The 144,179-nt window shown below is 38.9% G+C and overlaps 2 protein-coding genes across 16 annotated transcripts; one reads left to right on the plus strand and one right to left on the minus strand.

Annotated features, from left to right (window-relative positions):
• Positions 1–32,231: 32,231 nt before the first annotated feature.
• On the minus strand, positions 32,232–54,624 carry TRMT44 (tRNA methyltransferase 44 homolog). 2 transcript variants are annotated; one of them, XM_065062598.1, is made up of 11 exons: positions 54,183–54,624; positions 51,473–51,590; positions 50,392–50,611; positions 49,028–49,096; positions 46,239–46,346; positions 45,044–45,115; positions 42,327–42,433; positions 41,530–41,713; positions 40,498–40,876; positions 38,755–38,871; positions 32,232–36,346 (listed from the first exon to the last, which is right to left on the minus strand). In XM_065062598.1, exons 1-11 carry the CDS (start codon positions 54,622–54,624, stop codon positions 36,114–36,116), a joined length of 2,049 nt encoding a protein of 682 aa, XP_064918670.1. In that variant the 3' UTR covers positions 32,232–36,113. The 2 variants fall into 2 exon arrangements, with proteins under 2 accessions (XP_064918670.1, XP_064918672.1); XM_065062600.1 differs by lacking the exon at positions 45,044–45,115.
• ACOX3 (acyl-CoA oxidase 3, pristanoyl) lies at positions 54,493–90,452 on the plus strand. Of its 14 annotated transcripts, none has more exons than XM_065062563.1 (20): positions 54,660–54,709; positions 55,130–55,264; positions 55,358–55,483; positions 58,033–58,211; positions 59,328–59,561; positions 60,598–60,669; positions 61,919–62,008; positions 63,785–63,928; positions 64,767–64,855; positions 73,935–74,031; positions 74,486–74,668; positions 75,916–76,038; positions 77,607–77,727; positions 78,220–78,339; positions 79,020–79,133; positions 81,482–81,597; positions 84,116–84,290; positions 84,793–84,860; positions 85,541–85,627; positions 89,172–90,452. In XM_065062563.1, the coding sequence occupies exons 4-20, from the start codon at positions 58,044–58,046 to the stop codon at positions 89,289–89,291; spliced, it is 2,121 nt and encodes a 706-aa protein (XP_064918635.1). In that variant the 5' UTR covers positions 54,660–54,709; positions 55,130–55,264; positions 55,358–55,483; positions 58,033–58,043; the 3' UTR covers positions 89,292–90,452. The 14 variants fall into 14 exon arrangements, 13 of the variants coding, with proteins under 13 accessions (XP_064918638.1, XP_064918642.1, XP_064918636.1 ...); XM_065062569.1 differs by having other exon boundaries at positions 59,333–59,561; XM_065062565.1 differs by lacking the exon at positions 55,130–55,264 and having other exon boundaries at positions 54,570–54,709; positions 59,312–59,561.
• Positions 90,453–144,179: the final 53,727 nt, after the last annotated feature.

A 144,179-nucleotide genomic window follows, 5' to 3' on the forward strand; every position in this document is an offset into this window, starting at 1 on the left:
CTTGTGGGAGAGTCCACAAGCATCTTCTTTTAGTGCTGTTCCAAGGTCCCTCCTGGCCGGAGAGCAGGACCACCCACTGTGAAAGCAGGAGGCTGCAGAGCAACCAGGTTCTGGCTTACAAGGGCAATGTGGCTACATGGGACTGCTCCTCAGACTGTCCCCAGCTTCAGGTCACTCCTAAAGCAGCCATCTCGGTACAGTAGAGATGGTATGAAACATCCTTTTGATTTTTTTAATTTATCCAAATGAGAGGGACCACAATACGTGTATGCATATTAAGAAATTGCAAACATATATAAAACGTATTCTGCAGAAACTGCAATCACACAATGTAAAAGAACATCACCGGGGAGTCCAAAACCAAAGTGACTCATGGAAATTTAAAAAGACTGAAGAGACTGGTTCTTACATGATTTATTAATACTTTGTACAGAACAGAGTAAAAATATAGGGTAAAGTGAGATGGCCATCAAGGGCTCCAGTACAGGTGTAGCAGCTCAAAGCATGGTTTCTCTTGTTTAATCAGGTCACTTGAAATAGTTCTCATGAATGAGTTGTGATATTCTTTCTTCGGAGCTAATGAATGCATTAGGAGCTAATAATTTGGGCAGAACTCTGTAGTTTTGCTAAAGATATTATCTGAGGTCTGAAGACATGTGAGCTTGGAAGAGGTAGGCAGGATTCTGAGAGGCCATGTGGGTAGGTATCACCAAGAAGTCCTTTCAGTGTTGGGTTTCTATAAGCTGTAGCTGTCTGAAATGAAAGCAATTAGGGCTGCAAAAACTGTTCCTTTTTACATGCCTATTATTTTGTACCATCTATCCAACAGCACCTGCGTTGCTCCCTAGTGTGCTAGAAAGACCTTCTTTGATCTACCAGAAAATTGAACTTAAGCTGTTTAAAGTATGTGGTTTCTTTTCCTTCATTAAAAAAAAAAAAAAAAAAAAAAAGAGAGAAATCAAATTCTCTGCAGAAAGTGGGAAATTTTAGCAAAATAAAATTGTTTTACTTGATAAAAACAAATAAACAAATTACAATAAACTTTACATGTGACTCTGTTATTAAGATATTAAGACAGATCAGCCCTGAGTCTCACTGTCACATCAGAACCTGCACTTACATTTAGAGATCCCACAAATACAGCCTTTCTTATCGACTGTTTGGTTTTGATTCCAGGCAGTGCAAGGCATCTCAGAGATTTCCTTCCCCTGAATCATCAAAGACCACCTCACAAACACTAAAAAGAACAGCTAGAATACTGCTACAAGAGCTGAAAGTGTAATAAATCACACAGCTAAGCCAAGTGAAAAGCTTTTGCCTCCTCTTGCAAAAAGTGACAAACAAGAAAACACGACACTCTCAGAAAAGCAGGCTTTGTCTGTCCCAGCTTTGGCACTGGTCTCTCTTCTCTGCTGCTGAAAATGTGCATCTCTGGTACATAACAATGGAATTTTTAAGCTTCTAAAGCAAATTGGTTCTACAGCCCTCACTGCTCTTGTAAAAAAAGAGAAAAAATCCTGAGAAACGTAACAGCTAAATCTTAAAAAAGCAGAAGGAAATGTCCCCTTTGTTGTAGTAAAATGTCAGCCTAATGTGCGACTGAAAAAGTCAAGACTAATGATGCTTATTGCCAAGCCACAATAACAACTGAAATAGTGGTTTGTAGCTAGTATCTCTACACACATTTACTTTAGTTTTGTAATAAATGAAAAATTAGTGCAAAATCTATGGCACTCCAATGCTAAATAAAATATTTTATTGGTATGTCTAACACATTAAGGTTCTGTTTTACGTAAATAAATGTATCAAAATTTGGCTGTTGCCAATAGCAGCAACAACATATGAAGAGAAAACTCATACTCCCTGTCACTTTACCAAGTCACTTTGCTGCTGCACTGGAATTACTTCTAATTAACACAGGTGTGACTGAGAAGAAAATTAGGCCTCATCTCTATCATGGATCTAAACATATTGCCAGTGCTTAACATATAAGATAAGTGTAGTTAAGAGAAATTAATTTTCTTCCTTTATAAAACCACTAGTACTGAAAACATCTTTCCAAATGTCAGGCTCCCTGATGAAGTAAACACAGTGTGAATCATAAGCTTCTTTAAATGCAAAGCCATTATACTGAAAAAAAATGGAAATTACTTTTAATTTTCTCTTTAATGATAGTGAAGAAAGCATATCTATAATATGACCAAGTCTGACACCTGAGGCAGAAGCACAGATGCAGTTTCTTATTGTCTGTAAATCATCGCCCATCCAGTATTTCTTATTCCAGTACCTTCCCTTTTTTTTTTCCCTCTCAGAATTCAATAAATCATATCATGAGATTTAATCATAGCCTTCTGTATGAGTTATGAAACAATCATTGTCTGCTACATTATTTCTCCTTGATAACTTTGTTGCATAGTGAAACTCCATACAATGTCCTTTGCTTCAAATAGCTAATTCTTTATTAAGAGAGAAACAACAGTAGCAGCCCATAATAATCCTTTTCATTATGCTCCAACACCCCACAAAGTCCTTGGTCTTTCTTGCATTGTGAGACTGAAATACGCAAGACAGAGACCTCTCATGAGACTGACAAGAAAAGAAGAAAGGAGGGGGAGACAGCAAATGAAACATTTATTACTGGAGATTAAACCTGAAATTTAGTATCATGAACATTTATTCTCTTCCCGTGACTGATTCCTAGAGCTGATCCAAAGGACAGTGGACTCTGTATCTGAACAGGAAAACCAGATTACTCCTGTGCTGCTTGTTCACCTTAATCATCTTCCAGCATGAAGTGAACTCTCAGAGCTTGCTCCTGTCCCTGGCTGGAGTCTCACCACCTCCAGAAAAGCCTGGACTCCTCAAAATGACATAAGGGAAATGAAGATGTTTGAATCCAACCAGGCTATAAGCAGCTCTGCTGAGGAGAATAAAGCAGAGGGGAAGTCAGTGCTGGAGATCACTGGGCCATTGCATGTGCAGCACCAGTAATGGGCAGGGGAAGGACCTGAGCAGGTGCAAAACTCTGGACTTAATTTTTGCATGGGATGCCTATGTACATATACTAACTGGCAAGGACAGATTCAGTGAATCTGGTGGAAGCGCTACTAAAGAAAGATAAGAACAGACTGATAAATCTTATACACACTCTCCTAAAATTCATCCCAATTGTTAAGCCATTTACAAATTTGCTAATATTCTGTTTCTCCAGCTTTGTTTCTGGAGGGTGTTTTGCCTCAGCTGGGTTTGTTCAGGTTCCTCTTGTTCCTTTAACTGCTTGGTTTTCTGCTGGCTTATTCTACTCGTACCATTGCTGTTGCTGTTTTTTTCTCTGTCAGCTTCCAAATATTCTGTGTATTTTTGACCATTTGCCAGTGGATAACTATATTGCAAGTCAGGTGTTTTATAACAAATATCTTCAGAAAAATACTTGTGTTAGTTTCCACGGATATACTTGGGAAGTTCAAACTATATGCAACCCTTCTGTTCTAGAGTAACAAGGGAGCTTGAAACATCAAAAGACTATTTAAGGAAACACAAATATTAGCTGGTTCATGGAAAAAGTCTTCAGTTATAGATGGACAGGACAACTGGATGGATTATCTTCCTTCTTCATTGCATCTCTCAAATGAAGCATGAAATCTACTTTTTGGCCTTAATTTCCCTTCACCACCATCACCTCCAAATGATTTTCTGTCACTGGAACTCCATTACCTTTAGCTAACATAGCACTGATTTATGCTGCATGGAAGAGGAGGAACCATGGAAGGGATGAAACGGTCTCTAGTTTTAGCAGAAGACATTGCCACTGATCTCACTTTGAGGTGACATCACAAGCCAGCTGCGGTTACCCCTTGCATGCCATCGTGGAGTTAAAATACTTTGATGTTCAGCAATAAAAGACATGACCTACATAGATGCCCTTTCAAAAATCTGTTTACTGAAGAGGCTTGAAAGGTTTTTCTGCATCAGCTGAAAAACCTTGAAAGAACCAGATGCCTCCTCATTTCACAGCTACCATGAGATGTGGGGAATCAAATAAAAAGTGACCATGACATAGAGCAGCATAAGCTCCAGCACTAAAACAAGGATTTGCAGGGTGCTTATATTTCGAAATACAATTTTTGTAAGTTTTGCTAAAGAAATGCATATTTGAAAACTGAATTTTCATGGCTACACCACCCTTACATCAAATTTGCTAAAGCTGCATTTTATCTGTGTACACTTTAATTTTGGAAGCAGATGGGGTTTCTGCTATGCTAAAAAAGGAGCTGGTAGTTTAAGTGTTGTCAGTAGAGCTGGGTGCCAGCTCCCCTGCTCTGTTTTGGGACTGCTTCTCTCCAAATTCATCTTCCAAGCAATCCCAGGCTCCCTCAGTGACAGCACAGACTGAAAACAGAAATTTTAGGAGAGCTGTTTTCTTGGAACAGCCTGTCCCTTTCAACTAGCATTTGATTGACAGTTATTTGTTAAGGGAAATAACCAACACTAGGTATCTGAAATAACACTTTCCTACGAAGAAAACAAACAAGTTCACAGACAATGAGAGTGCTGAGACTGAAAGCTCATCTATTTGGGAACAGTAAAGAAAGTCAGTTCAAATTAGTGAGTGCTATCAACACACAGATGAGATAGAAGCGGAGAGAGGTTGTGGATTTAGAGCTTGAACAACTTTGCAGGTCATCCATCCTCCTGCCACCCTGAAAATGGAAGATAATTTACCCCTCTGACTCAGTGTTTAATTATTAGGGTATGCACACAGGCAGTTACCTCTGGTTAGTCTTGCTTTGCAAATTCAGTCTCATTCACTGAGCAGTAATTAGTGCATCTGTCCATATGCTGGATGCTGCGTTCATCTGCAGCAGGAAAGCCATCGCACATTAAACTCCTGGGGCAGAAACTCTGTATTTTAATTTGGATTAAAATGTTCTTTCACTTTAGCATAATTGACATTCATGGTAAGCTGACCAAAGGCCACTTTAATTCTGAATTTAAGTGTTCTTAGAAGGACTAAATGCTTTTTAACAAAATCAGCATTAAGTGCCAGTTGGTGCTGGGAGTCTGCTGCAGACAACCCATCAGAAATCAGGCATTCAGAAGTCATCACATGCAAGTATTCAGAAGAACAAGCAATTTGCATGTGGTAACTTAGCTTCCTCATGTTACCTGCTGAATTATGGTGTTCTGTTAAAACATTTCACCTTGTTTGACAGTTAAAGTTACGTAAGAACTAGATTGGCGAGACACTGTCATACTGACTTCTGCTTAAGTATTTAATTAATTGTAAACTAGCTATGAAGCTCTGGACTTCGAGATAAATAAAGGTTAAAGAAAGAAAAGTAAATATCAAATGAAAATTAAATGCAAGAAAGGTTATTTTTATTCATTGTGGTATTTTCGCAGGTTAAGCTTTTATGAATTTTGTAAATAGCATCATCTGTTAACTATTTAACTCAGATAGTAACCTCTACAAAATATCCCAATTTTACCAGAAAAACTATGAGAAATGAAGTAATAACAAAATGAAATGAGATTGTCTCCTACATTTAGGTAAAAGCATCCCTCTCTTATCTGCACGCAGCCAGAGAAATGGACTTAGGTGTGGGTCTCCAATGCAGCTGGCAGTTTTTGAAGCACATAGGTACTTTAGAAGCAATAGTATAAATGAAAACACTTTCCCTGGTGGTTTCACAAACCATATAGATACTACTGCAGAGTCCACCCTCCAGAAAGACAGACTCAGTTTTTCAATGCAAGGACGTCTGGAAAGCCATCTGCTCAGCACAGACTTGCGCTATGCATATCAGACACCGAGATGCAGAAGCCTTTATGAAATCGCAATTTCCCCACAGAGTGACTTGTTAAGCCTGTGCCAGGGCACACACGCCTTGGTGAAACCACCAGCTGCTCCTCAGAAGATTGCTATGGCACGGTACAGAAGGTACCCATAGTAGGTAATTCGGTGCATGCTGACTTTACTGCCACTGCCTGGGGATTTTCTAACAAAACAGTTTTTGCTTGGAAGAAGACTGCTTGTCAAATCCAAGCTACCTACTGAAACATAAACACCAATTAAAACAAGAACGGCATTACATCCTTTCATTCCAGCATGGCTCATGAACACTCCTGTGATACAAACACCCGTCTCAGATCTGAAAAGATGAACTTTTTCCTGTTCTCCTGATGTTCTGCCTTGATTCACAGCACAGCCCTCACAGATAGGTGGTAGAAATGAGTTTTCTCCTAGCTTCACCATTGCTGGATGGAGGTTTCCTGCCCCAGCGTGCTCGGTGCTGCCATGCCGCTTGAGGAACTTGCCTGCTCCCCTCTGCCAGCTGAGCCAGCTGTGTGGCCTGGCCACTCAAAACTCACTGCTGTTCAAACAATGTTCTTCTTTCTCATTAACATTAAAAAGGCAACAACTGCATAAATACCTTGCGCAAGAAATCTCAGGGACCAGCAGCATGCAGCTGAAGGTTACTGGCAACAATCAAGACCCCCAACCCAGCCTGAAGCTGAGCTGCCTCCTACTGTGTTCAAGGATGCAACCCTGGCCACCCAGCTGCTATGCATGAGTTGCTTCCCAAGCTTCCTTACAGGAACTGTTTTACCTTATGGGCACAGTCAGCCAGTCCCTGGTCCCTCTCCTCCATTCCAATTGAAAGTTTTTTTCTATAAAACAATATACTTCTCCTGGTTAAAGTAATAGTTATATAATATTAAGTGAAGCAGCTCAAAAGCAGAAAAAAAGGGCCAGCAAACCTAGAATTCAGTAGAATATTATAATAATTTCATGTTTTTCTAGGCCTTAGAAAGTGATTTTTTATCTTTCTCAAGTTAAAACTGGGTCTGCAGCCTAAGTAAATTACCTTGAGTTTCTGTAACACAAGCAGGTACTAATTATATAGGCAAACACACCATTTTATGGTTACCACCCACTTGGTTGCTCCATTGCTATTCCTCCTTGATGCTCATCTCCCCTTTTCCTTCCTCAACGTCGTATTCAACAGAGCTCATCTATAAAAGCCTTTCAGTTCTTATCTGCAGCAGACAAAATCCTTTAAAAAGCTAATCTCAGGTTTTGTTTCATTTGACACTAACACATTAAGCCTCCGAGAACTCTCTGTATTGTGCTGTCAGCTTACATTTCTCAGTGCTACAGGACTGAAAAGATGAAAATTAAATGGCAAGCCAGGGCTCCCTCCAACAGCACCAGTAGGTAACTATGGTTCAGTCTCATCTCTTTACTGCATTTTTGAAGGCAGTCGAACAGGTTTTCTTCATATATGTGGAAAACTTTCATTTTCTCTGTAGCTGTAATACATCCCTGCTCTGGGGTCCTGTCAGCACTGCGTGTAACTTGCAGGAACTCCTCAGGCTCTTCAATTCAGGCTACAGCTACCAGTTTACATCAATACCAGCCACATCCCTCCCACGCTGCGGGAAACAGCAATGGGAAGCAGTGTCAGGTAGCAGTGCTGTTTGCTACCAGCAGACAAGGTAGCTAAGCATATTTGCTTTTGTCACTCACGACAACAGCCTGCAGCAGATAAAAGATTGTATTTTCCACTGTTTTTCTTCTATTCAGCCTGCTTTAACAGCATGGACATGGTGTTCCCAGCTTCTGTCCGTGTACAGTGTTCCCTCCTGGGTGAGGCAGTAGGTGGTTCACACTGCCTAAGTACCTTTTTGCCCTGATGGTTCATGGCCCAACGTCACACCCCAGTGAAACAGAGCAAACACATGCCAAACCTTCCGCTGCAGAAGAAAGAATTTCATGGCAACTTTATCCTTGTGTAAACTGACTGTAAAATGTGCAGAGGAGAATACGTTCAAACTCTTTGTGTTTCTTTTGGTTTTCTTGCTAGGGTGGGTAGAAGGGAAGAGGGGACTACACTTTTCATTTCAACATCCATACTGTTTGCTCTGTGCCTTAGCAAAATCCTGAGAGGGACAGGGGCTGCCTGCTCTGTACGAGCTGCCCGCTCACAAACCTCACTGCACCTGCAGCAGAAGGGCCCTGCTGCTGAAATGAAATAGCTGTCCGAACAGCTTTCCTTCTGGTGCTGCAGATAATGGGCTTCTGTTAATAACTTGATTTTGTTCCTACACAGCTATTATAGTCTAACACCGGTTAGTCTTCAGTCCGCTTAAAAAAACATCTAACCAGGCAACACAGCAAATACTTTGGCCTCCGTTTAGCACAAATGAAGTGCTGAGATCAGGTTCATTTCATCCATTTTGTTTGGCTGCTCAGAATTTCCCCTTGAAAAGCTGCTTATAGAAACCTGGACCAGTATGTAAAAATATCACAAGCAGACAAGACAGAGAAATGTATTTAAATGGAGCACATTTGTTTAATGCATATCTCTGTATACATAATACGCACGCATCTGTATACATAATGAATACAGCAAATGTATTTAAATGGCATAGATGTTCCTACAATCAGAATATGAATCAAGAATTTTGATGATGGATTGTCCTGTGATTGCTTGAAAGTCAGCCAGGAAGCTACAGGGAAGTTAAGAATACTCATTTACAATGCATTTCTAAGTAAACTGCCTATATATATATGTGTGTATATATATATATATATATATGTATGTACATACACACACACAACACACACACACATATATTTATAAAATGCCAATAAAAGTCTGTACTAGACACAGTCTGTGTAACTAACCTTTTTTCAGATTTCAACAGGAAAAAGAAATAACACACAGATACTCAGTAAGTGCATAAAGCCTGTATTATATTCCTTTGAGACCTTTGTAGGATTTTCAGGCTTACAAACACTGATTTCTTGATCAGTGTTTATAATAATCAGGGAAAAAAACTTTCTGCAAATATTTACACTAGTGAAAAGAAAAAATTAAGCAGTTCTCACAAGCTTGATAGTTCCTTGATATATCATGTGTTCCTTTAAGGAAAACAGACATTCAAAAAGCCATGTTTGCTGCTGCAATGAAAAATACCAATATTTCCTGAAAACAGATCCTAGTATTCTCTCTCCATCCAGAATTAATTCTAGTCTAGTCACAGATGACATTACTAGGTAACTGGCTTTAACCTGCAAAAACTAGCAATTCTTTTTTCTCTAATGTCTCATGATTCAAAGTTTACTCTGTATAGGAATAAATGATGCACCAGTGGGTTTGAAACTGTATTTTAACGAAAACAGTGTCTGGAATCTAAAGCTGCTGTAACTTCTATAGCACCAACATCAAGAAACAAAACAGCGCTATGACTAATTTATTTTCTTAGACTCAGTCTTTTTTGTTTACACAGCTTAACCTGAAGAGATGCACTCTGGATATTAGTGAGCTGTAGAGGCCACTCTACAGCAAGGCTTTGCAAGCATTTTCACCGCATTAGAACTTCACTCACTTTAGTCCTAAGTGATTTTTAGCTTCCTTTTCTGTTCCTGAAGAGCATCTACAAGGAAGAAATATATATTAGGTTTTCTCCAAAGAAGCTATAGAGACAGGGGCCGGTATCCCCTGTGATGTGGACAGCTACACCTGAGCCAGGCAGCACACACTTCCAGTTAATGGAAATGAACAAGCACTTCTAGCTTACATCCACTTTCATCCCATAGCAGACAGCTAAACAAGATTGCAGAAAGCCCACTTTAAAGTGTTTACTGCTCCCCATTCGTTCCAAAAGGAATTAGGGGAGCTAGCTCATATGTTAATCCTTATAATCAAAAATCAAGCACAGTGAATCCCCAGCACTGCAGTCCAGCTTAATGAACCTCGTTACCCCTTTTCATTAGGTTCTTGTAAAGCAATAGAAAATTACTCTTTGCAACATACTCTAAGCTGCTTTTCAGTATCTGGGTAGTGAGTAGGAAGGGGAAGGAACCAGCACCATCTGGGCAGCCAGCTCGCCTCCAAGCTCCACCACCAGCTCCACAGGACGCACCTTGAGAGCCACTGTTACACAGCACGGCATTGACAATATTTTCATTGCATCAGTGTCTGGGGATGAATCCAGCAGAAAAGATGCACAAAAGGCCTTTTATAAGCACACAGATGAGGGCTACTCTGGCAGACCTCGTGCAAACAGTTTGGGTTAGCATGGGAGGGGAGAGAAAGAGGCAAAGCAACAAGTAAAGCCACTAATATCCAACAGGGAACAGACCTAAGGTTAGCCCTGGCTCACACTTGACCAACAAATTATTTGCATAAAGGCATGTTTACTTCTAGCATATATTCAGCCATTAAAATCTCTTGATGTTGTGATAAATATTTGTCTCTGGTACATCCAGGTCTCAAGCTGCACAGAAGCCATTTATTGGTGTTCTTTAATGCTCCTTAATAAACACCACATGTTTAATAGTGCAAGCAATTTCAAATATTATGACTATCTGTGACATTTTCAAAACGCTCCCCTGCTAGGAAAGTCTGCCTGGGAGTAATTAGAGAGCAGTCACCAGGTCCCATTCAGTCAAGCCAGCACAAGTCCAGGAGAAGGGGAATCAACTTGAAACTTTGTATTAGGTTCGTAACAATATTTGGAAAGCAAGTTTGTCCTGACATGCACTTCCTTCAAAACACAGAACTCCTGATCCCACGTAAATTGGCTTTGACATTTAAGCAAATTCAATTTTAAGAAGAGTTTATATGCAACTTGAATTGACAGATCATAATATTTTTCTCTACATACATCCTTATTCAGGCTCGCCAAAAAAATATTTTATGTGGCTGTGGAGCTGTATTTAACGTCACTGAAGTGTATCAGGCAAGGAACCAGGACAGGAACAGCACCTTCCCTCATTTTAGATATATAGCTTCAGCTTGGACCGCAGGACTGCAGTTTTGTCTACAAGGGTAGAGATTTATGTGGCTGCACGCACTTGAGCATGTTCACTTTGTAGACTCCAAAGTAGACGACAGGTTTCAGAGTTAATAGACACAAGTTGTACCCTGGAGTTTAAGACTCAAAATGCCGTACCATAGATAATTTTATTTTTTGTGGCCTCGGAATCACCACATTACACAACCTGCAACATAAATTCCCTCTCGAGTTTCCTTTCCCTCACACCTCAGCACTTAGGACACATGGATGCTCTGCACCTGGATAATGCAGTCCAAAAAAAGAATCACAGTCATAGTGTCACCATCCCATCACCACGGCAGGCAGGAGAACATATTGTGATAATGCTTCATGCATCTGTCTGTTATGGGTGATATTCAAATTCAACCTGATCTGGGATGTGATTCAGTGAACAGTGAACTTCTTCCTGGCAGAAGGAAGCAGGAACACTGAAGCCAAAACCCTTCCCATCAGTTCACCTGAATATCTAATGAGGAAGGTGGCAGGTGCTGAGATAGTGAAGCAAGAAAAGAAAATATAGTATCTTTCCTTGAAGGAAGAGAAATGGAAATGAAGAATGTGATATTTTTTTGCTTTAAATCCACATAACGGAGTCTGTAATCTCCATAGGCTCCATATCCACTATAGTTAGTGGATAAATCTGCTAACTGTTAGAAATGGCTTTGGGACAGATGAGGATGTATGCAAGCTGCAAGACAGATCAGGGAAACACCTGCGTTGTTTATTGCTCTCCTTCCCCAAGCATCCTTTAGGACCATAGTCTGAGCTAGACAGTTCTTTAGTCTGATATTCAGTTTGTCCTCCTTAAATTCTGATCAAAAGCTCTACTAATTAACATTGTTATGGTCTCACACTTACATCTTGGAAAGACACACTTAGATCCTAGAAATGGCCAATGAGCGAAGATGAGTATTTTTTCCCAAGTGAACCCCATACTAACTGCAGCTGTGAGTGAGATGTTTAAAATATTTACTTGTTTAGAGACTAGACTTTTGGTGCAATTTTTCAGGTATAGGCCCATTTAAGTTGCATTTTAATTAAAGAGAGGTGCTTGAATACACTGGTAAAAATAATTACTGTTCCTTCTTTATTCCACTGAAGCAAACAGATTTCCTGTGGGCTCAAAACCTAGGCCTATGAATCTTTTATAGCTGAACAGAATACACAACAGACAGAGGTCATGCTGACTACAGCCCTGAGAACACCACTATTTCTTATTGATTACTTTTGTCCTCTGAAAAAAAAAAATCAAGTCCTAGTCTACTAGCCAAATGTTTGATCTGGCCAGAATAGCACTACAGTAGTTGAATAAATGAACCATAAATTTTTAGTAATATACAGTCGGTTTATGTTTAAAAGCCCTCATATAAAATTTCATTACCCTATAATTTTTCTGCAGTGTGTTGGTTAATGTAAGGAGAGTTCTAGCCAAGTAAAATACAGTTATGCGGTTTTTATTATTCCTCTTCAAATAACCAGGCACAACTTTCAGCCCTGATGTAAGAGGCCATATCTTAATCGCAGTCATTAGGGTCTGTCTTTAGCTCTTGATGTTGAAAGCTAGAAAGACAAAACCTGTTAGATGAAAGAGAATGTCAGTGCTTGATGTATAACCCTCCTTCTTACTCCCATTCCTTGACCATAAAATTTATATCCATGGAAAATCAGTACATTTTTCTAGCACTATTAACAAGCTTTTATTCCCCAAGCTTTCCCCTAAGAAATTATGAGGTTAATTTATATTTACTCTAAATCAATATGTTAATTACTCCACAGTCTTTATGCATCTAACAGAATTTATGAGAGAAAAAGAAAATACATCTCTCAACTTCTTTATTTTCTGTATGCTAAACATCTACAAAAGTTGTTTAAATGATATCAAAGACAGATTCTTACAATTGTTGGTTAATGTGCAGAGGGCCTGAAGTGAAGCCAGAAAATCTATTCTGTTTATTTTTATATAATAACATACATATATATTTATCTGGATAAGAATTCAGACAAACATGCAGTGACCCAGCAAAATAAACTCCAAATCACAATTTATCAGTATCAACAAGGATGTAGCTTCAGTAACGGTTCTATTTCTCACATCCATTTCTATTGAAGAAGAGACAAATATTCACCTTGACAAGTAATTACACAATCACCTAACTGTAAGCTATCAAATTCACTTCTTTCAGCAAGGTAGTTCAGCAGAAGGAGGAGCATAAATTTGCTTTATTATTGATTTGCTACATATCACAAATGACCATAAACATACACAGGATCAGTCATCGTGTCTCAGCTGCAGATAAAACTAAGTAGGCTCACTGTTCTGTTTCTGAGTACATGAACACATCTGACTGTTCTCTTATTCTCTCACCTTCTCTGGCTCAGTGGATAATTGTTTAACAACAAAGAAGAATAGCTCCAAAACATGACCTTCAGACAAAGAACTCTTCATCTCCTTCCTCCAAAGTGGAAGCAGATGTGGGTTCAAATCTTTCTTCCAAATCAGTCAGTCCAGGAAGAAGCTGGACCCCAGGTTTACAATACTTCTGGGAAGTTCTCCAAGTGGAGGGTTAATAATTATTCTAAGAGGCTTTTCCTTTTCTCCTTATGGAAAGAAAACCAAGACTTAATCAGAAGAACTTCAGCAGGACTTTGGCCAAGCTAAAATGTGAATTAATCTATTGGTTTCTGTCCAGACACCTTAAATGCTTTTAAACAGCACTCCATCTGGTCTAAGTTAATTCAGCTGGTTTTGAGGCTACACCTATACAATAATAAAACAATTTAAAGACAGACCAGGGTTGTCATGATTGCCCATATTGCAAAATTGTTGGCTTCTTTAGAACAGCTTTGTCTTATGCTAACTACTAATCTCCCACACAATGTCCAGGTTGTGAAACAGATGAGGCCACTCTGAGAAGGGGAAAAAGCCAGACACAAATAGTGACATGTCATTTCCCATCAAAGCCACAACCCAGGCGTTGGTACACTTGTTTACTAGAAAAGGCATAGCCCGCCTGTCTTCCCTTGAGTATTTTACACTGTGCCAGACTCTCTTTACTAGGCAAAGGGAGGTCTAGAAGTTCAGTGTACAAAGCACTGTCTTTACTTTCTCTGTGTCTTCATTCTGTGTACACTGGGATAAACTTTAATTCTTGTTCCCTTTATTCATATAAATAACCAGACCATGCACTGTGATGCATACCCATCATCTGGCAATAGCCCAGAGATGCCTAAAAACAGGTGAAAAATTCGTCTCACGAATATAGGAATACATCCATTATCTTGAAGCCTTACAAAGACAAGAGATGTGAACTACATTTGCCCCAAATGCAAGGAAAGATCCTTGATGAGTGACCACATGCAAGAACAAAGCGATCAAATAACATGATACTTTTATGTCAGCCTTTTGAGGGACTGCACATAAAAGTATTATTGATGACAGCAGAAAAAGAAACAAGCCCTTTACATCCAGGTTACAACGGTGTAACCTTGGCTCATAAAAAAGAATATTCACATATGGGGAAAACAGGTTCACTGGGAATGTGCCAACAAGATTAAATTAAAGCAGCAAAAGAGTAAGAAGCTTTCAACAAATCACAAAGTGAGAAAAGGCAGCACCTTCTCATCTTGAGGTTGCCATCTGGGGAAAATTTTTATCCTGTTCCTTTGCCTTTCTTTAAAGCAACAAAAGATTTTGAAATGCTGACTGAAAAAGCAAACAGACAATAATCACCCTCCTTGCAAAATGCAAGCAGTGCCTGCAGGAGCATTGCCCAGGACTCTCCCCGTTGAGGGACCAGCTGCTGGGAAAGGGAGATAAACTATGGGGCAGCTCTGGGCTTTTTCTAGGGTAGTATGATTTCTGCTCCTGAGAGCACAAAACAGCCCTTGTTTCACAAGTTGTTCTGTGTATCACTAGAAGGCATTCCTTCTGATAATTTAGTCCTAAACCACAGCTGAAGTTTATCTCAGTGCCCTCGTTCCTCTCTATGGAAACGCTGCAGGGAAAGGCCAGAGAGCAAGGAAGGGCATTGCATGTCTACGGTCTAGTATTATCGTAGATCCTGTCCTTCTGCAGTGACAAAAGGGTCCCAGAAAGAAGATGAAAGTGGGAATGAAAACTAATCCACAGTGAGTTACCTTTGTGCCTGTCTGTGTTAAACACTCTTCTGTGAGCCTTCTTACAATTAGGTCTAAAATAGAGCAAATCAAATTTAGTTTCTGCGGGGGAAAAAAGAACAGCAGATGATTTCCTTTCTAATTCCTCAGAGGTAAAACACATTGAAAAGTAACCGCGCATTTTTAATACAAAATGGAAAAACACCAAGAAGACAGACTGAAAGAATACCTGTAGAAAGGTAGCTCAGTCATTCCACTCCCATAATAAAGCAGATTTTGGTTCAAGTTTCTGTTCCAAACTGGTCACACCAGGTCAGGCCACACATGTACCTGAGAAGTGCTCTAGTCAGAAAGCTGGTGCCTCTTCCTTGGATAAATGCCCTTGCCTGCTAACTACACAGCTGAAATCTTGGCTTGAAGTCTGTGGCAGTCCTTCTACTGAAACTGAAAAATAATAATGATATAGTGTTAATAGACATATATAAAGACTATTACAATAGGCTTATGAATAGGAGGATTTGGATGTTTAACAACTTTGAAAAATGTACCTTTTATTTAGGTGTTAAATAGCACAAAATCTTCTTAGTATAATTATTTTTAATCACTTCCTCTAATCCCTGATTTTTTCCTCTTTAAGAGCAAAATACTCTTCCTATTTTTGGTACTCAGTAAAAAAAAAAATATTATTTTGGTCCCAAAAAGTCACAGAAAAAGGAGGTATATCTTTTAAATCCAAGATTAAATATCCTCATGTCTTACTACTAGAGACAAGTAAAAAGATCTTTCTTCCTATAATTCACTGTCCATTCCTTTTTTTTTTTTTTTAAGAAAGCCTGAACATATTTATGGTTAAAATTCATATCAGGACTAAAGTAACACAACTTCTTTTCCTGATGTGCTGGAGAGGACCTTCAGGCTGGAGGAGGTACATGGCTTCACTTAAGGAATGCCTCTTGGAACAGTTTGCCTGGTTTAAGCCACAAAATTGCTTCTCTGGAGAATGCTCTGCTCTCTGAAGAACACATCTACACAGATGCCAGCTTCTCAGCTATAAAATCTATAAAGTAGTGCCATGGTATCGTACCACAATGTATTATGAGGATAGGTTCTCTACTGTTTTGGAGTTGCATGAGTACTTATATGAAAATCATTACAGAAACCTTATCACTCAATAACTAAACTTGTTACTCTGCCATTCAGTTTTGACTGTAAAATTTCTCCTTAACACTGAATTTTGCATTGTTTGGACTATTGAGTTTTCCTCTTGCATTTGACCATGTGGAATCAAGTCTTGGCTATCTTCTGCAGGTATTCTGAATTGCTCTCATTTTCTTGTTAGATTTGTTTCTCCATCTCATTTAAAACACTTTCAGATTTCATTTTATCCACAAATATCATTAATGTGGCAGATTTCCTTTTCATTTGTAAAGAAAATGCAGAATAGAAGTACATGTCTCTGAAAAAGAACACATAAAATAATACCTTTCAGTGAAAAAAGAAATGAATCTATTTGTAATATATCACTGACCATAATTATTTGTGGTACTGCACAGGAATACTGGCTGCACATGACTTGTTGATAGTAACACCACAACTGGGTAGATTACACAGGCTGATTTCTTACCTGTCAAGATCTGATTTGGTGGGTTTAAGCCAAGGATAAATCTAATCCAGCACATCTTCCCTGATATCCACTGAAATCTTGGGGTCATAAATTAACCATCTGTTGAAATGATTTCATGACATAATAATATCCAGAGCTTCTAAGGACTAATACATTAAATTTATCAGCACATATGTTCAAAGAATTTAAGGCCAGAAAGTTCGTAAATACTGAAAGTACATTTACTTAGAGAGTCCAATTTCTTTTATGGTATCTGGGTCTTCCTTCAAAGCGTATGATTCTCAGATGCCAAAATAAGTAGTGCAAATCACATTTATTTTGAAGCGGGCCTTGAAAGGCCTCTGTTTTGTGTCAAAACTAAGAGCACAAAACAAAACAGGTTTCAAAAATGAAACTTTACATATGACCCCAAAATTTTATTTTAGATTTCTGATTCATGAAGTGTAGAGAAGGCAGAGTTACTGAATGCATTCTTTGTCTCCGTCTACACTGCTAGAGGCTGTCCTGAGGAGCCCCATACTACTGAGGCCCCAGAGGAAGGCAGGGCAATGGAGGAGTTTGTCTTGATTGATGATGACTGGGTTAGGGAGCAACTAAGCAATCTGGACATCCATAAACCCATAGGTCCAGATGGGATGTACCCACAGGTGCTGAGGGAGCTGGCTGAGGTCATTGCTAGACCACTCTCCATCATCTTTGCTGAGTCTTGGGAAACAGGAGAGGCACCTGAAGACTGGAGGAAAGCAAATGTCATTCCAGTCTTCAAAAAGGGCAAGAAGGAGGACCAGGGTAACTATAGACCAGTCAGCCTCACCTCCATCCCTGGGAAACTGATGGAACGACTTATCCTTGGTGCCATCTCCAGGCATATCAAGGAGAAGAGGGTCATTAGGGACAGTCAACATGGCTTCACCAAGGGGAAGTCATGTTTAACCAACCTCATAGCCTTTTATGAGGACATAACAAGGTGGACAGATGACAGCAAAGCAGTGGATGTGGTCTATCTTGATTTTAGTAAAGCATTTGACACAGTCTTCCACAGCATGCACGCAGCTAAACTGAGGAAGTGTGGTCTGGATGATAGGGTAGTGAGATGGACTATGAACTGGCTGAAGGGAAGAAGGCAGAGAGTTGTGGTCAATGGGGTGGAGTCTAGTTGGAGGCCAGTATCTAGTGGAGTGCCTCAAGGGTCAGTACTGGGGCTGGTATTATTCAATATATTCATCAATGATTTGGACAAGGAAATAGAGTGTACTATCAGCAAGTCTGCTGATGAAACCAAGCTGGGAGGAGTGGCTGACACACCAGAAGGCTGTGCTGCCATTCAGTGAGACCTGGACAGGCTGGAGAGTTGGGTGGGGAAAAATCTAATGAAATATAACAAAGGCAAGTGTAGAGTCTTGCATCTGGGTAGGAAAAACCCCAGGTTCCAGTATAAGTTGGGGAACAACCTGTTGGAGAGCAGTGTAGGGGAAAGGGACCTGGGGGTCCTGGTGGACAGCAGGATGACCACGAGCCAGCACTGTGCCCTTGTGCCCAATAAGGCCAATGGCATCCTGGGGTGTATTAGAAGGAAGGTGGTTAGTAGGTCAAGAAAGGTTCTCCTGCCCCTCTACTCTGCCCTGGTGAGACCACATCTGGAATACTGTGTACATTTCTGGGTCCCTCAGTTGCAAAAGGACAGGGAACTGCTGGAGAGAGTCCATCACAGAGCCAGAAAGATGATGAAGGGAGTGGAGCATCTCCCTTATGAGGAAAGGGTGAGGGAGCTGGGTCTTTTTAGCTTGGAGAAGGGAAGACTGAGGGGTGACCTCATTAATGTTTATAAATATATATAAAGGGTGAGTGTCACGAGGATGGAGCCAGGCTCTTCTCAACGACAACCAGCTATAGGACAAGGGGTAATGGGTTCAAACTGGAACACAAGAGGTTCCACTTAAGTATGAGAAGAAACTTCTTCTCAGTGAGGGTGACAGACACTGGAACAGGCTGCCCAGAGAGGTTGTGGAGTCTCCTTCTCTGAAGACATTCAAAACCCGCCTGGACACCTTCCTGTGTAACCTCATCTGGGTGTTCCTGCTCTGGCAGGGGGGTTGGACTGGATGATCTTCCAAAGTCCCTTCCAATCCCTGACATTCTGTGATTCATAATGCAAGTTGAAGACATAAAGAAACAAAATCAATTTTGTCTCCAATTTTGTCTCAAAGCAAATAAGAGACAAAAATTATTTTACTTCTTTTTCCACAGGACTACCCTATTTGCAGAAGTTTATTTGCACAGTGCTATTTGTTTTCTCCTGTTGTCAAATGGGTAAATGTAATATAGTAAATGGGCTCATTTTGCAGTGAAACAGTCCAAAAATGTAAACTAGAATCTGTTCACAAAACTGTACTGATCTTCATGGATCGTGGGTGTATTTGACCTTTCTAGATATTTGTGACATCCTATCATCTCCCTCTACACAATTAGCACTGAAGCACTTCTAGATACAGTACCATGCGATGGCAATTAAATCAAACATCCAAAAAATAATAGTGCATATGGATAACACCATAGCCCTTACAACATATTCAGCACTATGTAACAAGCTGTGTAGAGAAAATAGAGCAAGATTCTGGGAAAAAAAATAGTTTGTTCTGACTCTGAAACTGCTGCTCAAGTCTTCTGCTTGATGTCCTTTCTTTTTAAGTACCAGATTATCAGTGCTTCAGGTTAAAAAAAAAAAAATAGTTACTTTAAGTTATTTTCACAGCTATTTCAATTATGATCAAACAGCACAGAAGTGAGTTTAATTGCCTTAATGCTTCAAGTTTTAGAAGATTAGCTCTAGAAGCATCTAAGTGCACAGGCTTCCCTGCTTTCTGCCTGCTCCCTGGGAAGAAGGAGTTATCTGCCAGCCCAGCCCAGCAATAAATTAAGGCACCCCCCTACTGTCACAACAGTTCTGAAAATTGCTTCCTTGCCATGCTGCTCCAGAAAGGGAGTAAGCAGGTGCACATATAACCTTCAATTAAGTGTATTATAGAGCACCACATGTGCGCACCTTAGGGATGATGTTCAGCAATCAGAGAGTATAATTCCTTAGCTCAGACTGGACTACCTACAGACTTAGAGTGGCAAGGCTGCCCAAGAACTGGGTTTACCCAGTTACCTTAGGATTTTTTCTTCTTTACACATTGGGTAGAACATTGTGATTCTACGCATTTCCTCCAGCTCATCACTTGAAACCTCTTTTGAGACATTTGGAATATTTCGTATAGAACATACTCACAAAGATGCCCTGTTGAAATGAATAATTTTTTGGGGAAAAAGAAGAAAAGTAAAATAAAGGAGCTGACTTCAGAAATCAGGTAAATGAAGCAGGATATTTTGATAAATCATGAAAAGGTATGTGTATTTCTCAAGCTGGAAAAGGGATTGTTTTGAGGAATTTCCCTCAGTTTTAATTAACTGGCACTTTACAATGAGAGAATAAGAAGTTCAAAGAACACTTTCTAGTATCCCTGGTAGTTGGATCTTATCCTATATTTCACTCCACAAGCACACAATTTAGGTAACTCCTCTGATTCTTGTGCTCTTTTTAAAAACTTTGTGTTGCCAAAACTTCTATCACTTCTAAAATAAAAGCTACATTAATTCCTAAATTGGGCACTGATGGAAAAAATCTCTTTATCTAAAGTATAATTGATAGCACGGTGTGGTGAGGGTCTCCATTTCATTTTGATTATGTGCCCCCAACTTCACGCTGTTTCTAAATAAAATGGCAATTCTTCAGAGAAGTGTCATAACCTAATTGTCACTTTCCTCCCAAACTGTGATAAATATAGAGTAATTTAATTAATGCAGCAGCAAGAAAAGTGCTGCTTCTCCAGGAGAAGAATTCATAAGTTTCCTCATGTTGTCCTAGCAACCTTGCAGAACTGACATAGATTCTTCTCTTTGAAGCAGGAGTAGGTACATGTCAGTTCTGAAACACTGGTGTTATCTGTCATCAAATTACCTTGAGTATTGAATAGAATAGTGTTTTTGCGATATGACTTAAAAAAAAAAAAAGTCCTGCATGCTAGAATTGCTAAAACAGATAATCAAGCAGATGAACTTAGTCCCACTTCAAAGTTCATTGAAGTAAATAGAAACAGGCTTGTCCACTTCAATTAATTTTAGCTAAAAGAACAGACTTTAAAGGTATCTAGACAGTCAAGTACCTTCATAAGTCCCTCAATTTACAAGAGAATTAAGTATCAATGTGCTTCAAAAACTTTGGTCCTGCATTACTAATGAGAAAACAAACATAATAATTATTGGCATACAGAAATGTGTCTGCTGGTTTCTGGAGATCATATAGCAACACAAAATATAAAGTAAAACATACAGCAGTATTGCACAGCACTGACTCTGACCATTCCTTCTTCTCTGCTGTGGGTTCTTAGGGTTGGGCTGCTGTGGGTCATCTGTCTTGAACACTATTTCTTGATGCCAGTGTGACATGTCTGTATCCTGGCATTCAAAGTACATGGCCCCCCCCCATCAGAGCTTTCTTCTTGTTCTGGTGGACACAGGTGACCTGCTCATGGTTGGTTCTCTTCCTGCTGTCCAGCCTCCGTCAAGAGTTTTAGCCAGACTGATTTTGTGTTAAAATAAAATTAATCCTGGAGTTTTATAGTCTATAGTTTCATTTTTCCTTCCCAGATCTGCAAGAGCTCCCTGCTCACCTTGCCAGCACATGCTTCTGCAATGCTGTTTCTTTGTCTTTTCCAGTATTTTGTTTATTTTAAGGATTTCCCTTTGGCGTTCTTTTTCCCTTGATAAGGCACCGAATCTCTTGGCTTAGACAATTGCACCTGTGTGACAGCTGCAGCTCAAACCCGGCCGTCTCTGGGGGCTGCCCATTCCTCCTCAGTTCCAAGTGTTCTCTCACCCACCTCTGACAATGCCTCATAGGGGCTCAGATTTGAATTTCTCCCTGCTGTCTCTTTGCTCCTTAGTCATAAGCTGTTGATTTTCAATGCCCCTTTCTGGTTAAAGTAAATTCAGTTTTATTTTCTGTCAATACAAAGACTGAGGTTGCTGCTCTCACCAGATGCTCAATCTATTCTCAAATCAAGGACCCATGCTCTAAATTTGAATTATACACAGGTTGATTTTACTTCAAAGGAGCATGAAAATATGGACTAAAATAATAACTATATCATTCTCCTGCTCCATGTGTTGTCATCTTGCTTTTATCACTGGTTTGTTGTAAACTATATTTAATGGTCTTTAGTTACACAAAACGTAGGATTTAATTTGGTTAAGCTGGTATTAAGCAACACATTACCTACTAACTAAAAGTACTTTGGTTCATTTTTTTTTCTTCCTTCCACTGAAAGACTATTAAAATAAAAAGGGTCTCATATGACAAAAATAATTTCTCCAGATTAGCCTTTTTCACTGATAAAATATTTTGATGACATATTCAAAACTTTTCATACGTGTCAATGACATGCTACAGATACCTGAGGAAATATCTGCTTCTGCTGTATATTTTTAACAAATTCAGTAGACGGGTAATTCTTGAACATACCTTCAAGAAAGGCAAGTAGGACAGTCAGCATAACTACAAGCCAATTAATCTAACATGGGCAAATTCTCAATTAAATCCTGTAACAGTTTATCAATTAAAAAAATAAGTCCTGGAGTATAATTACAGCCAGTAATGATAATCTTACAGAAAGCAGATCTAATTGACTAAATCTTATTTAATTATCTGATAAGCTCACAATTTTATTTTTAAAAAGATAACTGTGAGAATATATAGAGACTTTTATAACGCATTTGACTTATTCATAAGCATATGATAATCTGATCTAAAAATTAACAATATACATTATTAATAAAGCACACATTAAGTGAATTACCAAATGGCCCACGGATCTCTAGAAATAGTCACAAAAAGGAAAACACCATGGAACCCAAGTAATATTAATATGATGCCTCAAGGTTGGCACTGGACTTCAGAATGTATAACACATTCAAAAATTATTTTGATATAAGGTTAATGCAATCTTAAAATAATTACAGATTACAAAAACAGGTGTAACAATTAAGCCCACAAAATACTTTAATAAAATCACATTGACATGATATATCTAGAAAAGAAGTGCAAATCGTATATATAGAATGGAGGGTGTATTGGCAAAGCAGTAACTTAAAATTAATCTAGAGTTAAAATGGAAAATAAATGATAAACAGAATTACTTTACCACTAGTCTCTTGGTTCTATGAAGGCACAAGAAAGGCAAGTACGGTCCTTCAGTGTATCAACCTAGGAAAAGTAAGATTTGACTTCAGTGTGTTTATTGATAGCACGGAAACAAAAAAGCTGCTTCCAGTTCTGGTGTCCACATTTGGAAAATCACAGCACAACAACAAAGAGACACAAACACAAAAGAATTAAAAGCTTATATAGCCTACCTGCTCAAGAAGAGGCCTATGAGGATGCTGAGTCAGAACAGGATTTGTAATCAAGCAGAGACAAACCAAGAAGCAGTAGCAGACAGGTCAAGTCGAACAAATCCAAATTGGAAACAAGACTTAGTTTCAGCTGCAGGAGTGATTAAGCACCAAGACCTTCAAACCAAGACAGAGTGCATCTTTAGAAGGAAGTCACAGGCCTTTTACAGCCCTTAGTTCTATCAATCTATTACAGCTTAATGAAGAAGCAATCAAATACGGAACCAGCTTGAAGCTCACTGCCATCTGAAGACTTTTACCACTGAGCTAAGGACCACAAAAAAAAACCAAAAACTGTGACATTTAGGAAATTTTCAAACTTTTACAGTAACACTTGAACTTGAAACAGAAGGTTCACTTTCTCCAGCTCAGCCCATCTTTTTCTCTGGTTTGGGGCATTTCTTTGCAAAAAGTGTCAAGCAGACAGGACAGTCAGATCACAGCATAAAGGATACACAGCCTCTAGTCTGTGTACACCAGAAATACACATATTAGGCCAGATTCTCTGTTAACATAAATCATTGTAGGCACATTGTTTTGGCTGAGTCTCACAGGAAAGGATGCAATTCCCAAAATCAGGGTTTTGTCAAACATGATTTTCACACAGCTTAGAAGAAGAATTAACATATTCCTCAAACAGTTGCAAGATGCCTAAAAAAGATTTTGTGATGCTGTTCAAGTGGCTTGGAAAAGGCTTTCCAGGGAAGTAAGTGTGAAAGAAGCTAAAAAAAAGTTTTAGAATGTGCATAGGATCTATTAGTTCAGCTAAATAATTCAACTCAGTTAACCGCTTCCATAAGGCCCAGATCACATCACATAAGAAACACCCCACATCTGATGTGTAACATGCACGCTTAAAACTGCAGGAGTAAAATCTCTTCTCTGCATCCCGGTTTGGGCTACTCAGTTATTACAGTAATCTGTCAATTCTAAGGAAGACCACCATGAGGAGCCAGTAGGGGTGAAAATCCAGTCTCTCCCTTCAAAAGATAACATTTCCCACACCCACCCAATGTCAGGCGAAATCAACCAAAGCTCACGTATCTTTTCACTAGAATATAGCTCTAACAGCACTAGACCATTAGAAATGAGTCACTGACAAATCCAAAGAGCAATATGTAGGCTTGGGGGAAGAAAAGAACCATGAAAAATTAATCATGGTATTAAAGCAGCTCAGCTGAGAATCCACGCAAGCAGACTAGTGCAAACCCTTGCCAAGAAAGCCATCCATTCCGAATGCAGGATGGAGGTCCCCAATCTTGCTTCCCTGACTGTCATGAGTTTTGATAAATGACAGACAGCAGCCTCATAGTCACTGCACCAGCACCCTCAAGTGAATCCCAACCACCCCCGATTTTAGGAAAACCAGCCCTTCTGAGTAGTCTCTAAGCTGGGGGTGTCAAACTCACTTTCAGGAGCAGTTATATTTATATAGTCCTAAAATTACACTTGCCCTTTGAAGGTAACCGCAAGGCTGATATGGCTCCTGGTGAAAATTAGCTTGATGCTCCTGCAAGCTGTTGCTCTCCCCTGTTGGTTGCCATCTCTTTCCCAAACTTCAGCAGCACATGCAGAAGTCAGGGAGCAAGCTTGCTTCTGAACAGTGAGGAAAAAAGACCTTTAGAATTTCAGCTTTCTCTCCATTGTCTACCACTAGGCTCTCATTCACCAACACGTTAATGTTTCCTGCTAGTTTTAGCTGCAGCTAAACTTTCTCACTTCTAATTTTGTCCCTAAGTACCCAAGCATTGCTTTTACATTCTTCCTTTGTTACTTTTCTTTATTGCTGTCCACTTTTTCCTAGATCAACCCTTGGAGAAACCTTTCTTCATCCCAATGATCCATCTCCCCTAACATCAAGGTAAAAATTACTTAAATACGTACATAAAGGATGATGAAACAACGTGGTGGTAAGCATGAATACAATACGAATACGCAGACAGACATTAATACACAGACAAAAAGAAGCTTGCCTTTGCTGTTTTTTTAAATAGCCCTTTCAAGTCACTTTTAGCCATCACTAAGAGGTTAGCTGCAGGAGCACAGAACTTCGCACAGAATTCAAGTGAGGACAAAATATGATTGCCAGATTCATTGAGACCTGTGCCCATCTGCTTCAGCATCCTCCATCTGACAAGGGTAACAGGAGACGTTTCAAAGTAAGACAAGCCCATTAAGGGCAACTACAGGACAACATGCTCTTTGAGAAACCATTTTCCTCCATTCAGATATATCAAGACTCTCTTATGTCCTGAAGCATGCAGCTTTATGTCCTTTTTATCCCCTAAAGTATTTTTTATTTTAATCTCCTCTAAAATGTCAGAAGATTTTTCTCATTATCTATTACCCTTTTTTGATCCTATTAAGCTTCTGGCTGCAATGATATCAAGAGACAGTAGGCAGGGTTCAGAGGTTAATTATGCCTTGTATTTAAAAAGTACTTCCTTTTTCCCTTTTTCACTGTGTGCATTTTTAAATAATGCTAAAATAGAAACCGAAAAAAAAATCTATAGCTCAGTTTAAAATAAAAATTAAAAAAAAAAAAAAGCGAGAGTTAAATTATGACACTCAAATAATTCTTTCCTGTAAGCCTAGGGGAAAATTTGATGGCACTGAGAAGTTAATGTAAATTGCCGCTGTTAAGGTTAGATTAGAAAGAAAATTTAAAAAATAACTCCTTTAATCAGCTCCTCAGCTGGCGTGAATCAGCGCAGTTCTTTGGAAGTTACTGAGACTGAAGTGATTTATATCACCTGAAGATCATGCCCTTTGATCTTTAAATATCTAATAATTTTAATGGATCCCTTCCTCTTTTAATGTATGTACATCTTTCTTAAGTCACGGTGTTCAGAACCGGACCTTCTACTTCACCTGTGGTCTCACCTCCTGCTTTCTATGCATCATCTTCCTCTTCATAAATCCCAGAATTAGATTTATCCCCCTTTTGCAGCAAACACCACTGATCCCTATTCAGTTTGTAATCCATTAGAATAACAGCACCCAGTCAGTAACTTCCCATCTTGTATTAACAATGCTCCCTCCCTGACTACGAACACACATCACTTCCTATGTATTTAGCACTTGAACTTACTGGATTTCATCTCACTGAGTTCAAATCACTTATGCAATTAATCAAGACAATTTTGACCTATAATTGTGTCTCACCCTTTCATTCTTCCTCCAGTCCCTTCCCGCCAGGGACTGTCCTTTCTAGTTACAAACTCAGCTCTGCATCAGAATAATGTCATTCATGGAATGTAACACCTAGCACAACACTGGCACACTATATAGCCACCCTGGGATTCACTGTACCAAAACTCAAAATCAAAGGTTTTAAGATTTAGTTTCCTCTTTCATGATACATATATCATTGCACTGTACATTTAAAATGTAACCTACATAATATGTTTTAGTACTGAACATGTACTAATCCTGCTTCTGACATTCACACACACAGTGACTCTCATGAAAAACTGCACATTTAACTGAAGCCATTCACCCATTTTTGCTCATCCCTACCTTTAATTATTCGTTCATGTTCTTAACAGAGTTGTCAAAATTAATATTAAAAACCCTTACCTTTTCCATTTTAACCACCCATTTACCAACATCCACCCCAAAATTCTCGTAGTATCTTCCACGTGGCATTGTCTGAAAATGTAATAAGCATAATCTTTATTCCATCATCCACATTTTAGAAAAAAATACAGATTAGGATTCTAAAACAAGCACCTTGTGCATAAGGACCCTTAACACATCCTGCAGGCTTAATCTGTCTCTTGAGTTGTATTTCAACCAGCTAGGAACAAACTTCATACTATTCTCATCTACATAGTCTTTGTTCATTAACCTGAGCATAAGTATCTTGTGTCATTTGAGATACTCTAGGACAGGTGACATATTCACACAAGATATGATAAAGGACCTAATGGATTCCCTGTATTACCCCGGGCCAGCAGCTGGAGACCTGGTGAGATACCAGGAGATGAGATGGGACAATGGAATCTCAAACAGCACTTCACGTTTAGGCAACTAAATTGGTCTTTACATATTTCCCTGTCTTATTATAAATATGTCATGTAATGTCACGTAATGTGTCAGTGCTTGCTTACATATAAGCCTGGATTCATGTGAAGGATGCTTCCACATGGAGGAGGACTATATTGCAGCTGTACTTGTCCTTTCTGAAGGAAACGGTTTTATGCTTCCCATCTACATTTGCTTTTGACAGTTAATGAGTCAAAGGAGAATTGTACAAGGCTGCTTGACTTATGCTAAAAAAAAGTCTTGAAAAAGAACTGAGCACACACAGATCTCATCTTTGTCTGCACATCTTCCACTTGCTGGGGGAATATAATGAAATGGTTGACATATTCAGCAACAAAAAGTGCAACCAATTTTCAGTGTGAGCCAGCCAGTAACCAGAACTAATCCTGCGGACATACACTGTGCGATGTAGGCAGTAATTATTTACTTCAGAAAGATTCAAGCACTACAAGTGCAATCCTGCTTTTTATGCTCTTTCAAAACCTTTGGTTGTGCTCTCCTACTGGGATCTGTCTATCTCCCTTTCTCTTCAACAGCCACTTGGAGGAGGAAACTCAACCTATAGGTTTCTCTGCCAAGAACATACAGCTGATTCCCCATTTCGGTCTCTACAGATGCAGACATTGCAATGAAATGTCACAACACCTGGCAGAAACTCCTGTGCAAAGAGCAGAAAACTTATCTGGAGCCTACAGAAGGTCTAACAATGATCCACAGAGGAAAGTACTTCAAAGAACTAGCTGGGGCATAACCTGTTTCTTCTATCAGAAACATCAGTCCCCTATTCATCAAAATGGTGTGAAGCTGCCAGGTTCTTTTCCATCAGTGATTAAACATTGAGAATCATCATTTGTAAGGAAACACACATAAAAAGCCATTTCCCATTAAATGAACGGATTTAAGAATAGTATTTCCAGCCAAAGCTGATTGCCCATTGACAAAATTACAAAATATGTCTGGTTTTTACAAAATTAAGCCCATAATCTACTGAAGTGCAGAGGTGGAGTGCTGTGATAGATGAGTAATGGCAACAAAGGTGTTCAAAGGAACATGAACCCATATCAAAGCTTGATCCTGTATCTCAAAGAAATTAAAAGGAAACAGCTCATTGCCTTTGCAGGGCCTTAATAAAGGGTCCTCCTCTGGACCCAGAGGAGAAAAGTGGCAATTTGCACTTTTTCCATAATACCAGAAACTGGTTGTAAGTAAGTGAGGCACAGGAGTGGTGGGGCTTCCCGTCCAGCTGTGGAGATACCTCTACCCCATGGTCAAAGTGATGACCAAGGAAAAGATTCCAACCATGATGCACCGAAGTATGGTTCCAGGGACCTGTCTCCAGGTTGGCTGTGATGTGACAGATCAGCACTGGAACTTTCTTTAATGACCATCAATTGTCATTTATACTGGCTCAAAGAATTTTTTATTACTATTTAAATTAGAATGTACATGCCCAGAAGTTGCTCTTTCTCTAGGGTTTTGCTAAATTGCTGTCTGTGGAATTCTCTTCTCCATTTGTCCAGGAGAGGGACAGCTACTACTTGGTTGATTGTTCTTATGGCAGCCAACAGCAGAGTCACTCATTTTCTTTCACTCTTGTCATCACATTACTGCTTCCAAATCTCTTTATGACCCTTTCCAAGGCCTTAGCAGCAATACCGCATGGCACAGTATCATCAAAGAAACAAACTGTGGTAGTACAAACTGAAGAAACTCCAAATAAATCCAAAGAATAAATATTTTCTGAGGAAAGCATCAATGTTTAAATGGAGGGAGTGTTTGAATGACTGAGACATCAAGCAAATCAGCTTTGCAAGCTCTATGTCAGATGGAAATAGATGTTAAATATCTGGTGGCAAAAAGCAAGAAAGATGATAAGCTTTCTTCTGCAGTAAGTTGAGCTACTAGTAATTACATGTCTGAGACATATTTTATTAATAACAAGGTAACTTTGTCTGCACTCAGCCAGCACCTTGCTGATCACCCTTGCTTGCTGAACATCTGTAAGCAAACCAACTCATCTGTTATTTTTTCTGAGACACTTGGAATTTAGTAGTTAGCTACTCGTTTAGTTTTACACTAGGAGAACACCAATATGTACCACTGTACAGCATTTTTCTGGTTTGTTGTTTTGGCCACTACCAGGACAGAGACTACAAGAAGCCTTTGAAAAGGAGAAGCATCTCAGGATGTATCAGGAGGTAACAGGACAATTCAGGACCTTCTAATCTACCAGAAGAGATGGCAAAATCCACTGCAAGACCTATAACTCCACATGCACTTTTAGAACAGAAAGCAACATTTCAGAAGAAAAAACAAAAAACAACACAACACACACACAAATTTGCATTTCATATTGCAAATATATGACTTGAAATAATCTAATCTCTTTCATGTAGTCAGGGCAATTATTAATTTAACACCACTTACTTGTAATATACTTCAGTTACTTTACTTAGGCAATTATATTCATACGAAAGATCCTGCAGAGAAGTAAAAGCAGGTTACCTTTTCAAGGGAAAGATACAGGAATACCTTAGAAGAAAGAGGCAACAACCAATTGCCTACAAAGTCTAATGAGATGCAATGCAGCCACCAGCCCACCCTCCCCAGCACTGGTGAGTCCAGCACAGGGCAACAAAGATGATGGATCTTTGTTCTTTGTTCTTTGCATCTCCCTTATGAGGAAAGGGTGAGGGAGCTGGGACTCTTTAGCTTGGAGAAGAGGAGGCTAAGGGGTGACCTCATTAATGTTTACAAATACGTAAAGGGTGAGTGTCACGAGGATGGAGCCAGGCTCTTTTCCAACCAATGATAGGACAAGGGGTAATGGGTACAAACTGGAACACAGGTTCCACTTAGACTTGAGAAGAAACCTCTTCTCAGGGAGGGTGACAGACACTGGAACAGGCTGCCCAGGGGGGTTGTGGAGTCTCCTGCTCTGGAGACATTCAAAATCCGCCAGGACACCTTCCTGTGTAACCTCATCTGGGTGTTCCTGCCCTCACAGGGGGATCGGACTGGATGATCTTTTGAGGTCCCTTCCAATCCCTGACATTCTGCGATTCTGCGAAGCAGCCCCAGGACTTGCAGAACCCAGGACATGCAGCTGCTGCTGGAATTCTCTCTCTGCAGCTTTTCCACTTTCCCCACCTGCTGGCCACGGTGGAAAGCAGCACAGCACCCATATATTTTGTAATATAACAGACACGAATGATTCTGCCCTCACACTGAGGTACTTCTGCAGGCCATTACTGCAGTTTTTTCTGCATTTTTTTACTGTTAGCCTCTATGATGAGGCATCCCAACAAAACAATGAAAGATTGGACAAAAATACCTGATAATTAAAGCTTTTCAAGAAACAGAAGACTTCTCTCACTCAAAAGCATTCCATATCTGCTTAGATTCCAAATACAAGAAAGAATATGGCTGCTAGGCTAAACTCAATGCAAAGGTTCAATATTTATGTTCACAGCATTATCAGATCAATACTAACAGGTGATGTGTTTACTATGGGATTTCAAGTTCCTAAAACAATCTGACAAAACAAACATTAAATAAAATAGAAGATTAAAAAAAAAGACCAAAATTAGTATGTCTATGTTATTCCATAGTATAACAGAAATAAGGATAGCAATGCCTGTACTAGATGGATTTCCTCATGATGCACCAAAGGCCAGTGAAGACACCGTGATGCTGCAAAATAAAAGCATTGCCCCTGGGAAGGCTACGCATTCAAAGAAAACAAAAAGTGTGATGCACTGGCAGAAGACAGGCAACTTGAAAACTCTCTGCTCTCTCAGTATTTTGTACATGAGAAAAGGGCAAACAATCTTCCCCTTCATCTCTCAGTTCCATGTTCATTCACTACATTAAAACCTACTAACATGAAGCCTACAATCCACAGCAAAGACTCTAATGTCACAGCTGTTTTATCTCTGTGTACATCACACTCATAATACCAACTAGCAGCAAGGACAGATTCCTTATTGCTACTACAGCGAAGCAATCACCAAAGTATTCAAAATTCTGGGCAGGCTGTCTGGGAGAAGACTGTTTTGGTTTTGTAGACAGCGTCTGGGCAGCTGTCAGACAAGAAGACTGACTGGCAGCTTGAACGAGGGTGTTTTCACAGTATGGCAGGTGCTCTCAGCCTCAGCAGCCACCCCCTGCCCCTGGAACGTGCAGAGCACCACGTACCTGGGAAGGGCAGGACACACGGCTTTGGGTGAAGCTCAAGGTGTCTCACCGAGAAGCTACTGCAGATGGATCCACTGATCTCTGAACAAAAATTTGCCATAATGCTCCTGCCACAAAGGAATGTGAAGCTGCACTCACCCAGTTAGAGCCAGTGAAACCTGTAATAATAAAATTGTAGAGGGAAGACAGGAGCTGGGCTGCAATTGCTGAGCTGATTTCAGCTGGCAGTATTGTAGAAGCACCCCATTAGAAGTAGCTTAAAGCAGCACTTATAGGATGGTAAATGAGCACTAAATTATTTACGTATTTCTACCTGATAAATATGAACATTAAGTTATAATACAAATGAACTGCATAAACACAGCAGGTCCAAATAACAGTGTTCACTAAAAATTACTCACAACAGGCAAAGCCCAGACATGAAACCATTAAAATGCTGCAGCAACCCGCTTCTGCAAGAGGAAATGTGCCAACAGCCCAGAGGAAAATCTCAAGATGCTACTCACAGGCCCAGCATGATATAACAGCAGAAAAAGTTGCCTGTGAAAGGGATTCCTCATGGTAACATGACAGCATTACACTCTCAGTGAACTCCCAAGTAATCACAATTTTTGTATGAAAACACTCTTTCAATTACATAAACAGAAGTTACTAGCAATAACAAAATACAATGTCTGAGTTTCATGGATGCCAAATGTTTAGACACTTCAGTGGACACCTGTCTCAATATTTGATGTAGCTGTCACTTGGTAGGACTGTTACAGATTTTATTTCTCATCTCCGCTGATTCTGAAATATTTGCCATTACGATGCCCTAAGCAAAGCTATTGATTGCTCACTCTTGTCTACTTTATATAGCTACAGCCAGATTCCAGCTCACAAAAACGTGCCAAGATCACGACAGATAAAGAGTTAATTATCATTTAAAACTTTTAATCTGGACAAACAAGCCCCCAAGCCCCAAAGAAGCTGCTTAATTTTATTATAAGCAAATCTATAGGCCTGTATGTGTTGCCAGACAAGCTGGAAGGCTTCCTCTAGGAATTGCTCTAAATCTAGTTAATAATTTACAACATAAAATAGTAACAGCAGTATTATAAACAGACAATTCAAATGATACATACACAGAAAATCTTCCTGGATTGAAATGTAGCGGAAAATAGACTGTTGTGAAGCTATATATAGATACTCCATGAGTGAAAATACTGTCCTGTGATTTTTTTTCAGTTTTAAGGATCTGGTGAAAAACTAAAATTTAGTCTTTTACTGAAGTTTATAAGGGAGAATGTAAACACAGATTTTTCTGTTCTTATTTAATTTAGAATATTTTTATAAAATCAATGAAACAGTAGCTCATCTACAGATGGAAATACAAAATCTCTAGATGTCAGCATTTCTGATCACAATCTGATATCTATCTTCTCTTTATATTCTCACTCTTGTAAGGCATCTATGACAACAAGTGTTTTCCTTCTATAAAACTGGCTTCAAATAAAGCCAAATTAACTGATGGGTAGTGATGTTAATAAACTAAGGAGTAAAATGACAGTGTTACCTGAACAACTGAGACTTTATGCTGGAATCCACTGTGGAGCAAGAGCTTTTCCATCAAGAGCAAAACTGATTCTTACTCTGTATAGTGTTTCATCCATTGCCAAAGCTGAATATTGTATTAATGCTATATTAAGACTGTGTATCACAGAGAAATCAACAACATACAGAATTTGGATAATGTAGAGCTATTTAGATAAAGTAGATCCCAGGGCTCAGTGTTTGGGCCAGTTCTGTCTAATATCTTTATCCACAATCTGAACAAGGGGACAGAGTAGACCCTCAGTAAGTTTGCAGATGATACCAAATTGGGTGGGAGTGTTCATCTGCTGGAGAGTTGGATGGCCATACAGAGGCAGCTGGACCAGCTGGATCATTGGGCTGTGACCAATTGTATGAGGTTCAACAAGGCCAAGTGCCAGGTCCTGCACGTGGGTCACGCACTACAGGCTCAGGGAAGAGTGGCTGGAAAGTGTCTCAAAGAGAGGGATCTGGGGGTGTTGATTGACAGCAGGCTGAACATGAGCCAGCAGTGTGCCCAGGTGGCCAAAAACGCCAACAGAATCCTGGCTTGTATCAGGAATAGTGTGGCCAGCAAGACTAGGGAAGCGATTGTGCCTCTGTTACTTGATGGTGGTGACACTGCACCTTGAATCCTGTGTTCAGTTTTGGGCCCCTCATCATAAGAAAGACATTGAAGTGTTGGAGAGAGTGCAGAGAAGGGCAATGAAGCTGGTGAGGGGCCTGGAGCACAAGTGTGATGAGGAGCAGCTGAGGGAACTGGGGCTGTTCAGCCTGGAGAAAAGGAGGCTGAGGGGAGACCTTATCACTGTCTACAACTACCTGAAAGGAGGTTGTAGCACGGAGGGGGTTGTCTCTTCCACCAAGTAGCATGTGATAGGACGATAGGAAACAGCCCCAAGTTGCACCAGGGGAGTTTTAGGTTGGATATTAGGAAAAATTTATTCAGTTAAAGGGTTGTCAGGCATTGGAACAGGCTGCCCAGGGAAGGGGTGGAGTCACTATCCCTGGAGGTCTTTAAAAGACACATAGATGTGGTGCTTAGGGACATGGTTTTCTGGTCGATTTGGCAGTACCAGGTTAACGGTTGGACTCTATGACCTTGAAGATCTTTTCCAACCAAAACAATGCAATGATTCTATTTTACGCCTTCAGCAGTTGCCAGCCTTCTATAATTCTGCATTTAAATGGGAAGGTATTTGGATGCAAAAATGTTCCCTTACCACTTCTCCAAACAACAGGGAAGTTTCTGTAATTACAGGAGATTGCTGGCTGGCTTGCTACCTACAGTGATGCCAAAGAGGAAGGGGAAGAGCCATCATCCATCTGTGACAGATCTGCACACTGGCGAGTTCAGAAATGAAGTCTATGCAAAGGAGGCAGTGTACCACTGTAATACAGTATGTTATGCTAGTTATCATAACATTGCACAAATAATATAAAAAGGTAGTTTTAAAGCTAATTCACTGGTGTTATCATGTCTATTTGAGACTTCAATGAGTCAAGCAGGTATTTCATTCCCTGTTTACTGGAAGGAAAAAAAAAAGCAAATCCAAAATACATCCAACCTTCTTCCAGCTTTTTAACGCTGACTGCCTACAATTCCGAGGGTCTCCAAAGGTGAACTCTAACTCAGGAAATAATCTGTTTCAAGCCAAACACACATCCTACCCCAAGTTGAATCATTAAGATAAGATACCAATGACTGGAAAAGAATGGAAAGTCTGGTTTTGCTCTTTGCACCACCTGGAAACAGTTTCAATCTGGAGACAGCATGAAATTAATTTTACAGGGGGCTCCTCCTCCTCAAACATATCAATATGTTTACCACAGTTACTGAACATCTTATGGAACTCTTTTTACCCTGCTCATAGCCAAATAAAGGCTAACTGAAGCAATGTCATCACTTGGTTACATTCCATGACTTTTCTCAACTCTTTTCCCCTCAATAAGCTAAATATATTTCTGAGATTCTTACAACAGAAAGTACACTATCAACTGCATTCCCTTACTGTGCTGCCCTGCTTCATAGGAGCTGCAGTTTATGTGGCTCAGAACTAAAAAATCAGAGCAGGGTTTCCACACTATCAGTACACAAACCAGGCCAGAGCCAACATGATTCCTTGCCTCAGAGCTCGTACAGCAGATATTGAACTTTACAAGTACTTCAGAGCTGACTGATATGAATTATGACACCAGTTCAATGACTGTCACTGAGTAATAATTGGCATTTCTGCTAAGTTAAACCTTTAAAGAAAATAATAGTCTACCAAAGAAAATCATAACCTGTTCAAGGTGCCAAGACGTTCCTTTGTTAGCTGATAAACAGAAACCCTAGCATTCCTTTATTATTAAATACATTTTCTACTGCTACCCCTTACTTTAATGAAGAGCAAGAGGACAGCATGGCCTACAGAACCCTAAAAACTTACACCTACATGTGAAGACTTCCACAATAATTTCCCAGAAAGTTACTCTTCAAACCAACACTCATTTTGAATCAGTACAAAAAAGGAAGGAAAGAAGGAACAGGTCTGACCAAGAAAGCAAAGGTAATATATAGTATTACTCCATAGCAACATGGAGAGGAAGCTGTTAGGTCAGGAAAGAGTGAAATCTCAGAATCACAGAGTGGTTGGGGTTGGAAGGGACCTCTGGAGATCATCTAGTCCATCCCACCTGCTAAAGCAGGTTCACCAGAGCAGATTGCACAGGAATGTGTCCAGGTGGGTTTTGAACGTCTCCAGAGGAGGAGACTCCACCACCTCTCTGGGCAGCCTGCTCTGAATTCTCTCAAATTTCTGACTCCCAAGAGCCACTGTGAGTTATAAGAAATCCTATATCTTCCTGGAAAACTAGGAACAAAACAGCTAATTTTCAGGGTTTGAAAATGCTGCATTATGTACATTAGATTTGATCAAGGATCATTAAGAGTGTCCCAAGAAATAAAGTTATTAAACTTTTCTACTTATACAAACGCATGTTAGACAAGCCATAGCAAAATCCAAAAGTATATACATACTTTACTATACCTTTTTCCATGTTAATAAAAATATTAAAGAATTACAGGAGAACTTGTAAACCAACTGGAAAATAAGATGCACAGGAATGAGGAAAAACCCTTCATACTGTACAGATCTTCATGCACCAGGCAGTCCTGAAGTCAATCACAGATCCAATTATGTTTACCAGCTTAAAGTTAAGTGGCAGCATTTTATTACTGTAAATGCTTTTTCTTTTTAATAATCTGAGACTGTCTTAGCTCCTTAGTCCCATGAGCATATGGGCAAGATTCAGAAGGCAGAGAACAACCATCAGGATGATGAATGAAAAACCAACAGAGACGTGTTTTAAATGCTTCAGCTGAAAGGCGTCGTTTCACTTCAGGCTTAGTTTTCCTTGATGGTTTCTCTTTTCTCCAGTCACGAATATGAACTCTCCCATTTAGAACTAAGATTTAAAGACAAACAAAAATGCAGCTGTTAATAGACAACCATGGGAAGTGTACTGGAAAAAATGCATGGTGACATTCAGTGAATAAAATATGTATTCTACAAATGGATCGCTCAGGCAAAACCAATTGTGCCACTTGTACAGAAATAGAAAGAAGTGCACAACAAAGCGAGGTAATATAGACACAGTCCAAAGACAAATTGATTGATTTCCCTGTGAGATGTTCTACTGCGATGCTGAATAGCTTGAGGCACCTTTGTATCACCTTTGTAGAGGTTTGTTTTAAATATAGCAGTTAGGATCATTTAGATTAAAATCGTCTGAATTTAGATTACAAGTCCTGACACGGAAGTTCCAACTTCAAGCACTGTAATCCTTCCCATGTTCAAAACTTTATTACTCCACCTTTAACACATGGTTATCAGCAAAAGTATCTATGAAGAGTCTTCTATTACTTTTGATATACAGAAACGTTCTTGCGAAAACAATAGTTCACTCACCCAAAAATATACTGCACCAGAGAGGTGACAAGTCTAATCCTTCATATGAATCAACAGTGAACTATCATTGGTTAATAAAGATTTGGCACTTTTAATTCATTTGCTATGTTGTGACCATAAACTGCACACACACATTTGTGAACCTCTGTCAGCTCTTTACATGTGTAAACAAAACAAGGGAAGTAAGAGAGATTAAAAACAACAGTGAAAATGAGAAGGGAGGAACCTGTCATTTCTAAGTTGCCATGCTCTATGTTCATATTCTGCTTCAATCATACCTTCTGTATCACATGCTTGTAGCTTGGCGTAGTTAACTGATACCATTCTGCATTGTTATAACCACTATACAAAAGTAACAAGTCCAGTGAAAGCTTAATATCACACACTCAGGCCTGGATGAATTTATCCCTCCATGTTTCCTTGTGATACACAGATAGATCTGAACTCACTCAAAGCCAGTCCAGAAGTGGGTTCAGCAGAGCTTTAAAATCTTTCTCAATCTTTCCCTAGAAAATCAGTCCTATGTTGGACAAGGTTCTTGATCAAAAGAAACTGCCACAGATCAGTTACACCAAGCCCCTTTCTCTGTGTATGTGTGTGCACATCCATCCATTTTTCATGTCTTTAAAAGAAAAACACTTGAGAAAAAGAGCTGTAGTCATGTTCTTCTCTTCTCTTTGGTGTAAGCAATGTCCTTCCAGACCACCTGCTGGTGCAAGTCCCTTGTTAAGGTGACATGCTACTAAAGGAAAGAACCAAATGGTCTCAACTGTAGCCCCAGGGGCTTTCCATCAAATGTAAATTACTGAGAACAAGTTGGTTTTAATCCTAATCTTTCTGCACAGATAATATGCAGACAGCATCCATGCCAAATTAAAATGCACACTCCATCTAACAGGTTGTAAATCTATCCCACCCACCCCTAATGCCAGGGAATCAAATTCAGACACAATGAATACCGTGTGACCAGCTCTTTTCAATGGATGCCAATTCAAAAGGATTTTAGTATGGCTTCACATTTTATAATTGCCAAGTGTACAGAAATCCTCAGTGGGTGTTAAACTTGTCTAAGTTAACCTCTGGCAACAACTAGGCCACATAGTCAGGATGATTTGCCAAGGATCAGTTCATCAGTATTTTACAGCTGATGTAAATTCTTGGGACAGAAGAAGTTATCACTTCCAAATTTGAAGCAGCCTTAAATACTGATAAAACATGGAAGATCTTGTGTTACTGCAAAGCTAGACCTTACTTTTGCAGAACTCCACACTGTCCAAAAGAAAAAAAACCCACAAAACCAAAACCCAAGAAAATAAAACACACCACCACTATATTACAACAGGAAAAAAAAAAAGGCAAAACAAAACAAAAACCAGCTATCAACAAACTCAGCCAGCCACTTGCTACAGAGTATTTCTGCCATGCTACCACGGGCTATATGAACACAATGAGCCTCACAGTTACCGGATCTTATGGAGACTAGTTTTGTGTTGGCATTTACACTGTGGGGCTTGATAAAGCCAGACTGCCTCAGTTAAATGCTTTAGTGAGTTTTCTCTGCATTTGACAGCCTCAAATTCATCAATACTTTATACAAAAACCAAAAACTCAAACAATAGCATTAATTTAGCTACTTTAACTAAAAGGCTGTCTTCTCAGACCCAGTCGGTCTGGAACAACATTTGGATGACAGATGCCCTACCAATCTCATTCAAAAGAGTTTTACTAATAGTATCTTGGAGCAATGGGCACATAAAGAATATCCAGCTTTCCACAAAGGTAGAGAAAGCAATTAAAAAAACACCACCACAGTAATTTTGTCAGTTGATTTTAACTGCACAGAGAGGACATGAAACAGATCATTCAAGAAAAACAAAACGAAAAAACCCAAAACCCCTTTTTTACCTTCAAATACTTGGTGATTGTTCTTAAGTAGTGTCTGCAGGCCTCCATATTCACTTTTCAGCCTTTTTAAAGTCTCTTTATTTAAGTGTTCTGCTACTTCTTTCAAGGAAAGGCTTTCTGCAATAAATAATGGCATAGCTATTAAAAATACATATATAATATCCTAAGAAAATTTAGCTTTTCTATAAATTAATGATCATGAGCAGAATCTATGAATTATCTACGAGTACCGCAGCAACTTTGTACTCCCAATATCATGCATGATATATATTTTATATGTATATTATCTGTAAAATAGCAGCTTTCATTCTACAGGACTCAAGTCAGAATTTCCACATTAAGACACATTTTCTGTTTTCCCTGCTTTTTTTACAGCATCATATAGTAGCATCTGGGCAAGAACAACCCCAGGTTCCAGTATAAGTTGGGGAATGATCCATTAGAGAGCAGTGCAGGGGAAAGGGACCTGGGGGTTCTGGTGGACAACAGGATGACCATGAGCCAGCACTGTGCCCTTGTGGCCAAGAAGCCCAATGGCATCCTGGGATGTGTTAGAAGGGGGTTGGTTAGTAGGCCGAGAGAGGTTCTCCTTCCCCTCTACTCTGCCCTGGTGAGACCACACCTGGAATATTGTGTCCAGTTCTGGGGCCCTCAGTTCCAGAAGGACAGGGAACTGCTGGAGAGAGTCCAGTGCAGAGCCACAAAAACGATTAAGGGAGTGGAGCATCTCCCGTGTGAGGAAAGGCTGAGGGAGCTGGGGCTCTTTAGCTTGGAGAATGGAAGACTGAGGGGTGACCTCATTCATATTTATAAATATGTAAAGGGTGGGTATCGCAAGGATGGAGCCAGCCTTTTCTCAGTGACAACAAATGGTAGGACAAGGGGTAGTGGGTACAAACAGGAAAACAGGAGGTTCCACTTAAATTTGAGAAGAAACTTCTTCTCAGTGAGGGTGACAGACACTGGAACAGGCTGCCCAGGGGAGTTGTGGAGTCTCCTACTCCAGAGACATTCAAAACCCACCTGGACATGTTCCTGTGTAACCTCATCTGGGTGTTCTTGCTCTGGCAGGGGGATTAGACTAGATGATCTTTTGAGGTCCCTTCCAATCCCTGACATTCTGTGATAACCCTCACTGCAATAAGCACTGTTTACATGATGTAGTTAGAGAGAACAGGGAATGGCTCAAAGGTTCTGCAGTAACATGACAAACTACAGTGAGTAAATAACAGAAATGGACAGAGGAGTATTGAATTATGCTAGTAGGGAGAGCTGAATTAACAGTGACTTGTATTCTTTCCCTTCCCAAAGCTAAACTAAATATTCCTAATCATGTCATAAACAAATGGCACTTCAAAGCAATTCTTACCGAATTGTCACATAATTATAGCTAATTATTATGTGACCATTGTAGAAGAAACTTAATATTCTCCCCAAACAGATGCAGTGTTCTGTTCTGGGTTTGTTTCGGTTCACTTTTTTAATAAAAATTGATTCTGTCCTAGTATTGAAGTGCAGAGGGAAAAAAACCCCCACACCAATTTAAAAATATTCTTATATGTCTTATTTCCATCCCAGAGTGCAAGAAAACACCAGGAAAAAAAGCACATTTGATTGCTACTGTACTTGTTTGGTATTTCCTAAGATGCATTTCACTTACTAAATTTACAAACATGTAAATTCATTGGAAGAGACATCCTCTACCAGCAAAAGCAAAATAATATAAAGGAAAGACAACTTCACCTCCTTGATTCCAGGTATCCGTATTTTCACCATGCATATTAGAACATGATTTTTGAGGGGCTGCATTTAACAGCAAGTTTGCCACGCTGAGAACAACATCATCTACAAAATCCCGAGGAAGAGAAGCACAATTTCTGATTTGTTCTACTTTTTCTCTGGGTTGAAATCCAGGCATCCAAGTTGTACCAGCAGTCTCAGTCACATTTTCAGGCAGTTCTTTGCAGACACCATCCGTGCGATCCTTGTGATTAAATCCAACTCTTCCGTCACATGTGACCACAGCACAGGTCTGACGATTATCAATAAACTGTGTTATCTGCTTGTCAATCAGAGCACAATCTGTAGGTGGATAGGTCCTATTTTTTCCAACAAGGCAAACCTGTTTTAGTAGAAACAGGTAAATCACCACTTATACAGAGTCCCATACTTACACATATCCCCCACACCTGCATGCAGACTTCTAAATCTACCTACAGGAGATATCCAGACAAATTCAATGCTCGTTAACATCTGAGGGTTTTTTAATTTTAGTTTTCAAATATTGGCACCACAGAAGAGATCTAGGAATCAAACCATAATCCATCATGCCATATAAGCAGAGAACAAAAAGATTATTCCTGACCCTCAGATTATTTACGAAATTAAAATAGGACACCTCTTCCTATTCTGAGAACATTTCGATTTTTATGGGACATGAAAACGAGCAAAATTAGGTACAAATAAGCAACACAGGCAGCTGGAAAAATTAAGGCAAAAAATGAGTTTCATAAGTTTTCCATCCTATAGGATGGCATAAGAAATAACCATAAAACCTTCCATTCATTGTTTAGGATCGTACCTATGACATTAAGAGCAGATTACCCAAGAAAACAATGAGTATTTTTATTATCTCTACAGAGCATATTGTCTCAAGTAATGCAACAGACTATAGTTTCATCTTACAACAACAATAATGAACAAACATCATATGCTTCAGAGAGCCAGCAACAACAACAACAACAAAGATAAAAGCCCTACACAGTCCAAAATTACCCTTTTTGTTGATGGAATTCTAAGGCAATCTTCTTCCACATGAAAGCCACACACAAATCCCACTTGGGCAACAAAATCGAGATATTCTCTGTACTGAGTTTTCTTGCTTTGTCTTCGGCTGTATTTTCCATGGAAATCAAAGAAGCAGCATGGCAGCACAAAGTAGCAACATGAATAGGAAGACCTACAAAAAGGATAACAAATTGCTGAATGGAAAGTTATTTCAGAGAACACACAAATCTAACAAATATCCCATCAGATACAAGCAATAATGGAAATTTTTGTTACGTGACAGAGCTTCATGAAATAATATTTATGTTCCTATTTCAGTAGATCTATTAGCATAATCAAATGTATTGTTTCACAAAATATTTGCTGTAGCAAATTCCTGTGCCAACTTGGTTTGCAGGACTAAATCTCTAGATACTAAACTATTGTAAGTGGTTGTGAAGAGCACGACGGTTCAACAAAAGGCAGAACCAACAGAAATTTTACTTAAAAAAACCACAACCAAACAACAGACAAGCATCTAAAGAATAAAAATCAGTTCTGTTTTTTTAACTTCAAAACCAAAATGCTGTACTGAATTCTATGAGAAAGTAAATATTCCATCTGTGCTTCACCACAGGAAGAGAAACATTTTGTAAAAATAATCATTTGGCATCAAAAGCAGCAGGTCCTGCAAGGACAGCAGGTGTGGCTGCAAAAGTGATGGTTTTCACCAACCGCACATAAGTAATTATGCTTTGTTTTGTCTTCCAATTCCTTCCCTCCTGTTGCCCTCCCTCCACAAGTACCTAGATGCAATTACAGGTATCCATGGTGTTAATTCATCTGAATGGTTTCCTATGAGCCAGTCAGTATCTGGAAAGAGATGACTGTCACCTGGTATGATTGTAGATTCCTAAAAAAACAAACAATATATCAAGTGAATTTTATTACAGGTTTCTTTATTAAAAAATAAGATGCATTTAAAGTACTAAGTGACAATATAAAATCATACAAGCTGACAAATACAAGGTGAATGAGAACCACAGACACCAATATTCTCCTCAATCCGCACTTTTGCCAAGTAGTAATTTTTTATAGCTAAAAAAAGTAATTTTTCAACAGCTACCCACAAAATATTCGTCAGACAAAGAGTGACATAACAATTCTGATTAAGATACCTGGCATGCTAAATATTTGTAAACAAATACCATACATTGGATTATGTCTCTTGCCATTCTCATTCTGTCACATGTATGTGTGGATTCAATTTTTCAGAAAGTCACTTAGTTTACTATGTTTTATAGTCCTAGGACTCACGCAGCAATTAATCAGAATGCAGCTTCACTACAGCCTTCTCTTCTTTCACAGACTCTTCCCAAATCAAATCCTAGTACACAGAACACCACTCTTCACATACTATCATTCACATATAATAAATCTAATCCAGATAACACTTTCCCTCTTGTCTATGTTGCCATTCCATCCCCTTCCAAGCTATACCAAGAATACCTCATGATACGTGCAAAATCAGAAGCAAAAATAGGAAACGAAAGGTTACAAAAAGAAGGCTTCTTTGTTGGCCTTTAGAATAGCAATTTCCTCATGGAAATTAAATAGATATGAACCCAGGAGAGTTCAGCACAGAAGTCTTCCCACCACAATATTGACTCACAGAATAGTTATTAGTCTCAAGAATAACCTATTCTGATGGTCTTAAAAAAAGTCAAAACAAAAAATAACCAACCACCAAATTGGATTAATTCTTCACACAGGTTAAATTTCAAAAGTTCTAGAGTGCCTTCATGTTTGTCTTTCTCATACACATTTTCTTACCTAGATCTAAGTTCAGCAAAGAAGGTACTTAAAGATGCTGATAATATAGAAGTACATAAACATACTCTTCTCTAAAAATGTGTATGAACCTCAAAATAATTATTAAATAATTATTGGGCAGATTTGGAAAAAAAGTTTCAAATTTGAACCTCCACGGGCCTTTAGGAAAAGCCCTGAAGATTACGTCCATACTTTATAGACAAAATGCCTGGTTTAGGAAGTCAAAAGTCACATGTATGTGCATCATAGTATCTCTATAGAGGAATTAAAGAAACAACACTTCATAAGGAATTTCAGCAAGACTACCTCTGTTACATCCCAGTTCCCCTCTCCTGAATGCACTCTTCAAGTGCAACTCTTTAAGTGCAACCATCCAGCCAATTCCTTATCCACCAAGCAGTCCATCCATCGAATCCATGCCTCTCCAATTTAGAGACGAGGATATTGTGTGGGACAGAGTCAAGAAATCTGAGAAACTGTGAACAGCCAGACCTTAATATGAAATCAATATATAAAATTCAAAGATTTCCACAACACTGAAACTTGGGCAGGAAAAGGAATATATAATATGAAGGAAGAGAAGGTTCTATTTGGTATGATCAGACGTGCCTCAATATATAGGAATACATAACAGGAATGAAGCAGCACCACAGCTTGATGTTTTGGATTGTTTCTTGAAACATTTCTGTAAGATCTGGTTGCAGACTGCAGCAAAGGAATCTGGCAGTTTTGGCAATCTGCACCCAAAATGGCAGAGTGGCAAAGAGAAGGCTGCACAAGACTGTGAAAGCTCAGTCTCCCATCTGTGAAAACTGCTGCTCTTTTGTTGATTTAATGCTAAGTTGTCAGCACTCAAAGATATGTCAAATTAACATTTAAACAAAACTACTAGAGAATAACTACAGACAGAAAATTATTTTAATATATTGGAAGCTGACAACTTTTGAGAGAACAGTGAGAAATTTTAGGAGTCTAGAGAACAAGAGATCAGGAACACCTCATCTCCAAAGGGCAACTGTTCATCAGTTCCACACTTTAATGAGTATCAGACCAAGAACAGCTGGAGTTAGAGTGAATGTTCCTGTGCTGAAATTGTTCCTGTTCTCATAAAAATACTAATGTGGAACTTGAAATATAATCCCTCTTTCAGGCTCATTTTCCTGCTAGTTTTTTTAAAGGCTATTATTGCAGTTACTTACCACAAGGTCAATACAGCTGAGGATTGGCTACTTTGATGTTCAACAATTTTGTCCCCATAATAGCACATAGCACTAGAAGGTGAGAACCACTTTCAAGAATAAACTACTCTGAATCTGGATACTAATAACATCTTTTCTGAGGTATGGTGGTACAAACAATGATACTTAATATTGATGTTCCAGTAAAATCAAAGATTGTTTTATAGCATGCATGTCTGTACATGCAGTAGGAAATCATGCTAGTCTTCTCAGCTAAAAAGTAAGCAACTTCCAAACATTCAAATACAGCATTTTGCTCTAATGATCCACTTTACAACTTACTTTATGGTTTCAGGGGATGTATGGGTGGCATCACAGCAAACCCACAGATCACTTTAGACAACTGCCTACAAACCCGTATGTTTGATTACATTTGCATCAACACAACTAGAAGCAATGAACAAATGAATAAAGTTACAAATCTGTAAGACCGACATACATTTGCATAATACCTCTAAATGAGTTTCTGGTCCATACATGTCCCATATTTTTCTTCTCCTCACATCAATTCCTCTACCTGAATGCTGAAATATTTGAACAACAAAAAGTACCACTTTTAAGTATTACTTTTAGTAGAAGTTGTCAAACAGGCTCAATAAACATACATATTAACACTGATTATTTAATTCATACTAAAATTTAGACACAGAATAAAACACAGCTTCATTATTTCAGGCAGAAGCTGAGTACTTCTAATCCCCTCTGTCTCTTCTAAATAAGAAAGGACTGGGAAACATTAGCATATAACTGGTTTGAAACTTTATCTGGGCACACCTATCAAGACTGCTCTAGAAAATCTGCATCTCTACAAAAGTAAAAGCAGAGTATTGTTTTCTGTTTGTCTGTTTTTAAAATATCAAAACCTTTTGTAAGGTATTACTGTAGCACCCACATGGCTCAGAGAAGAGTGCTACTCTAAGCAGCCCTTGCTGGGAAAACCACCTTTCAACAACTGAAGTCAGTTAGGCTGCTGAAGTCCAAACACACTTTTCGCTGTGTGAACCCAACTTCACTGCTGTTTTGGTTTGGCTTTTTTTGTTGTTGTTGTTGTTGTTTGTTTGTTTCGTTGTGCTTTGTTTGTTTTTTCCTCCAATCTCACTGATCATTTTTGTTGCTGTTTCAGAAACTACGCCCCCAAAAAAATGAATTTTGCTGTTGCCACATTTTCACGCCCAAAAGCACAGTATGTTGTTAGCCATTGCACAGGTAAGAAATTCCAAGATCATTTTTAAATATATAGAAAAACAGGACAGGACAAGTAGAATTCAACTTTGATAACATGAACTTCATTAAAAATATCTGGTGAGAGAGAATCTCTATGTTAACATTCCCCATTCCTTTTTGCTTTGTCTACAGCATAACTAAATTACACCATTACTTTTTCTTTTCTCTCTTAGTTTTTTTTATCTCAGAAAAATATCCTTGAATGGAAATGAATTGCACTAATAAAAACAGATAGATAAGTGAAAGGTTTCTAAAGCTCTGCTAGGATTTTTTTTTTCCTGGAACTAGAGTGACAAAAATCATATTTTAGCAACATGAATTAACTGAATTTTGGCTATTTCTGTGCCAGATAAAAGGAAAGCATAACAAGAATATTGACTATCTCTATTTTTTAATTGTTATTTAAAAAAGCACTCTACTTACCCCCTCATTGTTTAGAATATGAACCAGTAGACCATTTCCACATCCAAGATCTACAAATGACTGTTTCTTGCTCAATCCTTTTTCCTTTCTCTCTTCTTCCCAAAGAATCTAAGACAAGAAAATAAAACATTTTAGATTTCTGCTCTCAAGTTTCCCTTTAAGAAAGCAGCAAAGGTTATTGGAAATAAAAGGAGAAAGCTGGGAGAATGCAGATGTGACAGAAGACATCCACTGTACTCACAGAGAAAATAACTTGAAGAAAACCACAAAAACCTCAAGCCACTAAAACTGGCAGTAATTAGGTTGCAAAATATCAATCATTTTCTAAGTGCTAAGCACATGCTACACTCCATTCTGAGTCACTGGAAGTTGAAATTAGTCAAGGCTATACAGCCCTGGGCCAGAGTCAGCATAAATGTAAAATAAGCTGCCAAAACAAATGGTGCAAGAGATGAAGCGAGGGAAGTAGCAAGCAAATTTCAACAGTGTCTCTGCAAGTAACACCACAGAAGCATTTATATCTACTGTATTAAAGAAAGAATTGGGGGCAAAGCTGAAAAAATAATGCACCAAAACATTATTTGTAATCATTTGGCTATATATTGGTACATTTAACATCACTTTCTACCGAACAAAGCGTAACTTACCTAGCAAGTCAGCTGCCCCAAATTCTACATCGGCTAAAGAGACCCCAAAGCTTTTAGTCGAATTCTAGTCCCTACTCTGTACATAATTACTTTTACATAGTTATATAATTCATAATTAGGGCACAGATTAGTCTCTTTCTACTGTTGTAAAACTCTATTTTTTTTCCTTCAGTGAGAAGTTATAGAGCATGCATTCATCGATTCTGCACACCGGTTTTCACTATGTCTAACCAAAATCATGTAGAGTACTTAATCACAAAAATTACTATTTATAACATTGCTGCTTGATAATTTGCCAGTTCTGCCAGAGGGAAAAAAGCTGCAGATAATCCATGAGATTATCTGCCTGTGCTTACATTTTTAAATGTAGAGATCATTGCAATTTTGCACTCCAGGCTGTACCCCAAAAATCCCTAACCACCTCCTACACAGATCACACACATCCTCCATCCTCTGCCAAGTTTCTCATGATGCAAACTGAATAGCTGCTCCTTTGGGCATGTGCCTGGACTGCACGTGACCTTAATATGCCTGCAGAGTAAAACCAGGTCAGATGTAGATGCCATAAATCCATAAAAATTTAACACTGGACTTACCTTCTCTTAACCACCCATTTAACATGCTTGTAAATAATGAGTTATTATATACCATCATACAGATAGCTAAATTTTTTTTGCAAGAAGGTTAGGGTATTAATACCATACTTTAAGCTTTCAGTTATAGAAGCCAATTATTAGATTATTTTAACAACTTTCTGAAAATTACTGCTACGTCTGCTAAAACACATTATCACTGTAAACTAACACTAATGAAAATGCTTTGCAAGTTTTTATGCACAAGAGCATCATTACAGAATTTTCCTGTAGCTACAACTATTATAAATCCTAACATATAGGAACTAATTATCATGGTGGTAAAAATGGTAAGTAAATGACATAGCTCTTTACACAAGCCAGTATTACAGAATAGTTCAGTTGAAAGTGACCTACAACAATCCAACTACCTGACCACTTCATCTTAACTATTTCTCTGGTGCATAAAGTTCGGCCACACCAATGTGACAAGATTTGGAGAGTGGTCTAGGTCAGTCAAGCTTCCTCAGACAGTTTTAAAAAATCTTCATAGGAAAATAAACTGAGGTTCTAAGTTTAAACAGTCAATTATCAAAATAAATTAGCCCTCAACAAGTTCTGTAAATGAGCTAACTTATCTACAAATACTGATTTAGAGAAGATGTAAGAGGTATCTACATTCTATTTCAAGGTAACAATGCTCTTTCCACACTCTGGATAGCAGTCAAAAACATTTATGTGCCTATATAGTGACAAATTTTGATACTGTTTAAAAACTTAGTTTGTAGTGACTGCAGGTGGCAGAATTTTCCTAGATTCTTCAATAGGTAGGTGCCTTAGAAAACCATACCATGCATTTAACTGCATTCCTAGCTTATAAAATCAGCCTTATTGCATTTGAAGATGGGATCTGAGCTGAACTTTCATCGGTGAAAGGCAAAGCAGTGAAAAGTTTTTTAGCATAAAATTAACATAATGGTAGAAATATGTATAAAACAATTGCTTCTGATCTCCAAATCATTCTGTCTAGCCACCATTTTTCTGGTAAATCAGTGCTTTTTATCGCTTAACAAATTCAATACATGTCTGTGTTTATCATGAACTTTCTGTGACACAGGACTGCAAATCTTTATCATATCTTCACAAAGAAGTTTTAGTATTTCTCCGAACTTATTTTTTTTCCAATTCTATTATTAAATTCCTACCTTCTGCTATAACTTATTACTTGCAAACCCCTGAAATGCTGTTGAAAGTAACAACAGTGAAGATCAGAATACAATACAACTTTAATACAGACAAGAATTCCACTTTCAGTTTAACTTATGCTTGAAAATATTGCAATAAGAACTTTGTCTCTCTGCTTAAATGAGAACAAAAAAAAAAATGAACACCCCAACCCCCCAAATACCTACATCATTTCTCCTACTTCCTTTCTTTTCGCCTTGTATGCCTGTAATAACTTCAGGTCATTCTATTTTAAAGAATGCAACAACTATGAAATGAAAATACTGATTCCTATTATTATGAAATAGAACCTTATAGAATATTACTAGGCAAAGCAGTTCCTTACCAGCAAGTAAGTGGCAATGGCAACATCTTCATAAACAAATTTCTCAGGATCTGTCACTTCAGGCCATACCTTCAGGAGAAAACATATAATTACTGTATGCACCATCTGAAATCACTTAAAGAAGTGTCAGTGTGATCTGGATACTCATTGACTTCAATGGGTTTCTGCACTTGATGAATTTACATTTTAACCTCATTAAAGTTATACACAAAGAATGTAAATAAAGACTGCTTGACTTTGTGAGTCACACAGAAGAATGGTGGTGTAAAGAATGTTTGCTGTCATCCAGTCAATAAAGCTTTCAAGGACATTATGGCTCCATATGTGCAGCTCACAACAAATAAACTGCTGCATCTGCTCTGTAATAGAGACACATACTTAACTCCTTCAGAAAAAAATACTTATACCATTCCTGTTATGTGCAACACTGATAACAAGAGCATTTGTAAATCTTTTTCACAACCTAACAGGCATAGAATTATCCTGGCACAAGAGAACAAAAGAGTCAAAATCTGAAGTAATAGACAGAAAGTGGAAGTATTATCCCTATTTTGTAAATGAGGAATTGAAACAAAGATTAAAATGCTCCACGCTATACTAAGTCTACGGCAGAGCTAAAGACTAAACCACTACCTCACCTGCAAGTCTAATTTTCCTCTCACATATATCTTTCTATTAGTACAGAAATATCAACAGTAAAACCTTTCACCACTTTCACAATATGTTTTCCAGAAGCATTTACCAATATTTTTGCTTGAAGAAAAGGTGTATAAAGATATAGGTATTACTTTCTTACAGCACTTAAGATGATCACTGTAATTTTTCAGGATCCTCAGGACAAAAAAAATAGTACAGCATTGCTCCTCTAACTCAAACAACATTTGCATCCAAACTGAAGAAGAGTAATAGGAAATTGAATCTATGTGCAAACTGGTGCTATTTCCAGACCCTTTCAGATTTTGGAAAATGAGGTGCTTTATTTATGTCTTCTAGTGTGAATGACTGACCTACTGCTTGCTTCTTATTTGATGAGAAACATTCTGGAAAATACCTAACTCCTCTAGATATTTAGTGTGAATTTCACTCCAAATCTGGCTTTTTCAGTTCAGTTCTTACAAACACTAAATTAGTCCCCGCCCCCCTCCAAAAAAACCACCAAAAAACAACAAAACTAAAAACAAACACAAAACAAACAAACAAAAAACAACAAACAAACAAAAAAACACCACCAAAAAACCATACATTTAAATTAAATTGCTTCTTTTAGTAGAAAAATAATTTAGTGGAAGAAGTTTCACTAAAAAAACAACAGAAAATATAAGAAAGCATATTACTACGGCATTTACATTTACTGCCAAACTTACCTTTACCATCTCTTTGTATTTTTCTTTAAGGTCTTGATAAACTTTGCTGTATTTTGCTATTGAAATGAGCGAGAGTGTACTTTTAAATTCACTGGGCTTTTGCTCCACAGACCATTTTGCCAGTTTGGATAAAAGTTCACTTCCAAGCCATTCTAGTTTGGGGTATGCAATTCCATCTGAAAACCAGTCTTCTGGAAATGCAGCTACAACAGACACAGACCTTTAAAAATAAAATAAAAACTTATTATGAATACAGCATATTTCATTATCTCAGCTACCTCATAAAAAGAGTAAAGAATGATTAAGTGGAAAAACAAAACAAAACAAACAAGCAGAGGTGTAAAAGTAGAGCAGGGAATAAGGAAATAAATAATACACAAAACCAAAATGAAAATAAAACGGTGAAGTTACTGAATAATTGAATAGTCTCCTCTGAATTTTGTTAGACAGCTCATTAACTGCCAATTGAAACATGGTACGGGAGAGTCCATGCTACATTTAACACAACTGAGGACTCACATGTGACGAACAACGTTATTTAGCAATATAGCCAAAGACTAACTAGTAAAAGTGAATTTGTGAAGTTCATAAAACAAGAAGAAAGTTTAGGAGAAAAATACATCAGTTGGTACATTTAATTATTACATCATCTGCCTTTATTTAGATTTCATTATAGCTATGCCCTCAGATGCTCAGGACCAAGCTGCAATGGTCTACAGTTCAATGACTAGAAGCCCAGCAGTTCCAAACAGCAGCTCCAATTTCACCCTCAACCACAGAACCTGACCCTTCTCACAGGCATAGATCATTCCTCCTGATCAGAATACACATATTCTTCTAGACTACACACATGTACGGTCAATGCATACATTAAAAGCTGAAGCAGATTTGTTTTGTGTTTATTTGGGTACTGCTGATGTTTCACTTTTAACTGAATACTGTGCACTTAAGATCACACATCTGCTGCCATTTACCAATCAAGCACCAATTTATGCAAACCAATTCACACAGATGCCAACACTAAAACATAGTGCGATCCCTACAGTAATTCAGGGTTTGCTTCCTCTCTCCCAGCACTTACCATTCTTCATCTTTTATGTGTGTAAGTTGAATTTGATAAATATTGCACTTTTTAATCTGGTATTTTCCTTCACTGTTTTCCTCCAAAGGCAGAAAGGTCACAGTTCCATTGTAAACATCTGAAAGATAGGTAAATAGTCATATATTAGTCCATGGTGCTAACCATCCTGCTTAGCACTACAATAAACTTTTGGTTCTTTAGTACTTTTAAGCACAAATTAGTGAGACAAGATCTAGGACAATGCAGGAAGAACTGCGATGCTCAGAAAAGATCGATTTCTCAATGTGCCTGACATCTGAAACTACTGAATTGTTTGAATTCTCAAAATTTCACATTCTGTTGCATGACGTTAAACAAAATACCTAACGCTCATCAGTAAAACTATTCACATTCTTTACACTTAAACATTTGAATAAAGTAAAAGCCAGATAGTGAGATTTTTCTGGCACAAAACTGCTGCTTTGCCCTCCTCCCCAGTAAAACTGGAATCCTGGGAAGCACATTTTAAATTACTGGAGACTTACATACCACCCTGGTATTAGATAAAAGAGCAATGAAATATTAAAAAATAATCAATAGTATTATCAGTATCTAACAGTTCTGCTGTGTTATTACAATTAAGTATAGCTACACTTCCATGCAGCTTTCCCAGTTAGAGCTCCCGGCCTAAACATGGGGGAAAAACACAACATTATCCATCTCTAATCTCTCATAACTCTGAAAGGAGGTTACCTGAGAAAACCTGGTTTTAGGTGAAGGCACTTCTATCATGTTAAGATATTAAGCTATGTTCAGCAACCATGCTACTGATTTCAATGGTATTTATCACCTGTGGAATAAAATGTTTATGTCGAGCAACAGATTCCAAAAACCAGAGATTATGGAAGAGCTGAGATGGGCTGACAAACAGCTGGTCACCCCTTTGAGTGCCTCTACCATATTTCAAGAAGATATCCTGCAACTTTTGTCACATTTCATTCTCTAATACCAACCATGCATGTACTACAATTAACTCCTACACAAGTAAAAACAGAGAGAGGGGAAGAGTGTGTTCTTTTGAAATAAGTTACAAATAAAAAGGAGACTGCAGCAAAATATGAATGGCACGATACAAACTAGTACTCACATGCTGCTATTTTTTTTATCTTCGTATTTAGTCCCTATATCCTTTTGAAAAAGTGACTGTAAAAGCTTTTACTATAGTCCATATGGCATCACAGAATCACAGAATGTTAGGGTTCAGAAAGGACCTCAAAAGATCATCCAGTCCAATCCCCCTGCCAGAGCAGAACACCCAGATGAGTTTACACAGGAAGGTGTTCAGGTGGGTTTGAATGTCTCCAAAGAAGGAGACTCCACAACCTCTCTGGGCAGCCTGCTCCAGTGCTTTGGTACCCCCAAAGTAAAGAAGTTTCTCCTCATACTCAAATGGAACCTTCTACACTTCAGTCTCTGCCCATTGCCCCTCATCCTATCCACTGAAAGGAGTCTGGTCCCATCTTGACATCCACTCTTGAGATATTTATAAGCATAAATAAGAACCCCTCTCAGCCTTCTCTTCTAAAGGCTGAACAGACCCAGCTCTTTCAGGCCCTCCTCATAACAACCACTGGTCACAAGAGCATCCTAAGTCAGCTGTCCCTGTAAAGGACTATAGGTCTTTTTGAACTGTAAATTTAATTGGGTCTGGAATTGTGAATTCCTGTCAAAAATTATCCAAAATTTATCTTTAAAATGTGTCAACGTCAAACCTATATAAGTTTCCTTGCATTAATAGGATTTACTGCAGCATATTACCATCATATAATGTAAGCACCTACAAAACATTAAAACCAAAAAGACCAAACTTAATTTTTAAGCAATACTGACCAATATGAAAGCTGATGCAAACAGTTCAGCTTGGCCAGGCAGCTGCCTACTGTTTCCACAAACTGTACACTTTTAAATGCTACCGCAACTTCTCCCATCATTGAGGGTAACAGAGCACTGGAACAGGCTGCCCAGGAAGGTTGTGAAGTCTCCTCTGGAGACATTCAAAACCCGCCTGGACACATTCCTGTGTAACCTCATCTGGGTGTTCCTGCTCCAGCAGGGGGATTGGACTAGATGATCCTTTGAGGTCCCTTCCAATCCCTAACGTTCTGTGATTAGGTTTTCACTACAGCAGCACTTTTGTGTGGGCAGCTTAGTCAGGACAGGAGCCTGCACGATGACAGTGCTTCTTGCCTTTACTTTTTAAGGAAAACAAGAAGACAAGGCATTTTCTACACCTCTTCCACAGGAGCGGGCTGCCCGGCTTCCCCAAGTGTTTTTCCCATCCTGGCAGTACCTTGTAAGTAACATTTAGCTCTTCCCCTACTACGCCTTCCTAAGGTTGAAGCCGGGGTTGTTTAAGCCAAAGTCTTACATGTGTTTGACCTCTACATTTTCTATTTCAACTGTTGACACTTCCTAGCACAACAAAAAAAGATAAAAACAAAAGATAATAAAATCTAAGCACACTGTAAGGAAAAAAAAAAAAATCCACCTGCCTTCCCACAAGACGGGAAAAAAAAGTGGCATTTATCTCGTTTGCGGGACAACCTCGGATGGCACAGGTCCACAACAGACCCGCAGGCTGCGCTCCGGCGCCAGCGGCAGCTCCCGCCACCCCGTCCAGGAGGGGGCCCGGCACCCCGCCCCCTCTCCCCGTCCCGGGGCTTCCGCTCACCTTGCACCGCCAGCTCCTTGGTCGGCGGGGCGGGCGGGCCGAGCGGCCGCCCCCGGGGCAGCAGCGTCCTCAGCACAGCGCGGAGCTCGCAGTGGCAACCCGGGCCGCCCCACGGCGTGAGGGGCGGCAGCAGCTGCCCCTGCCCCACCGACAGCTGCCCGCGCACCTCCCTCCACAGCCGACCCAGCTCCGCCAGCCCGCCGGGCGACGCTCGCCCCTCCTGCCCCGCGCCGTTCCCGCCTCCCCACTCGGCGACGAGAGGGGGAAATGCTTCTCCGCCCTCCCCGAGCGGCACCATCCCCTCCGCCTCGATGGCGGCGCCGCACAGCCGCCTGTTGGCCACCTGCGGCTTCTCCAGCCAGACGCGCACGGCCGCCCAGAAGCCGTGGGGCAGCGCGGCGGCACCGCCATCCCACACCGCTACCGTGCCCACCAGCCCCATTGCCACCTCCCCCCTGCCGGAGGAGGCGGGGCGCGTCGCAGACTGCTCTCGTCAGTTCCTGAGGCGGGGACGGCGGCGGCTGCAGGTACATACCGCGTCCCTTCGGCCCAGAGCGGAGGTTTGAAGCCGCAAGGGACGCGGCCGCGGGCTGTCAGGCTCACGGCGCAGCGGCCGCAGGCGGGACGCGCCGGCGGTCTGTGCTCCCCGGGAGCCGGAGCTGCTGCCGTGCGGGGCGCGGTGAGACGCTGCTGCGGTGCCGCGCTGCAGCTCAGAAACCGCGGCAACCGGCTGCTGAGGCAGGCGGAGGCTGGAGGGGTTTTAGTTTTTGTTTGCGGAAAGCCGGTGTCGTCGCGGCAGTGGCTACGGTGCCTCAGCGTAAAGACGCCGCCTGAAAGCGGGCTCAAAACTGGGAACGCTGCCTGACTCCGAAATAAATCAGGGTATATTTTTGTAGTAAAACCCAATATATTACGTAGTTGTTTGTTTTTGTTTTTCCTCCTCCCAGCACTAACGAGGCCCTGCCCAGAATCGGTGCAGTTCGAAAAGCGGTTGTGCAATGAAACCGCAAAGGACTTTGAAATTAGAAGTTGCCTTCCCTGCCGGTAGCCTCTCCGGTTCCCCTCTCCGGGCAACTGCCGTGGCAAGCTTTTTATTTTATTTTCCTAGTTGCTTCGCATTTGCGAGTAATGGTGTTTCTGACAGAATAAGATTGTAATATCGTTATTCTTGACAGTGACCATGTGCCTGAGCCTTATCATCATTGTGCAAGATAATTCACTGCAAACAAAAGTGCCTGTGTGCTTTGGATACCGTAGTTGCCCAGTTGTGGATTTGAGTTACTAGCAGGAGTGTCTTCCAGGTAAAAAAGTTTTCAACTCAGCATTTCTCAGTGAAACTGCAGCGGTTCTCAGCAAGTTGAAATATAATGTGTTGGTTTTTATTGCCACATCCACAGGTAAATTTCAAAGTGTCAGCGCCAGGCTGAAATTAATACTGAAATTAACACTGTGGTTATTCTTTAGGGCCATTCTTTGTTACTTTCCCTCTGTAATTGGCTGTTTTGGTTTCCTAATTAGTTTTGAAAGTGTTTGCTTGGAACACAATTATATTAAAACATTGTATGAAGGCGGAGAGAGAAACTGTGATTTTTTTTTTTTTAATGACTGCTTACATTTTCCCATTTGAGCAATTCATTGATTGGCAGTGTAAATGGTTAGATGCAATAACTGCAGTATTTTGATGCAAATTTTTCTCTGTTCTGAGACAGAAGCCTTGAGCTTCTGCCTGATTTACCTGTTTCCCAGTTAGAAGAGTAACGTTTGTTTATCTGGCAACAGGTTGAAATGATCCTTCCCAATGCCCCTTTTTTCCCCCCTCTGTACTGTTGCACAGTACTGGGACTGCACCCCCCTGGAACCCATGTGGAAGTCACATGCAGAAATACTATCCTGAGGTTCTCTTCTGCTGTGTCCACACCATCCAGAGCTAGAAAGTGACCTCCATAAGAGGATTAGGTCGAAAGAAATGTGTCAAGATGATGGGGCGTAAAAAAAAACAATAGTGGCAGCAAAAACAGGGTGCCAAACCAGCAGTTTCTGTGCTTCATGATGTTCATAGTCCATCTTGAGCTGTTGGCCAGCCCTAGGCCTGGATGACCTCCCAGTATCTCTAACAATTGCGTCTTCCAGCTAGTCTCCTCGTTATACTGTGGCCAACTTCTGTTCTGCCCCATCATTTTTGCATCTTACAAGTATAACACAGATCTCTGCCACCTGCAAGAAGCGGCAGGAATTGCTGGGTTTGATACGAGGTGGTAGCAGCAGAGGGCACCCCGACGTCTGCTGCTGGCTATACCACAAAGCGACATTCCCCTTCCCTCCAAAACCAGTGCGGTTGTACCTACTGGTAATGAAATCCTGCTGGTTCTGTGACGTTCTGCGATGCGCTCGCATCACCCGTATAGACAAACAACAAAATGCCAGCAGACTGCGGGGCCTCACTGCTTTTGATCACAAGCGTGTGAGGCCAACTCAGCACAGAAAACATAAGTGTATTCAGAAAAAAATATTTAGTGGGAGGACAGGGTAAAAATGTTATAAGCCACCAAATAACAGAAGTTAAAATGTAAACTTAGGGAGGAAAGAGGGAAAAATGAAGTTTGGTTGCAAAGTTCATACTTTGCATACTTTGGTCTTGAGTATGGCAATGTGACACTTAAAAGAAGTGCATACCTATGCGCTTACAATTTTCCAAAACTGTATCTTCCATGTAGGAGAAATGCCCTATAGTTTTTATGCATTTTGTAGAAGTCACTACTATGATAGTTTTGTTTCACTTCATTTTTGCAGGTTTAGTCTTTACCTTTTGCAGACCCATTGCAGACAGGGCCTCCTGCTGTCCCATTCACCTGTTCTATTCAAATCAATGAAGTTAATGATGAACAGTGTGTTGATAATTGTTTTAGTTTCACAATTCTGAATGTTCACCATGTCAAAGTGCTGGAATAGCATGCAGGGCTGGAGGTGTTTATGTTTCCCCTCTGTAAAACCATCTGTTTATTTCTGCACCGTATTTCTTATGGCCTGGGCAGTTATACCCAGGTAGCACAGAGCTCTCATAGCCAAGGGGATCCGTGGGAGCTAGCCCAGTTCTGGACAAAATTAAATCAGGCAAAGGACATGCAAATATGTAGAATTTTACAGAAATTTGTTTCTTGCAATTGGGGTACATGCAATAAAGGTTCGATTACCCACTTACTCTTTCATACATTCAATCAGTGGAAGGGCAGAACTGCCTGATGTCTTCTGTCTCAGGTTTATGCACAAGCAACAGCTCATCACTTCAGTTATATAATAACAAACCTTAACATATAACCAACATGCCATTTAGTTAAAAGTTGTTTAAAAGTTAACTAGTAATGTGGAAATAATTCAGGTGTGTGCTGCATTTGAACAGGGCTTTGTGTGCATGTTTGGGTTCTTTTATATTTTATTCTTTTGCATTTAAGTTAGAAGTGAGGTTACAATTATTCACATTATGTTATTTAAGATGTTATTTTTTCTCCTGGATCTTTTATCTCGTCCCCCCTTTCTTATTATGCAATATTAACCAATGTTGTCCCTGATTCATATTTTGCTTATTTTAAAAAGTTTAACTCGTGTTTTGATAACAAAGACTATGTAATTCATTTACATTTGATCAAAGGAATTTTTTTTCTCTTAGCTTGTACCAAGCCATTTGAATTAGAAAACTGGAAGGGCAAGCTTTAGTTGATTCTGCAGTGCTCTACTTACACATATGAACAAGTCTATGGATGCAATTAACGACCCTTTTGATTTCTTTTTATTATTAAAAATCAGACATCTGTGGTGCTTCAGTTTGTGATGTATTTTTTCTTGTTTGATGCAGTTCAGCTAACAATGTCATCCACACTGAAGCTGAAAGAAGTCACTGGCAACCGAAATTCATGGGATACTTTGCTACCAGATTTCCCTAGAGGACCACTTTGCAAATATCGTAAGAAAGCTTCCTTTAACTGGAAGGAGATGGCAGTGTTACTAGATGGTGAAGATATCATCCAGCTTAAGGTAAACTTTGCAAGAATTGTAAATATTTTAATTTTGGAGGTATCAGTAGAAGCAACTATGTGATTTTCAAAGGGAGGGTATTTAATTTAATAATGCTGTGTAGATATGGAGCATGAAAATTGCTTTTGCACATCCAATTTTGAGAGCAGAACTGAACTTTTAAGCAACCTGCTTTTTCATTGCATAAGGCTCATTTCATTGCAACATCAGTACAGGGAAGACCAGCAGGTGCTACTTTACAGAACTTCAGTGTTTGCTTCAAACTGAGAAAGAACGATATTTTACTATATTGTTTTACTGTACCGTTTGCATTAAATCGTGTATCATATGGTTCTACAATGCACTTAAGCGGACCTAAGTTCATGCCACTGTCAAATGTAGTATTTCTGTCTTCCTTTGACCGACATGATTTTCTACGATCTTCTGTGCTTGTATTAATGCTTATGTGGCACTGAAGATGAACACATTAGCATGCCTATGTCACTGAAAGCTAACCCTACCAGAAAAAAGAGATTAATTGCAGCACAAGAGGTGGTGTGGGAATGCACGACTTGGAAGTATAGGAGGAGACAGAACTGACTTTTCCGAAGGTGGTATAGATTTGCATGGATTTAAGCTAATCTTGAACATTCACCATAATTATTGAAAACTTAGAAGATGGATCAAAGAAATAAAAACTGCCTTGTTCTGAATCTGACTGGCTTTAGCATTATGAGATATTTCTGACTGAATGTAACCCCTGGGCTTCTACCTTTATTCTCAGATTGAGGGCCGTTGCCTTGCAGATACTGCCAGCAGCTTCATATAGTGAAATGATAAACCTGCTTTAAAAAGCAAGTTAGTTTTACCATACTGTTCTCTTAACATTGAGAATGAATCAGTCCCGCTTATATTGCTTTATGACAAAGGAGCTTTCATAAAATTTAGCTGCGTGAACTGTATATACAATGACAGATTGTTTAAATATGTTTTTTCACAGGAGTTTTGGCTTTATAAATTTACATCTTCCTATCAAACAAATGTAGTTTGAAGCATAATGTTATCCTAGAAGAACATTAACTGGTTTTGTTAATGCTTTTAGATTAACATTCTCATGTCAGCTTTTTCCCCCTGAAGAACAGAATCTTCTCTGCTCTGGAAAGTGATCCTATCTTTGCACGTCATCCTGGAGAAGATTTGTGCCGTGAGAAATATCAGGAGCTGACATTTCTGCGCTGTAAAAGGCTCTTTGAGTATGATTTTCTTACTCAGCAAGAGATCATCGAGAACCCATTAAAGATAATTCATATGATCATTTGTGTAGGAATGTATGATTGGTCTCCGTGTCTCCAGTATTTCTTACACTGTGGTGTAAGTACAGTTCAAGATGTATAGTGGTGTGTATTTGAATTTTAGTCTCTTGTAATACTGTATTTGTCTTTCTGCCTACTTTATTAAAGCTTTCCCCAGTCCTTTGTTTTCAAAAATGAAGTTCATTTTAACTGCTTAGAAGAATCAGAGAGCTGTGGGATGAAGTTAGTAGATTTTTGTCCTTAAGCCCTGTCTCCACTGGAATCCCACCTGGAAAGTAAAGGTGGAGCGGTATAGACAGAGCTACAGAAAGTTGTTTTGATGCCTACAGCTCCACCTTTTGTCCACTCCTCTGCCTCCTCTCTATGGCATTAGCAGCCAAAGAACTTGTTTGTTGGGCCCAGTTTGGTGGCTGTGTCTTTGTTACAGATAACAGGTATCAGAAAGTTCCTTACCTCACACTCAGTATGTTGATTCAGGGCAGAATCCAGAAGGAACAGAAACCAGTGAAGGTTTCTCACTGATATCAGTGGCCAGGGTTCTGTTCATAAGTTGTTCTCTAGATGAGTCTCTCAGAAAGAATACTTAACATAGCTGGTCAAATCATATTAGTAGAATTAATTAATTATTACTATTCACATGGCTGGAGAGAGTCTGGAAATTGCAGTTTTGTTATGTGAATATCCATTTGGAAAAACTGAAGGTAGCTTCAAAAAGTGTTCTTGCCTGATCTTGAAGCAGCTATATTCAGTTCTCAATCCCTCTGAAATAAAACAAACTAGAACAGTTTTAAAGTTTTACTTTGTTCAAGGGGACATCGGTAAGAACAAGTAGAAACTGAGCTCATTAAGGTTTTTTAAGAGTTTGCAATAAAGGATTCAACAGGTTAGAGCTGTGAAAATTTCAGTCTTCTGTAAAGAAACCTTGATGAGATAAAATCCCGATTTACCTCCTCCAGCTATAGACTAAGTTGTAGTTTAGTGTGCAGCCTACTGTCCTTGGCCTTTTTAACGGACATCACTATTACAAACTGTGTGCAATTTGTGCTTTCCGTCATGTGGTCACTGATTTAATTCATAATTCTCTGGTTTTACAGGTATTTGCAGGTGCAATTTTGAGTGCTTCTGAGAGATTTGCAGACTTTGTGAAACAGGTTTACAGCATGGAGGTAGCTTTTTTTGATAACTTGTGAGAATTTGTCAGAACCATGGCACTACCTGCACCCTTGTGTTATTTCTGTTCTCTTTGCATAACCGGCTACTTCTAAATAGCAAAAGACCACGGAGCAGGTTGAAAAGCACTGAGCCCTGACAATCACTGCTAGCCACTGTGCTGCTTCCTGGCTCTCTTTTAGACTGCCCTGCGGAATAAGTGCAGCCTCTCTGATGGAAAAAACCAATCCTAAACAGTTCCTCCTGCCAGTGCCGTTTGGCCATGTGGGCAGCATTTGCTGTCTGGCCTGAGCCTCTTCAATTTTGCGAGATATATATGCTGAGTGTACTTAGACTGAGCTTCATGCTACTTTTGCTGTTCTTTACCACTTCTTATTTGTTTGCTTGTTTTCCTAACCATTCACCTTCCTTGCTTATTTAGTTTTCTGAAGTTGTGTGTTTATCTGTCTGCTTGTAGATAGCAATATACTGCTACATAGTTCTGATTCAATACCCCATGTTGAAGATCAGGATGAATTCTTTAAATGACTCTCAGTCTAAACAAAAACCTGAGGATATATATTTGTCAGAAAAATTTTGCCCGAGGTTTCGGGTTTTTTGATTTGGTTTGGTTTTCTCACTTGCTATTCAAAGGCTTGTTACTAAAGATCATGTACTACTGCGAGGGTGAAAAATCATGGACTCCACAATCCAATATGAATTCAAGCGAAGCCATTTATTACAGAAACAAGCCTCCTTATATATGCAGTTATTTCCTGATCACGTGTCCACTCTCCAAGCATGCATTAGCTGGTTGGATATTGTCCATGTTCACGAGCTGTCCTCATGTCCGAGTCTCACTGCTGTTTTTCAGGGTGCTGTTTTTCAGCCTTCGTGCTGGCCTTGAGATTCCTTTGGCTAGTTCAGAAATAAATCTCCATCTAATAGAAACCCATCCATACAACAACCTCAAGAAAATCCCTCAAATTTCCCATGTGCTACAGGCCAAACCATTCTAAGGGAAGGGGTTGCGGTGCGTAAATATTAGTGTGAACTGATGCTCCCAAATGCTGCTGAGAACCAAGTGTATCTATACCTGTTACCCTACAGCAGGCATGATGTCCTAGCCTTAGGGTTACATCTCACTGGTTTCTTGCAATTGTGAGTTGCTTTCCAACAGCTGAACTTGCAATCATTTGAAAATCTTACAGTTTTAATTGCTGTTACAAAGTAGTCTTGAACTGTGCCTTATGTCTCTCTATTTAGATTTTTGGATGTTTTGCTCTGACTGAACTCAGCCATGGAACTAATACCAAAGGCATACGAACTACTGCCACGTTTGATCGAAGCACGCAGGTTAGTCTTTAATGCACAGGAATAATCTTTGACATTGTTGAGCTGTGTTATTTACTAACAGAACAGAATGATTTGTGGATTTCTTTGATTAGCAAGAATCAAGTTCAACCCCAAATGTAAAAAAACAAGTCAAATATTTACATTATTGTAAATAATTACAACAAACCCAGCAATTTCTGTTTTCTTGTACAAGTAGGTATTTTAGCTTCTGGTTGTGGTAGAAAATAAGGATAGCATTCTTCTCCTTTGTTGTGTCTCTTAAGGAATAGCTGAATGTGCAGATTAAATTGTCTTTTGTCTTTAAAATGAAGGTTCTATATACAAAGATTAGAATTATTTTCTGAGGATGAGAAAAAGAAGTACAAAAAGCAAGATACCAAGACCATCAGAGAGATCCAAAGAAGAAAACAATGAACTGCTTTTTCCATTAGGAAAGTGCTTACTATTCATACTTTGTTTTCTGAAATCAACACTACTGCACAAATAAATTCAATGTCCTAACAAATTTTCAGTAAATTAGTAGAACTCATCATAGTTTTATGTTAAGCAGGAAGAAATTAGAAGTTCAGAGGGGATGCTGATATAACTTTCTTTCTTTCTTTGTCATCTACATGCTTGGTTTATGCCAAGTTGAATTTAAAATGTGTTATTTAATGTCCCAGGAAGGTAGGCTCATCATGTCCCCTAAAGACTGTGGCATTTTATTGTGCTGTAACATACAGAACTGTGTCCTCTTACTGTCAACAAACAATGTCACATCACCATGTGGCTTCAAAAGAATGAGAAATGAGAATCATAGATTCGAAACATAAGATTTTATATTCTTCAGCAGGACAGCATTCCAGTCTGCATTTTTTCCTATAAAAGCAGTTCAGAGATTATTTATGCAACATTGGATGTTCATAATGCTGTCCAGAAAGAGAAAAAAACATAAACAAACAACCAAACCAAACAAACAACAAAAACAAACAGAGCAAAACAAACCAACAAAACACACACACACCGAAAAAAAACCCCAAACCCAAACAATAACCCAAACACAGAAACGCAAACTTGTGAGAATGGCTTAATGGAAAGTTCTGTTCAAATAAATGGAGTTCTAGGTTGATGATGAGTGCACTGCAGTAGAAGTGACTGAAATTAATAAATCTTTGTTGAGGTTGTGATGCTCTGAGTTCAGATTTCTTTTACATCCAGAAAGCGCACTATTCGTAATGCAAAAATCTAAATGCTGAATCTATGTCTAAATTTCAAGATAAATGTATTCCTCAGAATTCCCACTACTCATGGCCCCCCCGTTCTCCAGACTGTGAAGCGTGCCACCTTTCACCCTGCCAGCCAGGCTGCCTTCCCATCCAAAACTGAGGAGGAAGGAGGTGATCCCTGTGCAGATTTCAGTCCTCGCTGCTGAAATTGCCCTCACAGTCCTTCACATGGACTGGACTCACAGCTCAGCTTAACCTAAGATCTAGGAAGTGCTTTTGGGTCCATCACTTAGCTTTACCTTTTTTTTTTTTTTTTTTTTTTTAATGCTTAATAAGCAAGAAAAAGGCTGAATTTCAGGCTTTATAATGAACTGATGAACTTTCTCAGCTCTATTTTTTTCCTAGCTGCATGTATTCTCTCCAAAGTTGAACACAGTAAGAGCGATCTCTGCTGTTGGAGTACAGTACAGAATGAATGTTTTCAAAACATTACCACGGTCATGAAAAAAAAAATAGATATATTTTGATTTTTATGACTTATATAGTTTGCTCCTTTCTTTGCTGGCTACAGGAATTTATCATCAATACTCCTGACTTTGAAGCTGCGAAGTTCTGGGTTGGTAATATGGGTAAACATGCCACCCATGCAGTTGTGTACGCCCAGCTCTATACTCCTGATGGACAGTGCCAAGGGTTACATAGTTTTATTGTACAGGTAGGGTAGAAATATTGCTATTGTTGTTTGGTTTTTTTTTTATTTTGGAGGGAGTAGGTTCAAATTAAAGACTTTCTGTTATACTGCTATTTATATCTCACCAGTATATTCTTTAATTAATGCCTTCAACGTTTGTTGCAATTGTAGCAAGAGTACTGTTTTCGAATGTTCACTGATTTTGTGATGATTGTGCAGCCAGTTTTATACTGTAAGGTTTCTGCAGAAAATTCTGAAAAATACAAAAGAGCTGAAAAGCCTCCAGATTGTCATGCTAACTATATAGTTAGAACTAACCTATGCTATATGAGATCCTGAAAGTCTTGGATGAGGCTTAAGATGATTTATGTCTGCCAATGCTGCAGGCTGATCTGCTTGAAAACTGCAGGTTTCTACCGCAGAGATTAGTTTAAAAGATTAAAGGCATCAGAAAATATGGCAAGTATTTAAGGTGTACATAGTAAAATGAACTAGTTGCGGACTGAATAGGATTTATTATAAAATTGGGGAATATCTCAAAGCTGATTGCTATGTAAAAGATCTATTGATTCTTACTATGCATGTGTGCACCTGCTGCTCTGCTGGGAGCAGTCATCAGTGTTAAGGCATATTTAATACAGTGATGTAATTAGTGTCATACTGCTGATGGGTCTATGTCCTGAATGAGAGGATATGTAAGTACAAGTTACATCCAGGATTATGTGCTTGGAAAAAACAGAGACCTTTTTTTGACGTTAATAACAGAACAGAAGTTGGAAATATTTTCACTGTTTGAAAAGTTCAACTGATAACTTTCATTGTTCCGTAACTGAAATAATTTGTTTGTTCCACTTCTATGCAGATTCGAGATACAAAAACTCTCCTACCTATGCCGGGTGTGATGGTAGGTGACATAGGGAAGAAACTTGGGCAGAATGGGTTGGATAATGGGTAAGTCAATCCATTTGAAGGAGGAAACATTCTAGGTTATATCACAGTGTAGTGGTGCAGGTATCCTCCTGTGTCAGTTCTGTCTTTAGTTCTGAGGTATTCGTGAGTGGTTTTAAGTTGCTGGTGTTTCTAAAAATAAGCCAGATTGAAAGATATTGAATTTCAGTATTTTCTATCTGAATAACCATAGTCTTTCTACTTCTCTCACTTTTTAGAATATGAAGTGCCACTGGCACTCTGGGAATATCCGCAAGCATTCTTGCAGTCGTAGACTCTGCAACAATAATAATGAAAAAAACCATAAATCCATTAAGTTCTGAGTAAAGAACTTAATCAGCCTCTCTACCCATCTGATTGTAAGCCCTTAATTATTTTGTCTGTCGATTTCCAGCCCACAGGAAGGCTATTGAAGGTCCACAGATAAGGTTTATTGTTAGAAAAGATGTAAGATTAATGTGACCCAGTAGAGAAACTAGGTATCAGGTTTAAACCTTGGGATTTCTGGGCTAATCCTGTTCACTGCAGAAGAGAAGGAGAAACTTAGCTATTTTTTTCCTGTATTCTCTGTGTACAGTTGAAATAAAAAAAGTACCTGGACTCCATTTCTGAGTCATGGACTTCAATGGCCTTACTTCCAACCTGGTATTCTGTGATTCTATGAAACTGTGTCTCTGCTTTACTAACCAAAAGCATCTGATGGGGAGGAGAGACAGTGAGAAAATTGAGATAGATTTCTGCATTAAAACAACCATTATATAAAGATTGAGTCCCCTATTCTGGAGACATTCAAAACCTTCCTGGACACCTTCCTGTGTAACCTCATCTGGGTGTTCCTGCTCTGGCAGGGGGATTGGACTGGATGAGCTTTCAAGGTCTCTTCCAATCCTTAACATTCTGTGTGATTCTGTGATTAGTTATATATAGTAAGTGGGGGTAAATGTCTCTATGCCTCAGATTTACCTCTTTCTGTTGATTGAGTTCATTACAGATGTATTCATCGTCCTTCATAACATGCCATTGCAGTAAACAAAGTATAGACATCCTAATGTATCGTGTTTTCAAATGTAAGGGCCTTGTCTGGCTTTCCTGAAGGTCGTACGTAGGTCTTCTGCAGTTTGTTTTTACCACCCTCCTTCTGATGCCCCAATTAGCCTGTAGTGGCAAAAATAGCACTGACTTTTGTGTTTATGTGGCTCATTCTCATTTATGGTCTGTTATATGAAGACACAGACAAAATTTTAAAAAGTAGAAAATTAAATTTTATAGAGGAAAAAATGTGATAAAAGGCCTGGAAAAGTAGAGGGTTTGAGTTTTGGTGGGAATTTTTGTCTGCATCTGCATTACAAGCTAGTAGCCACCAGATGGCACAGCAACATGGACTTCCATAATCCAAATGTAATTCAGCTGCATATTTCTGTAGAAACGTTCAAATTCTGTTGTTCGTTCTTAATTTGCAGCATAGTTTTATGTGCAACAGGAGGAAGGAAAAGAGTGTGCTTGACATAACATAAAAATTCACATAATTTATCCTTTGATCTACTGGGGAAAAAATAGAGCATTTGTTAAAATATTGGTATAACTGAATAATCTGAAATGATAATCTATCTAATACACTGTAAATAAGAAATGCCAGTTACTTCCTATCTTAATGTCAGATGGAGTCCTTTATCTTAGTTATGACATCACATGTCATTTAAAGCATTTAAAGGGCATTCTAATCGTTCTATTTACTTTGTGTACGCTGTTTTAAAAAAATAGTATACTTTCTGCTAACAGCAGTGCCTGAAGAGCCCCAGTCATGGATCTAGATCTCTTTAAGTATGAATTAATACAGTGTCTGGACTAGAAAGCTTAAGTTTAAATCAGCACCTGCAGATTAGGGTAGGGGGATGAGGGAGCCCAAGGTTACCAGTACTCTTCATTCAGCTGAAAACTCTAGGAGCTTGTGTTCCTGATCTGCCTTGGCTGTGTTCTTTGGAGAGGTCTGAGGTTAGATGCCTACATTGTTCACAAGAACTGGAGAATGAGTTTTCACTTTGCAACCTTCCTGAGCCAACAAAAATGTCAGGACTTGTACACATTGCTTCTCAGAGGTACATGAAGCCCTGGATGGGGACTGGGGAGGTGGTGGTTCCGTAGCTCTGCAATTCTTTGCAGAGACAACAAGCTGTGCCACTCTTGAAAATGAACTGTTGGTTGCGTGATCTGCAAAATGCTGAGATTCACAGGAAGATATTTCATCAGACGCTGCCTTGTCAAGGTGTTGTTCTAAGCAGTTTACTAATCTTATTTCGCAGTTTATCCCAGAGAAACCACAGCCTGCAGTATAGAAGCCTGTTGTATATGGTGATAAGAAAACCATTCCATTATGCTGTGCCTACAAGTGTTAGTCTCTATTGCATGCTTTGCCAGTTTTTTGAATGTATGTGTGAAGTCTGGTTCAACTACCATAGACAGTAAATGAGATATATTTCCATTTAGTTACACTTCAGGATAAACGGTCAGAGTGCAGGTCAGAGTCCGACATCTTTGGCAGAGGTGTCAGATTTTGTTCCTGCCCTTCAAGAAGGTTATGCTACTGATTTTCAGTACGGGTACAGAGAGTTAAGCACCTATGCAGGACATGGGGAAGAAATTCCAGAGCTTCCTTGGAAAATGCCATTGATTTTTGCTATGTAAGAGAAGAGAGTAGGTGATTGTAGTTGTCCCTTCTGGCTTTGGAAAACAATTGGTCTCTTGGGTCATTTGGCTTAAGTCTGGTTTCCTGCTAATGCAGTATGTAATGTTTTTAGAAAGAGAAAGAATTTCAGAAGTAATGTGGGAATTATTGCAGTGTAAATCCAATTGACTAATCTGTCCCTTTCAAGTTTGTCTTTTCAAATAATTCTCATAACTTCATAATTGCAATGTCCAAAAATCACATGGATTTTGCAAGTCTTTGTAACTTCAGCTACCCCAACAAAAAAAAAAAACAAAATCACTTCAAAATATTTTGAAATCTTTTTCTTTCTCTCTATCATTTAAAATTATTTGTGTAATCAATGCCTAAATGATTAAAAATAGAATTCCAGTTTTCCTCATGGAGAGTTTACACTGGCTTTGTGTTCTGTTATGAAAAAACAAAAAGGGCTGCCACCAGGGGATGCAAGTGCTTCAGTGTGTATTTTTATAATATAAAAATGTCCACTTGTTGCTAGTGCTCTGGCAGTCTTTGAAATGTGCTGGTCACTGAGATCTCAAAATGCAAGTAGCTGAAGAAAAAAACAACTACTGAAAGAACTCTGGATATTTGTGACCAGGGGCTTTTCAATAAAATGTGTCACAGGCGTAAGAGGAGGGACATAAAGCAAGAGCTTGCGTAAGTGCTGATGTGCATTTCTGTTTCTTCCCTTTAGTGTTTTGTTTTTTGTTTTGTTTTGTCTGCTCTGGCTAATGTAACATTACCAAATTACCCATTACTTCAGAACACATCAGTAAATGATTGCCACTGAATTGGTGGTTAACCAACGTCATGCCCAGTTTTAACTGGCAGCAAATTGCTGCTTTCCCCACTCCAGAAATAGAAATGATGCCTAATGAAATCTGCATGGAGAAGAGTTTGAAAATCAGTCATAATTGTGTTTCTGAAGTAGTGCTTAACACGCCTTGTCTTTGTAAAACATTCTCTGAGCTCATTCATCTGTATCCGCTGACAATACAGTGTGTTGAGCAGACAAAACCTGTGATATGAAGCTATCAAAGATACAGCAAACTGCTGCCAGACAGAAAGCTGTTTGTTTTAACAGAGTTCTTTGTAGGGAGAAAAGGATCTTTCTGGGGGAAGAGAATTGTTAGCTGTAACTAGTTATAAAGGTGGACTTTGGAGAACTGAAGTTTTTGATGAGCTGTTTAACAACATTTCATGTACAATTAAAATGTGATCAGTCTCTCCACAAATACAATTCGCTAAGACATTCAGCATGTTCTCTACCAGTCACTGAGGCCAGATTCAACTCTCTGGATCCCAAAACCAAAATTAAGGAACCAAGACAAAATGGGTAAACGGGATTTATTGGGCAGATAATCAATAAATGGTGTAAAAGAATCCCTCCTGGAAAGAGACTAGAGGTTCTGAAAGCCCCCTCTGCAATTCCCTGTGTATTGGTGAAGATGGCATACATCACACAAACTCCAGGCTTTACAGATGACTTTTAACTGATTAATTAGTTTTTTTCTTTGTTACTATTTCAGTACCAGTGACAATAATGCATTGAGATTCTGCTGCTGCTAGTTTGAGGGTAGAACAAATGAAAGTCCAGTCTTTCAAAGGGTTTTTGTCTCCTAGTAGTTATCCTCTTAACTCTTATTTAGATTTTGCGATGGTTGTAGTTATTTTTACTGGGAAGATAGGAGCTGTAATACATGGTTTTATTACGTGGTTGAAGCCTTAATAGTCTCTTGGACCTTCATCTTACAGTCTGAAGCAGTATTTTGGTGAAGATAATTTCCATACTCAGCTTCTTTTGTTGTTTGCTTCTACTCCCACGCTGCCTTTTTCTTTGTGCTGGGACAAACATTTGTGTAGCTGTGTAGAGGACTCAGCTGGGCAACTGGAACTGCCTGAAAACTAATCTGACAGAAAAAAAGCCCAACATTTGGCTGTCTTCAACCAGATCATTTGTCAGGTCACAGAACAGGCTGGTGCAGTGCAGGGAAAGGGACAGTACAGGGATGTGAATAGGAAAGCAAGTGCAGAAATCAGTCCTGCTTCTCAAATAAACAAGTTTATGCTTGTTTAATATTTTCATTGTCTTGCAGCTTCTGACCAGAATCACAAACAATTGCAATAGTAATGAAGCAGCTATAAAATAAAACTAAATATTAAAAATGCCTGTACCTCTTCTTACATTATCTGAATACAGCAGTATATATCCTTCAGTCCTTCTGAACAGTGTGACTTTCGCATTCTTATATGAGAGCCTTGGCTGTAGAAATAAAGCTAAACCATTGCCTCACAGTTTTCCCCAGCTTCTCTGCAAGTCTCCTCAACTCTAACCTTTTTGCGAGTTTCAGTCTGGAATATGTGGCTGTTTTCTTTCCTTCTGCAAGTTTTTCACCAAACCTTTGAAGTGTTATTCTTCCCAAGGTTCACTGTATCCCATAAACAGCCGTGAGATCACTTGACTCACAGCCGTCCCATACCATTCATTTGCTTTCTGTTTCTGGCTGGAAGGACTGAAGGAGCTGTCACTGCACCGTCTCTAAGGTAGTCAATAACAAAAGCTGGCAGGAAAGGCGTTTTAGTGAGTCTGGAATTCACCAAAGCATGTTTGAGCTATTTGCATGATAGGTAACAGCTTATTAATTTAGTAAAGGGAGCTCATAGCTTTTCCAGCTGCTCCTTTCTTATCAGCATTACTGCACACCAGATGAATTACTATTGCATGATTTAAAGTCAGTAAGATTAACTTTGCTTGAAGTATTCCCTAAACTACTGGCCAAATAACACAAAAAGAATGCTACTGTTGGTGTAGTGCTTCACTCTGCTCAGATAATCTAGGTAGAAATCTATGTGATTCAGTTTTTTTAACGTTGGGCTACATTATGCAAATTTGCACATTGCTATAGAGACCTATGATATGTATTTAAAGTGACAGCTATCTGTCTTTCTTGCTGAGAAGTCTCAATCTCAGTCATGCTATTTGCTATGCAGAAGAGGCCCTAAGTAGTGTAGTTTTCAAACCCATGGATTTGTTGTCACCATGTGAAATTTAGCCATTTTCCAAACTTGCTGGTACATGATATCCCCATGACTGTGTATACAGTTCCATTATTGCAAGATATTTCTTCAGTTCTTTAAGGAGATTTTTCCCCTAAGTGCGTTGACAGATGTGGTCCATGTCTATTCAGTGTGCTTTCTAGGCTAATAACCATTAGAAATGTGATCGTTGACTTCATTAAATCTTACTATTTATTTTTAATATGTTCTGATATCAAGTTCAAATTGGCCAGTATGTCTTAACAATTTCAAATAGCAAAGTTCTTGGAGAAGGAGCATAACAGCAGTTGGCAATGATCTCACAAGGTCACCTATCTCCCAGGTCCTGTAAGGTTCTGCTTTTATTTTCAACACTGGTGCTTGTAGGCAAAATATCTTATTTCTTTATGCATGAGAATTTTCTGTGTGTTTAATTGCTAGTTCTGTCTCTCTCTTTTGCTTCTTAAAGTTTTTCCATCTTACATGCAGTTACTTTGATAGCAACTTACAGAAAAAGAAGGAAATACTGTATCCGTAACAGAAATTATAAAGGAAAAAAAATCTAATCTTTTGAAAATTCTTATTTGAGATAATGTTGATGTTAAGAAAATAGGTTGTTATATAGTGATTTGAAATTTAGTATTCTGGTTCACTAGCTGTGACAAAAGTTATTAAAAAGTGTGTACATGTGATTTTAAATCAAAATAATTCTATGTAATCTTTTATGTGATACAGAATTAGCTACATTATATTTATGTTGGACAGATTATAATAAAACTTTTTGCAAGATTTTTCACCCTTTCCAACAAAAGCCTTGTCTAGATTTACTGTTTGGGATTGTATCACAACAGGTGAAAGCAGGTAAAACTGTTTAGGTCATTTTTGGTGCTGTTTTGCTTGGCACACATCTGCCACATACTCAACATTAGTAGGCTTGAATTTCTTGGAAGTAGATTATTAGTATATAAATTTATATATTAGTAGATTTGAATTTGCTTTTTAAGAACTCTAGACACACATCAATATAAATAATTATCTGCAACTGCGTAGCTTTGCTGAATGATTTGTACTAATGACTACAGTGTAAAACACAAAAGGGCAATTTGCCATCTTGTTCATTGCTGTGAATCTTATCATTCATCACACAGAGAACTACACATGCTCCGAATATATATTTGTGAAGAGAAGACCCAAGAGCTGGTGCCTGTTGAAATTTCTTCCTAGTCTGTGCTCCAAAGATTGTATCAGCTCTCAGTTAGGTCAACTCTTCCTTTAGTCTGATACCATTTTATCACCCATTCAGTCGCTTTTTAAAATAATATTTCATTGCTTTCTTCCATGCATCTTTTCTTACCATGAGGGGTACTTTATAAGCATCCATGAAGCTCCCTCACTTTCGTCACTTGGATTCCTCCTTAAAATTCTCCTTCACTCTAATGGGTTATAAAAAATGCTAAGGTTTAGCTGGCAACATGCTGTGACTGGCAGGTGTTGCATCAAGAAAGCGTTCTTCAGTAGTTAGTGTCTGCCACACCATTTGTTTGAACACGTTTGTAGCTTCTTGCCTTGTGCTTGGACTTCAAGCTCTGAGGAGGAAGCACCTTCTTGTAGTTATATGGTCGTACAGCGATGAGGAAAAGAGAGTGCTAAACTTAGGGACCTAAACCTTGTCACACACGCTCTCCTGTAATTAAACTAGTGAGTAATAATAATTAAAAACTCTATTTCTGTCTAAAATGCATGCTATTGCTTAAAAATATTGGAGTTGCTATACAGTTTCAGTTGTGATCGATTTTGTTTGGGATATAAGGAGGAGAGAATGTGAATTTAACCAAAAGATATTTATTGAATTAGATTCTTTTTTAATTTTTGTTACTTTCAGTGATATGAAAAAAAAAATCAATAAAGATGGAAATGAGATTTTTGGAAATTCTCAATTTGCTTCTGTTACAGAGTAGTGTTATCTCAGTGAAACTGGCACTTAATAAACCACTTTTTAGCATGGTTAAAGCCAGTAAGCAGCTGGTTCTTGGTTAGGATAGCATGCTTTTCTCTGTGGCTAAGTCCAAAAATATTGTGTATCTCTAAGGCTGAATAAATTCAGTATGCAGATATGTTTCCTTGGAAACAACTTGTAATTTTAAAGCACTTGCAACAATGCAGCCCTTATGTAATTTATTAATGTGAAAGACCTGGCTCTCGTGAGCCTTATTAAATAGATCAGCCTGTATTGGCAGGAAAAGGGAATTTGCTTTGATTACAAATACAGCTTTTCAAGTGCTATTAGATACTGAGATATTCATGAGTGGATGTGATGCTGCTGCTGTTGTGCCAAATTGTATTGTCCACTTGGGTGACACAGTTCATACTCTTTCTTCCTGAAGAATATGAATACTCAGGACATTCTGCCTGTTCTGACAAGTTCCTTCTTTGTTTTTGCCAGGGTGCAGAACTTAGAAAAGGTTATCTTGCTGTTCCTTTTTAAAATGCCACATTCCATGGGACAGAAATCCTAGTTTGAGTTTACACAAAGGAAAACTCTCCATTCAGTTCCTTCTCAGGGCATTGTTTCACTGATGTCCTCGTTTGTGTTTCGATAATGTGAATGATCCTCACAGATCTATATTTTAGACTCAAAAAAATATGTCGTGTCTCTATTCCAAAGCAATCTCCAGACTGGACTGAACAACACTTCAGTAAAGCACGTGGTTCAGCAGAATTGTTTGTGACGGGGAATTACTAACTAGTAGTCAGAATGGCCCGGTCGGGTTGTAAGCAGGAGAAGGAAGTTGTTCATCTGCCCAAGGTTTTCGATAGCTGAGGAATCAAGCTCAGTAACTTACCTAAACTCTTGCAGACTGAGAGTTCAGTTCAGGTTTCGGGGCTGTCAGTGAAAGTGTCTGTCAAGCTGCCTCTGTGTAAGGTCTCTAATAAGTAACTTTACCTGTCACTCCTCATCAAAGAGAGTATGTTGTTCATCTTTCCATTAGTAGTTTGCTTCTTTACTTCTGAAGCTGCTGAAATGGTCTGCTAGAGCCAATGAAATGCTTGTTTTGATTTTTTTTAAGCATTGTCTTTAATTTTTAGTAACAAACTGAAGAGTAAAAACAAATAATTTCCCATCTTGAAGTTCTTCTGCTGTCCTGAGTCTGAAAGCCTCTGTTCTTCCAGGCGTACTCTCGTAAAATTACCTACCTGGCTTGATGGCTACTGTTTTCAGTTCACTGACATCCCTGATATCATTGTACAATCATGTCTTTGTTGTGACCTTTTCACTGTAATGTAGACTCCTCAGACTATGTTAAAGTAGATATTGCATTGCTTGTGTATTTGTTTAAACAGATTTGCCATGTTCCACAATGTCAGGATACCTAAAGAAAACATACTGAATATAGCTGGAGATGTCACAGCTGATGGAAAGTACTCAAGTTCGGTCAAGGTAAGAATCAAGGTTTTGTTTAATGAATACAGTTCATTAAATATGCAAAGATATAAGTAGGTTAAAAGAGAGAGCATGGGCCTCTCATATTGGGAAGCACTAGATATAATAATGATAATGATAATAATAATAATAATAATACCTTCACTTACATAAAGCTGTTGACCATTTCATATGAGATAGTCAGAATGCTGGCTTTTTAATTGCCTTTTGGAAATGTCTCAACTCACCTTGCTGATCTTACTAACTTCTTGCTTTTTGTGTTACACCAGTGATTGTAAAGCAATTTAGAGAAACTACTTTGAGTCTTTCCAGAATGCCTTATCTGAATGTGTCAAGAAACAAATCTGGCCAGTCCTTTGGCTTCTCATCATGCTACCAGAGTTGTCCCTTTATAGGGGAGGTAAATGAAATGTTAGCCTCACCTTTCCGTTTGTGCCTTTTATTCATTCAGGATGTTAAAGAGCGTTTTAGTGCATCTCTGGGATCCTTGTCGACTGGCAGAGTTCTCATCACAGCAATTTCCATGACCAATTTAAAGCTTTCTATATCAATAGCCATTCGCTTCTCAGCAGCTCGCCGTCAGTTTGGACCAACTGATGAAGAAGAAATACCTGTTCTTGAATACCAAACACAGGTAAATAGTTTAGAATTCACATGTACAGACTTTTATATAATCGAACTCATAATCAGAGCTACTGCAGATCAAAATAGTGACACTGAAGTTAGTGACACTAAAGTTGTCTGTGTCACCTGAAGTTCCATTCTAGTGCAGCTGTGAGGCTTGATTCCAACTTAGGATCTCCTTAGACTTCTCCTGGCATGACCAGGCTTTTGACAAAAGTTCTTGGAATAGCAAAACCCCAAATATTCATGTTTCTTGGAAGTACGTAGAAACGTTTGTCTTCTAAAATGTAACATTTTCAGAGAAAGACTGTCTTCTGTGCACATATGAAAGTACTGCAGATGTAGAAGCTAGTATTTGTTTAAAAATGCCAGTGCCTCTTACTGCTGTGCTAATTTTCTCTTTTTTACCCTTTATTTAAAAATATAGAAGTCAATGACATTCATTGTGGTGATGTCTCAAGCTAGCTCTAATTCTGAGTGGAGTATAACCGCTGTTTTTTCTGGAGAAACAGCTTTTGCTTTGAAAAAATAGAGCAAGAATATGTAAGGTAACTCAGAAATACAGAAAATTCAGATCTGCTGAATGAGAAAGATTAGTATATAAGAAGTCCTAAAAACAAACCTGCCCAGTTTGGCCTTTCAAAGTGGGTGGGTTTTTTCCAGGTCTTGCAATTTTGAAAGATTTCATGGGTTTCAACAAACTGGCAAAAGCTGCCTTCTTTCCACTTGCTCTAAATAAGCCAGGGTCTGCTTCCCTTCATTCTTCGAGTCTCTCAATTTTGCTCAGTTCCTTTCTCATTCCATTCTTGCTCCACCACAAAATCTTCCTCAAGCAGTTTCTCTTTTCTTTCATGGGCTCCAAGTTTCATGGAGCAGCAAAGATGCTTCTTCCGCTGATTCCCAGTACATTGTGGTTTGGGTTTTCCAGGTTGGTTTGGTTGGTTGATTGGTTGGGTTTTTTGTTTGGTTGGTTTGTTTTTTTTGGTTTTGTTTGGTGGGTTTGTTTAGCAGAATGTTTATCACAAATTAATAAAATGCATGAAACAGAATAAAGTAACTGTAACTCATGTATAGAGGGGTTGAACTTAATTATGTTTATAGGTGGTTATTGTTAAATTCTCTTCTCCATAAAATAGTTTTCCAATTTGAACAAAGTAAAAACTAATTAATCAGTTCAATATTATAGGACAGTTACATGCACATAACTATAAAAAATACATGTTGATTGCAATCAAATCTATTTAATTTTTATTGTAGCAATGGCGTCTTCTTCCTTATCTGGCTGCTGCATATGCTTTAGATTATTTCGCCAAATCTCTGTTTGAGAACTTCGTAGAATTTTATGCAGGCTTATTAACAAAGCAAAGGAGTCAAAGACAGGTGAGATATTAACACATTTCTTCTTATCTGAGTTCTCACTATAATAAAATGGAAATTGTTAAATGAAAGACTGACTTAGAAGTCTTAGGCTGTGTTAGAATCAAGAATGCCAGATTACTGTCTCAGAATTATGGAAGATACAAAGTAATGATTGAAGTTGCATTCAGAAAATTTGTTTTGATGAGTGGATAAAGTTTGTGGGATTTAAGGTCATGTTCCCTTGCTGAATTGTTTATCATAAATATATGATGATAATGCAAATTCAGCTTATAATGTTTTAAATTATACTGCAGGGTGCATATATCAAAGACTTTCTGAAATGTTACTATTCTTAGTTCCTGCACAGACTTTGTGAGTCTGACTTGAGTTTGCAATTAATATTCATGCATTAGGATAAACATTTTTTGAGAGGAAAGTTAAGATTTTTGAGTCTTAATGCTGAATTTCTCATCCACAGTCAGGCCATTGAAAGTTACCTCTTCATAAAGGTTTGATTCTCAACCAAAATAGCTGCAGTATGTTTTTATAACATATACCTATTTTTTTTTCTTAAGTTTTGACAATATTAATTACTAGGGGCCTACATACTGGTTATGTATTGCTCAGATCTCACTTAAACACTTCAGCTTCTTTCAACTAAAATAAAGCTTATGAAAGATCTGTGTATTAATGGCTGGGTATTCTAATTTCTCTTTGCACACACCACAGAAGAATCTGTTTTTTTTAATCTGATATTTTGTCTTTGGGCATTTCCAGTGCAGTCATTAATCTTAGGCAAAACAGTGGCTAACAGAAGAAAAATATTGTGATAGATAAAAATCTACTTGCCAACAATGTTAAGAATGTAATCCTTATGATTATTATTTCCTTCTCTTTGTAAAATTGATGCTTGGAAGATCTCGTAGAATGGTAGAATGTCCTGAGTTGGAAGGGACCCACAAGGATCATCGAGTCCGTCTCCTGTCCCTGCATAGAACAACCCCACAGTTCACACCATGTGTTTGAGGGCATTGTCCAGTCTCTTCTTGAACACTGTCAGGCTTGGGGCCGTGACACCTCCCTGGGGAGCCTGTTCCAGTGTCCAGCACCCTCTGGGTGAAGAACCTTTTCCTAATGTCAAACCTAAACCTCCCCTGGCACATCTCCCTGCCATTCCCTTGGGTTCTGTCATTGGTTGCCAAACCATGCGAAAACCATGTGGGGCATGGTTTAAATATTAAAAATACCCCCTTGGTGACTAAGGAGAGAGGGTTGGCTTATGTCCCAGAGGGGACAGAAGGTTTCTCTGGACATGCCACCTTCAATCACCTGCTTCTCCATCTCTGGGAGGAAGAGACTGGCAAGCAGTGAGCTGTGCAATGCAACGCCATGTCACCTGGCATGTCTGAGCTTAAATGTACCCATGTGTCCATGCTCTGCATTTACACAGTTCTCAGAAAACATTATACATGTATTGCAAGTTACTCTCTTGTTCATTATAAAGCACTACACAAAGCTATGGCTTTAACCAGTCATAAACTTGCTCTGTGTGAAAGTCATTACTCACTTGTAGCTTGTTTTGCACAAAGGCTGATTTGGGACGTGAGATTCATGCTTTGTCTGCTGCCAGCAAACCACTGTCTTCTTGGACGGCCCAGCAGGCGGCCCAGGAGTGCCGAGAAGCTTGTGGAGGACACGGTTACCTTGCCAGTAAGTTACGGACTGCGGCACACACTGATCAGAAAGACAACGGTTATGTTGATGCATTCTTTGACTGTTGTTGCATCATGTCTGAATTTTAGCAAGGTGTTTGAAAAGGGTTTTTTCCTCATATCTGTGTTTTTAAAGTTGGTTTTATACCTGATACCACAAAAAGATCTAAACCTGTGCAGTGTCTCTACCAGCATTTGAACAGAATAAGACTGTACATGTGATTCAGTCTCAGTTCAAAAAATAAAGATACAGACTTTATAGATGAAAATTCCCCTTGTAAGATGAATGCCACACCTTCCTAAGGTCTTTCCGGTATATTCATTTTCACAAGCTAATGAGTGAACTTTCAAGCTCGTCTATTGGTAACAATAGCTATACATACAGGAACAGACATCTCTCTTGCATTTTATCACAGAATAATTATTTAATCTCTCTTAGCATCCATTAATATGTTGCAGTATATTAAATTGTGCACTTGTTCTTATTAAGTTAATCGCCTGGGTGAAATCCGAAATGACAATGATCCAAACTGCACATATGAGGGAGATAACAATGTCCTGCTTCAGCAAACCAGTAACTACTTAATGAGCTGGATGAATTGCATAAGAGGTATGTTTTTATTGTGGAATCTTATGCTGGACCCAACAGTGTGTAGCTAATGGACTTAGGAGGTAATTTCATACTGAAAGCACTTGACAGTCATTTAATCATTTTGTAGAGCATAAATAATGTGCTACAGACTCCATCATATGATACTTTAACAATACACAAGTATTTGCTGTGACAAATATTCTTTCTCGTAAGTCTTGCAAAAGCTAGCTAGATGTTTTGCTATCCCTAATCAGGTTAAATAGTATCTTACTCTCTGAGAATGCAATTGCATTCAGTGGAACTACTCCCAAAGTCATTTTAAGTCTGAGTACCCTCTGTTCATTGTACTTAAAAGAGCTCATATTGCCTAACTTGGTAAAATATCCATCAGCACATTTTGTATTTCTCTAGATAAATGATTTTGTTTCCGTTTTCTAGCAGTGAGTTTCATCAGCATCTTACAGAACTGGAAAACTCAGCAACAGAAGTTTAATCTTATGTGGCATACAGGCAGCAATGTCAGGTTTTTCAGCACTTGTCCACCAGTCCTCATTTGGCTGGACTAGGCCTTAATAAAATAAACATTATAGCCTAATTGCATCTGGCCTGTCAAGTATATGCATGGCTTTGTAATAGCCTTTTAGTTCCAAAGAGTCTGATTTCTTTTCTCATAAATCATTTTTATTTTCTTATTTCAGATAAGGCTCCTTTTGAATCCCCTTTTGGAACCATAAACTTTTTGCGAGACTACGATCATATCCTTGGCTGGAAGTTCACAGCTGTTAGTGCCGAAGATTGCATGGACTCCTCAGGTAGTATTCTGCTGCTGTTAAACTGATTCTAGAATCTTAAATTCCTTTCCAGAGGAAAGAATACAGAGATTTGATAGTGAACCTCCGCTACTTATTAGATATTTGTCGTTGTCAAGGTTTGATTGCGGGGTGACAATAAAACCGTGGCAGTAAAACCCTCTCCCCCCATCTTCCCCTTTAGCTCCTCCCTCTTCCCACTAAGGACGGGCGATAGGGAGGGAAAGAAGGACAGAGAGAAGAGAGTTGGAAAAATTAAAAATGTTTTACTAATGCTACTAATAAAAGTAGAGAAAATAATACAAAATATACAAAACCAATCTTGAAAAGTCCCGGCAACTGCTCTGGCAGATGTAGGGCTGGCACCCTGGACTGGCCTTGGCAGCCAACCGGAACTGGATTCAGTCAGTCTGTCACTAGGCCTCAGTTCACAGGGGTGACTCACGACGTCCTCTCCTAATGTCAGCCATAAGGAAAAGGGACGAGATCCTCATGATCTCCCACTTTTATATGAAGTATCACATGAATGGGATGGAATACTTAGTTGTTCAGTTTCAGTTCACTACTTCTCGTTGCCCCTCTCGCAGGATGTACGTCCATCCTTATCAGTCCAGCGACTTTGGATATCATTGCTATGTCTACCAAAACATGTATCTAGCTTTCAGGAAAGCAGTTAGTAAGAAGGCTTTAGCTGACAAGAAAATTCACTAAAAGAGGAACTTGTTTTTAACAAAAACAGGACAATCATATTACTATTTGCTGACTTTCTTTGTATTATATGCATTTCAGTTTGCTGAGAGCATAGTTTACATTTTAAAATATGTCCTTTTGTCCCCAGCCTCAATTCTAGAATGGAGGGTAGCATCAGATGTTTTTGTTCTTCTAAAATAGCATTTGTGATCTAGGGCTTTTTTGCCACTTAATTGTTGTCTTCAAGTGACACTGTTGTGAGGGGCATTGATTGCCATGACCTTATATTGCTAAACTATTTTACTGTAGAAAACCATACAAGTAATTTAGGAATATGTTGAAAAGGTTTTAAGTGTCTCCACTTCTGATAGTTGCTTTTGGTTACAAGGAGAAAAATGAGTAATGGTGAAAGAAATTTCCCTGCTGTTTTCCTGGCCTACTTCGCTCTAATCAAGTATGACATTAGTTGCTCTTCCCCTTTTTGTATCACTGAAAGCCCAGATTGGCCCTTGGAGGCAAAAATTAACAAAGAAATGAGCAGATAATGAGATAGTCACAGAGCATTGAGCAAAAGTAAATCTGTGAAACCAAGAACATACTGAGGGAAGAAACTCCAGTCTTAATATATAAGGAGCAGTTCAGTTGATTCCTAGAATTCAGTAACCAGTTCAGTGCTCAGATAATTGAAAAAAGCTGAACTTCAGATAGTGATGCACAGAACCAAGTGACATAGTATCATAATAACTATGGCGTAAAATCTGAATAACTTCAAAATACAAAGGCTTATAAGAAAAAGACTAGTTCAAATCAAGTGCCTGCTTTCTCTTTTGTTGTATGTCTCCAGCTTGTGAAATCCAGCAGAGCATAAACTGATACCTAAGCACATGTTCTCTTGTAATACCTACTGAACCAGGCTATAGTTTTAAAAATATCTGAATCTGTTTATTGATGCATTCTGTTAGAAATTGGACTATTAATTTAGGTGCTTAATTTTAGGCAACATGTGAACACTCAGAATTGCCTAAACAATATCCTATATTAAATCTTAAGCTAAGACACAAGCAAGCAGGATTCATACAAGGACTTGACGCTGGAGTACTGTTTTTCCTTAATAATTCCACGCTGCTCTAAAATTATAACACACATATGTACAAAGCAGTTAATTAAAATATTATTACATTTAGCCACCTTTGCAATGTTAGAAGTCCTGTGATTGATAGTGTGTAGCATCATTTCTCAATTGCAAATGGGTAGGTCCACGAAATGTGAACTGTCTTCTTGTATTCTCAGAAGACACTGAGTACCTTGTAGACCTAAGTCTTAATATAGAAAGAAAACAACAACCTAAAAAAATCTGATTGAGTCAAAAAATATTTGTGACTAAATTGATCCATGAATATAACTTGTCTTTTAGCTTGGGATCAGTTTATACTAGTGTGTGGTCAGGCATGGCACGTCTTCACTGTACAGTTAAAATCTGACTATTTTACCAAACTCTTATTTTTTGTATCTACAGTGATGGGCAAAGTGTCATGTTAATGGATTGATTAATTAACATTTTTCATCTCAGGTAGCAAAAACTGAGACTACAGTAGAATCTGCATGTGACTTCTGCATTATAAATGTGGATGTTAAGAATTTGGTTTTTGTCTGTCTCACAGTTCCTTTAGCAGCGTACAAATGGCTGGTTTGCTATCTGCTCCGAGAAAGTGACCTAAAGCTGAGCAAGGAGAAGCAGTCTGGACAAAGTGATTTTGAGGCAAAAAACAACTGTCAGGTAACACTTATTCAGCTTTCTTATTTTATTTACTAATTTTCATTGAAGTTTGTCAGATCCTATTAGTTTTATCTTCTTGTGTCATGAAGTACAATTTCCTCAGGCATAAAGCAGCAAGTCATACAACTAATAAAATGTAATACCTGTCCATGTGCATTATATCAAACATGATAGCAGGAGGACAATTATCATCATCTTCCAGGATATATTTCCCTTGAGAAATGTTGCAGGCATGTGCTAGGTGATATCTGTAATTTTGATATCCCAGCTTCTGAAGACTGAATTTACTACCATTAAACCTACTGCAGCATCGGATTATTACATCTCCATCTGCTCTTGTGGCCAAATACATACGGTAGGAAAGAATCTTGCTCTGGCAGGTAGGTAGACTAAATGACCTAATAGGTCTTTTCCATCTCTAATTCCTGTAGCGCAAAGTAGTCATGAAAGTTACCAGACTGACAGCATTGGAACCTGAAAAGGAAACAGTGACAATCTACATACAGCAGATCCACTCTCACACCAGTGAGTTTTAACAGCTAGGAATGGCTTAACTCCAGATTTCAGTCTATATTCCCAAGCTCCCTAAATTCTTCCGTTACCTCCATGAGAAAAACTGGCTTGCATCCAAGAAAAGAACGCTTGTCATTTGTTACTGAGGCGAGAGATCAGTTCCCTGAGGGTGGTGACTGTCACTTTATCTGCAAAGCTCATTAACAAACAGCGGGAAGGAATATTCAACTCTGCACCTAGGAAAGCCAGCCTAGCTTCAGCAGAGGATTATCTGTGTGAAACCACTGGTAAAGTGTAGGAAACCTTTCCTGCTTTTACCCTTGACACAGATTATTAGAGAAACCTTTCAGGGTCCAATTCAAAATGGGAAATGCCAGAAATTCAGGTCTGATTGCCTGTCAATTGGCCAGCTCTTGAGAGGCTGGTGCCAGGGCCAGTGTGTTGAAGGTGATGGTTTGCTCAGCAGTGTGAAGGTTACTCACCTGGCTTTTATGTTCAAATGTGCTATAATTTAAAGATACTTGGGCACACAACTATTTTTGAGATAGGCATTGATATACCTTAGATCATTAGGTTTTCTCCCTACCATTCATCACCAGGACAGTGGGATTTTTTATTTTAAGCGGCATGCCTCAAAAACATCTGAAAATAATTTACAAGCTTTCTTTAAAGACATGTACATATTTAAAGTAAAACTTTCTGGGCATGAAAAATCACTTTTCTGTCAGCCCAGTGCCTGACTAATATATAATATTTGTTCTTGCTATGGGAGATCTGGAAGAGATTCATAGTCTATCTGTAGGTTATTGTGGTTTTGAAATAGCATGATAGAAACAATACAGAAGTGCGAGCAAAGGTAAAGAGGAAAATAGAATTATACATGAAAAGAACAGGGAATTAATTCTCTATGGTTACTTTGCTATGGTAAGACTTATTTGATTCTGACTAGGGAACTGACATTCATATTTAAAATAATCCATCTATTAAGGGGGAAGTTCTCCCTAAATCTGCAGAGCATACGTGTGTATTTTGCAGTTCATACTTGTGTCTGAGCTTGGATGTAAGTGTGCCACTGAAGAGCTGTCAAGACTGAGACATTAATCTTTGGAAAAAGCCTGAACAAATGAGCTAAAAACAAACAGTTTACAGCATTGCAACAAATCAATCACAACAGTAATGGTTTTATTTTCCCTTTCTGTTCACCAACTGGAATGTTTTCAGTCAACAGTCTCTTTCATGGTAGGATGTATGCCACGATACAGCAAAGATGAAGTATATAAAAGTAGGCAAGTGTTCCTGTGTGAGTACAATCACTTAAGGTTTTATACTCCGTATTGGCAGTAACTGGTGACTTGCCTTTCTGATTAGATAGTTGGCAAGGATTAGTTGTAAAGTTATTTCAAAACATATTGCAATCTACTGCAATCCATAAAGAGAATCCACTCCTGCTAACATGATTAGATTTTTTATTTATTATTTGAACGGACTGTAATAAGTTTTCACTAAGTTACTGAACCACTTTGAAGATTTTATCCTCTTTATAAAATTTTGCGTAATATTAAATACATATAAACCTAACTTTATCTTCGTAAAGTTGCATGAGTTAGTTAATGATCCTAAAGTCAGCAAATCTGATTTGGTGTGGTTTTCTCTCTGATGTAGCTGCTTGATCTCATGAAGTCTGGCTACAAGTGCAAAATTACACTGGTAACAGGCACACAATATGCCCTCCCTTTGGAATGTTATAGGAGACTACCCGAAGTGAACACACTGGGAAATTAGGATCTTACTTCTGAGAGGCATTTCATGACTAACCTTTGCAAAGACATTGTAGAAAGAGTGTTCTCTTACAGTTTCTTCTTAGACTTTCTTCAGTCTCAGCCTAGATCAGCAGATCTAGGTCAACGAATCTCCATTGACTTCACCAAAGCAATGCACTTCTGCACCAGCTTGGATTGGTTCCTGGTATATTGTTATTCAGTGTCCTTCTTTTCTGTTTCCTAAGGTGTACTACTGTCGATCCTTAGCCATTGCTTTTATTGAACAAACAGTCTTACAAAGATATCATGACTACACTCATGATCCCAACATACCACCTACTCTGCAGCCAGTGCTTAAGAACCTCAGTGCTCTGTATGGACTCTGGTCTTTAAGTAAACATCTGGCTGTGCTCTACCAAGGTGAGATCAACTCCCTGAATATACTGTGTGTGTCACTTTTATAGAAGTCCTGACCTAAAGATTAGGATTTTTTTTTTCCCATGTTGCATCTTGGCAGGGAAAGGGAATCCTAATTAGGATTTAGATCAGAGCATTTTCTTACTGCCTGTGTAATGTAAAACAAACACTCCGGACAAAATTTTCAGGAGCAGGAATCTGGAGCTACAAATTAATCCATCTCAGACATGGTGGAGGACTCACAAGTTTTGATGTGGTCTGGGTGCTTGAGGGAGAGGATGAAGAACAGGCAGCCAGATGCTGTGGTGTAGCTTGTTAATGTAAAAGGATCCAAATGTCTTAGACTGACAGTTTTGCAGTCAGGTCGTTATTGAAAGACAGTCAATGCGATCACACAGGAGCCTCTGTTTAGTCTGTTGAATACTGTACTGATAAACTCCTTTGTAAAAGGATTGTATCAGTGTAATCTTAACTGGTATAAGCTTATTTGTGAATGTGTTTGCAGGTGGCTATGCTTCAGGTGAACAAGCTGGTAGATTTATTCAGAATGGTATTCTGGAGCTTTGCTGCAGGGTAAGCCTTCAATATTGTTTGTTGTCATTAAATAATAACATAGTATACAAAGACTAAAAAGGAGATGTATCATTTATTCTATACTTCAAGAGGTAAATTTAGCAGGATTTTACTTTAATAGTTTCTGAAAAATTTTCTGTAAAGCTTAGTAACTTATTGACTCTGGATCTAGGCCTAGTTTATTTGCCAAAAAATGAAAAGCAATATATTTTACAAAAGTGCACTACATCATTTGTGGCCTTGCAATCTTCATTGGAAAGCCAGTGAAATGCTGCAGTCGAGTTCTGTTTATTTCATTATTCTGTTAGCTCATGGAATTTTTTTCTCAGCACAAAAGGTTTTCAAACTGGTAAGTACAATTTCAAAGAAGAATCTGAAAGTTATGTTTTTAAAGTTCTAAAATACATGTTTATGTGTGTGTAAACAGTACCACCTTGTTTAAAATGTGTTTAAAAACCCCTGACCAAAAGAGGAAAACATTTAAAATACAGTCTGTCTTGGCAGTTACCCTGCAAGTAAAAAAAGCAAATGAAAAGCAAATCCACTCCTCATTGTGGATTTCTCTTAAGTTACCAGTAGCTGATACTTCATGAAAATAATGCTTATGCTGCTCTGCAGTTCACAGGTAGCCATAGACAACTACAGAAGTTGCCAAATGTATGTCTTTCGTTTCTAAACAGCTGAAAGATGATGCCGTTGCACTGGTTGATGTCATTGCTCCTCCTGACTTCATTCTCAACTCTCCCATTGGTAAAGCTAGTGGAGAGGTAAGAAAACCCATTTTTAAATTTGCAGGTGTAGTCATTAAGAAAGATGTTGCCTGTAAATAGGCATAACATATAGGAGACGCTTCACAGCTACAAAAGAAAGGGAAGACCCTTTTTCAGTGAAAGGTACCAGAGGTAAATTGATGTCAGCAGAAAATGGCATTTTGTGTTTGCTGAAGATAGGCTTCAAAGGGAAATTCATACAGTACTGCTCTAGATTGCTCTTGTGGGCATCTGTGCTGGTGAACTGGAAAAAAAATAATAAAAATTATACCTCCTAAGATTTCCTACGGAGAAATACGTCTTTAGTGTATAGCTTAATACCTTGGAGAGGTACTAAGGTGTGTTTCTTCTCTGCCTGTTTTGTACTAACCAGTGCAAGGTACAGCATTACCCAGGGGATCTCAGTAATCTCAATACAGACTTGAAGGATGCTGTTTTGTTAGCACCTCTCCTTGCTTTAATTAATATATAAGCCATCTTTGTTACGACTCAGAGATGTTTTTTGTATAGTCTAAATTACACAAAGCAAGAATTGAATCAAGAGCATAAGAATGGCTGGAATACGGGATCCAGTTCAGAGAATACTCTGTCACTCACAGTAGCCAAGGAGAACACTGAAATATAAAATGAAATATGAATATGAAATATGAAACAGGTGGAATAGTGAGGTGTTCTTTTCCTGATATCTTAACTATTGGCAGTTGTATTCAGAATCATAGAATAGTTTGGGTTGGAAGGCACCTTCAAAGGTCATCTAGTCCAATCCTCTGCCATGAGCAGGGACATCTTTAACCACATCAGGTTGCTCAGAGCCCTGTACAGCCTGGCCTTGTATTATTCTGTTTAATAGCCACAGATTTATCTATCTTTCATTCATTTTTCCCATGCAGTTGTCTTTTGCCTTCTCTGACACCTTGCAGAAACCTGTTCCATAATTTAATTGTGATTATCGTGGAAAAAATGCTTCCTAATCCCAGGCTGTGTACATTTACTATCTGAGGGGGCCATTCCTCTGAGAGTCCTTGATTTCTTTCTGTGCATCCTTCCTAGTTCTGCCATATCCTTTCTGAAGTGTCATAACCAGACCTACAAGGAGGGTTCAGGCTGTGGTAGCACAACGGATTTGGCTATACTAGGTTGTGGTCCCGCTCTTATTTTTGTATTTTTCCTTGACACATTCAAAGAGCTGTATTTCATTCCAAAGTCTCAGCCAACCAAAATACCTGCTTACTGGCCAACCCTGCTCAGCAGGGCCAAGCTGTAGAATAACTGTTAGTAGAGACTGGTGTCACAGTATGGGAGTTTGTTGTTGGTGTGGATGGACCCTGTAGAGAATCACTCAAGCCTGGGGAGGCTGCCAGCAAGTTTGACAGGTTTGCTGAGTCAAGTGTACTCAATGCTTTTCAATATCCTCGGTCAGTGTCTTCATGTCTAAAGTTTTCCATCGTTCCTATGGTGATCAAGCAATACAGAAGACAGCCCAGATGTTTCTAACGAGACACTGGCCTAACAGAATGATTACTTTGGTAACACAGTTTCTACAAATAAAGGAGGAAAGGCTGACTCTACATATTCAACCACCTCAACAAGAGGATTATGATCATCCCTGGGAACTTTGTTTCCCTTTCTGTAGATTTTTGAGGATTAAATTAATGTAAGAGATCATGGAAGGGAAGCTTCAAAGGTAACTCTAAGAGAAGAAACATCATCTGTAACAATGTTAAGAACATCTCTCTTGTCCAAAACTGCATTTTCCCATTGTTCTATCTCTAACAGAAGCTGTGAGCAGAAGCTACAGCCAGGAATGTAAAATATGGTGCAAGTACACAGTGATCTGTTCCTAGGGTACTACCCCCTTTCTAGCAGTCAGATGGAGATTTCTTATCAGCAGCTCATAAATCTGTCATGTAATGGATTTGGCCAGCTCTTCTTTGGCCAGCTCTTAGCTCACGCAAATACAAAACCCACAGAGGCTTTTAATATTAGGAATTAATATTGGAAATTAATAGTAGGAATATAATATGTGACACATGCAGATATGACTCTAAACACTACTGACTTCCTTGTATACTAAATATTTGGTAAGGCTTTTGTAAATTCATGGAGTCACATTAAGAAAATAATTTCAAGCAGTGATATCCAGCCTGTGTTCTGCAGAATTCAGGAAGGTTTTCTGAATTCCCTCTAAGTCTGTGGTTTTCAACTTGTGTAAATATTTTCAACTGAAATTTGAAAAAGGTTGCCAATCCTTCACTCAAAGAAAATACTTAATAAAGCTGCTTGTCTCCGGGCTGTCTGTATATTTAATTCTCTACTCATTGCTATCTTCACAACTTCTGAAAACCAATGCAAACATTTTAGTAAGAATTACAGCATGGTAAAGAATAGATTATCCAAGCATAACAGGAAAATGAATTTCATTCAGAATAATCTATGTTGTACTGCAGTAGAATGTCTTGCACCACAGGCCACAGATGATAATCAAAGAAGAAGAAAAGTTTCCAAATGTTTATGGGAAGCTTTAAGCACTAAATAAGAATTTAGATTACTTTTAAAATAAACTTTGATGGTGTGGACATAATTTCCCCATAGAAGCTTTGACAATCTCAGCTTAAGTATGTGAAGTTATCGCCACATTCATTTCAAGATTAATTAAAAAGTTTTAGACAATATTAAATCAAACTTTGAATAGAACAAATAGTTAACACTAGCCCACGTAATCAAGGTAAAATATATTTAAGATTAAATATCTTATATTTCAATATTTATTTAAATCATCACAAATAGGTATGGCTAAGCTACCTTTTGATGTAGAATAAAGGTTTTTCATTTTACATCACTGACTGCTTTTATACTATGTTAATGTTGTATTATACTGTACTCCAACTATGGCCTTCCTTTCCTCATCTTTCTGTAATATTATTTAAAGTTTTAAGCTTCAGTTAATTATGAACTGCCAAATATTGCTAAAATTATACTTTTGCACACTTTGCTTCCCCTGTACTTTTTTTTAACCATTCCACATAAAATTGCAAATTGATGAAGATGATGAATTAACAGTCTGCTTACGAGAGAGGAGTTTCTTGTGCTCAGATTGAACAGTTCACATCTGGGAGAGAAGTTATGTTACTTTCCAGAAATGTGTTGAAATAAAGGTAAAAACAGACACGCATGAGTGCTTTCAGACACACTCTTCAGGTTTGGACAGAATAAAGATTAGATTAATAGAACCTTGTTTCCAAATTCCTACCTTTGATAATACAATTTAAGTTGAAAACAAGAAATTAGAAACATTACTGGTTTCCTGCTTTTATCCCAAGGATGGTCTAAATGATTTACACAGATATCTGGTGTTTACAGTACTTTGAAATTCTGTGATTTATCTTTGTGCTTGTTCTTGCATGTACATAATTATTCACATTTGTTATCTAGAAATTCAATCACAATCTCATTTCAACCAGTAAGTTAGATAATTTATCTTGTAGAAGTTTTGCTGGTTTTATTTTCTGTATGAATTAATATTTTTTGTTATTATTTGCAGTTATATAAAAATATGTGGGCAGAGATCCTTCAAGGCAACAAAGCTCTGAACAGACCTTCATGGTGGGCAGAATTTTGTGTTAATAAACCTGTTATGGGCAGGCTGAGGTCAAGATTGTAAACTAAGCAACTTGCAAGAGGCTGGATGGACCTGACATGGATACCGTATTTCAAACATCAGGAGGAAATGAGACTATATGTCAAACACTGAAAATGAAAGATTTTCTTAGAGAAGTGCCAAGTTTTAAAATAACTTTGGAATCCAACTTGGTCTGAGGGACTGTTAACATAATAATGACAAGAGCAAGAGCAACATGTCTGCAAATTATTCATATTTACTCAGTTAAATACAAAAAATGAAGATTTATCATCATCACTGCTTTATAAACTTTCTATTACATAAAAGAATCAGTCTCTTGGCTTTACTGTCATATTGCAAAAGTTAAATAATTAAAAAACATTTCCCACCAGGGATTATGAATAAACTGAACAAAGGCAAAAGAAAAGAGAATTTGAATAAAAGAATAAAGCCATCAAGAACACCAACAGTGATAAACCTGTATTAAAGGATGGGAATAATTTCTGAAAGCCCCTTTGAAGTCTCTGAAGCTTTTCTGATTTACTTCATGTGCCTCTGTGTTAAACTACTTGGTTGCTCTTTCAGTGCAGGAGAGGATTGGGATTTTAGATAATCTGTCTTTGAATTGTGCATAACTCTGTAGATAAAATTAATTGAAAATCACTAATTTATAAATATTTGAAAAAAATTTATAGTAATGCAAACTTGTAAGTCTTATATGTGTTCTTTGTTGGTTATAACGTTTCCAGTAGTGCAAAAGCAGTAACAAGCCTGTGATACTGAGACACCCATAGAAACTGCACCTATGCTTTAGGTCAGAATATACTCAAATGAAGTATTATAAATATGGTCTGATAAGACCATATGACAGTGATAGGTATTATTGGACATACTAGGATATTTCTCTTTCAGAGATATTAACTATCAAATATTTTTTTTCAGAAATGGAAAAGAAACTAATGAGACTTTGAAAATTCAGAATGTTTTAGATATGCTGTCAAAACAAAATTCATTTTTTCCTTTATTATATCTATGAACTATATGTTTAAAACTAAATTTCTGTTGCCATTGCTGTTGTGAGCAATCGTGTCAAGCCAAAGAGATTATTTTATAAATTAAAAAGTTGAGTATTATAATGGTAATCAGGGATTAATTATGGTCTGGACTATTAAATAAATGCAATTTCAGTACTTGAATGTTGAATTCTGCCTGAGCAGTCTCCCTTCTTGTCCTTGTGGGGTTTTACAATTTCATCTGTTGTTGCAGTGTCAATACATGAAAGTTTCTAAGTCTTTACAGACTACCACAATATGACCAAGTAGTTCTATAGCAGCTTCTTTGATTCTGTCTAAATCTGATGGAGCTCAGGTAAAATTTCATGGCTGGAAAATGTATTGAAGGCTAGTGTAAAAAGATTCTCAGATTAAAAATCTTTACTAAACAGATTTCTTTTTATGTTTGTTAGTTGTATTTTTAAAAGCACTTTATCAGAGAATCTGGTGGCTCCAAGTGTGTAATAACACAAGTACAGTTTAGGACAGGGCAGACAGAAGCTTTTTTAACTAGGACCATAGCAAGAGAACATTTGGAGAACATCTGCCCCCCTGCTCCCCTGTTCTCAGCCAACTAAATGAAGAGACCCAACGTATATTCTGTTCCCAAAAAAAGAAAAGGTGAGGAAAAGTAATAATTTCCATGTTAACAAAGCCAGGTATCCATCCCTGGAGACACAGACTCCTTAGGTAGTTTGCTGACTGCCAAGCAGTAAGTAATGTAACTATGTGAAGAGGTGGCTCATGGTGGTGCCTGCAGTAGCGGTACAACCTGGGTTATCTTAGCTCAGAAGTGTGAAGTTAGAAACAACCACAGACTGTTAGCTTTTAACTGAAAGGCATGTTCTTTTAGGAAAGAGAACACGTTAGGCAGACCTGTCCATCTTCAGTATGAATAATTTCACCACCACAAGTTGAAGGTCAGTTAAAGACGATCACTCTCAAAATATTCAGGGAAAAAAAAAGGGGGGGAAGGGGGAAACAAAAACCCCAAAATGCCAAAACTGAAACATCAGGAAAATGGGTAAAAACTATCTTGTTAAACCTTACCTGTATTTTTTTTTTCCGATCTTCATTTTCTTTGCCAGAGATAGTCTGTTCCCTGTATTTTTCTGCCTCTATTCTTTCTTCTTTTCCAGCAAGATACCATAATTCAGAATGTTCCAATAGAAGCTCTTTGTCTAGCTATAGAACTGTAGGAAACAGTCAAAAGTTTATCCTTCTTTGCTGAAAAAAAATCCCAGTAAAAAGTATTTATTTTCTTGGTGCTGTTTTGCCTCTTTCAATAATGTCCAATAGGTGGCAATCATCCTATGAAAAAAAAAGAATCAATACAGTTAAATACCTGTCATTAGATATTAGGGGACCATGTAGCCTAATGATTATCTTTATCTATTTTCTGTATCTGGGGAGTCCAGCCAGTCTGTACTGCTTGTATTTGTGCAGACCTGAAGGAAGCAGACAGAGCATATTGTGCCCAATATCCAGTGTGAACACCAGGATCTGTGACAGTGAAAGGGGCACGTGGGGAAGAAAGAGATGCCCAGCTACATAAAATGCAGAGACCAGTAGCACTGATCTGTCACTCCACATCCTGTAGTATTAACTGATCAGCAGCATTATTTCACTATCTTCCACACATGCAATGTCACCATCACCTCTGAGCTCTTCTGAAGTGATGCATTCTTTCCTTGCCTCCATGCTCACAGCTGGCAAGCACAGCTGTATATATGTCTTGAATCTAGCCTACATGTCAATTTATGAAGGCTTTGTAGCCCAGAAAAAACAAACCAAAACAAAGGTGTTTGTTTGGCACGTAGCTTAAACCACCTTCCTCTGAAAAAAGACATAGAAATCAGCTGTGTCACAGTAGAACAGAACCTGGTGGCCCCCAAAGATACCCACCAAACACACGACAAGAAAAGCAGACACCTCTGTAGAAATATATCTCTAAGCTGTTCCAGCTAATCTTATTTATTATGACTATTTAGTCAACATCCAAACTGTCTGATAAAAGCTGAGTCCCTCTGTACTGATAAGGACCGTACAAATTGGCAGGAAAGTGAGCAGTCTGTTCTGAAAAGCTGCTAACTTTGACTAGAGCAGGCACTGCAGAGAATGCACCGTCAGGAACAGGATTACGGGCAGGTAAAATGGGATACTCAGTAAAATGTCAGGATTATGGACACTAATATGATCTGTCACACACCTTGCATGAAGCTTAGAGCTTCATGGAGTCCTTGGATACTCACACAGTTCATGGCAGGAGTTGGACACCCGAGCACCAAAGCTGAAATAGGTAAAATCACAGCAGAGGTACCATGAGGCTTTGACGATTTACTCTAACACCCCACATCTCTCTGTCCCAGCCATAGGGTGATGGTGGCTGCTCACCAAGACTGTTTGCAAGCTCAGTGCAGATGTTTAACAGCTGTTGGAATTGATATGCTGCCAGCAAAGGCTCTCTCCATTTATTCTCAGTACAAGTACAAAGCCATGACCCAACAAAGGCAGGCCCATTCTGTGAGCCAGAGCCACTCTGCACTCAATAATTATCAAAACTCTAATGTTTTCTTTGTGAATATCTGGATAACCATACTTTAATGAGTTATCACTAAATTTCTGACCTGTATGTTAAGCCAGACCTGCACGATCAAATGAGCGAAATATTCTTTTCCTCTGAAGTCAACAATAAGCCAACGGTTCTTGAAGTCTTCTACATCCAGCTTCTCAGAGCAGTAGAAATTCTAAGTGTGAACTTGCAGAGTTGCAGCACGGAGGGAGAAAGATGTCATTAAATTTGGCATCCAATTCTCTACTAAATCATTGGGCAATAATTGAACAACTACCACAAGCTGTCATGATTATATGTAGTTTGTTCCTCTTCACAGGGCATTAAATAAAAGAGGCCTCTGACAGAACAGAAAAGTCATTTCCCTCCCAGTTCAAATGCCAAATAAAGTTGAATGTGTCATTTTAACTTGGTTGGAGAGCTGGGTGAAAGTCTGTCAAATCGCTTCAGTCCAAAACAATTTGGCCATGGGAATGTGTCCTTTCAAGCTGCCACATAAAGGCAGCTAAATCTGTCACCAGAAAGTTGAATCCAAGTAGGCCTGAAAGAGCCATAGCCCACTGCTTCCCCTGTGGCCATAATGGCTTGTCTCCCGGATAGTGGCATTTTTCTTCTTTGTGACTTTGTCAAACCACCAGCCTACCAAGGGTATTTCAAACTGCTTTCCTCTGTGATGTGATATTTCTGCTGATGTGACTCAGTTAAAGCAAAAAAAAAGCTCTTTTCTATCAGAAAAAAAAAAAGAAAATCAACAAATTGTTCGTGTGAATTAGGACACTCAATGCACAAATCTCCCTTGCTGATGTAGCAAGATAAATACATGAATATTTAACGTAATCTTTTGTAGGAGCAATGATCTCATAAAAAAGGCTTAGAGAGCCAAATGGAAACCCTACCATCTTCACAGCTGAAGTTCTGTGCATACAGGTTTCCCAGAGTGACATGTTTTCTGTAAAGATAAGTAGACTCATAAACTGTCATTTCTGTCTGAGAGCCTCTTTACCACTGTAATAAATGATTTATCGTGCATTCTGCAGGGTAGCAAGTTTCTCTTCTGCTTGCCTTTATTCACGTATTTTCTTTACTGACTCAATGTGTTTTCAAACCTGAGTGGTGATTTAATATGAGCACATGCTGTCAGCATGACCGGTCTCTCAGATGTAACCATATGGACACCACAGAGGCCTGTGTGTCCTTTTGTAGCACTGTACCTCTACAGGCCTTAGCAAAGTTATGTTATTCCCAGTTCTCATTATCCTGAGATCAGAGTAAGGTTCCAAATCATTTTAGCTGGGTTTGCTGGCCCAAGGAGCACCATCAGCCAAGGGGAGCTCGCTGCAGGAGACATCCATGTGATAGTATAATCTGAGACAGACAGATCCAGCCACGGGAAGGTCAGCTGTGATCGCAGCAGGCTGCCCGCAACATGTCAGTGGGAGCAGAAGCATAAAGCTTCACTCTTCTCCAAGCAAGTCAAGTCACAGGTTTATCAAACACAATCAGAGCATTTCACATCATTTGCTTCCTGAGACAGAAAGAGACACGGATGCAGGTTTTGCTGAGAACAACAGTTCTGCTGGCTAGCTTGCCTCTTTCTTTCTCAAATTTTTGTGATCTGGTTACATTTGTTCAGCATTCCCACAGCATACATCTCTCAAATAAATGCTGTTTCCTTCAGGATTTTCTTCACTGTATTTGTTAAAGGATAGACCAGTGAGTGTGTGGCTAGAACAATGCCCAGTGGATTTCCTGAAGTAAATTTACACATTATTTATAAATGTTTGTTTGGGAACTATGATCAACTTCAGTGTATATCATCTGCTGAGATTTTCAGAAGACTCCAAAGACTCAGTGTCAGTGGGCAGTAGCCCCTGTCTCCTGCCCGTGTTCTTCCAGCCTCCTGCGGAATGCTCTTCCCAGCTCAGTTCACCTACCTGTCATCTCTGTACTCATAGCTTTGCTAAAAAAGCATTTTTTGCCAAATCATAAATTATCCACTGTTATTCCTGCTTTTATACAAATAATATTTTAAAATTGTAAGTTCTTTGTTAGAGAAAATACCTCCATTCATAATGACAATTTTGTTTAGAAGGGCAGATTCTTGCCATGGAGAGATAGCCAGGAGGTGGATAATAGCCCATGGAAGGACCAACATGGAGTCCTAGTTTGGTCAGACCTGTGCCTGTGATAGAGACATATCTCATGCTTTCAACTGGTGATCCATGGGCCAGGACACTTTCTAAAGCACCCAGAGAAAAAAAAACTCTCCTGCAAATATGCTGCACAGCACATTCTGCACACTATGCCTGTACATTAGGAACAGAAATCCATTGCCTGAGAACAAAACCTCCTTTAACAGTGTAATAAATAATTTTTGTAAAATGTAAGAGTCAAAGCAGGAATCTATAGACAGACATCATTCCCTGTAGCAAAAATATGAGCTGTGATGATAGAATTGTTTACAATGACGCAAAAAAAAAGTATTCAACAAGTCATTCTGCACCGTATTTACATGCTTTTATCACTGGGATGTGATGAAATATTTTCAAGTCTCTTAGTAACCCAGGAGGATGTTAAGCAACACATACTATGGTAAACATTTTAAAACCAGCAGAACCATACAACTGGCAACAAAAGCTTGTCAAGGCTTGGCTAAGATTACTTGACTGGCTTACTCATACGAATCTTTGCTATACCTAAGAGTACCAAAGCAATCCACCAGGTTAGAGTTTGCTGAATATTTCATTTTTGGATGAGTTCCCAGATATTCTCAGACTTTTTTTTTAATATGTGTGACATGCAATGTACACATACACTTCTAGGGCACCATGGTTAGTGTTACATGAGACTATGAGTAAAAAATCAGCATTCTATCAGTAAAACACACTTTAATTGGATTAGGAACTTCCTGACTGACAAGATCTCAGAAAGCCATCAGTGGAGAATTTGTGTGTGCTTTAGGGTTGTTATTGAGGATAATCCTAGACCTGACACTGCTTATTATTTTCCTTGGCGAGCTGGAAGTAATTGTAAAATTTCTTTTACTAAAATGTGGAGAATAGGTGGAACCGGTAAATAAAGATGAAGACAGATTTGACATACAGCATCGTCTGAAATGCTTAAAAAGTTTAAACCAGCCTGGTTTTGCTGACCGAAGTGTGCAACAGCTCCTTCAAAATTATGAGGTTAAAGAGCAGTTTTGTCATTCTAGGTCAGACAGAGCTGATACAAGTTGAATGCTTTCCTCTCCGTGCTGGGTGATGGCTTTCATCAACCACTGACCTGCAGTGATGTATTTGAGAGAGAAGGGTGTGTTTTATAATTTTCTAAAAGTGACAGGAGTGTCACAGGAAGAGTAAGAAAACGTGATCCTTACAGCCTTGACATGACCGCAGAATTGTTTCTTGTCCAGCCCTAGTTTCAAAAAGCCACATACAAAGTTAGACCCGTAAAAATGCCGGCCTGCCTGGAAAATGGAAAATGTGTTGTGGAAGGTGAAAATTTCTACGAGTAACTCTGTCTCTGCCTGCAGAAACCAGGTGCCAGGCTACTGGTTCCTCAGGGCACAAACTAGTAAAGGATGCGAAAAAGAGCAACAGTATTGACTTCGAATCTGGAGAAAAGTGTGGTACAGTGGGAAACCAGAAGAATTCAATGTTTAGCATGTCAAAGACAAGCTTAAAAATATGATTACAGTATTATCAGATTGTCCAAAAGTGGAACAAAATGCTTAATGTCAAAACAAGTCTAATCTGTATCCAGTCACCAGGGAGAGATTTAAAGAAATGGTTTACTTTGAAGGAAAGTGTGTGCATATACACACATTATTTGGGATGACCAAACAACAGTCTATAGTTTTATTATATGCTGTACCAAGATCCTTTAAATCTCCTTTCCAGAGCAGCTGGTGCCATTTGAACTCCTCTCAAAAAGTGTACTTTTCTGAGTGTCATTAATTAGTGATTTTTTTCAAGCCCACACAAACACTTGGGTTTTTCCATCTGGTTTATCAATGATGAGTGTTTGCAAAGTCCAAAACTGAGCACTGGCTGTATTTCACTAGTGTGATGGAGGGGCCAGGAAAAACGTGTCTCCTGGGGAGTATTCCCAGTCGTATATTTATTTTTGATACATATAGGGTGGAATTGGATTTCTGTGCTTATTTTGATCTCTTTACAATTTCTTATTAAAATAATGTCTCCCAGCTCCACAGAAACTGTTCCAGTCCAAAGCTGTGAATAAATCCCACAGCCAGAAGAGTGGGGCAGTGGGAGCACAATTTTCACAAAGTATTTCTGTAGAAAAACCACCTTTCCCACCTGAGAAAGAGTACCACCATCTAATATTTGACGAAATCATAAAAAGGAAGAAACACACAAGTGCCTAAGAAACTGAGCAAGCAGCAGCCCAGTTCTTCCCTCAGCACACAAATATTCTAGCAGTTGAGCTACGCGATGCAGCAGATGAAAACCTTGTATATTTTTTCAGTTGCACCAAGCAATGTTCATCCAGGGCACAACCCACAGGCATGGATGCAATCAGAGCATCTCTTTGGTCTCGCTGGTGGGCTCAGCTCCAGGGTGGCCCCACAACTGTCACCAGATGATATTTTGGAGGTGGTACAGTGCTGTCCTGCTCTATTCTACTTGAGCGAGAGAAGTCCTCTCTTAGACTGCACAGTCCATCATGTTTACAGTGAAAGTGCTTGCTTAGGAAATTTCACTCTGTGTTTTTGCCTCACTTCGTGTTTTATGTTTCAATTGGGTTTTTTAAACAGGAAGGGTAGATGAAAGAAAATTTTGTCTTTCTATATAACAGGTTGTCTGTTTTGACAAACAAGGAAATAGGCAAAGCAGTACTCAGCCATGTTGTGTTTTCTCCTCCTTGGTGTCAGTTTTTCTGGTGTCTCCTCGTTATGCTTCAGCTGTGAGGCCAGTTCCAGAGCAAAAGTTGGAGCATTTGCAGTTTTATTTCTGTTGCCAGGCTTCCTGTTCATTGTGGGAGGATTCCATATGCAACCAGAGGATGATTTTCCTCTGTGTTAAGAAACAGTCCTGGCACTAAACTCTTTGAGTCATCTTTCTGTTTGCTTGACTTCTTCCATAATAATATTATCCAAAACTTGATTCACCAACTAATGTCACAAGCCAGGATTCTACATGTTTAAAGAAAAAAAAATTACTTTTTTTTTCATTTTGACCTAAGAAAGCTCAGAGTTGAAAGACTCGTGCTGTATTTTCCTTCAATTGAGGTTAGAGAGCAAAAACTTCTGCAGCAATGTACATTCCTTAGGTGTTCAATTCACAGCATGATTGATTGTGTTTTGTTTCATTTGAGAGGAACGTGATCGCATCATTAGTAGTGAGGCGTGTCTTACCGCTTCTCAGAACTCTCATGTTACCTCTGAATTACCAGAATGATTCTCCCATATGTATTCAAATTCTCACTCAGGGATGCAATAGAAGTTCAAGAGAAACAATTAGAAGGTCCCATACAGACTCATCCATAGATGTTCTTACATCATAAGAGTAGAGGTGACTCAAGATATCATCTGGTCAAATGCTGTTCTTCAAGACAAGTTTAACTGTATCTGTGTTAGTCCTTAAATCTGACATTTTCTTGAATACAGATTCAATGTTAAATTGCATACTGGAATAGGCACAACTGTTATTCTAGCAATATAGAATTTTTTCATCATGTTTTTGTAGATTCTTGGTGGAGAAAGGAGAAAGGTTTACTGTAATGCATGAGAGATGATATCACAAATATATCTCCAAGACCTTACAATTTAAATAGAAAACAAGAATAATGCACTATGAACAAATTAATGTCAGTACTAGATAAGTGCTATGTGCAGCGATCTCAATGTTCCAGTTGCCAGTTTTAGCCAAGTTTTTATTCATGTGGTATCAAAGGAGATTAAGGCTGAGATGTAAAAGAAGCTGGCAGAAAAATATTTGGAAATTTTCTGAGAGCTTCCTAATTTCAAAAGGAAGCCTATGAGAAAATAGATAGCCAACACCTGGCATCAAGGATGGCATCATGGAGGCTGGAGTAAATATTCTATCAGTGAAAAAAGTTTTCAAAATTAATATTAAGCTAGGATGAGTCTTGAGAGTAAAGACCAAGCACTTGCACTTGCACCAAGCAATCTAATATAGAAGACGGTGGAGAGACATGGAAAGCAAGGGACAGAGCCAAGGTCCTGTGCTAATAGAAAGTGAAAATAGTCACTTATGTTTAGCACGAAAATCATAAGGACAGAGATACATTTGCCAAGAACAGAGAAAAGGAAATAACAGGTACATACTTTTATGAGTAAGTTTTGCTGTGTGAGAGAGCAGGAAGTCAACAGGTTTTGTAGAAACTCGAAGGAGTTTTCAGATTTTAAGACAGCTTGGACAGAAGGACCAGATTGACTGACAGGAAGTTTTCATCCACAGTGGAAGTCTGTCCTTCAACTGCTACTCTAAGTAATTACATCTGTGGTGATTTTTGTTAATTTTTTTCTTCTTCCATATGTATCCAGGCAACACCTGGAATAATATTATTCTCTAGAAACTTCTGAAATCCAGTGGTTTATTGCAACATGTTGCAACATTTTATTTTACAGATACAGATTTCACACACACACACATAGATAGACACAGACACACACTTATTTACAAAACTCAATCCATGCAAGTGTATTCAGATGCAAAAATAAACAGATTTTTAGCAGACTTAGTCGAATAGTTTTCCTTCTGGTTATTACTTTTTTTTTTGGTCAGAATTCAGCCAGAAATTAATGTGCGAAGCTAGGGGGGGGGCGGTGTACACTATTTTTAATATGGAGTCATAACATTAATACAGTTATCAGCTCTTTCTGAAAGCATTATGAATGGCAAAGAGATAACTAGAAACTATTTGTGATATGGCATATTTATTGGAATTATAATGTAGGTTAATAAGATTATTATCTCAAGAGTTACAATGTAAAATGTGGGAGAGGGAATTCTCTTATTACCCAAGAATTGCAGCAGAACTGCAAGCATATTTTGCATTTTAAGTTTATGAAAAAAAACTGATTATATCATTTGTCTAATGAAGTTGCAGTTATATTTTTGAGGAATAAATTCACATAGGGGAATTACTGTTGCTTTAACAAATGCATCCTACAGAAGATATTATCATTTTGATTACCTCAAGATGTTTAGAGCTATTTCCTTTTAATTAAAAATCAGAGGTCCTAAGAGCAGTGGTATGCCTAAATAGCCCAGGGAAATCATTTGTTGATCTGTGGTTGCTATGATCATATTCAGAACTATAGATTGTGTGTGGATTAACCTATAGCTATGTAAACTATAAATGCTTCGAAAAGCTTGAAGGTTTAATGCAAACTACATTTTGAGGCACACACCCTCCCTAACTACTTAAACACATTTTGATGTGTTTTAAATTATTACATTGTACTATTTCAACACTTCAAAGGCAAAACCTGTCTAAAGTCCTTCCTTACTAGGCAGTATATGAATTTCCATACACAGTGTACCTATGGAATCATAGAATGGTTTGGGTTGTAAGGCACCATCTAGTCCAGCCCCCCTGAAAAGAGCAGGGACAACTTCAACCAGATCAGGTTGCTCAGAGCCCCGTCCACAGAATCACAGAATCAATAGAATGTTAGGGATTGGAAGGAATCTCAAAAGATCATTTAGTCCAATCCCCCTGCCAGAGCAGGAACACCCAGATGAGGTTACACAGGAAGGTGTCCAGGCGGGTTTGAAAGTCTCCAGAGAAGGAGACTCCACAACCCCCCTGGGCAGCCTGTTCCAGTGTTCTGTTACCCTCACTGAGAAGAAGTTTCTTCTCATATATAAATGGAACCTCTTGTGTTCCAGGTTGAATTTGTTACCCCTTGTCCTACCATTGGTTGTCATCGAGAAGAGCCTGGCTCCATCTTCGTGACATATCTACATATGTAATATGTACGTATGTAATATGTACATATGTACATATTTACACATATTTACATATTTATAAACATTAATAAGATCACCCCTCAGTCTCCTCCAAGCTAAAGAGCCCCAGCTCCCTCAGCCTTTCCTCATAAGGGAGATGCTCCACTCCTTTCATCATCTTTCTTGCCCTGTGCTGGACTCTCTCCAGCAGTTCCCTGTCCTTCTGGAACTGAGGGGCCCAGAACTGGACACAATATTCCAGGTGTGGTCTCACCAGGGCAGAGTAGAGGAGAACCTCTCTCTACCTACTAACCACCCCCCTTCTAATATACCCCAGGATGTCATTGGCCTTCCTGGCCACAAGGGCACAGTGCTGGCTCATGGTCATCCTGCTGTCCACCAGGACCGCCAGGTCCCTTTCCCCTGCACTGCTCTCTAACAGGTCATTCTCCAACTTATACTGGAACCTGGAGTTGTTCCTACCCAGATGCAATACTTTACACTTACCCTTGTTATATCTCATTAGATTTTTCCTCGCCCAACTCTCCAGCCTGTCCATGTCTCTGGATGGCAGCACAGCCTTCTATTGTGTCAGCCCCTCCTCCCAGCTTGGAGTCATCAGCAAACTTGCTGATAATGCACTCTATTCCCTCATCCAAATCATTGATGAATATATTGAATAATACCGACCCCAGTACTGACCCTTGAGGCACTCCACTAGATACAGGCCTTCAACTAGGCTCTTCCCCATTGACCACAACTCTCTGGCTTCTTTTCTTCAGCCAGTTCACAATCCACCTCACTACCTGATTGTCCAGACCACACTTCCTCAGTTTAGCTGTAAGGATGCTGTGTGAGACTGTGTCAGATGCTTTACTGAAGTCAAGGTAGACCACATCCACCACTCTGCCATCATCTATCCACCTTGTTATGTCCTTGTAAAAGGCTATGTCCTTGGCTATGTCCAGCCTGGCCTGGAATGTCTCCAGGGATTGTGCGTCTACCACCTCTCTGGGCAACCTGGACCAGTGTTTCACCACCCTCATTATAAAAAATTTCTTCCTCATGTCAGCCTGAATCTCCCCTCTTTTAGTTTAAAGCTGTGACCCCTTGTCCCGTCACAAAAAGCCCTGCTGAAAAGTCTGTCCCCATCTTTCTTATAGGATACTTTTGAGTACTGAAAGGCCACAACAAGGCAACAAGGTCTCCCCGGAGCTTTGTCTTCTTCAGGTTGTGCCATGTCTCATGCAGGTTACAGTGTGTGTGCCTCAAAGCAAGCAAATCAATGTTTAAACCATCAAAAAAAAAACCTGCAACGCTGAATAGTCTATAGTAAGCAGTGGCTCCTGAGACAAAGGTTTGCAGCTCACAGAGTCCACATACTTTAGGAAGAAGAGAGCAGTGCCCGGGGCCTCGAAGCCACCTACACAGCAGCAGGGATGTGCACTGGCCTACTGCAACATGCAGGAACCCAGGGAGGCAGAAGACCCAGGAAAACAGCTCCATAAAAGCAGTACATTGCTATCCTCTAGTCGAGCCATAACACACAAACAGGCCATGGTCGTGTATGATCCTTTCTCTAATACAGCTGGTCTAACAGTTTGGGGAATATCTGAACTCTTTGTCCTCAACATTCATGTAGTATGGGAGTGATGGGGTGCAAATCAGTTAAATATGGCAAAGATCACAAGTATGGGTTAAATCTGAGCAGCAACAGCATTTTGGAAGAGTCGCAAGGGGAGTACAAGGAAGAGAAGCTGTGGGTTTCCACATCGCAGCAAGCATGAAGCATAAGGCACAGCCTGAACCCAGCGCCTCTGGCCATGTGGTTTGACGGCACCTGCCAATCCCCAGCATCCCAGACAAGAAGAGCATCTGCGGGGGCTCGGATTGGAACATCTGCACATCACTCCATAAACACAGCTTACCATATGTTGCCACATTACTGAAGCAGGCTGTGATTCAAGGGGAGGACTTCCGATGAAAGCAGAGGAAGAGTGTATGTGAAAAACCTTTTTATCTATGCTAGTGTGACCGAGAGAGAATTTATGATTGCATTAAACTGTTCACAAAGCACAGTAACAGCTGACACAGCTGTTTTCTCCTCCCACCTGTCAAATTCCATTTTATTTTTGGCTATTTCAACATTGTTATTTCAGTGAAATACATTTTACCATATTGCTTTACTGCCTTTTCTGATTTACCTCATAATTTAAAGATACTGTGAAATGACTGAAGTCCCAAATGTGGACAAATTAGCATGTGTAACATTAGATATTCCTCAGCAGTGAAAGAAACAGGAATTTATAGACAGAATTCATCCCTTTTTGGGGTCTTTGCTAAACACAGGAAGACAGCTCTGTTTAGAGCTGCGACTTCGCAAAATTAAGTAACACCTTCCAACAACATTACACCAGCAGCTCAGTACGATGAAGAAAAGTTCTCCCTTGCCTATCACCTCTCCTGAAAAATATTCCTATCTCCAGGAAACAATATCTCAGAAACCACTGTTCATCTGTGGCCAGCTGGCATATTTGTCTCAGTAGAAGAGCCAGAAGACAGCCACGAAGACTCAGTAACAAGATTTCTTATTTGTGTGCAATTTTGGTCAATTTGAACAATAACCATGGGTTTGTTTTTTTTTTTTTAATTTCCCACAAACAACTCCTTAGAAAAATCAGTTGCAGAAATGTTTCTATGTGGTCTTCCAGAAACTACATTCCAGAATCCTCCTACTCCTTGCAACTGGCCTATGTTGTGTCTCAAGATCTCAAAAGCTTTATCTCTGGGTAAAATGGGGACATGAGACAATGCTGTTCAAACCCTCTCTTGCTTCTTCCCTTCATCATTTGTATACCCCAGCCTTGCTATAAGCTTATTATAAGCACTGTAGAGGGCAGAGTCTCACTCGTCATTGTTGTCAGCAGACCATGCTGGTGGGCCACTGGCTCACATAGCTTGGCTCTAGTCAAGGTTTCTTCTGCTATAACCTTAGTCCAAGGTTACCCCTGTCACACCCACCTCTATCTCTTTAAAATGTCAATACAAGTCATCTGTATACAAAGTCACATAATGAGGTGGCCCTGTAGAAATCTTATGCCTCAGATTGTGTGACAGACACACATCTGTGAGCCTGCCTGGTCACAGGAGGCCAAGACATACTGGCTCATGTGATGGTGGAAGGAGCATGTAGGGCTGGTGGAAGATCTTCAGTGCTGCACTGAGGGTGTCTGAGATGCACTCACCAGGATGTGTGGCTCTCTGAGCTAGTGGGTCACCCAGGTTTCCTGTACTTGAACATGGATTCTGCCTCAGGAGACCTCACATGTGGGCTATACAAAAAGGAAAAGCAATAAATTCAGTCACCATTGGGTTAACCAAGTTACACAGATGTAACAAAGCCATTGGGAGCAGGGATCTGTAGCTCTTCAGCTACCAGCCCAGAGATGTGGCAGCGTATGACAGCAAGTACAACCCACTCAACATTTTGCCTTGCTCTATTGTCTGTCAAAACAAGTCCTCTCTTCAACCATCTGTGTCCTTCTCAACCTCTCCCTATCAGCCTCCAAGCCAAATCCAGGATGCCCACAGCTCTCTACTTGTCCCACAGCATTCTACCCATTTCCCTCCTTCTCCTCTACTCCACTACATCTTGGTTCTTATCCCATTAACATTCATGACATTCAATCTATTCTTGTCCTACTCTGAGTGCCACTATAGTTTTTGATCCAGTTGAATGAACATACTGGAAATCCTCCTTTACTCAAGTGCATTTATAGCCAGAGGCTCCCTTTCTTTCTTTCCTGGCTCTAGGGTTTTGCCAGTGGGACAATTTACATTGACCAAGGCTTGGCATTGGTGGGACTCCTGCTCATGTCCCCTAGAGTCATCACCCATTGGTACAAGTGGCCCATGCTCTTCTTAACTAGTTGGCATGGCAGCATTAAGCCATCTGTAGCTTAACTCTTTGCTGGGAACTGTGTTTGATAGAGTTGCCTCAAAGAACTGGAGAAAACAGTAGCATCATCCTGTACACATAAGTAAATAATAAAAGGCAACACATGAAGAAGCTAGTGTCATTTTTCTTTTTACTTCCACTCACTGTGAGTAGCAAACCAAGGAAGGACCTCCTAAATGTCCCTCTGCAAGCACTGAGCAACTCTTACCATATTACAGATCTTCCCTATATTAGAAGCTCTACAGGCACATTGAGCTGAAACTATGTAGTCATGTTGGAAAATCTAAGCACTCACAAGATATCTATACTGAATGGTAATGGAAGCATAACTACCATAAGAGTGTTCTTTCAGCATCTTAAAGGAGCTGATGACTTGGGTTAAGAGTATATAACTTGATAGTTTCTATGGCAAGATGCTTTTTTATCCAAGATAAAGGTGAAGAACATCTGGAAGACATAATAGCTGCATCCTATAGAGACTATATCAACTATCTCACTGCCAAAATCTATTATAAACAGGCACAAAGGGCCAATCTTCTGATTTTCCCAGCGGTCACTGGTTTATTTAAGAGGCTAAGTCAGTTTTCAATTATTGTTCTGTTAAGAAAAAATGAAATCTATTGTGTAAGCTCTGTGCTGAATTAACCTTGCGACATGATACATATCTTTGAATTTTGAAAAGCTTATTTGCTCTTGCCCTATTTACCTCTTTGGACTGTATATAATCATTAAGATATTTCCTTGAAAAATTTATATCAAGAAATCTGTCTTAAATAAGGCAACTATTTGCTGTCCCAATCTAAACTGTCCAATATACCTTTTAAACATACCAATATTGATTCTGACTTTATTTTTGAAGTGTTAAACTGACCCAGTGTAATCATATTGCTCAAAACTGCATGACACAACTGTAAGTGAGAAAGGTATCATATGTAGGAACACAAAAATAAGAAGATGTACAAATTATGAACAGGAGAGGCACAGGACTTGCTAACAGGAGGCACCTTGCAGACAGATACATCCAAACCACTGCTCCTCTCTGCTGCTACAGAACCTAATTCAGGATGACAATTGACACTCAGGAGACTTCAGAGCCCACAGCCCTCCTCCGTGGCTAAGTCTGAGTTTTTAAAACTGTGCTGCCAGCAAGGAGGTGACACCTCTGAAGTACTGACTCAGGGAAGGAGAGGACGTCATCCATCTCCTTCCTTAGCTTGAGATGCCTGCAATGCACTTCCCAGGGAAGTGTCTACTACTTGTTTCTGAATGGTTTTAGAGTCCCTCCTGTTGAAACTAGACATCACAAGATGTCAGAGGTAGAACTACAGCTCAACAGTAGATGGTTAGACTTGGGCCATGGGTCTCATCTGCATCTGTGCTCAGTAAAGCTCCTGGCACAAAACCTTCCTTGATTTGCTTGGCTGAAGCCAAGCAGGACTGTTGTCAGCTGCATAATTGTATCATCATATCTACAGCAGGGTCTCCACCAGTTACTGCAATTCAAAGTGCTATCTAGTTCATAGTCACCAGACAGGATATTTTTCGTGTTTAAAACAAAATTTAGAACACTCTCAGTTTGATATTGGTTTGTGCATTTCATTAATCAACTGTAAAGTAATGCATTGCTTGAGTGCTTAGAAATTAACAAACATATATTAAATGCAGAGAAGCATTAAAATAGATGGACTTGCAGCAGGTGGTTTGAATGGACAGGGAGGAGGTGAAGGACAGCATGATGAAGATGAAGATAGAAACTGGCCATGTACAGTATATTTTTTAAAATATTTTCCTGCTCTTAGTCTTTTTAACAGACTAGGTAGAGTTAAACAATTCTGAAAATGATGAATCAGCTCCTTTATTTACACAGAACCTCTGTAGATCACCAGAGGTGGAGGACTATCAAATGCCTGCCTTATGAGGTGATTCATGAAGAGTGATTTGTTTTCCTGGGAACTCTGTGCTATTAGAGATGATAGGGTCTGGACTCAGTTCCAGAAGAAAGGAGAAGATAACACCATCATGCAAGGGGAGAGGCGCTGATGAATCAGCGCATCTGAGACAACAGCAAACCCCAACCACAACCAGTATGTTTACTGGGACCCATTTGAGTAGCAGGTGCACATTAGTCAGCATCTACCAGGAATACTCACAAATGCAAGCCCCAGGGTGCTTCACTGGACACAACTCCAGCTCCCAAAAAACTGTTAAAACTGCCAATTCTGTGAAATGAAAAAGCGGGTCTTCCTCAAGTACAAGTCAGACAGGGTGGGGAAAAACTTGGGCTTCATCTGCAAGCTGGACATTGGCCAAAGGGCCTTGAATATACTGGGGGGTGGAGGGACATGCATTAGAAACAGAAGATTTACTCTCATTGTTTTAGCCTGTGTCTGAGTGATGAAATCACTTATAGTGTGTGATACTTCATCAAGCTGCAAGCTGAGCAGCCCTCCACCTAGACCTACAGTTAGTACAGGGGTTGATGTCTGAACCAGCCTCTCCTGACCTTAGATATGGACTGAATGGTGCAGCGGACATGATTGTCTCAAATCCCTTTATAATCACTGAATAGAAACAGGGACTTACAGTGTACAGTTCATAATATTTTTTTCAGAGATCTCTGTGGGGTGAGATGGGCAGCATTCTATGCTGTGCATGAGGAGAACTAAGACACTAACAAAGGTACTCTTTTCCAGACTGAAGGTGGAGATAATTGGACTTTTAGGGGAGTTACCTGTAAGTTTATGTATGCATGTCCCCAAATCTGTTGTGTTTGCACCCAACCAGCTCTGGTGAGATCGAGAAACAAGCCTGTGAATATCCACCTACAGCCTCTGCGCTTTTCAGTTGTCATGGGGGGAAGGAGGAGCATGTCCCAGTGGTGGAGGGGTGGTCTCTTCGCTCCTGAGCAACTGAGCTGCAACTGAGCAAATACATCATAGAATTATAGAGTCATTTTGGTTGGAAGAGACCCTTATGATCATCTAGTCCAACCATAACCTAACTCTGACACTAAACTATGTCCCTAAGAACCTCATCTACACGTCTTTTAAACACCTGCAGGGATGATGACTCAACCACTTCCCTGGGCAGCTTGTTCCAGTGCTTCACAACCCTTGCCATGAAGAAATTTTTCCTAATACACAACCTCAGCCTTCCCTGGCACAGCTTGAGGCCATTTTCTCTTGTCCTATATCTTGCTACTTTGGAGAAGAGACCAACACCCTCCATGTTACAACCTCCTTTCAGGTAGTTGTAGACAGCGATAAGGTCTCCCCTCAGCCTCCTTTCCTCCAGGCTAAACAACCCCTTCAGCCACTCCTCATCAGACTTGTTCCCCATATGAACACGATCCAGAGAGGGAAAGAAGATGAGAGCTATAACAACATTTCAGATTAGTTCCTTTTTTTTCATCTCAAGAAATGAAATTTTAGGCAACAGCTAAGGTTGCTTGGGTGGGGGCATTTATTACTTAAGTCCTGCATTTTATATTAGATGCGTCAGTCATAGTGCAAGTTCTGTAGGAAACAACCTGTTCATATGGCATCTAACACAAAAGGGATGAGTCAATACCATTCCTCTTTAATAGACAAAGCTAAAAAAGCATGAGGACCCAACCTGTATCTGCCAGTGAAAGGCACCCCTCAGACGCCCAGGTTAAATCTCTGCTGATAAATTAAACAAGTACAGAAAGGCTGTCGGACACTCAATCCAGCTGGCATAGAGCAAGTCCTTCTGCTAGTGAGCTCGTCTCTGCTCCGAGACAAGACAGCTACATGTGACCACCACTACTCACACTCAAGTCACTGCTTCGGCAGCCCAGCATCACAAACAGCCACCTCAGCTCCAAGGGCTGGGAACAGTGCCTGGCATGCCTAGTTATTTGTAGGAATGTAACTGGGAGGTGAAAATAGGGATTTAGGAATAAAGAAATAAAAATAAAACTCATACTTTCACCTTTGCCTTAGACTAGGAAAGAAAATATTTAAGCACAAATTTTTTAAAATTAATCAACCCATGGCATATTGGCTTATTCTTTGAATGCAGCAAAAAGTAAGGAAAATGTCTAATCTATAGAAATGCTCTTAAATCCGCTGGGATCATCAGAGATGGCAGAAGATAAAGAGGACTGTCTTTAATAGTTTATAAACATGCCTTAGTTTCAGAGCTGGAAAAATATCCAGTACTCCAGATGGAGAGCAAATTGAAAAACATTCTTTGTTTATATTTATTTATTCAATCTCATGGTGTCTTTTGTTGCCCAGAGGAGCTACTGAGAGTAGTTTTGACTGTGCTGGTGGTTAGACTTAGGTTACACACACTTTTAGAAAGTCAGCTGTCAGCCACTAATGGATTGTTCAGCATAGCTTGAGCATAATGACGCAATTAGTAAAAGTAGGCCAAATCCGTCCCAGGTGAAACTCTACTGATGTCAATGGTTTTATTCTCAATGATGTGCTTGTTCCAGTGTGTGTAGAGACAATATGTAGAAAGACGAGTCTTGCAAAAGGACTTACATGGATTTCGTTTGTCTTTTCTGGTACTTATCCTGCAGTACACACAATGAAATGTAAAACTGCAACATTTGCATTGACAGCAACAGTTTGTTTCTGTGGACTGACTCGCATGTTCAGCCCAATAATAATTATTTTATATTTTTAAAAGAGTGCCCTTACAATTCTACCCACAGACATATAAAATAGTAGTTGTTCCATTCCTTGACTACATGTTAGTTGTTTGAATTTGCAAAAGTAAAAACAAATTCTGAAAGTCTTTATTGTCTCTGGCTGAATGGATTTGTTTCAGAGGAGCCCACAGCTAGGACATGGAACACCAAATAAGGGTGAATCTTGCCTTCACTTCCTTCCTGAATACGACACTGTGTAGAACAAAGCAATAGGCTTTCCCTGCCTAAAACGCCTTTAAATTCTGTTTTGTCAATCATTGCATTGCTGTGAAGTTACCAGGGCTTCATGGCTGGTACTCTAATAGATGTGAAAGGAAGTACAGATGAAAACGTAAAGCACAAACCAGGCATTTCACCCAGGTCTCACAATAAGTCTGTCAGAGCTCCCAAACCATTCTGATTCAGGGTTTACTCAATTATTTTTTTTCCGGACTTCACTGGAAAATTGTATCACCGTTCCCCTGGTAGAAAGCAAAGCCATGATACAGGTCTTCCTGGCCAGGAAGGCTCTCCAAGCTGCACAGAGCATTAGCCTCCATTAGCACTGGAGACAACAACATCTGAGACTGTGACAAAATCCAATCAGATTGTGTTACTGGTCAAGATTGTGTCCAGAAACCACAAGCCCTGTTTTGGTGTCTTAAATAAAGAGCCATCTTTCCTCTTATTGTTTTCTAAATAATGGCAGTAGTGGAGGCAAGTTTATGACTAGTGGTGTAGTCCACTTGATACTAATGCAAGAGTCTTTGGTTTTATTAACCCTGAAAAAAGTGCTTTTTTAATGGATCTGCAAATGTGTGACCTCTTAAATTATCTCTGCTCATGGATTGTAGCAACAGTTCCCCAGCTGTGCTGTTATTCATCAGTAACCATAGAAATTAAAGTGCTGCCAAGTATGTGCTCTTTGTTTTTTTTCGAAGGGCTGAAAGATGATGCGGTGATGTCTTTGCCCCTCCTGCCTTAATTCTGAACTCACCCACAGACAGCATTGATGGAGAGGTGAAGACAAAACTTGCTGACATTGGAAAACTCCATCACCGGCAAGTTCAGTCAACAACGGCACTTCTGCGATGGGGCTAATGGTGTGTTTTCAAAAAGCCTGCAGCTAGAAATAGGATGTGGTGGAAAGTCATATCCTGTTATTCAGTAATTGCAGTCTTTAATGAAAAACTTGTTTGTTTGTGTATTTCTGCTGCGACTGAACTGAAGCAGCACTTGTATTTTTAGCCAAATAATTTGTTTTGGAAAGAAAAAATTTGTATAAAATCTCTCCTAAAGGGACGCCTTCGAGTTAATTATTGGCCCACATTAATCTTTGAGGTTTTGTGGGTAGTTCTAATATTAGAATAGGATTATTTACCTTTGAACTGGCATCCAGGTTTTTTCAAGAGTCAGTAGAGACAGGTACGCCTTCAATGAGCAGCAGTAAACATCTGTGTTAGGATGGGACGAATCCCCTCTAGCCCCAGTTACAGGGGAGACAATTAGCTGAGGCCAGACTCCTAATTTTTAGGCAGTTGCAGCTAGATAAGAGAACTACTCCTGGTGGCTTAGTGCATATTTGCTGGGAAATTTAAGGACTAAGAAACCTTGGCATTATGATTTACATTCCACTGGTTGCTTTTCTGCCACACTTTGTATTGCCCGTTAATTGTCCGCTATCCATGGGCAATGCTTTTGCTTTTTGTCGGGTATGCAGTGTTCTGCAGAAAAGCGGACTGGTTCCTATTTGCTCGGAAGAATTTGGAGAACATCTGCAATGTGCGGGGAAGTGTGATGCAGAGATTTCTGCAACGACTTTTCAAGAGGGAAATAACACAGGAGAACTTTCTAGCTTGACTCGGCAGCAATAAATTGTGCACACCAGACTCAGGTGTCCCTGAGAACTTCTGGCTTGGGGTGAGCATGGGAGGAAGCAACTTGTGTATCTCTACAACCAGAGTGAAAGTAACACCACCCTGGACTTGCTCGTGAAAGTAAAACAAAAAGAAGAGATTTGACAGAAATGTATGGTTTCCCCCTGCCACAGTTTGAGAGTTGACTAAGAACCAGTTTGACCTCTTCCTCACAGGAACTTTGTCTAGGGGCAAAACCAGATTTTAAATTTTGACTTGTAATTATCAGATATTCCATGCTGATGTGTACCAAAAATGTTGGATCGCTGAAAAGCTTGGAGTCTGGGGGAAAAAAGCAAAAAAAGGCAAGCACTTCATATTGGTTCAAATAAGGAAATTGGTACAAATACCATAAATACAAAACTGCCAACTCCAGATTCCAAATGAATTTAAAAGTCTATATTTAGCTCCTGCTATTTCTGTTTCAATTATAAAACATTTCTTGTTAAATACACACTGTCATCTCAAATGCTCCACTCAACATAATTTCTTGGAGCCCCATCATTCATTCTATTTTTAGTTTGCTTGCAGATAAAGGAATAGCAAAGGACAGCACGTAAATGATTCAGGCTGCTGTTTTTACAGGACTTTCACAGTTGCTGCTCTAGGAATTGCTCTGGAAGCAATCCAAACCTGGCCCGACTCCCATCAAACAACTGCTCTTACAAAGGTAAGTATCAGATTTTAAGCAACCCATTCCCTCAGTAGGCACCTGACATTAAATGACGCTCTGTGGCTGTGAAGGGGAGAGTGAAGACGGTCACACCTTGAAAGAGAGAGATGTTTAATCTAAATGCCAGGCATGAGTGTTACAAGGGGTATTAGGCTTTTGGAATTTTTTATCCCAACTATTTGGATTTTCACTAAAGATTTGCAATTCCCTAATTGCACATTAGACACAAAAGTGTTTCCATCTTCTAATTAGCGCTAAATTTCTTTCCAGAATCCATTCAAAACACCCACCATATGTCACATGTGGCCTGCAGTCTGCCACGAAGGATTTCAAATTTACCTGTAGCCTGGAGTCAGGAAGTGAAACAGGGAGCAATAAGATTCGGTCCCAGTTGTGGTAAATACCAATGGACTGAAAAACAGGAGATTTTTGCTAAAAGTTCAAGACTTCAGCTCTGTAAGCAGATTATATTATTACTATTATTTTAGCAGCTGGTATAAAGAGAGACCAACTTGATGAAACATCTGGATGGATGATGGAGATGTGGGCCCAGGCTGTCAGCTTTCACTCAGGCTCATGCCAAGGCGTGAATGTCTTCAGGTCTCAGGAACTACATCCAGCACCATCAGGGGAATGTCTTTGCTTTACCACTCTGTCACATGCATAGTGCTTTGCCAAGCTCAAGGGAAGTTAGGCTCATCAAATTTGAATTTAGCCAGTGTAAATTTGGCTGAACTAGATTTGGCTTATTTGCCTGATATAATTAGATGGACTGTCATAGGATGAACTGAAAAAGGAACATTTAAACTGGAATACAATTTCTACCACTAAAACAAAGTGGGATGCAAAGACCTTCCAAAGGAAAGAGGCTGATTCTTACATCCAAAGTCTTTCAAAGCTGGACCACACAAAGTCCTAAGTACTTCTCCCAGGAACAATCATCCATGGGTGGGAAGATGGAAGGGATGAAGTAATATAAGACAGATATCAAACCCCTCTTTGAGGTACAAGGAGGGAGATATTTATCCCCAGTACAGAGAAAAAGGCAGGCAGAGATGTTAAAGGCTAGCTCCAAAAAAGTCAGCTGTAATTGACTATTAATCTAAATTTATAAGTGTAATGTGGAAAACTCTCATTCAGCTGCTGTCAATCCAGGAAACATATAAGTTTTACTGGTAGCTCACTTTTCTCTGTAAAGTCTTCCACATGCACATCCATGCTTGCCTCACCACAGCAGCCCAGAGGCAGAGCCTGGCCAGGAGCCCTCTGAGGCTGCAGGAATAGTTGGAAACCCTCAAATAAATTAAAAAAAAATGAAGCAATTAGCCCACTTTTCTTATTTCCTGGTCCAATTTATGGTCATTAGGATATGACCCAAAAGGTTAGTGTTGGCTCAATCTTCTCTACCTCTGCTTTAGCAGATGGGTTGGACTAGATGATCTCCAGAGGTCCTTTCCAACCCCAATCATTCTGTGATTCTGTGATACCTCCAACTATTCTTTAAAAGCCATGTCTGAGTTGAGTCTCTGAAAGAGTGTCTGTGCCCAGAAGTCCAGATGATGCATGCTAATGGGATGACCGCACACCCCAGTGGCCCTGATGCGGCTCCCAAGGCCACATGTGAGGGTTCCAGTGCTCAGCAGTTGCCAGTGCCTGGCTGCAGCACTGGGAGCACATTTCATGCACTGTGAACCCTCCCTGCTGTGCCATCCCAACCCACACCATCTCCAGCCCTGTCCTGGACACAAAGGCATTTAACTAACGCTGGGCACCAGGTCATGAGGGACAGGCCATTGCCACATTTCGCTTTTAGCTATGACCAAAGTTTGACAGATTCATTAGGAAGTCTGCAATTTCAGCCTTAAGTTAGCTACTCTATTAAATATGGGCTTAAATCTCCTATTAGAGCTACAGACAGGAGCAGACACGCTGTTGTCATATATCCAAACTCAGTCCTAAACATTAGACTACTTAACTGTACTTGAGCAGGTATACACAAGCTGTCTAGGAGGTAGAATGGTTTACATGAGAGCAACAGCAGTTTCTTCGTGCATGTAAGAATAGTTCAAAACTTACAATACAGAATAAAAATTATCACAAGTTTGATCATATTTTTAAAAAATCATTATATCAGAAAGTTATCCAATTTGATTGGAAGGACTTAAGAAAGTAGAATGGGCTTGAAACAGGTTCACATCAAACAGCTACTCTCTTGAAAAAAGTTAAGGATTAAAATATAAAGCCCTCTATACTGCTATGGCACATACAGGCCATGATAACTAAAATGGTTTAGTGCTTCTATACTAAACAATATTTAAATACAAAACTGCTTTTAAAACAAACTGAACATGAAGAGAAGTTTGACACTGTAGGTGATAATTTTGCACAGCATTATTTTTGTAGTAACATACCTATCAAAAATAACAAGAGAACAAGAAGAGTCTTCTAGGAAATACGAAAGACCTTTCTAATAAAAGGAACTAACAAGGAAAAAAAAGGAATGAGGGAAAACAAAACCAACTGCTTCTTTGACTGAATGCTGAATTCGCACTTGCAAAGATGTTTGTTTTGCAAAGTATAAAATTTACCCTAGCCTGTTCTGAACTGCTTGTGTCTAGCACATTTGTTTTATCAGTGCTCAAATAGCATCTGATGTTGCTGATCCCTTGGAAGATATTTGTTTTGTATAGCTAGTCCAAGTCCCCACACCCAGTGATGTCTAGTAGGCTCTTTCTCCTTGTAGGACAGACTGATTTTTCATTTGTTACAGCAAATTCCTGAAAACATACAGTGAACTGGACATGATCCTAACTCAACTGTTTCTTCTCGGAATGACACGTACTGACTGGCTACATAAAGGACTGAAAATATATAACCTCATTTTATGATAGGTTTTCCCAGATGGCTTTGGAACAATTCTGTAATGATTTTTTATTCTCCTCAAACTGATATAACACATTCCATCTCAGTGTGAACTCTGAATAATGTAACGAACCATGGAAGCCCAGGCATTGCACATACAGACTTACTAAGAGGCTGGAGAAAAGATCATGAAAAACAACAGAGCAGCATCCATAGACAGCAAAGAACTTTGGTCAGACCTTTACAAGTGCTGCCTTTTTTTCATCTCCAATGTCCCACAAATTAAGAAGAAATGAGTTGGGCTTACATTTAACTTCACTTCTGAGAACAGAATTAAGATCATTTGCTCTATTAAGCATAAAATTCCTGCTGCTTTAGGAGACGTATTTCTTCACCAATGAATGCATTCAGAGTCAACTTCACTTAACCATTAGTGGGTCACCTGAGTCGCAAATGATGCCGTGGATGGAGAGGCAAGTAGCTCAATCAACACATCAACTGAGATGTCTTTGTGCTGCACCTCTCCACTGTGTCTCTTCACTAGTATGGACATGAAACTGTTGCTTCTAGTCCTAAACTAACTCCATATACTAGTACAGAAGTACTACCAGGTTTATAATGCTGTCTTATATGATGGTACCAACCAACTGTCCAAGTGTGAGCTGGCCCGTTCACAAACAGTTTGTTTGTTTTGTTTTGCTTTAAACTGAATGCCCTACACTTCCATTACCCTGCAGCTGGATATCTGGCTGCAACTGAAATAGAATGGAGGTTTCCTGACTGAAGTTTGATGTTGTTGTCATCTTTCCTTTGAAGAACTAAAACATCAAAGATTCATCAAAGCACAGCAATGCTTGTGTTATCCAAAATCAGATCACAAACAACACATTTCTAAGTGCTTGTGTGGGACTACCAACATCAAACACTTGGCACACTTGACAAAACTAGCTTTTGAAAGACACTACAAAAACCTGAATATTTCTGGTGTCTCTATTGGAAGTGAGACATCTCTTTAAACATGCCCACTTAAGGACTGTTCCCCAAATGCAGAGGAGAGTAAAGTGATTTATTATTTATTCACAAAAAAATGGTCACATTTCTAAACATTAAGGTTGGTGTCATTTTGGTGCATTCTGAAGAGATGGAGGACTTGGACTTGCCTAGACAAAAGATTATCCTGCTTCAACTGCACCTGGTAATGATATAAACACTTATATACATATGCTTACACTTGTATAGCTGATTTTGACCAGGGAAGGAATTATGCTGGTAAAAAACTTTTTATTAATATACATTCATAACTGTGTCCAAAACAGAATTATGCCAACATATATACACTGGAAAAATAATAACACTCTTAAGCAATTCCAGCTACATTATTATAAGCACTGCCTGTCTCCTCAAATAGCTTTTTATCCCTCTTCTGAACATTCACTCTAAGTGTGAAACATATAAAAGTGGATTGCACTCCATCTTTCCTGCAGAAAACAACACAGGGTATGGTCCATTTAATGTCTTGAAAAAACATTAAGTGAACAAAAAACCCTAAAGTTGGATTTGGCATGTGACATATTCGTAAATCAGCTTTCCATTGCATCAAATCCTCCATTATTTTTAATAATGAAATTGATGTTGCAGCCTTTACCTAAGTAAAACATTTGCTTAATATCACTGAATATTTCAAAGGAGTATTCAAGGCAGGAGCTGGTCTGTTACACCATAGATGTTGTGCTTAGAAGCCGATGAAAGTCTCAATCAACTGTGCGTAAAAGACTTCCCAGAGGACTCTGGATGTGTCAGCAGCTGTTCTACAGGACAGGTGCCATCAGGTGTATGTGCTCAGGAGACTTCCTGGGAGCAGAGCAGTCAGAAAGGGCTGTCTCACTCTTCCTTGTTGCTTCATCCTCAGAAGTACATTTGCATATGAAGATGATTCCATAATTATTTTTTACTTGTCTTAAGAACTATTTAAAATGGTAAAAAAATAAATTGCACACATATAGGTTAAACCTTCAGTTACCATTGTTTGGAGGGTTATTTTCTAAGGGGTTTTGGCAAATTAGGAAATTCCTACCCCAGCTGTGAGTACTTTTATTTGAACATCTGAAATTCCACAGCTATCAGCACATTAACTCGAGCCTTGGTGACTCATAAATCTTTCTCAACATCTTATTTCATTAGGTCTAGCTCAAGCATTAGATGGAAATTACATTTTGCTGAAATGATATTTGAGTGGATTTTTACTTTAACAGTAGTCCAGGTAGATATTAGCAAGTGTTCAGAAAAGTGAAGATCTGGTTTGAGCTAGACAGCAGGTCTTTAATAGAAAAAAAAGACAGAGACATTTTTATCATTAGTAATGACATGAAACATCAGGGATATCTGAAGATGTGAGATGAGAACACATTGTCTAAAAATGCAAACTTGAAGGCAGGCACAGCCCTGACACAGAACCTACCTTGCCAATAGCTGGTGACAAGCAGATCCACCCACTCAAAGAATGCTGTTTCAATTCCCACTTCTTCAGCATCACTCTCAACACACCCTGCAGACAGTGGAAGGGCTGCTTGCAGTATTTTGAAGCTATTAAGTGCTATCTAACCCTGTGTAAGTGCTTTCTAAACATCCACCCTGGGCTGACCTATGATAGAGTTAATGGTATACCTAGTTAAGAAACAAGAAAACTGTTTCTGTGATGTTCCTGATGGTTTTCCTGAGATTGCCACCCAGGCATCCATTTTCCCTGAATATTTAAAGTCACGGCTTGCTTGTGCCTGCTCAGACTCTTTTTTTTTTCTGCATTGCATCCTATCACACGAGTGCTTTACCTCAGTCTAGCATAGCTCCTAGACTAGTGGTTAGGGACTCCTACTGAAACTTCCCAAACTTCAGTGAACGTAGGTTACATCTTCTGCTTTCTATTGCATCATCAGCCTATGGATTGCTTGCCATGTTCCTGAAAACACAGGGTTTTGATCTCCTTTCTTAGGACCTAGGATAACTTCTGCCTAGAATTAGGCCCCAGTTTAACTCAGCACTTTTCTCACAAATCACCTTAAATGAAGATGCAGATCTCTCCCACTGCCAAATATCCACACAATCAGGGCACTCATCTAGGTAGGAGAACTCTGTTTGTGTTGCCTGCGCACCAGGCACAGTGCCTTACCAATGATAACAGACTCCTCACCACTTTCCTCCACAATTCAGTGATTATTTAACAGCTTATGCACAGTGACATGATCCATCATGAAACCTCAAGAACACCTGAGTCAGTCTGTCCACTAACAGCCTGATGCCTTCAATTGCCTCCTGACAGAATGGTGGACATTTAGACATGCACTTGCTCTTCTATAAAAGGTGTTCACTGAAGACTGAGGGGAGCTACAGACATGAGAGGCTGCATTGACCTATGTGAGAATATACAGATCTCAGCAAAAACATTGGGGCCAGACTAGACACCGCAAGAATTTTCATCCATGGAGTGTCTTAACCACTGCTCTGTCAAAGATTAAAATGAGATTTCACCTCCTCCTCCAAGCTTTGCCCTGGGTAGAACTAGGACATGTCCTGAGACCATGCCCCAGAGGACAGGGACATCACAAGGAGGACTGTCAAGACATGTTGAACCTAGGAACCCTGAGAGGACTTAGATACTGATCTGCTGTCAGGATTTTGAAAGAATATTTCCAACATAAGAAATGCAGACATCTAGAAATCTGCACTGATGGGAATTCAATTTCTTTGAAAAGCACGAAAAGTTCCAAGGATCTATGTTTTGGATTTAAGTACCTTAAGCTCCTTTGCAGACCTTGGCCTTTCATTTTTATCTCTGACACTGATGTTATTCACAGCTTGTGTATTTTATACGGCAAGTGACACAATAGTCTACTACATCCAGTCAATAAAAATCCAAACAGAGCTGCTAAAAAGCAAAAGTCTTAATTTTAAACCCTAACCAGGAATTCTGTATTAGTTAATGGACTACCTGCAGTTCAGGGAATTGTTTTGGGGCAGGTGGAAACAGGGTCCAGAACTCCTAAAGGTATTCAAAACAAATTGTTTCCAGACAATTGACAAGGCTTTCAGGATTAATAACACAGGTGACGTAGTGCAAATAGGTAGCCTGTAGAGATACCAGTCCTCCACTCCTGCTTTCTGAAAGTCAGCTCTGGAGCTTTTATTGACTGTGTGACTACTCTTTCCAGTGAATTTCCAGACGGATGGTGCTGTCAGCACATTATGTTTTTCAGAATCAGCAGTATAAAGTCAGATGTGGGACAGAGGCTGCCTAACTGCAAAATGGTGGCCCATTGCTGACTCCATTTTCACCAGTAACTTATGTACCCAATCAGCACCAACCACATATGCTCTAGCACTGACAGTGTAGAAAAGTTCAACACATCAGTTACATCAGAAGACAATGAATACCCTTCTATCTCTGCTGCCTATTAAACATTTTTAGAGCATGTCTACTGAGCAAGGTTCTTCATGGAAATGACAGCAAAGGTTTTGGCAGTTCTAGTGTTGGTTTGTCACCCATTAAATGCAGTGGGCAGAGCACTCACATAGCCCATGAAACACCTATTTCCAATTGTTTTCTTAGCCTAAGGAATATGGAATACACATGTCACAGGAATGGGATCTAAACATGGAACTGTTGGAGGATGACTTCATACACCCCTATAGACAGCCAGCTTTCCCTGGAGTTGTAAAAGATTCACTAGGCCAAGAGGTAATCCTCCTCTTTTTTTTTTTTTGTTTAAAGAATTCCTTTGTGAGAGTGGACTTGGGTTCCAGTCCTTGATGTAAGACCTGTTTAAATATCTTGTCCAGTTACTATGGATACTGTAGAAATAGGATGCACAATTTCTAAATGAAGCAGAATTGGAAGAATGTGTTCCCGTCTTTCAGGGAAAGGCCCCGACCACTTGATTAGAGAGCTGGTTTCATTACTTCTTCTGTCTCATTTCTTTTTCCTTGGGCAAGCCTTAAAAGTACGATCAAAACAGTACCATTGATAGATATTCTTCTGTCTTTAGAGGGTTACTTTTATATTTCACTTCACTTCTAATTTGCCCATAACATAATCAGCATGAGAACATGCCCCACAGCATGCTCTTGTTGTTTTATAAAACTGCCTAAGAATAATCAAACCAACAACAAAAAAAGCACAACTCTGATGTTACTGGGCTTCCATCTTTTCTTGCAAAATCTTTCAGAGTCTGAAGAAATTTAGTATTAAGCAATCATTTTAAGATTCAGCTTATAGTCACACTGATTTCATCTTCATTATTCATGTCCCTTGGGCTGTCACTCCTCTTGCTGTTTTCATCTTTAAATAAATACTTTTAGCAGGTTTTCTTTTTCCTCTTAGTCATAATTTGGCCAAACTTGCTTCTTTTATCTTGAACTTTCAATATAAGATTTGCTGAACTATCTCTTTGACTTCTTATTCAATACTGTTACTCTTCAAATTCAATCTACATTTCTTGATTATTGTTGTAATTAAATTATTTAATACCTATATGCGCTTTACACATGTATCAGTGTAACACTTAATTCTGAAACTATTTAATGTTAAAAGCTGATTTTTATTTCTTGATCTCTGTTAAAACTCCTTTATTTAGCCTAAGATTTCAAAACATCTTTCCCCAGCTGTATATTTCAGTCCAAAGCAAATCCAATTGGGAACATAATTTAACCTTTTTCCAGATTTAATCATATTTATTCATCCTGAAAGTACTTCAGTCATCTAACTACTATACTCATCTGGGCTTTTTCCAAACCTGTAGAAAAGTGCCTCTAGACAGTATATCCTTCCTCTTAGACTTGTCACTTCATTTTGAGGTACCTTCTTTTTCAGGAGAATTTAGAAAACTAGAATGTTCTAAGCAAGTAATACTCTCATATCTGAAGCTAGGCAAGATGTCTTCTCCATTTTGCATAGATTTTGGAAACTGCTTTGACTTCGGTCTTCTTTAGTTTCCATTAACATAATAAATAATGGCTTTTAGTAAAGCTGGGCCCAGCACCAATTCTTGCAATACTCCTTATGTTCATCTTCCCTTCCAAATTGGTACATTGCCATTATCATTAACCTTGATTTATGGTCCCTTGTCTGCTTGCCAGCCGACTTAAAAGTGTAGTTATCCAAGTCATTTTTAATTTATTTCTGAAGTGAGACTCTGTGCCATGCTATTATAAAGTCCAGATTCAGCAAATATTCTGAATTCCTATTATATATTAATCTTGCCACTCCATTTTACCAGAGATGTAATTTTGAGGAGGACACAAAGTCTAAGTAGTGTTAAGAACCAGCATTCCCAGCACAGCAAGAATAAGGGAAATAGGTCTGACAGGTTGAAGAGATGACTCTAGATTTCAGGAATACTCATATACCTTTTATGTACAGCAGTACAGACCTCCTATTTTATCATTATGCCAAGGAGCCAGCATGAAAATGCCTTTATTCATTTTCCTCAAGAATTCATAAGCCTGGACTCTATTCATCCACATTATTAGAAACACAGTTCATTTGTATCAGTATTTGTCTTCTAAATACCTTCAGGAAAGTTGGCATTCTGAGGGTGAATTAATTTAATATGATTATCCTTGATTTATTCAACATAGTCCCATTGTACTCTAAGGGCTAAATCCTCCTCTTTTTCGAAAGTTTCTTTTAAAGCAGAGTTTGTTCTCAAAAGACTTAGTCTGTAACAATCAGTGAGAGAGGTGGTTAAGCTTCTCCACATTGAAAATTAATCCCTGCTTGATCTTTTCCACCTTCGTCTTCACTGATAAGAGGAGCAGAGGTAATTGAAAACCTGATTCATACTTGCAGGAACTGTGTATTTAGATAAAGAAGAGCATTCTCTCTGTGGTGGAACAAACTAACAACCCATCACCCCACAGAACTGTGTCTAAAGTGCAATGCAGTGGCAGAAATTATTTCCATCTAATCAATGGGACAGGGGAGCTATAGAGAAGTTCTTCTTCCCTAAACTAGTAAGAAGGGGGAAATTTTTTCCCACTTTTAGGAAGGAAGCTTTTGTGTTCCACTGGTATGAAGAACTAGAACCAGAGTCCCAAATACATTAACTTGATCTTGGTGATTCACGACATTACAGTAAAAGCTCAGATAGCAGCCCTCTAGTCCCATAGCAGCAGCTGCAATTAAAAATGTCGTGTATTTTTTCAAAGATAATAAAGAATATAAGTAAGGATAAGAATAAATTATCAAGCGAATCTTTCTACTTAAAGGTATTCATCATTTCTTCTTCCCTCAGTTCCTGTGAGCCTTGTTGCACAGAATAAGAACACTGAGAGTCTTCTAGTGTTAAATACAGTAATAAGCTTCTTCACGGAGGAAGATAGTTATCAACAAAGGCTGGGACTGGAGAGTTCTTGCATTTGCTATTTCTGATTCTGCAGAATAAATCCACATCAGTGGGAAGAGGTAAAGGAGAACAAAGCTCCTGTCTCAGTTGCTAAACCTGAATTGTCATTGCACTCCAGGTAATCTTGAGCACAAAATCTCATCAGACACTCTTTGCTCCAACAAACTGATACTTCTGCTGTGACCTTCTAGCCAGTGCTTATAGATGTCTCTGTGCAATAAGATAACAGAAATAGTACAGAAGCTCTATAGAAGCAAAATAAATTTTTATAAAGCTACCAAAAATGTTATGCAGTGATATAAGGTGAAAGGGAAAAGGTAGATGAAAGAAGAAAAGACATAAGGAATCCAAGTGAGCATTGAGGATTTGCTACACTTGGTAGAAGAAGGTAGGAGGGTATCTTGGTTTATGGTGAAGTATCAAGAGGAAGTTGTAGCTATAGAGCTGGGTTACCATGTGCCCATTTCAAGACATTTAATACTTTTTGTCTCATGTCTCTTTTTCCTTTTTGTCTTATGTGTCTTTTTTTTCAATCCCTTTTCTAGCAGTTGAAGGGAGGTTCTCCTCTGGCTCTATTCTGCCCTGCTGAGGCTGCATCTGGAGTGCTGCATCCAGTTCTGCCTCCCCAGTTTAAGAAGGACAAGGAATTACTGGAGGCAGTCCAGTGGTGGGCTACAAAGATGATTAGAGCACCTTTCTTACAAGGAGAGACTGAGAGAGCTGGGTCCATTCAGCCTGGAGAAGAGAAGACTGAGAGGGAATCTCATCAGTGTTCATAAATATCTCAAAGGTGGGTGTCAAGAGGATGGGACCAGACTTCTTTCAGTGGTGCCCAACGACAGGATGAGGGGCAACAGGCACAGACTCAAGCACAGGAGGTTCCATCTAAATATGAGGAGAAACTTCTTTACTCTGAGGTTGCCAGAGCCCTGGAACAGGCTGCCCAGAGAGGCTGTGGAGTCTCCTTCTCTGGAGACATTCAAACCCACCTGGACACATTCCTGTGTGATCTACCCTAGGTGAACCTGCTTTAGAAGGTGGGATGGACTAGATGATCTCCAGAGTTCCCTTCCAACCCCACACATTCTATGGTTCTGTGATGTGAAGAAAAAAAGGAATCAAGGAAGGAAGCAAGGAAAAGAAAGAAAGAAAGAAAATAAAATAAAAGAAAAGAAAGAAAGAAAGGAAGAAAGAGAAAGAGAAAGAAAGAAAGAAGAAAAAGAAGGAAAGAAGTAAAAGAAGAAAAGGAAGGAAGGAAGGAAGAAAAGGAAGGAAGGAAGGAAGGAAAGGAAGGAAGGAAGGAAGGAAGGAAGGAAGGAAGGAAGGAAGGAAGAAAGAGGAAAAGGAAAAGGAAAAGGAAAAGGAAAAGGAAAAGGAAAAGGAAAAGGAAAAGGAAAAGGAAAAGGAAGAAAAAGAAAAAGAAAAAGAAAAAGAAAAAGAAAAAGAAAAAGAAAAAGAAAAAGAAAAAGAAAAAGAAAAAGAAAAAGAAAAAGAAAAAGAAAAAGAAAAAGAGAAAAAGAGAAAAAGAGAAAAAGAAAAAAGAAAAATAAGAAAGAAAAATAAGAAAGAAAAGAGAGGGAAGAAGAGAGAGAAAGAGAGAAGACCATCTTTTCATCAGTTTGTCTACCACCTTTATCCACCAACAAATCCTCATTTTGATTACTAATGTCTCATTCCACTCTTCATTTGTTTGCCCACCACAGTTTCAGTATAAACTTTGTAAAACTTTACTGGACCTATTTGTTTGAAACAACTGTTCTCTTTCTTCTTTGTTTTCATGCCTTTAACAGCTGCTTTTCAGCAACTGAGAAAGAATTTAGGCCTGCTCTCTCACTCCCACCTCCACATGTGCAATGTGATCCTGCTCTCCCTTATCATAAAAACATCACAGAAACACTACACAGCTAGAGTTACAGTAAAAAACGTTTCTGCACACAGAGGTCCGTATTCAGTTGTTGCTCAATACTCTCTTGGGGAAACTTGACTTCAGTGAGAGCTGGTCCATATAATGACAGAGCGGAGATTTCAGGGTATGAACTGCAGAGCACAGGAACTCCCACAGAAATTTTGTTTAGCAGATCAAGGTAGTGAAGCTTTGCCAATAGGCTGTTGTGGGAATACCAACACCACAACTGAAAAGTGTTGACTTCTGCCTCTGCTTAGGACATATTACAAGATCAGAACTTAAATTTATACATCAGCTTAAGGCTGGAAACCTTTTTATGATGTTTCAGGTTTGACAAAAACATGTTTGTTATTTAGTACTACTTGTAGCATAATCTAATGTATAGACCTAATAGTATATTTAAGATATCCTATGAATGTGGAGTTGGTGACATTGCCTACTATTAAAATTTTCTAATACTTCCACTTACAAGACTGCAGTCAACAGCTTATAGCTTTGTCAGACCTGAACCATTTGGGCTGAGATTTTATATGTTGTGTGGTAAATTTAGCGTTAGGCTGAATTTTGCTGACAAGTATTTACCAAAATTATGAAAATCCTCAGCTTTCTCCAAGAACAAAACTGGGAAAATTAAACATGTTTTGCAATGTTAAAAGTATGCAGACATTTTCTTGGAGAAGCTAGAAGCCTACGCTACAAGAGGTATTAGAAACATGGTAAAAATAATGCTTTCTTATGGGGAGCATGCTTTCATTTTTTTCCACCAAATCTAGACAAAGATTTACAAGATAAACTTCTACGAAATAATAGCTTAAATGGGCTCAGCAGAAACAGTTTCTGTTTCAAATGCTAAGCAGCACCATTTCTGTCCTCATTGAATGGTCTTAAGCTTCTCACATCTCCTGGAGTGCTCAACTTCCACAATGACAAATAAGATACCTGTCTCTTCCAGATTCTCCCTTTTTTGGGGGTACAGACATTTCAGCACAGAAAACTGAGTGATGCCAATGCAGATGAAACGAACTTGGGTGTGAGAGAACAGAGAGGAGAAACAGTCTACTATGAATAGGACAGGCGGCAAAGACAGGTCCATGAAGTGAATGGTGGTCTGAAAATGAGTGAACAAAGTTTTAAACCTTTGCTGCAGTATGGGAACTGAGCCTGGCCAAATTACATGGAATAAGAAGCCCAGGAGAATCAATGTAGTCATAGGAGCCTGTTGGACAAGGTGAGACACAAAGTGACAAGCTGAGAGTCATAACATAGTATTTTTAGCCTATAATAGATACCCGGCTTCCTAAGTCTCATCATTTGCTGTTGCCAGATAGTAGCTGTGAAACGCATTGGCGATTTCTGTGCGTTTTTCTCCTCTACAGCTGGTCTCTATAAATCAGGTCAATTTACTTCTGCTATAAATTAACTGTTCGACAGCACCCTGCTGAGTTCAGCAATGACATATGATGATATATCTCTCATTTTTTCACTAGAAAAGAAATAGGAAATCCGACGTGGTCAGGAATGGGTACCACAGTTTAGGATGACACTGCCCTCTCTGTCACAAAGCTGATTATTGCTTCTCTGGTGGATTCAACTGTCCCAATGGCTGCATCACCACCAAATGAAGTGCCTAAAAATTTATCCTTCACATCAGTTTGAACTCTGGTGACTTTTTTGCTGCAAGGTGCTCACACCTGTCTGATGTTGCACTGAGCCAGACAAAGAGCATTCACAAAGTCCAGTCACCTAACTCATAATGACAGTAATCTCCAGCCAGGACATGGCCTAAATGCAATGAATAATGAAAGAATTTGAATTTTCCAAAACTCAGAAGTCATTGGAAAATTAATAAATAAGCTTTTATTAATTCATTTGGTATAATGGTGATGTAGTGGGCCTCTGGAAAAAGCTGCATGATGTCAATGGAAGAAAAAAGTTTGTGTGCAATGAATTATTTTCTGAGTGACCAGTTTTGGTCCCTAAATTTATATGTGGCATATTAAAAGATTCCATATGTGCCTACACATCTAATTTCCTAAAATATGAATTGTTCATTGTACATTATTTTTTCATCACATCGGATTTAATTTTTCCTGGTATAAGGAATTTTATTCTGGGTACCAGAATTTATGCTGCCTAGAGTTCAGTCCACTGTTCATTTATTTATTTGCGAAACTAAAGTAGAAAATTACAAACCATTCTGGATATTTTTAATTAGTTTTATACAGTAAATAAAATAACCCAAAATTTCTGACTTTTTGTTTGGAAAAACCTAAGGTGTTGTATCACCTACAGTTGAGCTTAAGAGTCAGGCACTGCTTTTTCCACTGTTTGGCTTGGCCTCTAACTTTATACAGTTTGATTTTGTGTCCACCAGTGCCAGCAAAATTTTCCTTTTCATTCAGCATCAAACACAGAAAACTCGGCGCCATGGAATTAAATTCTTCCTCTTGTCTACAGCAGAAAGGTTGAAGCTTATCTTGAGCTAAAGCAGCTTGCAGTCTTTGGTCTCCAAGGCTTCATACCCCAAGGCTCAACAGAAAGGTTTCAATGACCTGCTGTGATTCTGATCAAGCACCATTGGTCCAGGATTTTCTTCAAAAATGAAGGAAATCTGAGAACAATCATCAGAGGAGGAAATTATCTACAAATGTAAAGGCCTGCAGACTGCTTATTAAAGCAGTACTATACGTTTGAGGAGCAATGGCTTTGTAGTAAGTCTGTATGCTAGACTGAGGTGGTCTGGGTTCAGGCCTTGGTTTAAACCGTGTAGATTTAAGGAAGCCATCGAGAGCTACAGCCACTGAGGAACTTAGACCACAAAGGGAGGATTTTGGTGGAATAAAGGTACCAATGCCCCAAAAATCTCTGCGTAGGTGCTGTCTCCCCTGTGCCCATCTGTGATACAGGAACAAACATTCCTACAGTTGTGCCCAAAAAGGTCCAAGAAGTTAATTTAGAGATGATCCTAATTCCAAGAAAATCCTTATCCTGAAAAAGACAGAATATTGTTCATATATTTAGTATAACTTTTCTTCTCATATCCTGTTCAAATCATATTCAGTGCAAATTTTAAGTGTTCTAGAATGGACCAAAACCCAAGACTCCCTCCTCTGCACTAGCCACAAGTTGTGCACCCCTTCTGGCTTCGTTCCCTGATGGACCTTGGATTCCTTTTGGCACCGCGGCAAAGCATAGCCCAGGGCGCCAGGACACTGGAATGATCAATATGGTCAAATGCTCTACAAGAACTGGACCAGCTCTTTTCCTGGTAAATGCTTAAAGCCTGAAACTATTATATAAAACAAGGGTATCGCTTTCATCTTCAGGAGTCCTATTTTTAAAGAAAAGCATGAACCTAATTCTTTCAAAAAACAGATGAAAATGTCTAGCCACAGAAGACCCTAGGTTCTAAAATCAATGGATACACCATTCCATAGGCTTGAATCCAGAGTCTATGCTCTGGAGAGGGATAGTATTCATAATATATAAAAACCCCATTCTTAGTTCCCACTGGTTAGCATTAATCTTCTCCCTTCTTAATACATGTGTTTTGTATTTTCCGAGACATCTAATTTTCCCCCCGCTGTTCAAAGGGAGTGTATGTACTTCATACATACTTATTCTTTGTATTCAGTGGGTCAATGAACTAAAAACGGTGGTGTCTGAAGGCAGCAAACTTCCCTTAGAAAACCTATGGAATAGGTTCATATAATCCAATTTCTTGTCTGTGTATGTAAGAAAATTTGTTACCTCGGTTTACTTGGCCTATCTGAAACATCCACAGAGTTACCATCAAAACAGAAAAACAATTTATTATGGATAAAACCAGAATATTTACAAAGCATATTACAGAATCTGAACATAGATTATTTTGGACACAGAAATGGAGGCACAAAGGCCCTCGGTCGCAGTCACAGCAAACCACTGGCTGGAGCATTGCCACTTTGCAGTTCTGATTAAACACTTTTCCATCCAGCAACTGAAACCATCCAGCATATTCTGCTGAAGTCTGTGCAACTGATTTGCTAATACAAGTGGATGAAGTAGCTCAATCTATAATCACTTCTCCTTAATGTGAATGGGACTACAGACACAAATACTATTACACTGGATCCACGCTTCCCAGTTACTGTCCTAAGTGTTACAAACGTTACCACAAAAAATGGTATTACAGATTCCCTCAACCACATCAGTTATCGTAGTACCATAGAAATGTTGACTGGAAAGGACCTCTGGAGGTCATCTTTTTCAGACTCCTACTGAAAGGAGGTTGGTCACCAGTGCTGGATCAACCACCTGTAATTTTGTCCAGACTGATCTTGAAAATCTCTAAGAATGAAGACCCTACAACTGTGCAACCATGAGTCAATATAACCAAAGCAGTCCAGCAATTTAAGGCTGAATGGAAAGCACCATCCCAAAGGGAGAACCAGCTCTGGTTGTGTAATCTATCATTTTGTCTTCAAGAATACAATTCAGATGCTTAAGGAGAATATAGTCTACATACAGGGAGTATGTAGACTGATTCTCTTATAGCAACCAGATATACTAGTGAAAGAAAGTCTTTCTAGGAATATTATTGCATACAAAAATGCAGATACAGACTGAAGCTCAAATTCCCCAAGTCACAGGGGAATATTTTGCTGGGAAAATAATACAAGGACTACATATCATTGATTACTTGGCCTGTTCTTACTTTATTTCTTTGTAAGATGTTACTTGCCCCAGAAAAATACGAGATATTTGGCCAAAAAAGACCTTTGTTATTTCTGTACCCTCTCAAGCTCATCATCTGTGTTCTTGTTCTAAAAAAAAACCAGATTAACCACCACCACCACCCCTATTTGGATGACAATATTTAATCTCATGCTATCAAGAAAGTTAAATGTTCCAAAGTATGAGATCTTAATCATATGGATCAAGACAGAAAATAAAGTTTAGACATTTAAGGGGGCTACATATTTTCTGGCTGTCATAAGCTTCAAGCTACAACATTTTGATTGTTCTGGGTTGTCTTTAAATCTCTCTGTATCTTTGCTTCACAACTTCAGCAATAACAGTTCTCAGACATGTTTCAAGAATATATACCTAATATATAGTTAAAAGACTCATAAGTCATACTAATAGATGTCATTAAAAAGTATCAAAGTAAACAATTAGAATTGCATCATCACACATTTGAGGTATACACATTAAAAACAATTGCCCAGATCAATTTACACAGTAGGGAATTATAGAAAAAAATAAGATGCCTAATTTAACAATATCTTTTAAATGGAGAAATAATAATTATTTCACCTTCAAGACTTTGAAAGGCAAAAAATTCTACTTTGATTGTGAATATACTGTGTGTTCATATAAAATTATGAAGACAAATTCTGGCAGATTCTTTCGTATCATTTTCATCTTGCTGTGTCTGTACTGTTTATATACCCTTTGGTTTCTCTGTTGCTGACTCAGACATGCATCATCTCTATTTTGGGGAAAATATTATTGATATTTTGTCCTTGGGTGTCTGTCACTGGTGGGGGGGCAGGGCAGGACTATCTAGTGCATGGAATGTAGGTTATGGAAAGCTGAGAGCACTCAAGATGTTTTTGAACCAGAAAACAGGCTTTACTGGAATGTGAAAATAAGAAATTAAACAGCTTCATGTAATTTAATTTTAGATGCTTTGCTGAAACACCACAGCTGCTGCACTGGTAATGCCTTTTCTGGAGACAATGAATGGCATAATGCTGGTAGGTAAACTGGGTAAAATTCAGCAATGAAATAGAATTGTTTTGATTTTTTTTTTGTCTCTGTAGAAATACTGAGGACTCATCTTTCCCCTCCAGTCTGACTTGCGCGTGCGTGAAAGCTGCTGGGCCCATGCTAAAGCTGAGACGCTACCTCACCACGTCCAGCCCCATCCAAGGCAATCAGTAAAGAGCACTTTGCATTACTGACAAAGGAATTTGGGACAGTTGGAAAGTGCTTCACAAGTTTTTTCCATTCCAGTTCTTTTTTTCTGGGCAGTCCTTACCAGAGCCTGCTCTGGGTCTTGGCTCTTCTCTACCCAATGCTGGCCGGAATAATTTCAGTTATATAACATTTGCCAGATACTCCTGTATTCTTCAGACTGTTCCTTTTCACCACATTACCCCAGATTTCCGATTTGTCTAATAGCATTTCCTCCCTTACCTACTTTATCAAATTCTCTTCTTGGCTGTCATTATCTCTGTGGGAATCTCTACATAATATTTAAAATTATTTCATACCCTTAACTCTTAAGCATAACACTACTCACTCCCTCACCACACTCAAATGGGTACTCAACAACGAGTTACAAAGGGAGATACTCATGTCTCTGCCATCAGCACCTATCTTAGGAACCTCTCATTTCCATGAAGTCAGTGGGCAATAATGCTTTTTCTAACATGGCTACAGGTACTAGGCACAGCATGTATCCTGAAACAATCTTAAACATGTGACAGAGAAGCCTTAGAAGCATGAAAAAACATAATTCCCTTATAGGAAAGCAGACACCTCTCTTTTGTGGTTCTGCATTTTGGCTAAATTTTTCAGGACCTGAAGGAGTGATGACTTGCAAGGTATAAATATGCTGTCATTGGTCCTTGTTATTGGTCCTTTTGATGTTCTGCTCCCTTCCCTCTTGCCTTATTGAGTGATGAATGAAAAGCAACCCTTTGGCTGCCAGCTGTCACACCAGCTCAGGTTTTAGTCATGGCCTGGGCATGATCCTGAACCCACATCTCCCAAGAGGTCACCCATGTCCTGAAGTGAGGCTTGTACATCTAATTTTTAATGGTAGACAGGTGGTTACCAAGGATTTTGAAGACTACTGAACCTAGTGATTTCCAAACCAATGTTTACACAAATGGGAGGCACAGGATGTTTAACGTCTGTCTGCTGCACTTCAAGTGCAGTTACTAGAAACCATGCAATACTCTATCATTATTCGATAGCCCGTTTGAGAATAACAAGGTGATTCCCTTTTCAGCAGCTTTGTGCCCCAGAAAACACAAGAGTACATAACTTCAGTTATCTGTTGTCATTTTACAAGAGAATAGATCAAGAAGGTCTTTGGAGGTTTGGAAGTTTCTGATTACAGACACCTGATCTTAAACAAAGCAGCATAAAACATTACCAGGAAATAACAGGCACTCTTTCGGAGTTACAGACAAATGCATGTGGCAGGTAATTTCTCAGTACAAATGGCTACTAGGAATCCTGAAGTTTCTCTGCAGATGTAATAATGTCCAGGAGAAGCAGCAATGTCATAGATAAATGATGCAGAAAGATTTCTGCACTGGCAGTGAGAAAACTTATACCATTTAGTCATTCGAGGATATGTGTTGTTTCTCCAACTGGTTTTTAACAATAAGGGGAAAGAGTTAACAATAGATTTTTAAATGTCAATTCAGATGTACATATATTGTAGTAGATCTAATTAGCCTTTATAAGGAAGGACTCAAAGGGAACTGTTGCAAAGGGTAGATCAGATTAGAACGTTATTAGAAATGTATATGAAAATCCCACCTGAAAATAGCATATCCAAGGTCTAGACATATCAGATTTTCCTGTAATACCCAAAGAATAAGACAAGAGAATGTACTAAACTGACATTCAGCCCAAGGGAAAACATTTGGATGGATGCACTGGTTGAACGTAATGTAACTCCAGCTATGAGTGAGGCTATCAGGATAAGTTTTCCTGTCTAGTTAATCCACAGAGAATAAAAGTTCAGAGGTAAAGCAATTAGGAATGACTGCACCAAAGTGGAGAGACAAGTTAAATCAGATGTTTCAATTACCGACATGGCTGTATTTCATGTGTGCTTTGTTGCTTGGTTTACTATCAATAAAGAATCTAGTAAATGAAACACATTATGGCTAGAACAGAATGAAAGATAAACCTCGATTAAAAAAAAAATCAACAAGTTTAAATCCAATTCAGCTAAGGCATACTTAAAACTCTCAGACTGTTAAGTTCTATCCCAGTTGTTCAGTTAGAGCCTGAACTGTAACCTTTGAAAATTAACAGACTCCCATAGGAATGCAGAATTTCAAAATATAGTTCTGTTGCATGCCTTTTTCCACTCATCTACCTGATACAAAACTAGTAGATTAAAGTCAGATTGCATAGGAGTTTGAATTTTAAAAAATCTGGATATGTTATTAAATGCAGACAATAAGCAGTAGCAAGTACATAGGGAAAATTCTACACTTCAAGCTATGATTTTTCTTTTCAGCAACATTTTTGCAGCTCTGCTCTTTATACAGACTGAGGCTCCTCAAGCTCAGTCTGTCCCCTCTGTAATTCTCTGGTGATACAGTCTGCAAACATGCAAAGTACCAAAGCCCTCAAACATACATAACAGTCATTCAGACCCTTTGAAAACCAAGCCTCTTTCAGCTTTTCCCTTGACCAGAGCTATTGTGACAGATATACCAGCTGCTCAGACCTGAATAATGGCTTTCTGAAGCAAAACCTATGAGCACAGCGAACGTGCAAAATGAGACTGTAGCAGATACATATTGCCTGAAAATTAAGGATAAATCAGAGATGTGACACCTACAGTGGTGTTTGTATTATATAGGAAATACTAATAATTGGCAGCATCTTGGCTTAGACAACAAATCAGCCATCTCTTTGACTTGGCTCAGGATCAGGTGACCTAGTTAAAGAAAATAAGTGCTGCAAGACTGAAAACTTCTCAAAGTGATAAGAGGTTTACAATTAAAACAGTTTCGTGCTGGATTTTGCCACGCTGGATGCGTGCAGTAGATAGCTTGCACAACCACTAATGACATGTGTCATCCCTTGACTATTTCAGTTTATATTACACTCTCTTCTGAAGAAAACAATCATAGATTTTTAAAGCTTTATCTCTAGAAACTTTCCCCTTGCCAATAGTTAATTTCTCAAGAAAACAGAAATCTTCTTTCCTCTGCGGGTTAACTGGCAGGTGGGTTGTCAGTACATGTCCATGACTCCAGAAAGATGGGCAACAGTCTCTGAAATCTGTTGCCTGGCCAATTTTGTAGTTGCTCTCCATTTTCTATATTTCCTCCATAATAAGGCTGAAAGGCATGGGGAAGATTTCTCCTTGGCCGCTTGCTGTATCTATGCGGTGGAATGAATACGATCACTAAAGCAGCAAAATTGGCCACGTCTGTCATGCTGATACTAATGAGGTTCCTGGTATAATTTCCATACCCCCTCTAAGCTGATGCTATAAATAACAATCAGTGCAGCCTTACATGGTTAGGTCTTGATAAAGTTTCTGATGGTGCCAAAATATCCCATTTCTCTGCATGCCAGATGCTTTTAATAAAGCAACTTCCATCTTATGGAACTGTGTTTGCATTATCCTCATCCCCCTGAGCTGCTTACAGTGATGGTTACAGTTGGGTCAACTTTTTTCCCCTGTCTCACCCTTTTGCCTCTGTATAAGAAATAGGATCATTATTCTCCAAAGCCACCCACAAAGAAGAAAGGATGTATGTGGACAACCTGTTTCTGAGAACATTTCACATTGATTTAAGACTTTTTTCCATTAGGAGAGCCCATTCAGGGTTCACTTCCACTGCTTTTAGAAAAAGCACTCTAAAAATAGACAAAAAACTCAGTACAATTTATAAAAAAAAAATCATGCAAAAAGAAAGAACTCTAAAGCTGACAATGATACAAGGACTTCATGTCCAGGTGACCTGCTCTGAAGTACTTGCTCCCAAGACTGAGTCCAGAACTCTACATTAGGTCCTTAGCATCTGAGGACCATCCCATGAAAAATGTCTTTGGATAAAATTCCAAAATTGAGACCCAAGTACCAGGTGACTCTGCTCAATAAGCAGAGTTACTCATAAGTAATGCTTGTTGTTTACCCTTGTTCAGAAATGACAATTCTTAAAGGCTTTTTTCTCACAGAAGCACAGTTTTTGCCATTTTCCCTGACAGTGACTTAGTTCAGCCAATATTACTAGAAGATGAGAGATGTTAGTTTGAACTCCCTTAACCAATGAATGGAGTCAGAGCCTGATTCCACATTTCTGAGGCAAGTGGCAGAGTCACAAGTATGCTGTGTTGAAAGGGTATATTTCCTACAAAACATATTTTGTTGTTTGGGGTTTTTTTAAAGAAAGAAGAAACCACCACAAGGAGCCATAAAAAAACCACAGCATAGCACTCCTTCAAGAGCACCTAGAAGAGCAAGCTGTGGAGCAGAGACCCCAGCTCCCTACATAGGCTTTGGCTTAACTACAATATTTAGTATCATCACAGCTGCATTGGCATAGGATAGATGCAGAGTGGCAGCTGTAGGTATGCACATCTTTGGAGTTTAAGTGTTTCTCAGCTTCAATGGCACTTGAGGAGAGACGTTTCAATATTGCAATAGTGGATCTCAGTACCTAATCTCAGTTAAGACTTATTTGAGATACCTTCTCAGATCCTAGCCCTCATAATTTAATCCAATCAGGTCTTGTTTTTTTCCTCTCGGGGCAGGAATCACACAGCACTCATAAAATACTGAGTAAGAAATTCCAGTTTTTCCCATTCTTGCTTCCCGTGCAATTAGCTAATGTGTTTATTGTAATCCATGAAAGGGATCTGTTGAGAGCTTAAAGGTCAGCTGGTCTGAATGGAACTAAATCCATCTCCTGTGTGGAAAGAAAGAAATAAAATACATGGAAAAAAACCCAGTCAAACCCAGTCACACACACAAAAGTCATTTCCATAATGTTCATGTTCCGGTAAGTACAAAAGTGAGGCAATTGCTGTCCCTTCTTGCTCTTAATAAGTAAGCACACTGCTGACTGTAGCACATCTGCTGTATGGAGTGGACTAACAGATACTGCCCATAGCCCTCATTGGGATAAGGTCTCCAACAGAAGATCAAGCTGTGATGGAGATAAGAGTTTATATACAAGCTGTAGGACCGATCCCAGAACTGCTCAGCCCCTGACTACTTATGTTCTTATGTTATGTGGCTCCACTGTTGCACTTTTGTCTACATTAGAAAATTTCACAGATGAAGTCTTTTACTATTGATGAGAGAGAAGGTGGAGGGGGGGGGTGGGGCAAGTGTATTCCCACACTCCTGCTTGTGCATTAAGCCATTTGCCAAGCATGCAAAAAATCTCTGACTAAATTCTCGAAGCTTCTGGGAAATCTATCAAACCACAAACCCAGGCTAAGTCAGAGTGAGATTGTAAGTCAATGCACTTATTTAGAGTTCAGTAGTGGCTAGGTTCTGACTGTAAGCTTTGGGCTGAGCAGGCAGGGAGTGAAGTCGTCTGTTGCTCTGAAGAGGTTCCAGTCTGCACTGGAAAAGGAGACCCAATTCATTGCAGTACATGCAGCAGTTAGATGTCTAGTTTTTAAACAGGGTATTTGAATTCATTCACAACTCAGAAAGGAAAATCCTAATAACAGTCTTATCAGAACTATGTCTATTTAGAACTGGAAAGTAAGGTGGTAAAGGTTATTTTCCGAGATTTGATAACTCTTTACTAAAGGATAGAATTTTATTATATGCTATTGAGGATCGGATTAAAGCTATTCTATGGGAGTCTTCTAAATATTCCATTATTGGTCATATTACCTTCTGCAGCACCATAAATGGATTTAGAAAAGTAATGGAAAAAGAGCTGGTCTAATTGCAGAAGCAAGTACAGCCTCAAAATGCAAGGCAACAGTAAGATCCTATGGGTTATTTTTTCCAATTTTCAGCCAAAGATGTAAGAAGCCTCATCCAAAAAGGCATTCTTACAAAAGGCCACCACTAATTGGGAGATTCTCCCAGAGGAACAAAGCAGCTGTTCTAAAGACACAGTTGTAACAAATTAGTAGAGTTAAAAAAATATATATATTGATTTCATATTCAAATCCTCTTTGAAAAATAAGATAATATTGCAAGAGATGTCACGAGAATAATTTCATTGTGTATTAAAAAATGTGTCTCCAGGCTCTAAGAGACTAGTGCAGTCACTGGAGTTAAATCTATCTATCAGTATATCCAGCTCAACAACAAATATTGTGAAACTGGCTTTGGTTTTGATTCAAATGTTGTTCTGCTTCAGCATCAGTATTAGAAAACAAATTTTGCTAGTTCTGTATTTATGTATCTGGGTAGACTGATGAACTGTCACAGTATTAGAGACTAGGACCAGATATTGTTATTGCACCATATTTTAATTATGTATTGGATCTGATATTTTGAATAGAAGCATAATGATTTTGAGTATTGAGCTATACCTTCGTTAGCCCAGGAAAAAAACAATAAGATGACATCTAGGCTACTTTTGTGGAACTATGTGTTCTGATTCTATTTCAAGTAATGGCAGTTATTTGTGCCTTTATATTTCTCACTTCAACAGCAGCAATGACTATATATTTAGCCCAAAAGCCTTCATAATTTAGAAAATATTAGTGCAAAATACGTCTCTTCAGTGACAACTTGGGTACAGCTCTGACTCCTCACATACTTTGAATGAAGCTCAAGGTTCCAATCTCTTTACTCCAAAATGGTCAATGTCTCAGCTAACTATATTTAAAATTCAGGATACACCTAAACCGTTCTGGAATTCACCCCAATCAGAGTAAAATTCCTTTCACTTGAGAGCAACATTTTCTTAGAGGTTAAACTTACTCTTTTATTTAGCTAAAAACTACAGATCATTACATAATTACATTACTGTTACTGACTGTTTGTGCTCCTTGAGAAGAATATCAGGGAGTAACACCTTGCAACTACATAGTCACAATTATTACCATATTAAGGGTAGGATACAAGGAGAGGAGAGGAGAGGAGAGGAGAGGAGAGGAGAGGAGAGGAGAGGAGAGGAGAGGAGAGGAGAGGAGAGGAGAGGAGAGGAGAGGAGAGGAGAGGAGAGGAGAGGAGAGGAGAGGAGAGGAGAGGAGAGGAGAGGAGAGGAGAGGAGAGGAGAGGAGAGGAGAGGAGAGGAGAGGAGAGGAGAGGAGAGGAGAGGAGAGGAGAGGAGAGGAGAGGAGAGGAGAGGAGAGGAGAGAGGAGAAGGATTAGACTGTCCGCCGTTTGGTTTGACGTATATGCAATTTGAGTCTTGCAGTGTTTCAAGGGGATCTGAACACTTTTAGCTTTGTTTCTTCATAAGGAATCAACTTAGTAATTTATAGAGGTCCTAAAACTGGCTGTATATTTTCCAGCTGGCTGTTTGGCTCAAATCCAGGTCATCCCTTCACATAAAATTATAGCTGTTTCATGACAAATGCAAAAGGAGTTTGTTGCTCTTAGTTCATTTCTCAGCAGCTTGTAATTTTAATCACAAAGAGTAGTACCTCATCTGTATTTGCACCAAAGATGGAAGTGATTGGCTGGCGTGTGGATTTACTCTTTGTCTTCTTCATATTGCTTCTTAGTCTCACCACTGAAAATAGAGTTTATCAATGCTTATCAGCTTAATGTTTTGGGGTTTTTTTCCACTATTTTCCATGCTATAATGAAGGTTCCTATTTAGCTTCATATCGTTATAAACTAATGAATATGTCTTGCCTCACTACACCACTCACTCTGATTTACAATATTGCACATAGGTAATAACAAGATAGGATCTGTTGTTAAAAAGTTACAGTTTCTCAGATTTGTCAGTTCTGAAATCCCTCCTTTCTTTGCCTGATGTTTCCCCAAAATTGTCTGCTGCAACTATTTGGAGAAGACAGTTTGGCAAAAAGCAATGGGTGGGAGTGGAAAGACAGGGATCACAAAGCCAGAGGCTATTTAATTTGACAACCTAACGTAAGTGGTGAGGCACATGACATACAGCACTAGCATGATCCCTAATGGGTCTTCTGGTTGCTTTACTAGCAGAAAGGCTGGTGCTTTTTTGCATCTTGAGTAATCAAATAAAATGGAATAAACCTTGTCTTCTCTTTTCCTCCTCAAAATCAGCTTGCTCAGAAGTGTTGCCAGTATCAAAGTTGCTGCCTGATGAGTTTATACTGTGCAATGTCCACAAATTACTTACCTTACAATGGAGTTACCTGCTGCTATATTATTCCGTGTGTAAAAATAGAGAATATCAGCCGGTCTATGCATATGCTACCTTTTAACAGATTTACAAGGAGGTGGACACGTGAGTTGTAGACAGACAGACAGACACTTCTCATGCACCTTAAAGATGTCAGCTGATTTTCATAGTGCAAACACTCCAGCTGCTCCCAGATGTTTCAGACCTTCCAGAATCAAACACATTATTAACATGCGAAGATGTTTATGGGGATTTCTCCTGTTCCTGGTTGTTCAAATGCTGACTTACTTTGCAGCTGGCTGATAATGAAATCTGTTTTCCAAAAAACCAAACTTTTCAGACAAATGGCTGCTCTCATTGTGCAGATAAGGTCTGTCAACACAGGAGCCATTTTTGCACAATAATGCATTACTGCACAGCAGAGTCAGTCAGTTAGCTACTGCCCAGGGGCCGATTTCTACTTGGTTGAAAATAATTTGTGAGACATATCACCTTTCAGACACTGTATACAGCTTATAGACATGAATAATACCATAGACTTCGAGAACCTGCCCTTACTTGCTACCCTTTTTCTTTTGGTTTTGGATGACAACAAATCAAAGATGCCTATATGCCTGTGTATCAATGCAAATATCTTTTGTAAGTTGCTTCAAATTTTTAATATCATATAATGGAGAGAGCATCTGGTCACATTTCTCAAAGTGAGAGGAAGGAAATTTCATTTGGGGTTTTTTCTTCCTCTGTATCATATAAAAATTGAGATCATCCTTGCCTTCTGACTGAATTTTGATTCAAGCATGGGACATTTCATCTCAAAAACTTATAAGCAAGTAGAAGATTTTCTGTCAATGCTGAATTAATCTTTTTTAACCTATTAGCTTTGAGGTTTTCCAATGATATGAAGTATGGCATTAGTTTACAAAGGCTAAATAAGAAATGTTCTAAGGGATACCTTAATTTTATTTTACTACTCTGTCTTTAAATTATAAGAACCTTAATATCCTAATAGAATTTTCTACTTGAGATGTGACACACAAAGAAGACATACACAAAAGTGGGAAAAAAACAAACACACACACAAAAGATCAATCCTTTCTGATAAAGAAGAATTTATGCCAGGAAAACAAAACACGTTGAAGAATTGATTGTGACTTGTCAAGATTAAAAAAAGAAAGAAAGAAAGAAAGAAAGAAATTCAAACTGTCAGCTGAAAGTCAGTCCAAAATGGCAAATTAAACATTAGGATGCTTGGAGGCATCACCCTGAGTAACTTGGCCTATTGCCTTTACCCTGCTGAGACATGGAATTCAGACATCTATAAAAGCGCATATTCACAGTCATGAACTAGGGTTTCAGTGAAGAGACTGAACATCAGAGAGGAGGCAACGCCCATCTAGACATTGACCTTCTTTCAGACCACACAGGCTCACTGAGTCTCATTTTTTATCACACAGAGACAAAATTGCAATTTGATAGTAAAATCTTATTTTCTTCAGATTTTAGAGTGCTTCATGCTAGAAATTGTTACCAGTTACGTCTAATGGATGGAGCAACTGAAACAGAGAAGGAGTTGAAAAACTAGTCCAGAATCAATCACTGTCTGGAATAGATTTGAATTGCAACCCCCCTACTTTTTAAATAAGTTGCAGAAAACGTTTTATCTGTATTAAAGTCAAAGTTTATTTGGCACAGTGACCTCCTCCCTCACTCTCTTTCTGTCATGTGACTCTTATTCCTGTCGTCTGCATAAAATGCAAACAAAAGAATTCTTTTTTCCCAGACACTTATTATTTCCAATTTCAGTTAATTTTATCAGCTGCAGAGTTATCCCATCAGAAACCTCCCCTATCCCATCAAAAAACAACCCTTTGATGATTATTTTTATGCTCATCAATTAGAAACCCTTAAAAATGTCAGAGATCTTCCAGTCTCACTTGGAGCTATTCATGGAGCATCACCACAGTTCTAAGGTTTACAGAAAGCTAACATGAACGATTATGCAGGTTAGACAGCTTTAAAAACAGCTACAAGTTATTTGAACTGCCCAATAAAATAAAATAAAAAATAAAAATAAATAAAAAAGGAAAAAGAAAAAAGAAAAAAAAAAGAAAAAAGAAAAAAAGAGAAAATATAAAAGAGCCAAACTCTAGAATCAGGATCCAGCTGTCTAACTTCATCCTGACCTATTGTTAAACTGCAAAGTATGTCATCATTATAACATGAATTGACTGCCACATTTGTTATTGCATTTGATAATATCTCTATATCACAGAAGGAAATATCTGTTAGATGATGTTTTAAACATTATTGCCAATACTTCCACCAGTGTTCTTAACTGATCAAGGGTAAGAATACCTCTTTTTAAGTTTCCAGTGTCAGGCTTTTTAATGTCTGCTAGCCACAGAATTCATCTTTCATCTTCATATTTCCCTAATGAATACTTCTACAATTCTGTATTTTTATTTATATTTACTTCCATTTTTGTGTTATATGTGTATAGACTGAATGTGTGCATGCAAAATTAATGTGAATGCATTGTGTATGTTTTATACTATATATAACCTGGAGTTAACTAGGTTTGTGTGCTATGTCATCATCACTCATAAGATCAGGGCTACTATGGACTTGCTACCAATCACAAATGAAATACGTGTTGGACTGACAAACTGTGATCACTTGCAAAAATTTGGAGAGAGGTTTCAATATTTGCATCATGAGAATTCTAGCATGGACCAGATTTCAATGTTTGCCAATGTATTAATCACGTACTTAACTTCAAGCACATGTTTCAATTCATGGATTTTAGGGTCAGGCTCCAATTTTCTATAACATACTTGTGCTGGACTCATGGATGGTTTATTAGTTAAGCAGACTCAGCTCTGGTGACTAGAACTCTGAGGAGTAGATGAGTATCAATTTAATGGATAATTAATCTACCTGTTTTGGTTTTGGTTGCATTACACTGTCAATCATTCTCCTGTTTCCAATGAACCAATGTGGTGTTTACCAAGGCTCTTGAGACTAAACATGGAAAGTGAGCTATTTTGATTCATTGTCGTAACAGATTGTAAACCTCTCCTCTGTTTTTAGAAACATTTACCATAGCAGCTGAAAAATGATTTTTCAAAATACTGTTGCTACAGCCATGGGATTAGATCTTGGGTTTATACCCTCTATGCCTCTAAGACCTCCTTTTCTCCTCCTTCTAATCTCTGCACACACATACAGACAAAAAAGCTAAATAGCACACTTACTGGGTTTTTCTTCATTGTTTTTACGGGAGAATTTCAATCTAAACTAAACCTATCCCCTGTAGTACATTACAATCAATAGGACTTTCTAGTTGCTAATTTTGGCACAAAGAGAGGTGGTGAATTATCAGTGAGAATGAGCGGAAGTATTTTTGCTACTAACAGCAAAAAGGCTTCTGCTACACATTGTTAAACAGTAAGGTTTACTTTCATGCAGCTCTTTCCTATTTTGTATAAGTTTAGAAACTCAACATGAAGCAGATTCTCAGAATGATGTGATTTTAGCTTTAAGAGCTAAACACTATTTTTTTTCCCCTTATTCTTAACAAGTAGCCACCATTAAAAATCTGAAAAATTGTGAACAATATTAAAATATAATTATGATGGTTGTCTTTTGTTGACCAGATGGTAAGATTTCTTTACCTAATACTTATATAGAGTGTGAGATTTGGATATATCATCTACTTACAAATTTCTGTGAAGTAAAAATGTCTCCTCCTGCCTTACATTCAATCCAGATTTTCTTTATGTTCTGTGACATAAATTATTTTCTTTCTGGCTGAGCTATTGCTGTGTTTTTATGGAGATGAATCTCAAAATGTGTCACTGTGAGTGGAACTGTTGAGATGAACTTGAGGGAAATCTTTGCTCCAAGAAAGATGTTTATATTCTGACCTGTTCTCCCTTAAATCAGGATGCAAACTAGTGCTGTGGTGTTGGATACTGCCACACATATATAAATTTTGTCTTATGGTCAGGCTCCAGGAAATATAGTACCCATGAGCCACACACAGTGAATCGTGTCATCTATAAGGTATTCATGGCTTACCACCTGCATGTTCTAGAGAATCTGGACCTCAAATTCCATTGGAATTGGACTGCATAAAGACATAGACAGCTAAATAAACTTCTGCATCATCCAACCACTACTAATTCCAGGAAGAGGTAACTGATGCTTCAGGCCATATTTACCTTTCTCTTTTGCTTCTCCTTCCTCCATACTAATAGAGAAAGAGGGATGGTGTGTAGCTCCTTTTTAACTCTTTGACTTCTTCCTTTTTTCTTTTTCTTCCTTTTTTTTTTTTTTTTTTTTTTCTGTTAAAAAAAGGACCACAGGGGCTTGATTTCACAGAGGGTGCATTGGTAACTATAAACCCATGCAAAAAGAAAATGTGTCAAGTGTTCCTTTTTCAAAATCTTTGATTTTTTTTACTGCACAGCTCCTTGCTGTCTCATTTACCTTCTGAAGCTTAAGCATCTCTTTGCATTTGCCCCCCAAACTTTGCTGACCTGAACAAGATGAAAACTGTAGCAAATTTTTACATGTTAGAAGAGGAATGTAGGTGTCCTTAAAGAGGAATCTGAGTTTTCTGGAGAAAAGGAAGCTCTATATTTTATGCTGATTTATAATCTGCAGAAGCACGTTCTCAAAGCTAAGTCAGATGAAGGTGGATAAGTAAGGTGTTTACTATCAGCAAGGTAGGGCTGTTAACTTCTCCCTGGCTGTTGTAATTATGAGGAATTGGTGCAAACTCTTGCAGCCTTCACAGTGCACAGATGAAAAAATGTATGCCCAACCTGCAGCAGCCTGTAGAATTATAGAGACCTACCCAAAGGCCATGGAAGGGCTTTGCTTACTGGCAAGCTAACTTTCAAATATCTTTTATAGAGCCTCTATACCTTAGTCTTTTATTTCAGATCCTGACTCCATGTCACTAGGGTTGAAAGCATTAGTAATTGATTCAGTCGGGTCAAATTTCCTCAATACTATGCAAAATAAATGCCGTGTTATGAAAACATTGCCCAGTTAAAAATTAATCTTAGACAAGGTTCACATTCCTCTTAAGAAAATAGTGATTTTATTGATTACGTACCACGTTTGGGAGTAAAACAGCTCAAAAAGTAAATTTTGCAAATATTGTTCCAAGTGAAGGCAAATCTGTAATGCCTACCAATGTAAAATGTGTAAAGGTTACTATTTTTCTTTTCGACACAAATATTAAATTTCTTCAGTGGTATAACTGAGCTGTAGAAAAGCTTGCTTTATTTTAAAGGGGTGGTGGTGATTTATAGAAGTTTGCCAGGCTGCTTTCAGAGGCTGCTCTTTTTCAGTTTGCCAGAATTTACTCGTGTCTTTCTTTTTTCTGCAGCTGTTGTTACAGATGTAAAGAAAAAGTAAAAGCAGCTCCCTCAGCTTTCATTCCACATTCAATTTCTGTTTGTCATTCTTTAGCCTCATACCAATAACACTAATAATATTAATTAGCAAGAAATCAAAGAACTTTCCCTTAAAAAATCTTACAATCACTGAGAAAATTTACGGCAACAATATCAACAAAAATATGAACCGTATGTACAGACTTTGGGAGGAAAAAAACATTAAAAAATGATATATATTTTTCACTGTACCTCTCATCACTTCCTCAAACTCTGCCCACTGATTTCTTCTCTTCATATAATATCTGACATCTCAAACCACTGAGAAGCTGTAAAGGGCTTTTCAAAACATCATAACTCCCTCAACCTGCCACGAGATCTTCTCTGCTTTTCCCTACATGGAGGATTTCATTGTAATATTTATGGGCCAGAATGACAATATTTAAGTACACCAGAATGGCAATATTTAATCCCAGAGGAGTAACACATTTCAGATGTTGGAAACTTTCTGTAGAGGCACAACTGGCAGCTTTACACCCCTAATATAAGCAATAGCTAGTTTTCCAGTGAG

This window comes from Columba livia, chromosome 4 (assembly GCF_036013475.1).
Source record: "Columba livia isolate bColLiv1 breed racing homer chromosome 4, bColLiv1.pat.W.v2, whole genome shotgun sequence".
NCBI lineage: Eukaryota > Metazoa > Chordata > Aves > Columbiformes > Columbidae > Columba > Columba livia.

What these genes read in the sequence shown, in the direction of transcription:
- TRMT44 (XM_065062598.1), bottom strand. Translation starts at nt 54,624, where the DNA reads ATGGGGCTGGTGGGCACGGTAGCGGTGTGGGATGGCGGTGCCGCCGCG. An exon ending in CACATAAAAGATGAAGAATG is followed by an intron (nt 50,612 to 51,472) that starts GTAAGTGCTGGG and finishes TTATTTTTAAAG; the next exon opens with GTCTGTGTCTGTTGTAGCTG. An exon ending in AATACAAAGAGATGGTAAAG is followed by an intron (nt 49,097 to 50,391) that starts GTAAGTTTGGCA and finishes TTTCTCCTGAAG; the next exon opens with GTATGGCCTGAAGTGACAGA.
- ACOX3 (XM_065062561.1), top strand. Translation starts at nt 55,181, where the DNA reads ATGAAACCGCAAAGGACTTTGAAATTAGAAGTTGCCTTCCCTGCCG. An exon ending in CGTTTGATCGAAGCACGCAG is followed by an intron (nt 62,009 to 63,784) that starts GTTAGTCTTTAA and finishes TGCTGGCTACAG; the next exon opens with GAATTTATCATCAATACTCC. An exon ending in CAGAATGGGTTGGATAATGG is followed by an intron (nt 64,856 to 73,934) that starts GTAAGTCAATCC and finishes TTGTTTAAACAG; the next exon opens with ATTTGCCATGTTCCACAATG.